The 133711-nt window shown below is 42.0% G+C and overlaps 4 protein-coding genes across 5 annotated transcripts; 2 read left to right on the top strand and 2 right to left on the bottom strand.

The window, feature by feature from the left end:
* Nucleotides 1-12211: 12211 nt before the first annotated feature.
* On the bottom strand, nt 12212-25407 carry SRA1 (steroid receptor RNA activator 1). The gene is made up of 5 exons (XM_075274784.1): nt 25239-25407; nt 22632-22754; nt 18514-18737; nt 13456-13564; nt 12212-13184 (listed from the first exon to the last, which is right to left on the bottom strand). The coding sequence occupies exons 1-5, from the start codon at nt 25261-25263 to the stop codon at nt 12985-12987; spliced, it is 681 nt and encodes a 226-aa protein (XP_075130885.1). The 5' UTR covers nt 25264-25407; the 3' UTR covers nt 12212-12984.
* A 17948-nt stretch (nt 25408-43355) lies between these two features.
* APBB3 (amyloid beta precursor protein binding family B member 3) lies at nt 43356-97472 on the bottom strand. 2 transcript variants are annotated; one of them, XM_075274782.1, is made up of 12 exons: nt 97223-97472; nt 76840-77015; nt 74925-75001; nt 74281-74341; nt 73261-73401; nt 72172-72299; nt 61205-61319; nt 60329-60416; nt 56889-56972; nt 51970-52085; nt 46582-46764; nt 43356-43910 (listed from the first exon to the last, which is right to left on the bottom strand). In XM_075274782.1, the coding sequence occupies exons 1-12, from the start codon at nt 97269-97271 to the stop codon at nt 43683-43685; spliced, it is 1446 nt and encodes a 481-aa protein (XP_075130883.1). In that variant the 5' UTR covers nt 97272-97472; the 3' UTR covers nt 43356-43682. The 2 variants fall into 2 exon arrangements, with proteins under 2 accessions (XP_075130883.1, XP_075130884.1); XM_075274783.1 differs by lacking the exon at nt 97223-97472 and having other exon boundaries at nt 74925-74997; nt 76840-76960.
* An 11458-nt stretch (nt 97473-108930) lies between these two features.
* LOC142203760 (SLC35A4 upstream open reading frame protein) lies at nt 108931-117551 on the top strand. The gene is made up of 3 exons (XM_075274774.1): nt 108931-109005; nt 115841-115936; nt 116903-117551. Exons 1-3 carry the CDS (start codon nt 108991-108993, stop codon nt 117098-117100), a joined length of 309 nt encoding a protein of 102 aa, XP_075130875.1. The 5' UTR covers nt 108931-108990; the 3' UTR covers nt 117101-117551.
* Nucleotides 117552-117610: 59 nt separating this feature from the next.
* Nucleotides 117611-120265, top strand: SLC35A4 (solute carrier family 35 member A4). The gene has a single exon (XM_075274772.1). It carries the CDS (start codon nt 117617-117619, stop codon nt 118580-118582), a length of 966 nt encoding a protein of 321 aa, XP_075130873.1. The 5' UTR covers nt 117611-117616; the 3' UTR covers nt 118583-120265.
* The last annotated feature ends 13446 nt before the right edge of the window (nt 120266-133711 follow it).

Raw genomic sequence — 133711 nt, 5'->3', positions numbered from 1 at the left:
TCTCAGTTAAAGAAACAAACACCGGGCAGATGCCATTATAGTCAATGAGTTTCGTCAGGATCTATGTGTGTCATTCAAATCAAACAAGCTTTATTGGCACATCCGAATAGATATTTGGCATTGCCAAAGCTAGTAAAGTGTGTGTGTGTGTGTGGGGGGGGGGGGAGAGTTGGGGTTGTGGGGGAGGTGGGGTGAGTGATTTGGGGTATAACAGTCCGTGGGGTCTCATCTTCCTCTTAGTTGGTGATAGATGGACACGTATTGGGCAGCGATCTCCACAGTGGCCTCTTCTTCTCCCAGTAGGATGTAGAGTTTCCTCTTCTCGTCTGCAGATGTGAATTCTGGGATGTGGGCAGAGAGTCTTGGAAGTAGACGGCCCTCACAGCTGAGTATTTGGTGCAGTGTAGCAGGAAGTGGGTCTCGTCTTCTAGGGCCCCCTGGTCACAGTGCTGGCACAGTCTGTTCTCCCGTGGCTTGTACGTCTGCCTGTATCGCCCCGTCTCTATCTCTAGGTTGTGGGCACTCAGTCTGTACCGGCTCAGAGTCTGTCTGTGTTTGGGGTGGCGTATTCTCTCCAGGTAGGTGGCCATGGTGTAGTCCCTTTGCAATGACTGGTACACAGTGAGTTTCTTGGAGTTATTTATTGCTCTTCTCCATTCCTCAATGTACCGCTCTTTGTCTCTTTCAATGGCTCCTTTTATTTGAGTCTTGTTCAGGGCATGTTGGGGGTTTTGGCTTGGCAGATGGCTGGTGCTTGGTTGGGGGGTGTCGGGTTTGCTCAGGGCTCTGTGGCTCAGCCAGGCTTGGTGGTGGTAAGAGCCAGGGCTGCAGCCCTGTATGTGCGTCCAGAATGATAGCGCCCTCTTTTGCATGGTGAGCCATAGGGGGAGTCTGCCTAGCTCTGCCCTGCAGGCCATGTTGGAGGTGCTCTGATGGATATTGAGGAGGTACTTGCAGAACTGTAGGTGTAAGGTCTCTGTTGGTCTGGAATCCCACTTTGACTGGTCTGGGTAGGTGGCTGGGCCCCAAACCCCACTGCCATAGAGAAGGATCGGGGAGATGACAGCGTCAAATATCTTCAGCCAGACCCTCACCGGTGGTTTGAGGTGGTACAGTTGTCTTCTGATGGCGTAGAAGGTTCTGCAGGCTTTTGCTTTCAGGGTTTCTATTGCTGCTTTGAAGCTTCCTGATTGGCTGAGCTCCAGCCCCAGGTAGGTGTAGCTGTTGGTTTTCTCCAGTGTGGAGCCGTTCAGTGTGAATTGTGGGGTGGGGGCTTTGTTGTGGCCCTTCTTCTGAAATACCATGACATTGGTTTTCTTGTGGTTGATGGGTAGGGCCCATGTGGTGCTGAATTTTTCCAGCACTGACAGGCTTTCTTAAAGGTCTTTCTTGGTGGGGGCCAGGAGTAGGAGGTCATTGGCTTATAGCAGGAACTTCACCTTACGGTCGTTCAGGGTGAGGCCTGGGGTTGGTGAGGCCTCTAGGGCTGTAGCCAGTTCATTGATGTAGATGTTGAAGAGCGTTGGACTCAAGCTACAGACCTGTCTGACCCCTCGGGCCTGTTGGAAGTATGCTGTCCTTTTCCCATTCACCTTCACACTGCACTGGTTTCCGGTGTAGGAGTTCTTGATGACGTCATACATTCTTCCTCCTATTACACTCTCTAGGAGTTTTAGGAGCAGGCCTGGGTGCCATACTGAATCAAACGCCTTCTTGAAATCTACAAAGCAGGTGAATATCTTGCCTCTTTTGGTGTTGTGGATGTGTGTCTTGATGAGGCTGTGCAGGGTGTAGATATGGTATGTGGTGCGGTGGTTTGGCATGAACCCTGCTTGGCTCTTGCTGAGGACCCCGTGTTGTGTGAGGAAGGTGAGGATTCTGTTATTGATGATGCTGTTAGCTATACAGTCAGGTAGATACTTGCCAGGACATGGCATATGAGATACCTATGCAATACATTATTGTGGTAGATGCTAAAACTCCACTTAGAAACTTATAAGCTAATGGCTGTATCCAAATTAAGCACAGACATAAACGCAAAGTTTTGAAACGTTTATTCAGCAGATAAAGTGTTACAGCACATATAAATTCAAAAAAATACGGTTAGCAGAGTTACATTATACAATAATATACACATGATCAGTATTTACAATTTACAAGATTAACTAAGAAGATTATAGCATAGTGCACAGACAAAAATGCAAAGTTATAAAAAGCTTATTCAGCAGATCAAAATACTACACTATACAATAAAAGGGCTGACTCATCACAAGAATGTAATTATTGGCTTTATCCAACATCTGAACCATGAGTGATAAGATTGGGTGACTCCAAACAATCTAATGCTTGCCATCTATCTAGTGGATAAATGTTTCTTACTGGTATATTCCTTTTATCAAGCTAAGAGGTAAACTATAGGAGGAAAAGTAAAAGACCAGGTACATTAAATGAGGACTGATGTACCCAGAATAGATTTTAGAGGAGACTAGACCCAATTCTGACAAGTGAGTTTATACTCCTGATGCAGAGCTTTAGATAATAATTCTTTGTCTACACGTTCATATAGCACTGTCTATCACTGTTGTAAATGTGAGGTTCTTAGCGCAGTTCGATAAATTGTGCGAGCCCATCTGCCACGTCACGGCGACCTCATTCAGATGGGTCCCTACACTAAGACTTTATGTGTTATACCCCTGCTACAGACAAGACCTCAGAGATCAAGTTCATAAAGACTGTGCTGTAACAGTAAGTATATAAGAAAGTAATCCCCTCTCCTATATGTGAAGTGTTAGTGAAGGGACCCATCGTAATAAGGCCAATAAGTGGGCGATGGGCTCAAAAATGTAATGTAAAATATGATGACATATTATATAATATACATTATCTATAAGAGCAGCAACACAAGGCTCAGAACAGAAGTTTTACTGTAATACTAAGGGGAAATATCTTAAAAGATTGTCTGATCTGTATAATTCCAGTCCATATATTGTTTTGAGGGCATATACATAGCTTTGACTGGGAAACTCTGCTCGAAACCCCACACTATAAGTCAGAGAGGGAAACCACGAAGTATGAATATATATATATATATATATATATATATATATATTTACATATACATATTTACAAATGACATTCACACCTTGCACATATTGTATAAGGATATATCTATTACATAAGTGGACAACCCTTACATGGATACAGGTAAGTACATGTAGCAAACACTAACATTTAACACATCACATACCAATGAATTAAATGCTACCTCTATATGTGTGTATATATACCTAATACAAAGGTAGACTTACTGACATGTCTACATCCAAATGCTAGTTCAAATCTTCTACACGTCTTATATATGCTATTTAGAGATCATTCCTTTGTGTACACTGGCTATGTTCACATCAGGTCTGGCTTTGGTTGTTCTGTATAAGAGCAAATCAATGGAAGTGCCTGATGTTTAAAATGACGAAGACTAAAAAATCCCATTGTCACTGGGGTACATCCTGTACAGATGTAAACTTGACTTTACAGAAATGTCAAAAAATATATACCTATATATTTATACAGATCACTCACATTACAAATACTCTATAGAGTATACCTAGTGTATTACATAAGTGGACAGTACTTACATACTGTACATGACTAGATTTATACACATATATGTACATTTACAGATGTAGTAGAGTTAACTCAAACTTCTGAATTTATGAAATTGCTGCAGTGGGATATCTTATCATAGAAGACAACAAAAACCAATGAAAAGTCATTGGAAAAACAATTTTTGTTTTTTCTTGTCTTCTGTGATAAGATCACTCCACAGCGGTTTAACCAATTGCAGAGGTTCGGTTTGTATATACAATACATATATTTTACCATTTTAAGAAGACCTCCCTTTTATTTAGAACAGATTTCCAGTGGCAAATGTTTAGTTCTGCCATATAATGTACAGACTGGCCATCTTCTCTTGAGCAATGAAATTTTGTATGGTCGTCTTAAGAGGCTTTAGTGTAGATACATGTATACATATAGGCTACTACTATACATATTGCATAAAAAGAAACAAACTACACAAGTTTTTGTCTCCAATGACTCTACAAAAATAAAAAAAGCTTAAACCATATCTCCGTCAACAGAACAAGGCCTATCGGTGGACCTTCCCTTTTTGACATTTCCTTCATGCTCTCTAGTCGCTGTATTACCATCTCCACTATGGATGACCTGAAACATGCACAGGCTCAGTGTGGCTCAGTGTGCAAAGGGGTCGGGGGGGGGGGAGGGGGGTTGGAAAGGGGACGCAATGACACCTAGATGGGCAAACGGATTTGGCTGAAATTGCGCACATACATACCTTGGGTCCCGGATTGAACGATAGGCTACATGGAATTCCCGTACACCACCGCAATTCACTCCCGTGACCGATGCTTTTCACTTTTGAATTCGCTGCAGGACCTAGGACGCTGGAGGACCTGGGATGACGTCACCCCAGCCCCATCAGCAGCTCACCTGGATGGGTGCCGCTTCCCTATGTGGGCGGAGCTATTGGCTAGCCGGCGTCCACAAGAACATGGCAGCTCTCAGAGGTCCAGAGCGTCTGAGTGCCTGTACTCTGGGGCAGCGAGAAGTGCCTACGCTGCCCCGCCTGTGTGGGCTTACCACAGGACCGCAGTGCTCTGCTGCGGAAGGACAGGGGGTCGCCTGCGCCACGGTCTGGAACGCCGGTTCGGCCTGCTGTCCCGTGGCGGCTGCAGCCTCTGCATGTCCATCGGGGATGTCGCCAATGTCTGCTCAGGGCTATCTACAGTGTCATTCGGCCGCAGGAGAAGGGTTGTGATGACAGGCGAGTTAGGGGACTTTGCGAAGGGAGAGGGGTGGGGTGTTGGGAGTGAGGAGGTTGCTGGTCCAGTGGGGGACACGGGAATTGGGGGGGCCTGCGCAGGTAAACCCGGGGGCCCCTGGAAGGGGGACGGGGACAGGGCCGCCACAGCGCCCACAGATGGAATGGGGGCACATGGCTTGCCGCGGGAGGGGGCCCTCATAGGCACCCCTGTAACATTGGTGCACGGGGAGCCCGGGGTTTGGTGAGGCTGTGGGCACAGGTTGGTGGGGGGAAAGGTGACACAGGGTCTGGGGGGGGAGGGGTCACTGGGTAGGTAAGACAGGGAAGGGAGCATGGGGTGTTGGGAAAAAGGGGGCATGGGGTAGGTAACACGGGGGAAGGGGACACGTGGCTAGGGGGGAAAAGGGGCACAGGGTAGGAGAAAGAAGCGAGCACATGAGGGAGTGGGTAGGAAAAAAGGGGGTTGGCGGGCGCCAGGGGGGAGATGAGGAAAAGGGAGCCGCTGTGGACACAAGGCAAAGGAAGAAGCCTGCGCGGGGGGTCAGGGTTCCACGGACGAAGTCGCGGGTACTGCTAGTTTCATAATAAACTTAAGTAAAAAATCTTGAACATCACTGAGAAGGAATCCAAGGTGTCTTATTTTAAACAAAACTTATCTTACCATTCGCCCCAGACAAAGTATTTAGGCGTCTGTATTCCTCGAGACCCAACAAACTTATTTTCATACAATTATTACCCCTTGATCCAAGACATCCATTAACAATTGACTAAGCTTATAACATACATTCTCACCAAACTTTTATACCTACTACATACACTCCCAGTGTGGCTTCCTAGATCCTTCTTTGACAAGGTGAGGTGTATGTACACTACTTTCCTGTGACAACAGAAACGCCCCAGGATCAAATACTCCCAGCTTCTACAACCACCTACTAATGGAGGAGTTGCTCTCCCAGATCTACTCACCTATTACCACACCCATGAATTGGAGTGCTGGATCCTCGTAACAGAATTTTCCAGTGACAATCCAGCTAGACAACTTGAAACTTCCCTCATGTCCTTATCAGACAAATTATCACTCTGGGGTATCCTAACTCCCACCCAACTCCCAACTCTCTCCTCAGTGGTATAATCACGACCAGGCACACTCTCCAGAAAACATACACCTTGCTTTCTGCATCACAACCTACCCTGCCTTTGGACCTACTCCCCCATATGATTAACCCTAAGAAATTTGTACAACCTACTTTCTGGAATAGGTTCTGGCAACACTCTCTGTCCAAGTTTTTCATTAGGGACTCCCCACCCATGACTTCCTAGTTACTACAAAAAACAGGCCCGATCCTGAGAAATTTCATGCAGCAGTCAGATTTCACAACCACATGCAAAAGCTACCTGTCACAACATTTGACCAAGAAGTTGTTGTCTTGGTTAGAATCCTTAGCAGGGAACTAACCACAACTAAAGGGAGTCTGCCAACCCCAAACCTGAGTTCCTGATCATATGGGAAGAGGAACTAGAAATATCCTTTTCCACTAACGATCGTTTCTCTCGATGTGTCTGGACACAGGAAAATTCTTTCAAACTGCAACTGTATCACAATAGAGGATGAAATTATAGAGGGGCGACTGCTACTGATAGTCACCACTGCCTTCCTATTATTCAGTGCTTTGAGGCTAAACTTAAATTGGACAAAAAGGCAAATCATAACTGTAGTGGCTGATACCGACTGTATACAGTATACACAATGCATACTGTACACCCTACAAACACTGTTTAGATATTGTTGTTGATGCCGTTGGTGACCGCTCAGAAGGTGTTAGTTTAAAAAAAAAAAAAAAAAAAATCATAACGGACATTCGTTGCCCATAGACCTCAATGTTAAAAAATGAACAGATAGAAAAGTCCTGCATGTAGGATTTTTTTTGTCTGCTTCAAAAAACAGACATGGTTGTAGGTGGACATAGAGCACACAAACAGACAGAATATAAAATCCCATTGAAATGAATGTAAATTGCAAATGGACCAGCTAGTGTACGTTGCTAAATTCTTGTACAGACAATAGCCATGGACACTGTTGAGCGGACACCAACAGTAGTGTGAACGCTTCCTTACAGACATGACTAATATAGTCTCATAAAATAAAGATATGCACATATTACATGGATATGAAGATCTTCCACATGGACATTACATACGGGGTACCTTGATACCGTTTTCATATTTTTTTGTCCTTTGTAAAAAAAATAAATAAATGATAAGACCATGTAAGTTAGACACAACAACATTTATGTTAAGATGAGAACCCGACAGGGTGATGGTGGAGGGGGGGGAGGCAGAGCTACAAGTATAAGCAATATTATTAGTCATTCATCCCATCATAGAATGAGAGCAATGGACATTAAATGACAGATGTGAATGGACCCTCATGTCTGTCTGCATTCACTCCAATGTATAAACATAATGGAAGCTTTCTTCTGTCATGTTTTTCAGTTTTCTGATGACAGAAAAGTTGTCCATGTTCCATCGCAAGAGTAAAGAAATATGACAGAAGACAGTGACCATCATTTTGTTTACATTGGAGTCAGTGGAAATGGATACAAACAAAGGGAGCTCAGTCTGTGTCTGTTACAGTTAATGTCCTTTGCTGTCATCCTAGTGTGAACATAGCCTTAGACTCTGTTCACATTACATTTGAGGCATACCCATCTGGTAATATTGCTGCCATAAACCTCTGGTGGATGCCTCCAATCCATGCATCAGGTGGATATATTGCCTATAGATCACTATTGTACAAATATATACTGCCGTTTACATTTCAGGTTGTAATTTCCTATAAAGTAAGAATAATCATCGTGTCTATATACTCACTATAGGTATATAGCAGCCAAGTTTTTGATATCTGTTGTCCCTATGTGGAATAGCAGAGCTGACTGTGCTGTTCTGTCTTCCCCATAACAACACAAAACTAACTGAGCAGAGAAAACTGATGAAAACTGATTCCACCGGCCAGAGGAAGAAATATTACAGAAATGTCTTGTATTTGTGATATAAATGAGCATAAAAATGTACAATGAAGCTCATGTGAACAGAGGTCTATACCATTCACTGCTGACACGTCACCCCAGACATGATGTATAATATGTGTAATATATGATAGGGTCTTCAGTATTAGGATCAGACCCCGCTCTCTTACCCAGAGTTACTATGTGGCTGAGCAGCGCCGAGCACTCACCTCCATCTCCCATCACTGCCTGGTAGTAACTGACACCGGACAACTGATTTTTCAAACTGAGATCCTGCAATCCTATTGGCTGTCAGTGGCTGCAGTTACCATGGTGACATAAACGGCTGAGGTTTTAACTCTTTAAGTGCAAACACTTATTATTAAAGCCTTTTCTAATTCCCCATCCATATTGCTGTATTAGGGCTTGTATATTACAGGATGAGATATACTGATTGACTTCTATTAACACTTTGTATTGAGTGGAATGTGAAGGAATAACAAATCTACCAGTGATATTGTATTTTACATTTTCCACTGTTCACCATATTAACTTTAGTCAATGCAAGCAGCACTTTTCTCTCCGCATGTTTCGTGCAGAAACCACAAAGACCCCATTATAGTCTATGGGGTCCGTGGATTTCCTTAGGTAACCGCTTTATTATCCATATAGGTTTCTGTTTGGGGGGCCCCTAAGCAGACTCCCCGAACAGAAATCCGAACGCAAATGTGAATATGGCCTAAGATTGAGGTCCTATCCTTTGACACCTGGGATCAAATGTTTGAAGAGAAGCAGTGTTTGAACAAGCAGGGTCTTGTCACTCAAAAAAAGCACCATGTTATACATTATACAGTAGCTGTGCTTGCTGTTCAGCTCCATTCAATTGAATGGGACTGAGCTGCAAACAGACCTGCATCATATGATTGATGAGAATAGTGTTAGGTGGCCAGCAGTTGAAGTGGATAGATTGGCCCCAGCAGTCACATGTATCATAGGACTTACGGCCAGGAAAATCACAGTTGGCGAGAAATTTATTAACAAGAAGGCAGCTGACTGGACGGCCCTGGAAGGACACTGGAACGTGGGGACAGGTGAGTAGGTTTGTCTTTTTCACTTCCCCTGGGCCTAAAAGGAAAATATTAATTAGCCTGGACAATCTCTTTAATAGGCATTATTAAGGTATTTTCACACAGAGTTTTTTGCAGGTGGATTTGAGGCCTGTGACATCTGCTAGCGGTAGATGGGGGGCTGGAGAGGGTTAGAGGAGGGCAGGGGACCTGTCACAACACAAAGGGGGCGGAAAGGCATATTGATAATGACAACAGGAGCTATATTGAAACGGAGGATATTCAATACAGTACAGTCTCATGTTCTCACAAGCCGTATTCCAAGCTCCTGTTGTCATTATCATATACGGGGGTTAATTTGTCAGTAACAGAGACTGCTCACAGAGCTTTCGCCTCCAGGACCTCCCTCTGGCCTTACTCACAGCCTATGTGGAACCACTAGGGATTTGTATCTAGATTTCCTCGCACCTGATTTCATCTAGAGTTCCAGGGATATATAGGTGTACTGGGGCATACCAGATTAGCTCCTGGCACACTATCAGGGAATGAAACTGTTAATGGCTGTACCAGACAGGGATTGACTTAATAATTATTGGTTACCCTTTATCAATGAGGTCATAGTACAGTTTTTTTAAGAAAACATTTAAAAAAACATTAAATAAATTGAGGCCATTTTTAAGAAAGATTATTAAAAGTTATATTTTATTTACTCCTACAGTGATTTAGTCTTTATGTGAGTAACTACCCGTCAGTGATAAAACAAAGGTAGAGTTTATTTTCACTCAAAAAGGTAGTGCAGCAACAAAAGGAAACAATACAAAAATAAATACCTGCCCGGCTAGGCTCTAACTAAACATAGAATAGGTTACCTCACCTAGAATAACAGAAATCCAAAAGCCAGTAGAATCACTCAGGACACAGCTCCAAAAAATATGACCTCTCTGTTGGATCTCCAGCCAAGTTCTGCCCAAAGTCTGCTGCTGGAGCTGGCTTCTCAAGCCTCCTTGATGAGGAGACTCTCTACAGCTGAGGGGGTAGAATGACAGGTCCCACTACCAACCTACCTGCCATTCCTAGAAATCCAGCCCAATACTGAGCATTTACCAAAATGCTCAGCAGACGAAAGTTGTCTGCTGAGAACAAACATGCCTGGAGTTTACTCATCTCACCCACCTTAGTAGTCTGGGTGAGATGTACACCCCCTCCATTACCTGACCAGCCATCGGCTTACACCGTGTACTGTATGTTATTTTTGTAATTTATTGCAAGGTTATATTTTTGAGTCATTTTGTCTACTTTTGTTTTTCTCTGCTTTATCTTTCCCATTGTACTGCCTTCTTGTTGCTATCTTCTATCTTGCTATCAGGATTTGAACAGCCCCTAAGAGTGCGTTCAGACACTGCAGTGTAACTTTAACTGAAAAGCATATGGTTTTATCAACATTTGCTACAGTCCCTCAATGTGATTATTATTATTTTCACTGTAAAATTACATTATCACAAAATTGCATACTTTTTTCCCCAGTTTCTGTGTCATCTCAATACACCCTTAATAGAGTATTCCCATTTCAGTGGTTGCGATGGAAATACCCTTCTGTCAAACTGCCGGAGGTGGTTTGGTGTTATAAAAACAGCTGAATATTGGTTACGTGAGTCCCACAGCTGCATTGTAACTCTGAGTAATCTCATCTCAGATACTGCATATTGGCTGTTTGTTTTCCAGGGAGTTAAATTTATTTTCCTACCTCTGGCAAATTCTTCATGCTGCACCTGGGGGTTTCGGTCTGGTTCTGACCCTGTATCATGTGATCGTAGCCATCTCCTAACAACCCGGGTCGCTTTCCACCTCCCCCCTCCTGATTTCATAGGTTAATAACCTGTGGCATCAGTGCCGGCTTTACTGTAGTCTGCCGGCTTTCATAGCGCAGGTAGCAGGAGAGAAGATAAGGGACGGAGTGAGCCGGGGTTCAGGGGCTAGTCCCAACTATAAGATCGAGAGTTTATCCAGGTAAGATCCATGAGTTCAACATATATTAACAACTGGAGAAAGTAAGGTAGATTTAACTCCCTGGATAACCCCTTTAAGGAGCTCAGAGACTCCATGTGTATATACATATAATGTATATGGGATGCAGAGGTAGTAGTAGCAGTATTAAAGGGGATGTCCAGGATAATAAGGTAAATTTAATACTTAATTAAACACCCTTTAACATTTTAACCTTAAACATCTTCCCTCCCACCTTACTTCTAACTAACTTACTTTATCAAAAATGTATATTTACCCATAACGCTGGGGCCGTCATATGACAACCCCAGCCACGTTTATTGATATTCCAGTGATGTATGGTGTCTGGAAATGGAACGTCAGAAATACATCCCACCCCATCATACTTACCTGTCTTCATGTCCTGATCTTCTTGGCATGAATCGTTACTTCATTCACTTCTGCCAGTGCCCTCAAACAGCTCTGTTGCGCAGGTGCTGGCAGACGACAAGAGGAGAAGAATAGAAGGATCTCCCATGCCCAGAAAATCCGGAGAGGAAGACAGGTAATGGGCTGAGTTAGTTAGGTAGGGCTAGTAGTCTGTGGGCTAGCTAGGGAAACAAGGAGGGGGGTGTGAGAGAGTGAGGGGGAGGGAGAGAGAGGGGGGCATCTGAGTGAAGCGCAAGGCATCATGGTAGTTGTAGTAAAAGAGAGCAGAAAGCTACCCATGTAAACAAATTCAGAGGATATCAGGAGCTTCAAGAAAAACCCAGAAATCACTTAAAAGATCGTTAAAGGTACCTGGGTGCACTTAATAACCCATTAATAGCTCTAACAAACCATTTAAATTAAAAAAAATTTTTGCTCGGAAAATACCTTTAAGACCCTGGTATCTGATGGAGCTCAAGGGCCCATTTTCCACATCACACTAGTTCAGGAGTTTGACTCCGTTCCCACGGAGTAACATGCCGCGCATTCAGACACATATACACATGTCAGGGTGTGAGCGCTCAAAACAGATCCCATTCACTTCAATGTGTGCCGGCTTATGGGCGCTACACATTGAAATCAGAGGCTTTTTAACCCATTGATTTCAATGTGTAGAGCGCGTGAGCCGGCACACATTGAAGTGAATGGGATCTGTTTTGAGCACTCACACTCTGACATGTGTATACGTGTCTGATGCGCAGCGTGTTACTCCGTGGGAACAGAGCCTTTTCTAGTTACAAATATGGACACATTAATTTTGTTTTTCTTCGGTATATTATTTCATGCATGCCGTTACTGAAAGTCACAAATTGAAAAAAAATAAATAAAAGTGTAATCAAATTTATTGAAAAATAACCACAAACCCCAAGGAAACATTCTGATACAGCAAGTGAAATATGAAATAAATTCCAACTTGCATTACAGTATGTAAGATGACTGAAATGGGCTCCGGACAGGGGTGCTATTGCACAGGGCCAGTGTTTTGTGTAGTGTCTCAACCACTTATGTATATACACTGTGACTCTGAGTTTCCACATTGTCATTTCATAAGTGAAGATGATATAAAACATTACCCATGGGTGATTTTTCTCTTTTTCTTCATTGCTATTGACCGCTCAGAAAATAAATCTTGTTCATCAATCTCCAGCAGCAAAAAGGCAATATGTTAAAGTGTGCAATAGTCATTTTGTAATTGTATCGGAAGTGCCAGCACAATGTCACTACATCAAATATAGTAACAGAAATTTTCACTTTTGGCAACTATAGACTCTTTACCTTGCAATGTCAATGCTGCAAAAACCTGATCCCCAGGAGTCAATACATAGACAAGCCATGGGCAGGGATACAAACCTTAGTGTCATATATAAAACAAGATTCCATAAAATCAGACACTAGAGCCACTTGACACCATCATGTATTACAAGTCAAACCCTTAATTACCCAAAGTGAAATTTGACATAATTACTGTTCCTGAATCCACGGGAAGATCAGAGAAACAAAAGAAATCCTATAAATGCCAAACTGGTAATGGTTAGATGACCAATCTGATACTATATACACTGCATAGCAATGTTCAACAGCACCAATGAAACTCCTCCTAACTCTCCCGCTGAGTAGTGTCTGTAGTGCTGTCTGTGAGGGAATCATCTTTTGTGGCTGGAGCTTCTTGAGGTAGGTTTCTAGCTTCAGCGATTATCCGTTTCACGCCCACCATCCATTGGCTGACTTCATTGACATGATCCACCATAAGTGATCTATGAATTTCATCAGCCTTATCCCAGTTCTGGCTCTTAAGCTCTAGAATATAATGAAAACATTAATGGAATCCTATGTTTTGCTTTTAAGTATTATTAAAAAACATTCTAAAATAAATTTCCCTCTCAGTCACCACAATTTTTATGTAACATACAGCATATATAGGTGTAGGAAGGATACTGGAAAGAACAGATTGAAACAAATTAGGTGAAAACTAATTGGATTTACCAGTGAGAAATCTAATGGTACTAGAGATAAACCATTACCATGCAGACAACACTATAAAAAGAATATTGATCTAAATTGTGCTTACCTTTTACCAACAAACTCATCCGCTTACGTACAGATAGGGACAACTTTTCATTATTCCACATTTCTTCCAACACAGTTAACCTACGTCCAATGTCTGTAAATACTTGAGTCTAAAAAAACCCCACAAAAATGAAAATTTAATTAAAAAGGTAAGGTCATTTTAGGATCTACGGAGGCAGTTTTATTTTGTTTATTTTTCTTACTTGCATTGTACCAACATATTCCACAGCACTTTACAGAGATTGTCAGTCACTGTCCCATATAGGGCTCACAATCTACCGTATATACTCGAGTATAAGCTGAATTTTTCAGCACGGTTTTTTTGCTGAAAAAGCCCCCCGCCCCCCCCTGGCTTATACTCGAGTCGAGCAACAACAACAAAAAAAAAAAAATTATTTCTTTTTTTTGGGAGGGGGGGGGGGTGTCTATGACCAGCCGCAATAGTATTGTATAGAATCTCCCATAAAATAGTTTAAAAAAAAAAAAAATATAATAAAAAAATAAAGTAAATAAAAGTTCTAAATCCCTCCTTTCCCTAGAATATATATAAAAGTAGAAAATGACTGTGAAACACAAACACATTAGGTATCCCTGTCTCTGAAAGTGCCCGGTCTACTGAATATAGGGTATCTGCAGTGCTCCTGTTCCGTCGGGAAGGGGTTAATACACTGCAGATACCCTATATTCAGCCAGGCTGAATTCCAAGTGGGGGGGAAAAAAAACAGTCCTCAAGCTCAGGGAAGGGGCAGACAGACAACCAAAATACCCCCTCCCCTTTCCCTGCACCCAGCATCTACTGCACCCAAAAACTCCGATCATTTTAATTTTTTAATTTTCCAGTAGCTGCTGCATTTCCTCCCCGGCTTATACTCGAGTTAATAAGTTTTCCCAGTTTTTTTTGTGGTAAAATTAGGGGCCTCGGCTTATATTCGGGTCGGCTTATACTCGAGTATATATGGTAAATTCCCAGTATAAGAGAACATATAAACTCCTTTCAGCTGAGGCTCCACGATGCAGAAATGCAGCTTTTTTTTGTTGCAGATTTTATTGCATTTTTTTGAGCCAAAGTCAGGTGTGGATTGAGCTGAAGGGAGAAGTATAAGAGCTTGCCAGTTTATTTTCCATTCCTTTTGTAGCCATTATTGGCTTTGGCTCAAAAAGACGCAGTAAAATCTGCAACAAAAAAAGCTGAGTTTCTGCAACGTGGGGCCTGAGCCTTCAGAAGTTTTTCTTGATTGGATTCCTACCTACCGCTGACCACTGAGCCACCATGCTTGGGTGAATTTGAAGTCGAAACACAGTTATGACTCAGACTTAGATTAAATATTATATTGCACATTTAGTCATAATGTATAGTTGAATAGATGCATAGTTGTCACTTTCATAGAAATTTAGAAAAGCTTAGTAATTTTTCCTAAGCTTTCTTCCAATGGGTGACAGTATAAACTAATTTTTAAAAATTACATTAAAAAACAATGGGGCAGATTTATGAATAAATACTGTCTAAAAGATAGAAAGTGTAAACTTAAGACTAGACTAGTCTTAAACTGCCTCAGATTTATCAAACTATCCAATGATGTATGATAAATCTGACATATTTTTAGACTGTGTAGTCTAACGTTCTATTGCCTATCAGTTCTTTTGGCATTTTTGGCATACAGAGGCGTAACCTTTTTTTGCACATGTTGCAAATGTGTCTAAAAAGTGCAAAAAAACACTTGATAAATGTGAAACACAATATGGTAGACAGTTTTTTAGTGCATATTATGTCACAATTCTGGCATATTTTGCTTAATAAATCTCCCCCAATGTATATGTGTGTCTCTGATTGACTATTATTTACTTTACTTTAGTGCGTCCACATGGAATTATGCCTCAATAGTGCCTCCACACAGCATTATGTCAGAATTTGTGCCCGCACACAGTATAAGGCCCCATCATTGCCCCCACACAGTATATGGCCACATTATTGCCGCCCCTACACAGTAAAAGGTCCCATTTTTTTCATGCGACCACACAGTATAAGGACCCATTAGTGCCCCCACACAGTATAGGGCCCTATTAGTGTCCCCACACAGTATAAAGCCCCATTCGTGCCCCCACACAGTATAAGGCATCATTAGTGCCCCCACACAGGATTATACCCAATTAGTGTCCCCTTTGGAGGTGTAGGAGGCAATCCTCCCTCGTTACTCTAGCATAATGGTACTAACCGAAGTCAAGAGAAAGACTGAGCACCCGACCACTTTATTATTGAAACATTACAGTAGCAGCAGCAGGGTTCCGCAATTGTTCCTGCTATCTACACAGGACCGTAGCCATGTTACTTTTAAAGAAGGAGGGGGGGTTGCATGTCTCCTATTTGAATGGTGCCTCTGCCACTCCATATGAAGTCTATATGACTGACAGAGATTGTAGAGTAGAGCACTTGGCTATCTTCTTGAGTGAAGTCCAAGTCAAAAAAAAGTTACTGACACCAGTTTCAAGGTAAGGGCCCCTTCAAACTGAGTTTTCGCTCCGTGTATTCTGTATACGCTCCACTCATTTTGTTCATTTTACACGTGTAAAAATACACGTGTAAAATGTAGTTAGCCATTGGCTTTTTCATATAACGCACGTCCTTTTGCGCGCGTCTGCGCACACGCAAAAAGATGCGCGTTATACGAACATGCCGTTGAACTCAATGGCTAACTACATTTTACACGTGTATTTTTACACGTGTAAAATGAACAAAATGAGCGGAGCGTATACAGAATACACAGAGCGTAAACTCCGTGTGAAGGGGCCCTAAAATGACCATTATACTTTCTATCTTAGAATTATTGATGCAGTATAATTTATAATATGCATAGATTGTTGCATATACACTGTATTTTAGTTTCATAAAAGTTCAATGAGTATCTTTGTCACTACTGTTTGACAGCCATCAGCCATTTACGAAGAATTCAGAGTGGGAGCCGGTTGGAATGTGATAACATAGAGGACCAGAGGAAGGCGGTTTAGCCTACTAACTCCACAACACTTATTAATGGAGCAGCAGCATGCATGCCCAGTAGAGATGAGCGAGTAGTATTCCATCGAATACCTCCCCTGCATAGTTATTGATGTAAAAAAGCGCCAGGGAAGGTGGGAGGGGAATCGAATTTTTACTGCGTTTATCGTGTGGTATTCGACCGATTACACCAGTAACTATGCAGGGGAGGTATTCGATCAAATACTACTCGCTCATCTCTAATGCCCAGCCTTCACTGAAACATGATATGGGATCCCTGTTCTCAGTACTGGTGGCAGACACTTATTAAGGAATCTGGTATAACCCCTTTATATTTTCACAAGCTCACAGAAAAAAAAATAATAAAAAATTTATATATATATATATATATATATATATATATATATATATATATATATATATATATTAGCTGGTACCCGCGACTTCGTCTGCGGTGATTGTAGCAGTGGGTATATACAGGCGCGGGTAAGGTTTTCGTACTGTGTATAAGAGATGGGATATGAAATGTAACTTTGTATCTTGTTGTTGCTGTAATTCAGAGAATACGTGAGACCTTTGTGTTGCAGTTACTTTGTATTAGAGCTGCTATATATACGGTGTTGTGAGAAACTTTACATAGTGTCTTTGGGACAGAAGTATTTGAAGTTAACCCTTTCCCGCCGATGGCATTTTTTGATTTTGGTTTTTCGTTTTTGACTCCCCTCCTTCTAAACCCCATAACTTTTTTATTTCTCCGCTCTCAGAGCCATATGAGGTCTTAATTTTTCTGGGACAAATTTTTCTTCATGATGCCGCCATTATTTATTCTATATATTGTACTGGGAAGCAGGGAAAAAATTCAGAATGGGGTGGATTTGAAGAAAAAATGCATTTCTGCGACTTTCTTACGGGCTTTGGTTTTACGACGTTCACTGTGCAACCAAATTGACCTGTCCCCTGTATTCTGTGTTTCGTTACGATTCCGGGGATACCAAATTTATATGGTTTTATTTACATTTTGACCCCTTTAAAAAATCCAAAACTGTGTTAAAAATTTTTTTTTTGAAAAGTCGCCATATTCTGACAGCCGTAACTTTTTTATACGTGCGTGTACGGGGATGTATAGGGCGTTATTTTTGCGGGGTCGGGTGTACTTTTTAGTTCTATCATTTTTGGGACATGTTATTGTTTTGATCACTTTTTATTCAAATTTTTATCAGAATCAAAACAGTGAAAAAACGGCGGTTTGGCACTTTTGACAATTTTTCCCGCTACGGCGTTTACCGAACAGGAAAAATATTTGTATAGCTTTGTAGAGCGGACGATTTCGGACGTGGGGATACCTAACATGTATGTGTTTCACAGTTTTTAACTACTTTTATATGTGTTCTAGGGAAAGGGGGGTGATTTGAATTTTTAATCCTTTTTATTTGTTTTTATTTTTTTTTTAAACTTTTTTTTGCATTTATTAGAACGCCTAGGGGTATTGACATGGGTGGGCGGTGTCGCGGATTGTCAGAGCGGTGGGGGTCGGCAAATATGGCTGCTCCGGAGCGTTATAGAGCGCCTCCTGGAGTATCGTTAAGGTGAGGGGCAAAGTGGTAAAGTATATGTATATGAGATTGTGTGGGGTTGCTGACCTCTGCTGTAGAGGGCAATATGAATTTTGTGGCTTGCTAGGGTCCAAAGTGTGTGAGATTGCAGAGATGGTGGTGTGAGTTTGGGTTTTGTGGGGTTCCTGGCACAAACGTATGTGCGCTATTGTGATGAAAAGTAGCCTATTGCGCAATCGGGTGTAGTGACTATGTTTGTGGAAAATTTCAGCCAAATCGGTCGAGCGGGTTTTGCGTGATTGAGGAACAAACATCCGAACATCCAAACACACACAAACTCACAAACCCACAAACTTTCACATTTATAATATTAATAGGATATATATATATATATATATATATATATATATATATATATATATATATATATATTATACCCCTACAAAAAAAAAATAGTTTTATGAGCAATTTACAACAATTTGGAAAAGTACAAAAAAATTTGGGGTTCACTTACCTTAATTGATTCTTTGCAGGCCTCCAGAGTTTCATTCAAAGGAGTCAAAATGTCTTTTACATCAATGGGCACCTCTTCTTCTGCTTCACTAGAACACTGTTTTGAGTTATTTATTCTAAGAGGAGAGCTAACTTGTCCTAAAGGAGGAGGACCAATATTACCCATCGGAAGTGAAGGCGGCATCTTTGGTGGGGTGGAAGATGAAACGGATTGTGCAGGAGGAACTGAAATTCAATACAGTAAAGACATATATAAAATTCATATTCTATCCACAATGAGTTTCAATAATTCATATTCATATAAGTTCCAAAAAACATGTTATCCCTAAATAAATAAAAAGAATACCCTATGAAATTACGAAATGTGCATAACACAAGGGCATACAAAGCAAGGTTACTTATCACCCTACCAGAAAAGGTAATACTACCATGACATCCAAGGCACAACATAAAATCTGTCTCCATACAGATATTCAGAAAATGGGGAAAAAACGGAGGACCATAAATAAAAAACAAAAAGCAAAACTTAACACAGCTCTTAGCCACCTTCTTGTGCAGGGAAAAATTGTAACTGATATATCCTAGCCATATGGAATCACCTTCTATGATGAGAAAACTCCTTAGATTATAGTTAGAGGCAGAATTAGGGTTGAATGTGCTACTGATTTTAGGACCAAATCCATATGAAAATCATCGGTGGATTCCACTATGTAAATGACCCTTAAAGGGGTTGTCCAGTTTCAGCAAACAAGTTATATTGTTTATATACTATAAAGTTATATAATTTTTCAATATACACTCACCGGCCACTTTATTAGGTACACCATGCTAGTAACGGGTTGGACCCCCTTTTGCCTTCAGAACTGCCTCAATTCTTCGTGGCATAGATTCAACAAGGTGCTGGAAGCATTCCTCAGAGATTTTGGTCCATATTGACATGATGGCATCACACAGTTGCCGCAGATTTGTCGGCTGCACATCCATGATGCGAATCTCCCGTTCCACCACATCCCAAAGATGCTCTATTGGATTGAGATCTGGTGACTGTGGAGGCCATTGGAGTACAGTGAACTCATTGTCATGTTCAAGAAACCAGTCTGAGATGATTCCAGCTTTATGACATGGCATTGCATTATCCTGCTGAAAGTAGCCATCAGATGTTGGTTACATTGTGGTCATAAAGGGATGGACATGGTCAGCAACAATACTCAGGTAGGCTTTGGCGTTGCAACGATGCTCAATTGGTACCAAGGGGCCCAAAGAGTGCCAAGAAAATATTCCCCACACCATGACACCACCACCACCAGCCTGAACCATTGATACAAGGCAGGATGGATCCATGCTTTCATGTTGTTGACGCCAAATTCTGACCCTACCATCCGAATGTCGCAGCAGAAATCGAGACTCATCAGACCAGGTAACGTTTTTCCAATCTTCAATTGTCCAATTTCGATGAGCTTGTGCAAATTGTAGCCTCAGTTTCCTGTTCTTAGCTGAAAGGAGTGGCACCTGGTGTGGTCTTCTGCTGCTGTAGCCCATCTGCCTCAAAGTTCGACGTACTGTGCGTTCAGAGATGCTCTTCTGGCTACCTTGGTTGTAACGGGTGGCTATTTGAGTCACTGTTGCCTTTCTATCAGCTCGAACCAGTCTGGCCAGTCTCCTCTGACCTCTGGCATCAACAACGCATTTCCGCCCACAGAACTGCCGCTCACTGGATGTTTTTTCTTTTTCGGACCATTCTCTGTAAACCCTAGAGATGGTTGTGTGTGAAAATCCCAGTAGATCAGCAGTTTCTGAAATACTCAGACCAGCCCTTCTGGCACCAACAACCATGCCACGTTCAAAGGCACTCAAATCACCTTTCTTCCCCATACTGATGCTCGGTTTGAACTGCAGGAGATTGTCTTGACCATGTCTACATGCCTAAATGCACTGAATTGCCGCCATGTGATTGGCTGATTAGAAATTAAGTGTTAACGAGCAGTTGGACAGGTGTACCTAATAAAGTGGCCGGTGAGTGTATTTTCTGTATCAGTTCCTTATGGTTTTCTAGATCTCTGCTTGCTATGAAGCAGTACCCTCAAAAACATTAGTAAAGGTTAACCAAAACATAGAATGTTTACCCCAAATTGGTGCAATCTAACAAATCAACACAAAAAAAGCCCTAAAATGACTGTTAACTACAGAATAATAAAAGTTCCTGTTTTTGAAATGGAAAAAAAGTGAAAAACAATAAAGTTAATGAGCGCTACATGACCAACATAAGCTGTGTCCTGAAAGAGTTAAAAATGAAAGCCAACATAAGCTAAGTGCGCTTTCACACTTGCATTCTTTCAATCCATTCTTCTATTCCATTCTAGAAACATTAAAATAGAACTGTTGGAAAATCAAAAGATCCCCAGGAACCCTAACAATTATAATAAGGAATGTCGGATAACTGTTGTTGCTGCATTTACATCAAAAAACAAAAAAGTCGTGTTTGCATGATGTGAATTGGGCGGTATGACTATCTGTCTAAAAAGCAGGATAAATGACATTCTGAATATTCCTAAGTTTTAATATTTGCCATACATTTAGCATTTAAAAAAAAAAAAAAAAACGCAAATAACCAACACTTTTTACCAACACAGAGCGTATTGCGTCATGAAAAACTAAACATACAATAAAGTTGTTCTCACATAAAATGATATCGGGTATGACAAATGGGAATTAAGGCTAAAAAGTGTTGTCCTACTAAGTGAAGTCTGCAGGACCTTTCTCCCATTAAACATTCAACCTTAGTGCAGTCAGACTGTAAGTGGATGGAATTGGTAGCCGGCTATACCACCACCAGCTCCCCAAAATTCAGCCCGGCTACGCTCAAGTTGAATGTGGAGCAGGGAAAAGTTCCTGCAGACTTCATCTTGCTTGGCTGTGTCCTTAATGGGTTAACTGCTACATGATGCTATAAAAACATTTTTAAAAAAAGTCACATACTTCACTGATCCCTTTTCAGACATTGCCCAGGGTCCTGAGTAAGTAGCATTTCCAGGCAAGAAAGCTAAAAAGCAGAGTCTGGCAGGGAACCCGCAGAACAGATGCAGCAGGGGTATCGGTGACTTTTTTATGTTTTTGCAACATTCAGCACTTACTTAAAAATATTACCCAGATAAGTGGGATAATGCGTCCATAGGATCACGTATCACTAGACCGCAGATAGTTTGGCCACCTTGTTTTATATCTTAGTAGTACATCAATGTAGTAATTGAGAGTACACTAAAGCAGAACTAAAGCATAACAAATGGGGTTTTAGGGTAAGTTCACACAGGGTTTTTTTGGTCTGGAATCTGAGGCGGAGGCCATCTCAGGTTCCAAACCAAAATACGGGTAGCTGAGACTGGATGCTGGTGCAGTGCACCGACATCCAGTTGCATACTCCGCTCCGGATTAGGCCCAAATGAATGGCCTAGACGGGAGGGAGGGTCTTCAGTTTGATGTCGCGAGGTGAATCCGCCTGAAAGAATGAGCATGTCGCTTTTTTTTTTTTTTTCCAGGAGCTGGAACAAACGGCTCTTGGAAAAAAGAACTTCAAGAAAAAAAGATTTCAATGGGAGCATTCGGATATGGCCTCAAAATCCTGACCAAAAAAACACCTGTGAACTATGATGAACATTTATCAGATATTCTTATGAATTGTGTTAGATATTTGATTTCTGGAGTCCAAACACTGGGGCCCCTCATATATCACAAGAGTTAGGCATCTAGGGTCTCCCATAACCTTAAAGTGAGTCAAGGCAGAAATGGAAGGAGCAGAACTCATGATAGACTTTAAGAGGAAAACAAGATCCCAAAATGTTCAGAAACAGCATCGGACTTCAGGAACAGCAGAGAGGTGACACCTGATTATATCCCATTTATCATTCTTTTAGCACATGGCACTGATCTGCAGCACTCCAAAGTTCAGTTTAAGAACAGCATCATTTACAGGCACCAGACTGAAATAAAATGGCTGCCTCCCTCACTGTCCCATGCCTTACACTGGATAAATAATGACTCCGTCTGTATTGACAAAGCTTTGCTCCAGGATGAAGATTCCTAAGTTGGAGAAAAAAACCCATCAGGCTGCACTTTGTTTCCTACCTGCAGGACAGCCTTGTAAAGGAGCAGGAACCCTCTTGTTCAGAGGTGTCCGTTTACCACCTCCTGAAGTCTGCAAGCCATAGGAGAACTGAGGAGGGTCATTCCAGCCCCTTTCTTGGTTGCCTTTTAAAATAAATAGACAATAAGGTAACTCAGACAAATACCCGGACTCTGCTTTTATTGAATTAAGCTCAACACACATCACAATATAATAAATTCTGTCGGAATCGGAGTCAGGACCTATTTTGGGTAGAATCGGAGTCAGAAAAGGTGTCCGCAGTCTAGCTTCAAAATAAAATGTTTCTTTCTAACAATATGAAACAATTATTTTATTGTACTAATTAATTAATTAGATATATAGATTGTTACAGATTTACTTTTATGGGAATTAAATAACTGAATTATAGGAGCTTTATGGTTTTTGACTGACCATGGCAGCTGAGTGATTTATGAAGGAGTCAGAGTTTGGCTGTGTAAAAATAGAGGAGTAAGAGTTGGAGGTTTGGCCTACAGACTCCACAGCCCTGTACTTTGCAATACTTTTATATTGCGTCTGTGGTATCATCATGCTACACTCTGCCTCTGATACATAGTATATAGATGGTAAACCTGGGGACTTTGACAATATGAATATCACATGTCACTAAGGGAGCCTTCACACGGAGTTTACGCTCCGCTCATTCGGAACGTAAACTCGTTCAGAGTGAGCGGCGTTAAAACAGATCCCATTGATTTCTATGGGTTCCGGCATAAGCGCGCTCCCCATTGAAATCAATGGGAGGCTTTTTTTACCTATTGCTTTCAATGTGATACACGCGTATCACATTGAAAGCAATAGGTAAAAAAAGCCTCCCATTGATTTCAATGGGGAGCGTGCGTATGCCAGTACCCATTCAAGTCAATGGGATCTGTTTTTTACGCCACTCACTCAGAACGAGTTTTTATGTTCAGAATGAGCAGAGCGTAAACTCTGTGTGAAGGCTCACTAAGAGGTTAAAAATGTTAATCACATCTTTGTGAAAATTCAATGGTTTCTCGTTCAAAATGAACCTTACTCTTCTTAATGGAAATTCCTGTAGATCAGCCTTCAAAAAAGGCCGACTTCATCATGGCCATCTGACCTTATCCCTAGGCAATGGAGGACTGCCAACCCTTTAGTAGTCTGAGCATAATTTTGTGTGCGAAATATAGGGAGATAGGGTTTTGTTGATAGGGACAATAATAAACATCAGTCCCCTTCCTCCCTTAGGTGTCTGTCCTCTAGATTTACCTAAAGTATAAGTAGTGGCATTGGCCAGATTCGTCTTTGTAGTGCACTGGCCATATTTCTTTTTGTAGTGGTCTGTTAAACACATTTGTTAACCATTAAAGACTATTTTAATTAAGTTATAATAAAGGTGACGTTTTAATACATTGCTAGTTCCTACTTTGGAATATATTCATTTCCCTTCCGTGAAAGGACTGCCAACCCACCAACAAGGGGACAGTGGGTCACTGCTCTCCATGACATCATGCAAATGGAATATCTGACAATAGCAGATCATAATATTACTGACAAATACATTCAGACTGGCTGATACTCTGAACATTTACCAAATTTATTACAGGGCTAGGATGTCAAGGCACCGACTCCAACTCTTCTATAAATAACTGGCGTCAGAAGCAATAAAGCTTAAAGTCACTGAAAATCTAGTGATTGAATTCCTATGTACATAAATATGGAACAAGCTAAACATCTAATTATATATCAAAAATTGTATAATATAATAATTTAATTCTGAATCCATTCTTAGAGTTAGTAGCTTTTTTCCCCTCAACTCTCCAGTCCTGCTTCCCTTGGTGGGTTGGGACAGCTGGATTGATAACTGCTGCCATACTGGATAGAGTCTCTAGGTACAGCCTGAGTTGTCCTCATATCTACTGCCTACCCCATTTTTACGTCGTCTTCTGTCCTCATTCTCTATAGACTGCTTTTCACATTATCCCTTTAATTCCCGATTGTCGTGTATAATGTGCTGCTTTTCTTATTCTCTTAGTAAATATATATATATATATATATATATATATATATATAATATAATATATATATATACTGAATCATAAAAATGTTTATAAGAAACACATATTGTCATTACCGGTTAGTAACTGTGTTAGAGTATGAACATGTATCATGTATAGGTGATATAAGGGAATTCCCTAGTCTAGCAGCTACAATTTACATTAGTTTATGGACTACACTCCTCAATGTATCCATTTTCATGCATAGAATAATAATACATATTATTATTATAGCGCCAACATATTCCGCAGCGCTGTACAAGTGGCACTGGTAGCTTTATATCACATACTGGTCATGCCCAGAAGACTTGCACACTTGGCAGAGCTGCCATAGACACCGCCATAGGAGCACAGTCCAGGGGAAGCTGGCAGACAGGTGATACACAGACCCCTGAATAATAGATAGGCTGACCCTTCCGGAGAGCACTCAGATGAGCCCCCTACCTGCTAGTAGTCATGTCAGACCCTCCCCAGGACCAGAACAGCGCCCCCCTGTCACCCATGTCCCATAGCAGGCTCCCCGCGGCTCTGACATCCCCAGCAGCTTACCCGGCTTCACATACAGCTCAGCCATCGCTCCCTCCCTCTCCTGCTCTGCCCGACAGGAAATCCCACACTGTCACTACTGCTTCGTGGCTGCTTTTTTTTTTTTTTTCTTTCACATTTTGTCTCTTCAAAGCTTTATTTGGTCACCTCATCAGGACAGAACAGCTTGTGCTGGTGCAGATAGGAGGCTGTGTACAGGGCAGATGACACGGCACATGCCAACACTGACTAATAAGATTGCACCAGAATGACGCAGTACTCTGACCAGGCATGAGTAATATGTTACCATGCAGACCATCACTGATAGACAGCACCTCAGTGCTAGGGTCAGCATTCCCATTTTTACTTTGGACATGATAAGTTTTGCCACCTTTGTGCATTTTAGTAACAGAGGGGGACGATTTGGCCATTGCTTGATTGATTTATGGAGGTGTGTAAATGAATCGCCCGGCAGTGTGAGCTAACATTGTAGCCAGATCACACATACCATATATGTATGCGACTTTATGCATGTTCATATATGTATACAGTATGCACATATGAGACTTTGTATGTGCGTGCATCTGCATGTGTATATATATGTGTCTGTTCATAGTTTAAAACACAATTTTCATCTGTTCTGTTTAATTCCTCCCTTTTCATGTATTTTTGCTACTTGCACAATACTTACTATATATAAGACATATGTAATAAGATAATAATACACAAGACCGCGGCCAAGTATTATTAAACAGGTTTTCAGGGTTTAAAACACATATTCTTGTCAGTGACATATGCAAATAAGGTTGACCTTATGCATTGGAATTCCAAGATCATTATGACATCACCAGAACATGATGACATCACAATGATGACAAGAATATAAATAGACCTGACACTGCAGGAGCTGCTCAGAGGATGTCAACAGATGCAGATGTCCATGCTGAGGAGAGGACTACAACAGGTATGTACAGTATGGAAGATTTAGCCCAGTACGAAAGGGGCGTCCATGCTGGGGAGAATTTTGGATTCAGTGTAGATAGATCTAACCTTCCTCTATTATTAAATAACACAGCGCTCCCCCAGTGTTCCCCTTTTGTATGTACTCATAGCCTGAGCATCTGTGGCTCATATTTATTATATTAGTAATTAGAGATGAACGAGTAGGTATTTGATTGAATACTACAGTATTTGAAATACTCGTACTCGGTCAAATACCATGCGGTAAACGCAGTAAAAATTTGATTCCCCTCCCACCTTCCCTGGCGCATTTTTTACACCAATAGCTATGCAGGGGAGGTTGGACAGGAAGCAGGAAAACATAGGCATTGAAAAAAAACTTATAGTCATTGGCTGGCTAAATCAGGTGACCTCCACTCTATAAGAATAGTGGGTGTCAGTTTCAGTTCAGATGCAACTGTGAAATAAACAGGGATAGATGTTCTGCCAGGGATAGCTAGCGATTAGAATTATTTAGGCAGCAATCTTACAACAGCTCTTATAAGAGCTAAACTTAGATCTACCACTGCTTGAAGATTGTATATACTCCATCTGTACACCATCTGTATATACAATCTTTTTGCAACAAATTTTTCCCAAAAACCCTTGTTAGGGCTCCAATTCCGTACCACCTTTTCTCCCAATCTACCTTTCCCATCTCCTGTACTATACCTGTTGTAAGCTAGGTGTATACTTGCTATACAGTACGCTTGTATACATCTAACATACATAGGTTTGTGTGCCCAATCCACCGTTCCCATCTACTGTCCTATACCTGTTGTAAGCTAGGTGTATACTTGCTATACAGTATGCTTGTATACAGCTAACATACAGAGGATTTTGGACTCTATATACCTTGCCCATCTCCAGTTATATATGTGTTTTAAGCTCAGTATATACTTCTAACATACAGAGGTATTTGGGTACTAAATACCTTGCCCATCTCATGTTATATACTAGAAATGCGTAAGGCTGGCCCAAAGGGACGAGGACGGGGGTGTGGAAATGCAGCTGTGGGCCAAGGCCGTGGTCAAGCTACTGCGGATCCAATGCCTACTGGTGAGGGGCAGCCAGGATTGCACTAATCCACAATCCCTGGCTTGATGGCGACGTTAAGCAGGGTGCCGGGTACAACGCTGACGAGGTTCGAGCACCAGGAACAGGTGTTTCAATGGCTAGCGGATAATAGTTCCAGCAGCTTTTCCACCAGCCAGTCAGCCACTACCTCCAGTCGTGTCCCTAGCCAAGAGTCTGTCCCTCCTTCCTCCCAACATGCCCAATCTTCCCAGCAGAGTCATCCCACCCAGGAGCTGTTTTCGGGTCCTTTTCCACTCTTCGACGTGTTATTATTATTATTGGGCAGCACGGTGGCTCAGTGGTTAGCACTGTAGCCTTGCAGTGCTGGAGCCTTAGGTTCAAATCCTGCCAAGGACAACATCTGCAAGGAGTTTGTATGTTCTCCCTGTGTTTGTGTGGGTTTCCTCCTGACAGTGACTGACAATATCTGTAAAGCGCTGCAGAATATGATGGAGCTATATAAGTAAGCATAATAAATAAATTAAAATTATTGTTTATTTATATAGCACCATTAATTCCATGGTGCTTTACATTTGGGGGTCACATACAATACACAAAATATACAGGTAGATATAATACTAACAGTGACCGACTGGCACAGTGGGGTAGAGGGCCCTGCCCACGAGGGCTTATGAGGGAAGGGGGGTAGAGACAGAAGGAGAGGGGGGAGGCTGTTCAGGTGGCAGTGTGGTGATAGTGTTATTGGAGGTTGTAGGCCTTCCTGAATAGGTGAGTCTTCAGGGCCTTCTTGAAGCCTGTGATTGTGGGGGTCAGTCTTATGTGTCTTGGTAAGTAGTTCCAGAGTATGGGGGATGCACGGGAGAAATCTTGGAGATGGTTGTCTACCTGGCCAACCACAGCCCTGTCCTCTCCGATCCCTCTGCGCCCTACACGTATTGGGTGTCGAAGTTGGACCTGTGGCTGGAACTGGATCGTTACACCTTGGGGGTGCTGTCCTACCCTGCCGCCAGCGTTCTATCTGAAAGGGTCTTCAGTGCAGCCGGTGGCATATCACTGATAAGCGCAGCCATTTGTCAGCTGACAGTGCTGACCGGCTGACGCTGATCAAAATGAATAGCCAATGGATTGACCCAGGATTTGCATCTCCACCAGTGTAAAGCACCCCAACATGAAATTCCATGTTTCTTCTCCAGCTCACCAGTTCATCCACCTCCTCCTCCACCATCACCGTTGAAAAATTACATTTAACCCCTTCCCGCTGATGGCATTTTTTGATTTTCGTTTTTCGTTTTTGACTCCCCTCCTTCTAAACCCCATAACTTTTTTATTTCTCCGCTTCCAGAGCCATATGAGGTCTTAATTTTTGCGGGACAAATTTTTCTTCATGATGCCACCATTAATTATTCTATACAATGTACTGGGAAGCAGGAAAAAAAATTCAGAATGGGGTGGATTTGAAGAAAAAATGCATTTCTGCGACTTTCTTACGGGCTTTGGTTTTACGGCGTTCACTGTGCAGCCAAAATGACATGTCCCCTATATTCTGTGTTTCGGTACGGTTCCAGGGATACCAAATTTATATGGTTTTATTTACATTTTGACCCCTTAAAAAAATCCAAAACTGTGTTAAAAAATTTTTTTTTTGAAAAGTCGCCATATTCCGACAGCCGTAACTTTTTTATACGTGTGTGTACGGGGATGCATAGGGCGTCTTTTTTTGCGGGGCCGGGTGTACTTTTTAGTTTTACCATTTTCGGGAAATGTTATTGCTTTGATCACTTTTTATTCAAATTTTTATCAGAATCAAAACAGTGAAAAAACGGCGGTTTGGTACTTTCGACTATTTTTCCCACTACGGCGTTTACTGAACAGGAAAAATATTTTTATAGATTTGTAGAGCGGGCGATTTCGGACGCGGGGATACCTAACATGTATATGTTTCACAGTTTTTAACTACTTTTATATGTGTTCTAGGGAAAGGGGGGTGATTTGAACTTTTAATACTTTTTATATATATATATATATTTTTTTTTATATTTTTTTAACTTTTTTTTATTTTTTTTTTGCATTTATTAGACCCCCTAGGGGTGTTGAACCCCAGGGGGTCTGATCACTAATGCAATGCATTACAACGCTAATGCTTTGCAATGCATTGCAAAAAATCATCCTTACTTTTGCAGGCTGCATAGACCAGCCTGCAAAAGAGAGAATTTGCAGACAAGCCTGGGAGCCTGTATAAGGCTCCCGGCTGTCATGGCAACGGGACATCAGCCCTGGAGCATGCTCCAGGAGCCGGCGATCCCGGGCAAAATGGTGGCGCCCATGCGCCGCCGGGAAAATGGCGCCTTTGACCGCGGCGCTGGAGGGGTTAATGCCTCCGATCGGTCCGGGGACCGATCGGAGGCATTAGAGCCGGTTGTCTACTGCTTAAAGCAGTAGACACCCAGCGGCTATGGCGGCCGCCCGGCTCCCGGGCGGTCGCCATAGTTACAGACCCGACATGCGCCGTACTATTACGGCGCATGTCGGGAAGGGGTTAAAACCACCCCATTAAGGCTCACCTCAAGGGCCTAATATTATGCTCCGACAAGGCTCTAGTCATCCATAGAGCATAATATTATGCTCCTGCAATCCTCAATTCATCCCAAGAGCCTAATACTCTGCTACTACAAGACTCAATTCACCTTAAAGGCCTCAATCTCTGCTGCTACAGGGCTAGTACAAGGCCAAACTCACCTCTGGGGCCTAAAACTCTGCTGCTACAAGGATCACCTCACCCCAAGGGCCTGAAAAGTAATTTTTGTATGGCTCAGCTTAAGGGGCTCTAACTTAATTTGGAAGGGCTCACCTCAAGGGCCACAAAAGTAATTTTTGGAGGTCTCACCACATCAGACACACATATACAATGACAGTTAAGGGTGGGTGCTGTTTGATTTCCCCCTTGCCTATGCCATCTGTGGTTGTCATGGGCAACGTGATTTAAAGGAGTGCATGCTAATGTTTCTTTAGCTTAAAATTTGTCTTTCTGTCCATACTATTGTAGAGGAAAGAAGGTTTCCAAGTATTTTTCCACTTTCCATAGAGGTTATATTGAGTTTGGAGTGTCTAGTTGATAGGCTGTGATGGTGGGGTAATCCTGGGACTTGGGTATGTTAGATGCCCCCAGACATGCTTCCCCTGCTGTGCCAGTTGCAGTCCAGAGGTGTTGGCATCATTTCCTGAGGTGTCATTGTGGACTTGGTGACTCCAATTGGTCGAATTTTCGTTTCCCTGAAACGAGCATGTTTTTCCCATAGACTATAATGGAATTTGATATTCGATCGAATAGTCGAATATTGAGGTCTACTCGAATCGAATTTTCGAATATTTCACTACTTGCTCATCTCTAATAGTAATAGATTGTAAGCTCTTGCGAGCAGGGCCCTCAGTCCCATTGTGTGAAATGACTTTCTTTGTAATGTATTTTCCTGTCTGTATTTGAACCCTACAAATTGTACAGTGCTGCGGAATATGTTGGCGCTGTACAAATAAAATTTATTATTTATTATTATTATTATTATTAATAGTAATGCTTATCTATGGATGAAATCACATACACAGTTTTTGGTGCAACTTTTTGAGCTAAAACTAGTATAGAACAGATAGAAATGTCCCATTTTTCCATTTGGATCCACTCCTGGATTTGACTCAAAAAAACCACAGTAAAAACTGCTCCAAAACTGCATGTGTGATTGTTGTGCATAGTGGTAATTGTGAATACCCCTCCATAGACCTGGGAAAGAAGATCCAAATTCTACAAACTCCAAACAACCTTAGCTTAATTCTCCCATGGAACATCACTAGCTCATATGACATCACAAGGCCATGTGACATCACAGTGATGTATTTGCATAAACACACCTTACATTGTAACTTATTACTATAGAGGAGGAAATAGGCAAGGTCCAGGCCAGGGAATGGAGGAGGATAAGTATGGGTGAAAAATTTTCAGGAAACATTGGGTAAGGGGGAATGTAGCTTTTGTCTGACATTCTTAATTTAAAAAGGTGCCAGCTAGGAGCTATAGTATATTTGTGCCATAAATTATTTCCTGACATATAGAAATCCGTGGTACTATGGGAGACTCCACCTCTTTTGCCTTTTCTTTTATTTAAGTGTCATACTGTCCTCTGTGTTATATATGTATTGTGTGCAGCTATCCCTTTGTTTTCTCCCTGCACTGTTCTAATCCTTGCCTTGGTTCAAGCCCTGCATTGCTGGGAGAAGCTTGCCTGGACTTTTGTCTGCCGTGCGAGGAGGAACCTTTTCAGGCCTAGTATTCAGGTACTTAGATCTCTTTCAGAGCTCCCTGTTCTACTGCTAGCCCCAACATCCATGGCTAGGAGTGGCATGAGAGGAGCAGTAGTGGAGGATTACCACAGCCTGAATATCTGTGGGCAATCTCCTGTGACTAAGGCTGGAGTTTGGACAATGATCTACGACCTCCATCATCAAGCTGCTGTTATCCCTTTATTTAAAAGATTGTTAATAAACTGTTACGTGTTTTCACTGCTACCTGGACTCCTGAGTCGTGCCTGAATCACATCAGGGGCTTCTGAATTCCATCACATCAGCTCAGAGAGGAGAAGTCCCCTCTCTAAAATAGAAATGCCTCGGGGGAAATACTACTACTACCACCACCATCATCTGCTGCAGGACCCCTCTCGACTGTGTCCGGCCCTGGAGTTGAATTGGGGTGTATGAGGAGTGTGCTCGGCCTTGGAGTGTGCCACTGCTACTCCCATCCTCTGGTTTCCTCCACCAAGTTGTGGTATTTCGTTTTTTGGTGTAGTCGGCAGGATCAGACTCCTGTGTCCTTCACCATCTACAGACTACAGTGGAGAAAATCCTAGAAAATTACAAAGACTGTTGGAATGTGCACTGTTTGCCAAGTTGTGCCATATTGTAAGCAAGAGGGACTTTCAGCCATTACTGGACTGTGTGCTTGTTGCTGCGACCTCACTTGTGCACGTAAGCCCAGCCCGTAAGGGGTTAAAGCCAGCCTCAGCAATATCTGCATCATTCAAAGTTCAACAGCTCTGCAGAGGTAAACCGCCAGCCTACCAAGCCAGCGCTCAGGCAGGAAAGGCCTGCATCATCTTCACATCAGACAAGCTCCGCCCACCAATTCAAAACCAAGCCACTCAGCAGCTGCGATGGCCTTTAAAGAACTGGTCATACAAATTCTGGGCCCGGAGCATCAAACAGGGTTGCCACCTCGGCCTTCCACACCTCCTGCTGCTCCACTTATCACTCTGGAGCCTTACTCCTCCAAAGGCCGCCACATCTACTTTTCAGCATCACAGCCTGTTGCAACACCAGAGCCAAATGATGTGGCAGACCTGATGGAACAAGTTTCCCTGCTTGTCAGGAGCATGGAGGTCTTGACCAAGAAATTAGAATGTCTGCCATTTTCTTTGTCTGAAAAAACAGAGAGACCTATCTTCAGATACTGTTATAAATTTGGACATACGGAGTCTCAGTGCTGGCAGTTAAATGGGCTTCCTCTGAGGCTAAGAACCATCCCTCAGGAGGAAGAACAGTAGGTCCACCCAAGACAAGTCCTTCACGTAAATATGTGGGCCACTGTTCTGAAGGCACCATCCATATTGACGGGGTACCACTGACTGCCCTGCTAGACACTGGTTCCCAAGTTAGCACCTTCCAGAGAGTCACCTTCACTAAATTCTGGGGAGATGATCAGCTGGTGTACCCCCGTGAGGCTCCACCTATGGTGCTTGCTAGTAATGGACTGCCGTTGCCTATCGCTGGGTACTGGACTCCTGACGTGCAGGTAAGACAAGTCAAGCTATGCAGCCAAGTGGTCCTTGTCACTGACATCTGTGATAAGGAGGTCCCTCCTATGGTGTTGGGCATGAACATCCTGAAGAGCTGTTGCGGAGAAATGCTGGAGACCCTGCAGAAGACATTTTCCACTGCCTCGCCTACTAAAAGGAGGGTAATCCAGAAAACCACCCATCAACAAAAAATTGCCAATATCGGTGGAGAAGTGTGCTGATCTGGTGTCCAAGACAGCAGGTCGGTGATTCTCCAGCCAGGGAAAGAGACTGTAGTGTGCTGCCATGCCTGTGTGGGTGTAGAAAGGCAAAACTGTCTGGCCCTAGTAGAACCCATCTTTCTAGAGGCCTACCCCATGCTGCTGGTTGCTCGCTGTCTCACCAAGATTACTCGTGGGGAGGTGCCAGTACGCATTATGAACTTGAGCAACCTGCCAGTGGAACTAAAGAAACATTTTCCAGTGGCTGTTGTGTTCTATATGGCTTGTGAAGACATCATTGAGTTTTCTACCCCCTCTGCATGTCAGTCTTCACAGAAAGTCGCCTCTAAAGGAGAGAAAAATACTGACAGGGCCCGGCAGGAGGACTTGCACATTGGAACCTCAAGCACTTCAGCTGACCAGATTGAAGGAGTTCTTGCTGTGGTGAAGAAATGCCAGCCAGCCTTCTGTCAGCATCCACTGGACTTTGGGTACACCAAATTCATTCAGCATACCATCCCTACTGGCTTACATCCTCCTGTCAAGGAGAGGTACAGACCTATGCCACCGGCTAACTACTGGAGGACATTAAACTGGGGGAAGTTGGAGGGGGACATTAAACAAATTGTGGATGCACCAGAGAGAGGGACTTTATACTGTGGGCTCACACTAAAGGTTGGCTCACATTAGCGTTCAGAGACTTCGTCACCTATTCCGCTTAAAATAGGTAGAGAAAAAAGTCTTGCAGGACTTTTCTCTCCTCCAATTTCAGGTACAAACATGGCAGAGTTCATTATAGTCTATGGGGTCCGCCGGTCTCCGCGAGTAACCACTTTTTAAGCAGATAGGGTTTCCATTTTTCAGGTTCACATTTTTACTATACTGCTCATGCAGATAACCATATACATTCTATATTTATTTGCAAAACAGAAGAATGCATCAGGCTATGTTTTCCAGATAGACAGAAACGTATTTACATACTTCCCAACCGTCCCGGATTCTGAGGGACAGTCCCGGATTCTGAGTCCTGTCCCGCAGTCCCGGTTGGCAGGAGGTATGTCCCGGATTCAATTCATCTGCATCCGGAGAGGACGCAGATGAGTTGAATACAATTGTAAAGCAAGAGTCGTCAGTGGACAGCGCATGCTTCACCACTGTTCCTCTCACTATGCTCCGGCCCAGGAGCTGTAGGTGCGCATACCTCCCAACCGTCCCGATTTCCGCGGGACAGTCACGATTTGGGTGACATGTCCCGCGGTCCCGGTTGGAGGGAGGTATGTCCCGATTTCAACTCAGATCGGCGTCCAGAGGACGCCGATCTGAGTTGAACACATACGCGGCTGAAGCAAGGAGCTGACACAGGTCAGCTCCTCGCTTCGCCGCTGCCCGCGTCTCTCCCTGACACATGCGGCTGAAGCTGCTCGCGTGCTCGCTTCGCCGCTGCGTGTCTCTCTCGCTGACACATGCGGCTGAAGCGAGGAGCTGACCTGTGTCAGCATCTCGCTTCGCTGCTGCCGCCGGCTCCTGGCTTGTCACATCGCGTCTACAAGCCAGGAGCCGGCGGCAGCAGCGAAGCGAGATGCTGACACAGGTCAGCTCCTCGCTTCAGCCGCATGTGTCAGCGAGAGAGAGACGCAGCGGCGAAGCGAGCACGCGAGCAGCTTCAGCCGCATGTGTCAGGGAGAGACGCGGGCAGCGGCGAAGCGAGGAGCTGACCTGTGTCAGCTCCTTCCTTCAGCCGCATGTGTCAGCGAGAGAGCGGCGAGGGAGCGGAGGAGAAGGTAAGTTTAAAGTGGAGGTGGAACGTGAATCTGGGGGCAGATGAAGGAGAGGACGGTATGACAGTGGGGGCAGAGATGGAGAGGATGGCATGACACTGGGGGCAGAGATGTGGGGACATGAATCTGGGGGCAGAGATGGAGAGGACATGAATCTGGGGGCAGAGATGGAGGGACATGAATCTGGGGGCAGAGATGGAGGAACATGAATCTGGGGGCAGAGATGAAGGGGGGACATGAATCTGGGGGCAGAGATGGGGGACATGAATCTGGGGGCAGAGATGAAGGGGGGACATGAATCTGGGGGCAGAGATGGAGAGGACATGAATCTGGGGGCAGATGAAGGGTGTATATGAAACTGGGGGAGAGATAGAGGGGGAACATATAATTTACGGGTGACTGTAGGAGGATTATACTGTGTGCGGGCACATGAAAAATTAACGAGTGGGTGGAGTCAACACAAAAGTGGGCGGGGCTAAATTTGCCGCGGCATGCTACGCGCGCCGCACATTTTGTCCCTCTTTCGGTTCTTCAAAAGTTGGGAGGTATGGGTGCGATGTAGTGATGTCACTCACATCGCGCCTGCAGATCCCTGTACACTCCAGGGGAAGAGATAGAGCAGCTGGGGAACGAGGAGAAGTGAGTATCAGTGGTTTTATTATGTTAAACTTTGGGGGGGGGGGGTTCAAAGAATGGGACATAGTATTCTGGGTCCAAGTGAAATTCACTGCTAAATAATTTTGGCATTTCTCAGGTGGTCCATGCACCAGAAATTGAAATCTATTCCAGATAGGAATGCCACAGTTTTCTATCATTAATTGTAGCATGTCAGTTATACCTATGGAAATGTTGGCAGTTTCCCTTTAGGTACAATGGAAGCAGAAAGTCTCCAGAGGAAACCTGGATTAACTGCCCAGGAGTCTGCCAGCCACAAACAGCATTAGCATAGTGATATTTGGGACACTAAAGCACTAGTTCATGAGGATCTGTGGATGGTTTGGTGTCCCAGATAGTCCTGTCAAGTTCCTTTTGTGACATTATTATTATTATTAATATTATTATTATTATTATTAATAATAATAATTAGGGCACTACTAATCCTATGGTGCTGGACATTATTATAGTAATTCCTTGGTGCTGTATATTATTATATTAATCCTGTGCTGTAAATTTGAGGGTTTACATACAGTACACAAAATATACAAAACGAGTACAGTACTAATAGTGAGCAACTGGCACAATGTGAGTGCCGTGGCCGCAAGGGCTTACAATGAGGGTAGAGGGACAGAGACAGTAGGTGAAGATAGAGGCTGCTCAGATGATAGTGTGTTGACAATAGCATTATTGGAGGTCTTCTTGAATCTTGAGAATTTTGGGAGACAGTCTTATGTGTTGTGGTGGTGAGCTCCAAAGTAAGTGAAATCCAGAGGAGAAGTCTTGGAGATGGTTGTATAAAGAGCGGAGTAGGAGGTCTTGGGAAGATTGGAGGTTACGTGTGGGTAGGTAGTGGGAGATTAGGTCAGAAATATATGTAGAGGACAGGTTGTGGATGGTTTTATGTCACAGGTTGTGACAGTTTGTATGTCAACGTTAATGTTTTGAAAACAATGGGAGGAAGATTCCTCTGTGTGAACCTAGTTTAAAACGTGCAGTATAGAGAAGCCGTTTCCAGCAGTGGAGGGAATTCTGGCCGATATCCCACACCACGCACAAGGTTTTCACATTTGCCTATGGTGATAATAGTGATCATATTTTTGATGAAAGTCATTATCAGCATTTTTCTAAGTAATGTGGATAGTCCGAATTATTCCTTTCTGCAGTAATTCCATTAAGTGCCCTTTTTGCTCTCCATTAAGCTGAACATTAATTTATCCAGTAAGCTGCCAGATTAAATGAAGCAAGGCTTTTGCTAGCATAGGCTGAATAAAGCGCCTTCGCCTAATGGCTTTCAATAACCAGACATCACAGCTTTAAGTACGGATGATCCACTCTGCTATATAAGCTTCATATGGAGAGAGAAAAAAAGCAACGTCAACAAAAGAAGCGGAAAGGAAAAGTAAACATTAATGTAGCGTATGAAAGATGTGCAGTTATCTTTTGGGTTTGGATAATAAAGTTTAACCCTGATGTTTGCCGTACATTACAGCGCCCTTTTCCAGGATTTCTACCAATATCAAATCAGTGGGCGTCTGACTCCCAGCGCTCTAGTTAAAAGTATGGCATCTATTAATGGCAGCCCCAGGGTGGGCCCCACAGAATCAGTGGGCCCAGAGTCTATAGGCTGATTTGCCAACAGTTGGATGTTGGCCCCACCAATTTGATATTAATGATTCAACTTGAAGATCAACCCTTAACTGTAAAGTTCAAAATAACCCTTTAAGGGTTTTTTTTTTTTTAAATAAGATTTTGAAAAAGAAGTTTAAGAGAACCTTCACATGCAGAACTTTGTTGCAGAAATTTCTGAGACTGAAAATCAGTTCTGTTCATCTGAATAGGGTTGTTTTGGTGGTCAGCACATAGACCTGCTGCATTAAAGAGGACCTTTCATGTCTTTGTAGATTGCTGGTATTGTATATTGCTAAAAAGCTGAAAATATATATGATGAAATCAGTGCATTGTCAGCTGTGCCCAGGCACCAGAGATATTGGTACCGTTAGTTTCGGCACCAATATCACTCCACCATCAGAAGGACAAGCCTTACAGCCTAGCATTGCTGGGCTGTGAGAAACACTCCCCTTCCATAGCCTTGCACTAGTGGGGGTCACAGAGGCCCACCCTTCTGATGGTGGAGGAATATCAGTGCACAGCACTGATATGTCTGGTACAGGGCATATACTGGCAAATTCAGCTTTCTAGTGGTATATGTTATGAAAGGTCCTCTACAAGGCACCTAAAAGAGTGACAGAGATGGCAAATTACACTCTTCTACTCCATCTTTACAATGGTTGGTTTAGGCATTACCGACATTATTCCTATAACATCCCTGGGTGAGTATGAATACTATATTAGTTAATGCCTAACAACCTCTCTGGTGGTCTATGGCTTCTTGCTGCTGTGTGATGGACCTCCCTGGTGAGGAACCACCAATAGTTCATGAGATGCGGTGAGGAGGCTGCTTTGACAACTCCATAAATCAACTCAGAAATTGTATAGTTTTGGAACACCCATCCTTAGAATAGGACATCAATATGTTTAGCCTAGAAACCCCTTAATAAATGCCACATTGAAGTGTGAAAGGAAGAATCAACGCCAACACATTTTTTAATGCCCCAAAATTTATTAAGAACAAGTCCACTGAGAAACTAGTGGTGCATTTATGTACAGTTAAAGCATATTTTACAGTGCAGTTCTAGGAACATTTAGAAGATCTATTTCACTACACAGTTCCATTAACACAAGCTTGAAAGTACATCTGCTTTTTACAACAGGTAGGGCCAACTTACAGTTAGCCAGATATTTGGATGTCATCATCCCCTGTTATGGCAAGCTTTGGACTTGCCACTTGAACTGCAAGCAGCCATTTTGCAAATTTGACTCATTTTATATTTAACAGATCTCATGCACTGTTTCACTACTGAAACTGAGGCACTTTGGGAGATATTTATCAACAAATGTACGACAATTTTCTGTTGCTAAAAGCCACAATTATTTTGTGTAAGCCTCATTTGGACAAGTTTTGCTTTAGGTTAAGACCCCACAGCATCTCGGTTTTTCCCACAGAGCTTTTCACAGAAAGTTTTCCTCTGCGGACTTTCAGCTTCAATTACACCTATAGGGAAGCTGTGTTTCCATAGGTATAATTGACATGCTACGTTTTCCAAAACCGTAACGGTCGCAAAATTGCAGTATTTACGGTGCATGTATTTTTCTGCAATGTGTGGATGGGATTTGCTAACATCCCTACCATTTTGCAGGGACTGCATTTCCGCTGGGGCCAAACTATAGCATATACACCATATGGGCCCCGGCCTTAAAGGGGTTGTCCCATCCCAAGGATCCTATCTATACTGCTAGTTTATGTGGATTTAAGACTTTTCCTAAATGCATTGCTTTATCAAAACTGCTTTGTTTGGCCACTATCTTAATTTATTCACTTCCTTGTTTACACTCCGTTTCTATGGCCCTTGGGATTATCTGCTCATTTGTCAAGTGATGTAGCTGCCTGCTCTCAGAGGGGGAGGGAGGAGCTGGGAGCAGCTCTGAGCTGTTTGTGTCTGATAAGTAGCGGAGCTTCTCAGATAGGGGAGGTGAGAGTTTCGGGATTTCTGAGCTCTTATCAGTCGGTTTAATTGAATTTGGCTGATAAGGGCTGAGATAGGGAGTCCGTTTCCTCTGTATGTAATGCAAACTGACTCAAATCCAGCTCTGCTACATCAGCTTCACACTGTGGTAATTCATTTACAACCAATCCCGTGCAAGTGAAACCCCACCCACCTATGTGCAGAGAAAAGCAGGAAGTGAATAAAGCACAACAGCCTGCAGGTTAGTGAACAAGCATCATGGGAATACCCCTTTAAATAGTTTTTATCCACTTTCTTCTTTCCTTCCATGTACTTACTTCATTATCAAGTTTCTTCACAAATATTGATGGTGTCCTGTGATTTATGATTCTTTCGCTTGTATGGTGATAAAATAGTCACCCAGACACTATAACATCCCTGTCATAATCTGCTTGAGGCTGAGGTCCCTTGTTGAGAAAACTCCACAGTTTGGTCATGGCAGAAACGCTGTAGATTCTGGCTAATTCCATCCACACATTGCAAAAAAATATCTGCAGCGGCAATGCTGCAATTTTAAAAAAAAGGTTGTATTTTTGTAAGTCACGGCACATCAGTTATACCTACAGAAACGCTAGCATTTTCTGTATAATATAATAGGGACAGAAAGTCCAAAGAGAAAAACTTGACTTTCTGTGAAAAGCGCTGCAGAATAAAACACATTGTGTTCCCGAAGCTGTCTGTTTTGCAGCTGCAGCTCAATTACATGGAGCCTAAGCCTTAACCAGTTTTTCAGCTAGTACCTCAGTTTTAGAATTTTTTTTCTTCTTTAACATGAGCATGCAGCAAAAAAATCATGCAGTAGCTTACCACAGTCCCTGCTTGGATAACCACACCCACAATTGCGGCCAACGATATTGCGCCTCCGCTGCTTCACAAGATTCTGGTACTCTTTAGGACACAACCTTGGGTCTCAGGTACAGTTAAATAGCACCTTGTTTATTGAGAAAGGTTGCCATATATAATCAGATCTTCTGGTCACACTAAAGGGTACCAAGGATTGCCAATCATATACACTCCTCTAAAGTTGTCTGTAGGTACTTTAGATCAATCAAGATCATGATATATTGAAGGACTATTCATTGTTTAATCCCAAATGGGCTTTGGATTTACATTTTTTTTTGTATATTTCTTGCTCACAATACCCTGTATAAGCAAATAGTTGAATTCTATCTGCTGGAGGTCACCATTAGGAAAGGTTTAAATATTAAGCTCCCTCTAGTGGTAGCTTCAGGTAGGCAGAATTTTAGCATTCAAGAAGCACTCCAGTGAAAACACTTTATTTTCCATCACTGTCCCCTGACGTGAATGTCTTTTACATTGCAAGCTTCTCTTATGCATCTTATATCCCTGCAGTCTAGCTCCTGATCAGAAACCATCTGGATTTTAATATTTCGCTTTCGCTGTACTCTGCTACAAATCCCTCCATGCCTTAGCACAGCATCACTTGGTTAGCCAAAAGACTGTGCCATATCTGGCTGATGGGGGGCAGTGGAATTATCCTTTTCTTTATTTTTTCCAAAATAATCTAAGAGACTATAAATTAGGGTTGGGCGATTATGACCTAAATCAAAAATCACAATTAATTGATTTGATTAATTAATTAATTAATTAATTAAACCCTGATTTTTACATGCCATGCCCCCTATTTATAAGCCACTGAATTTTGGTTTTGATTCAGCTATCCTTGTTGAATAGAGTAGAGTTAGTGACATAGCCTTTAGCCAATGGCAGTGTGAGACAGAGTGGCACAAATGAAAAATAATTGAAATATGAGCAAGTTCACATCAATTAATTGAGCTGATTTTTGATTTTGGATATTTGGTGATAAATTGGCCAGCCTTGCTAGAAGTACTAGTACTGTCAGCTCCTTTATTATAGTTTAGGAACTGGTACTAATCGACATCATTACTTAATGATAGAATTTGGTGCCCTGCCCCCTTGTGAATAATATATGGAAGAGCCTATGCAGGAAGTAAGAGTCTAATGCTATGTTCACATCTGTGCTGAAGTGTCTGTTGCTTTGGTCTGTTAGAGGACTAGAACAATGGACACCAATGATGCCTGGTGGCAGCGCCGCACCTCCCATGAGGCGACCTGAAGCGAGCGCTTCAGGCAGCGCTATGTCAGGACCCCAGGGAGGGCGGCATTTTTGATTATCTAAGCCAGTCCAGGACAAGCTGTCCTGGACTGGCTTAGCACCGAGCGGTGGTTTGGGGAGGCCACTGGAGCAGCGCTGCTATAGCAGCCTCCCCTCACGCTCAAGCAGAGAGCAGGTCTTCTCCGTGCCTGCTCTCTGCCTGCGAACGGCGCTAAGCCCCGTCCCCTATGCTCAGCCACGCCCCCTTAGCTCCGCCACACCCCTACACTCAGCCCCCTCCTCCGGGGGGGGGGGGGGGGGCGGCGGCTTTCTGTAGTTCGCCTCGGGCGGCAAAAGGGGTAGGTTCACCCCTGCCTGGTGGGTCCCATTGGCTATGATGGGATCCACTGAGTGTCAGCTGTTTTAAACAGAAAGCCCTGGACAAAAAAGTTGAACTTGCAGCACTTTTTCATCTGGCAATTTCCGTCAGTCAGTGCAATGGAGTCTTCAATGCAGATGTGAACCTAGCCTAAGGCCTCTTGCAGATGACCGTGGCCGAGATCAGTGTGCTATCTGTGTTTTTCTCAGATAGCACACTGACCCATTCTTTTCTATAGGCCCATACACATGACTGTGAATTACATGCGGCAACAGTCCGTGCCATAAACAGCTCCTATTCCTGATCTATTTTGCGGCCCTGCTTCTGTGGCTCCTATTCATTTAATGAAAGGTGCCATGGATGCATAGCCGGTGCATGGGTGGCACACAGGTGACATCCACCTCTGTGCCACCCGGTTCTGCAAACGGCCTTACTGTGTGTAAATTCCTGTAGATTTTATCAGGTCAGAAGATACTTGTAAACTTTCCTGAAACAGTCAGATGGCTCCCATAAAAAGGGGTGACTTCCCTAAGTTCCGGAATAGCAGGCAAAATGCTCCTGTATCCGCCAGGCTCTTATGTTATATATGACGTGGGTACTTCCACCAAAAAAAGAGGTGTGTCGCATCACAAAGAGGGAGGGCTTTAAAAAAAGGGGTACCCAAAAAAACTGTCAAATTGTCTAATGATAGAAAAAAAATACCAGCGTGCTTCTTTAAAATCTGTGTTTATGCAGGAGATGTGGAGCCCTGATTTAGAAAAACTGAGCTTTGTCCAGTGTAATGATATATTATACAATTCTTCCAGTAACCTGTGAGACGGCCACTGCCATCCTGAACTCTGATCAGGAAATACCTCAAACTGTCTCCTGACAAACCTATTTTCAGGGGAAACGTTTCCGTGTTGGGACAAGTTATGCGTTAAGCCTCCGCCATCTTGTTGCTCATTTCTCTGCAATGCTTTATACAGTACTGGCCTTATCTTTTGTCCTAATGGGAAATTCTCTCTGAGATTCTAGACTAATCTTTCTTTTCAGAGTGCACCCAAATTTGTCCATCTCAGGGGGTTCTCCCTTGACAATTACCTATGGGCGTTTAAAAGAGAGAAATTTTTCTGGCCTGCCCTTTTTACTAGTCTATTGAGAGGTTTTTCTCTACCCCATCACATACCCCTTTATACACTTTTGAGAATCGTGATAAATCTTTGGGTTTTGACATATAGCAATTCAGCAGAATAAATCCATGGGCTTTTGTAGAATATGAGACAACTTTTACCCATATCTGAGATCTTCCTCTTCTTTATCACAGGATCACGGTGATATGAATGTAGCCGGTTCTTGGTCTCCGTGCCAGATCTATAGCATACGGACTATCCAGTGTATCATTGATTCCTCTCTTGATTTATAGAGAGGTTTCTTTAAGGAACCCATTTAGAGACTAGACTAGACTAGACTAGGTACGTTTTACCTATTGAGGCCTACTCCATACTTTAGCTCCTATTTTACTTGACAGACAGGGTCTACATCATTCTTTCATATTCTTTAACCCATCAGATTAAAAGTAGATTGGGAGATCCTGTAAGATGTTATTGCTCCATCGCAGGACACCATATCATTTATTGTTATATTGCTCCCAAATTTGTTGGTTACTGTTTGGTTACTGTACATAAGACCCACAACTTATTCTCATTGATCATTTCTTGTACTATAACATTAATAATGTAGCATACAGAATGTCAGCACCTGAATTTGCCTGTAGTCTAGTAAATATAATAAAGGTATGTATTCAATCTGAAATTACAGAAAACATTAAACATTCTAAAAGATCTAGAAAACAGGCATGTAGCTAAAAAAGATGACCTTTCCTGCATAACTGACTAGCTCTAAGGAGTATGCCTGACATGCCTTTGCTTAAATGCTTCAAAGAAAGCCATGACTCCTCTTCTTTTACTTGTCCCACCATTCTTCTGCAGAGTGTGGCCTGCCGAGTTAAATGGTGAGATTGGGGAATCGACAGATGTAGTCCTCTTTATTTTCAAGAGAGATTTTCCAGGTCCGCCTTTTGACTTCATCCTTGTTGATGAGGCTACCACGCATTTCTGATACTGAACCTATTTAATGCAAACCCGTGATTAGGAACATGACCCATTTACATTTCACTATACAACATTAGATATAGTACTAGCTAAATACACTATCAGATTACTTGTACTTATTGTACTAATCCTGAGTTATAGACCAAGTATTATAGTCAAGCAGTTTGGAGACAGCAAGGTTGTTGATAGACTCTTTCCTAAATTGAGATGTTATAATGGAGTGGAACAGTTGATTTATTACAGTACTGTACTAATGTGACTGTAAAAAGAAATCGCGTAGAGAACTTGCAAAGATGATGCCAGCAAAGATTTCTGGGAAAATTTAGCTTTGGTACAAAAGTAACTGTTAAAGAGTTAGGCTAGATTCACATAGATTAAGATAAAATAAGATAATCCTTTAATAGTCCCACAATGGGGAAATTTCAGTGATACAGTTTCATAGATGGTACAGTAGTATATAACAAGAGAGAAACACATACAAGCTCATGGCAGATAGAGAAATACTAGGAATAATAGCAACTAAAAAGGAAGAAACACAGACACACTGCAGGATCATTTAGTTTTCTGTGCGGAGTGATGTTAATAATACAGCCCGACCGTGGTTGGAGGACATCAGGAGGGGGGTCACAGCATGTAGACATAACAGGCAGAAACATTTTAGGTTAAGTTTAGTAAAATTATATAGAATTCAACTAATGCTAAACCACAGTATAATTTGATATCAAGTCACTATGTGGCAGAATGTAAAATGATAATGTAATACTCATAGTATGTATTCCTGATGCAGCCTGTTTAGTTATGTCGACCACACTGAGTGAATAAGATACTATCTCTAAGGCCGAATTCACACAACTGTGCTTTTTTTCACGGACGTAATGTCTGAAAAATGTATGTGTCGCTCTGTTTAAGGATGTGTGACAGCCATTGAATCCATCACATGGTAACTTTAAAACCCATGAATGTCTAGTCACATGTCTATTTTTATGTCCGTCAACACGGACAAAGATTGAGTATGTCAGTTTTTTTGACAGCTATGACAAATGGTATGTAAAAAAAAAAGGACATGTGAATAGATCCACAGACATTCACAGGTTTTAAAACAGCTGTCATGTGAATAGCCACATCAACAGACTGACAGATCCATAAGAGAATCTGTCCTTTCTCACTTAGTGTAGTCAACATAACTAAACAGGCTGCATCAGGAATACGTACTATGGACATTACATTATTAGTACATTCTGCCATATAGTGACTGGATATCAAATTATACCATTGGTGTAGCATTATTTGAGTTCAATATTGTCTTTGTATGTCTAACCTGTATTTGCAAAATCATGGTAGAATTTCTCTCAAATTGGCCAGTAGCAGCCATAGTGGTGGGCTCCTGCTGCGTTTTTTTTTATAGGCTGTTATCTGCAGGGACCTATTTACTTGCCAATCCCCATTCCTGCTCACAAAGACCTCTCCTTCAGCCCTCCAGGTGCCCTGTGCATCCCATATCACGTCGCTGGGGCCCCCTGGAGGGATGAAAGGGACGTGGAGGTAATCATGATCAGGAGCGGGGATCAGTAATTAAGGACACGGGCCCGCAGCAGGAGTATTTGTTGGATGAAGTCCAACAATTACTCCTGTTATTATACTATGGGGTCTCTTCAGAACCCAGAGTATAATAATTGGAATCCCAGGGGAGGTAAAAACCAGTGTTGCTCACCACTCTGGCACAACCCCATGCTGTTTTTGGCTTCTGTAGTCAAAGATGTCACATGGGTCAGGCCAGCATTGCAAAGCATAATGATGCCGATGTAACCAACGTCTTTGATGTCATTGAAAAGGGACAAAAACAGCAGGTGGTCACACCAGAGCAAAGGAGAGGTGAGTAACACTGGTTTTTATGTTTTTCACTTCCCCTGGGCCTCCAGTCAATATACTCTGTGGCATGAAAGAGCCCAGAATATAATAAATAGTTCGTCAGTGTTGTACCCAAAAAATATTTGCAACAAATACCGCAGGGGTCACAATGGGACATAATACTGTGAGGATCGAACACTATGAGATATTATACTGTCTAGAGGCCACTTTGGGGCATTATAGTGTTTGTAAATGGGGAGTTATACTGTGTGAAGATTAGGAAAGGGAGCACTATGCTATGGTAGTATATTTGAGGTATCTTCATAGTTGGCAGTGGCAGTAGTACCTTATTATTGAGTATGTTGTGAGGTGTCTTTATAGTTGGCAGTAGCACTAGCACTTTATTATTGAGTATGTTGTGAGGTGTCTTTATAGTTGGCAGTGTGCAATCTACATTGACCCTTTTCCTTTCAAGATTATTTCCTGGTGTGAGGTCCACACTTATACGTTAGCAATACATGTATGTTTTAACTGGTTTAGGATATATATATATATATATATATATATATATATATATATATATATATATATATTATAGTTAATAGTCTGTTTTCCAATTAATAAAGATTATATTAATGCGCCTTATACTGTGTTGGTTTTTGGATATTATGTTGCATTTCTATCCAACACATACATTGCAATTAACTAGGGAAAATTTTCAAGACGTTGCCTTGTAAAAATATTAAATATAAAGCATAAATAAGTCAACAGCCTTGACTTACATCTAGTCATACTTGGGATACGGTAATAAGATGTGACAGACAGACAAAACACTCACCATACATGCAGCCTGCACAGCCTCAGATACATGTCCAGCATCTGGTTCACACCAAAATACGGTGCATTGGAAACACTGTTTGCCTATATCCACAATTAAGGCAAATGTGTGCGGGTCTTTTCCAATACCAATAAATGTCACATAGCGAACTTGACATTCCCAAACAGGTTTTTCTTCTGTACCCTATAAAACATGGGATACAAAACAGTTTACATTTCATAGCATTATATAGTAAGTATTATCCTAATCCTAATCCTAATAATATTATACGTGTGAAAGTTTGTGGGTTTGGATGTTTGTTACTCAATCACGTAAAACCTGCTAAACGGATTTGGATAAAATTTGGCACATAGATAGTTTGTAACCTTGATTAACACTTAGGCTACTTTTTATCCTGGTAAATGACATGGCTTCATGACTTGTGAATTTATGTTCATATACTATGTTAAACACACAGATAACACTGATAATTCCTTAACTTGCAGAAGTCTTCTGTGTCCTGTTCAGGCAGAGGAAGGAAGGGAAGGGAGACAAATACAGGAAGTGAGGAGCAGACATTCAAGTCAGCATGTTCAGACACTGAGCTTGGAAAACCCCTTTAATCCAAATTGCCAGTTTTCCAATTTTTAAACATGCCGGGAAAACGAAAATCGAGTCTGTTGAAACACTCACGAAAAACTAGAGCTATGAAGGTAGCCAGAAGTCAACAGACTTCTCCTCAAGTGGAGCTGAGGAGGATTGAGCAAGCTAGGTGTCAAGCGGCTCTTAGATGTCACGACCTGAATACTTGTATAAAATTTGTGTGTTTTTCTGGTGGGGTTTTGTTCCAGTGTTCTGTGGTCTTCTGGTGGTTTCCTTCCCATTGGGCCATCTGTTTGTGCATTGAGTATCGGCCTTCAGAATATACTTGAGGTTCTTTGGATTGAACCTCAGGTGTTGATCGTTACCATCATCCTATTGGACAGTTCTGGTGCCTGTATAAGGAAGAGGGCTGGCTTCACTAGTTGCCGGTTTTCGCTATATCCAACTAGAATTCGTGGCCCAGTGAGGAAGATTCTTTGTGGAAGTTTCAGCTGACTTGGAAGTGGTGTGAGTGTTGCCTTGTGTGTGAGTCTGATTTTTCCCATTCCACACTTCTACTCTGCCCTGTCCTTCAGTTCTGGTTGCCTGCCACTGTCTTGGTGTTTGTGAGGAAGTTTGGGTTCCAGTTTGTTTTGTCTCAGTCCTGTGTTAACCCTTTCCTCACTTCTCCACTGTCCCTCTCCTCATTCTCTTGTTGTGTATTGTGTTGTGCTGTGTGTCTGTTGTCCAGCACATCCCATCCTGTTTGTTTTGTCTGTAGCTGCACCTTGGCTTCTTTAGGGGTGACCACCTTAGCATCCCCAGTCCTTAGCTCTCTTTTAGCTCTCCCCCTATCTTTCAGCTAGGTCTTCATGCTAGAGAGCCAGGAGTTGTCGGGGCCAAGGCCAGTTTGGGAACAGCTGACCACCAACCGCAGGCAGGGCCTAGCCAGCCACCGTAGCATCAGGGAAAGTCTCCTACCCCTGTTCCCTTAGCGGTGCATTCTGCAGTCCGGATTCTGTGTCTGGGCATAGACACGAACGTAACATTAGAGCAGCCGAAACGCCGGAGCAAGCGGATCATTGACAGCAACAACATGCTCATTATATGGCGTCCCAGCGAGCTGCTGAGATGCCAGAGCAATTATAGCCACAGCACGAGGAACAAGTTCAGCGGCAGGACAGTTTAAGAGCTGCCGAAACACCGGAACAGGCGGATCTTCCATGCCAACAACACACTCATTATATGGCATCCCAACGAGCTGCTGAAACAATCACAGGCATGGTTGCCAGTTAAAAGTTACGTGGTAGGCAGGCTTCAGAGGGGCCGAAATGCCAGAGCAGAAAATCCATACTGAGATACACATGATCACATGTTGCTTATGCAAACAAAAAATGAAATATGCCCGTGCAAAGCCAGGACCTCATGCTACTCCTGCTAATATGTGTGTGTGCGTATATATATATATATATATATATATATATATATATATACACACACACACACACACACACACACACACACATGAAAAGATATTGAAAGTCATTGAAATAAATCTGTCATTTTTAAAAAACTGAAAAACAGAAGAAAGATTGCTACATGTACAATATTCTTTGTACTATTCTGCACAAACGTTATGATAATGATATCTGATCATAGTATTTTACATTTCATTGTATTATATCACATTTTATGAAATGAGTAACAAAGGAACAATTATAGATCAGTGACTCATACAGTTAGCATAGAAAAATAAAGATTCATCATAATACACTATATGGAGACACCTACACCTACAGGAGCTTTTATGACACCCCATTGTATATCCATAGACATTCATGGCTGGTTCTCTGGAGCTCACTGTGTGGTAGTGTAGTAATAGAATGTCACCACTGCAACAAGTTACTTTGTGAAATTTCTTCCCTCCTAGACATTCCACGGCCATCTGTGAGTGATAAGTGATATTGAAAAGTGGCAGCGGACCCACAAAGTGCTGAGACTCACAGTACATATACAGTGACCAATGCTCTGCTGTCTCAATAACTGCAGAATCCAAACTTCCTCTGGGATTAATATCACTATAGAAGCTGTGCACCAAGAAACTTCATGATAATGGTTCTCATTGCAAAGAAGTTGAATGCAAGCCTTACATCTTATTTTTGACAATTGTATGCTTCCAACTTTCTGGAAAATGTTTAGAGAAGGCTCTTCTCTTTTCCAGCATGACTGTACCCCAGGGCACAAGACTAGGTCCATAAAGGCATAGTTAGGGGAGTTTGAATGACCTACTGAGAGCCCTTATTTCAACTCCATCCAACAACTTTGGGATGAACTGGAATAGAGATTGCTCATGCGAAAATAAACTGTTATTTTTATTTTTCCAGTGACTGTTAGTGACAATACAGAGCCTTAGCCTTAAAAAAAATCACCAGTTTTTGAATACCAGCTAATAGTAGATACATAAATAGTTTCCATGTAAGTACTGGCATATATTGCCAACAGAAAACAATCACTTTATATTGTGCATGTGCATCTTCCTGCATCGGTAAATGACCTGCACTGGACCTAATGTTCATTATTAATTCTACTATTCTGCAGTTCTCTGCCGTATCACCACAGAACCTCCACCACAAACTTGAAAGGATTCCCAATTAATTTTCTAATGGCGCTGACTTTGGAAGAAGGAGAAGTGTATTTGCAATTATATTAGACACTTCTCTAGACTGCTGACTCATTTCCATGAATCTAATGCTGCACCACTCAGGACACATCCCATTCCTGGAACTGCTAGCCCAAAAAAATATATAAAATAAGGAACTATCCAACGTGACATTATGCAGCTTGAAAGCTTACCTTAAAAAAATAAAAAACAAAACACTCCTTAGGGCTGAGGCCCCACATAGCGAGCCACAGCAAAAAAAGACTGAACAGGCAGTGTAGGAAACGCATTGCGTTTTTTCTCTGCAGGATTTTTCACAGAACATCCGCAGAGTTTTCTTCTGCAGACTTTCTACCTCTATTATACTTATATATACTTATATACCAGCGAGCATTTTTGAAATTACAGCCTTTCTCTTCTTATTTTTTTCTTCAATGTGTGTTTGGGATTAGCCAGAATCCTATCCACTTTGCAGTTAAATGCAGCATCTTTTGCCACTGTGTTTCGCCGCATTTTCGCAACCTGGAGTCCCAGCCTAAGTTGTATTTTCCTATAGAGCAGCATTTCCCAAACTTTTTGAGTCGAGGACAGAAATTCTGTAGGGAGCACTTAACTTATTTTACCTAAAACCTACATAGGTGCCAAAGATAACGCACGATATTAACGATGGGGGGGGGGGATTTCTAACAAATTGATATTAGATATTACATTTTCATTCGTTGAATGCTTCTGGCGCTTTTGGCGTCACTAAGGGCGGGTTCACATTTGCACCCGTGCGCGTTTTAGCCAATCCGGAAGGTTTCCGTGTTCTGCTCCAAGAAACTGGACAGGGGGTAGAAACCCGGCAGTCAGTTTTCAAACCAGTTCTAGTGATTGGGTTTGAAAAGTGAGCGCCCATGAGCGTTTTGTACCTGTCCGCGGGAAAACCGGTTTTGTTTTTTTCTTAACCGGACATAAAGTCCTGCATGTCCGACTTTGTGTCCAGTTTAAAAAAAACAGTTTCGCTGCGGACAGGTACAAAATGCTCACGGCCACTCACTTTTCAAACTCATTCACTTGAATGGGTTTGAAAACGGAATGCCGGTTTTCTGTCCCCTGTCCAGTTTTTGGGGCAGAAGATGGAAACCCAGCAGGATTGACTAAAGCGGAGACCGGGCGCAGGTGTGAAACGCCCTACCTCTTCAACAAACTCTTCAGCCTGTCGAATTATTTCAGCATCAGTAATCTCTTCAACACTGCAAATGAAAAGTCGTATCATCCAAATCTGGATCTGGATAATCCCAACATCCATATTTTAACTTTTTAACAAAATATTTGAACATACCTGTTGGATGTTGAAGCTGCTGCTCCTACTGGAGGGTCTAGTCAGTGGTATTAACTGCTTTTCTGAAGGATCCAGTCTTCAACCAGCGATCCATTGCTGAACAACCAAATTGGGAATGTTTTTCGAATAACAAGTGTCAAATAACTGCAAATACTGTGCAATCTAAACTGACACAGCAAGGATCCAGTGACTGCACAATACGAGCGTGAAAGATGACTAAAGCACTTCCCTCTGTAGGTACAGTTTGTTCGGCGAATATACGAGATCAGCGTATTAAGCCGGAAAGGGCGGTCTGAGACCAGTTTGGAAGTGCCGTCCGACCGTGAAACATTAATCCACTGGCCTCGTATATTTGCCAAAGAGACCGTAGTGCCGTGATGGTAGAATATTAGGAGTGCATGTGAACCAGTATTTTAATTTTGAAATCCTTCACATTTTTAACCCTTTATTATCGCCATATCGCGGAGCACCTATAAATGGTCCGAGGAGCACTTGTGCTCCCTGGAGCACAGTTTGGGAAACACTGCTATAGAGTTTTATAATGCAATTTACTTCTTTGCAAAAGGTGTAGAAACAATCGAACATTGCAGCCAGAATGGTGCCTGCCAACAAAAAAGATTTTTCATCCCAATAATAAGCTAAAGTGAAATAAAAATGGATTTGCATCTGTTTTTTAAGAGATCCATTAGTGGCTCCAAAGATTATATGGATGGTCTCTATGTTCCACTGCAAAGAGCAGATAAATTGTCATGAGGATTTGGCATATATATTTCATTATTGACAAAAACGTGAATTGACCCTGTGTTGTGTATCAGGAATTAGAATAAGGATGAGAATTAGTTACCTCTCTGCAGTGTACAGTCAGCACTGTATCAGTCACTTCAATGGTGGCTTCTGTCCACTGTTCCCTGAGTGTGGTGCTGACCATATTCTCTATTGTATCATTTAAGATTTCCATCCCTGAAGGAATAAGAGGTAAATACAAGTTGTTCATATATATATATATATATATATATATATATATATATATATATATACAGTCCTATGAAAAAGTTTGGGCACCCCTATTAATCTTAATCATTTTTAGTTCTAAATATTTTGGTGTTTGCAGCAGCCGTTTCAGTTTGATATATCTAATAACTGATGGACACAGTAATATTTCAGGATTGAAATGAGGTTTATTGTACTAACAGAAAATGTGCAATATGCATTAAACCAAAATTTGACTGGTGCAAAAGTATGGGCACCCTTATCATTTTATTGATTTGAATACTCCTAACTACTTTTTACTGACTTACTGAAGCACAAAATTGGTTTTGTAACCTCAGTGAGCTTTGAACTTCATAGCCAGGTGTATCCAATCATGAGAAAAGGTATTTAAGGTGGCCAATTGCAAGTTGTTCTCCTATTTGAATCTCCTCTGAAGAGTGGCATCATGGGCTACTCAAAACAACTCTCAAATGATCTGAAAACAAAGATTGTCCAACATAGTTGTTCAGGGGAAGGATACAAAAAGTTGTCTCAGAGATTTAACTTGTCAGTTTCCACTGTGAGGAACATAGTAAGGAAATGGAAGACCACAGGGACAGTTCTTGTTAAGCCCAGAAGTGGCAGGCCAAGAAAAATATCAGAAAGGCAGAGAAGAAGAATGGTGAGAACAGTCAAGGACAATCCACAGACCACCTCCAAAGAGCTGCAGCATCATCTTGCTGCAGATGGTGTCACTGTGCATCGGTCAAAAATACAGCGCACTTTGCACAAGGAGAAGCTGTATGGGAGAGTGATGAGAAAGAAGCCGTTTCTGCAAGCACACCACAAACAGAGTCGCCTGAGGTATGCAGAAGCACATTTGGACAAGCCAGCTTCATTTTGGAAGAAGTTCCTGTGGACTGATGAAACAAAGATTGAGTTGTTTGGTCATACAAAAAGGCATTATGCATCCAAAAAAAACAGCATTACAAGAAAAACACATGCTACCCACTGTAAAATTTGGTGGAGGTTCCATCATGCTTTGGGGCTGTGTGGCCAATGCCGGCACCGGGAATCTTGTTAAAGTTGAGGGTCGCATGGATTCCACTCAGTATCAGCAGATTCTTCAGAATAATGTTCAAGAATCAGTGACAAAGTTGAAGTTACCCCGGGGATGGATATTTCAGCAAGACAATGATCCAAAACACCGCTCCAAATCGACTCAGGCATTCATGCAGAGGAACAATTACAATGTTCTGGAATGGCCATCCCAGTCCCCAGACCTGAATATCATTGAACATCTGTGGGATGATTTGAAGCGGGCTGTCCATGCTCGGCGACCATCTAACTTAACTGAACTTGAATTGTTTTGTAAAGAGGAATGGTCCAAAATACCTTCATCCAGGATCCAGGAACTGATTAAAAGCTACAGGAGGCGACTAGAGGCTGTTATCTTTGCAAAAGGAGGATCTACTAAATATTAATGTCACTTTTCTGTTGAGGTGCCCATACTTTTGCACCAGTCAAATTTTGGTTTAATGCATATTGCACATTTTCTGTTAGTACAATAAACCTCATTTCAATCCTGAAATATTACTGTGTCCATCAGTTATTAGATATATCAAACTGAAATGGCTGTTGCAAACACCAAAATATTTAGAACAAAAAATGATTAAGATTAATAGGGGTGCCAAAACTTTTTCATAGGACTGTATGTATATATATATATATATATATATATATATATATATATATATATATATATATATATATACACACACACACACACACACACACATATTTTTATGGCTTACATAACATCTTTAACATTTAAGAACAGCAAAGTGTAAGATTCTTTTCACATAGTTTGACAGACGTGTACTCTGGAAAAGGCTCAAAGGCTATGTCTCTGCATACTGTATGTCAGAGTCTTTTGTCAGAGATGTATGTTGGGAAATCCTCCTTAGGTATACTTCTGACAAAAGGATGAAACGTGATATAAACAGTGCTAAACCCATAAATATTAAACCCAATTTTTGATGACTTTGCTTTACTTTATCAGTTTGCATTGGTATTTCTTCAACCATATATAGAGTCAAGCCACATTATAATGATCGCCAGATATCCAGAGTAACCACCATGTGCAGCATGGCCAGCAGCTAGATGGACTAGAAGTGACTCTGTAAATTGCTAGTGTGTTGCCTTAGGCATGTGGAGCCATGCTGACTGCAGTGCATCTTACATTTGCTGGAGGGTGCCTGGGGAGGATCCAAAAGTGAACATGAGGATCGAGGTGATCCTCAATTGGGTTCAAGTCTGGGAGATTATCTGACCAGGGAAGTACTTGGAAGTCTTGGTTGTGCTCCTCCAACCACTGTCAGACATTTCTAGCTGTGTGACATGTCGCGTGTGAAGTGATATTCATAGGGTTGAGCGATCTTGTTCGGAAAAGATCGGATTCCGATCGGCGATCGAGAAAATTTCTCGATCGTGATCGGAATTCCAAACACGATCTTTTTAGGTGGGATCGAGATCGGTGATCTTTTCCCACAATGCTTTGCTTAGCCTTCACACTGAGTATACGCTGTATACTACCAACCAGGAGCCATATGGCCTATTGTTTGCCGGACAAACTGTACTTTGTAATACGTAATAGAACTATGGCAATGATAAGCCTGGCAATGATAAGTTCCTGGCTCGGCTGTCATGGCAACTGTTTGCCGCCCTCTGATGATGATGATCTGGAGGCGGCAATCAGTAAAAGATGGCGCCTGCACACTTTAGATGCTGTGGTCATGTTTAACTGAGGTATCTAAAAAGCTAATAGCTGCGATTGGTGTTGGCACCAATTGCTGCTGTCAGCGGGTGGGTGCTCGCTGTATTATACAGCCGGAAACCACCGTGTATGGAGAGAACTCAAGTCCTGATCCCTCTTCATACATCCCCATACGACCAAGAGGTAGCCTCACACAAGAGGAGGTCTCACACAAGAGGTGACATCTTCACTGGTAATCCATATGAGTGTATGTGTGTGTGTGTGTGGGGGGGGGCTCAGAGAAGAAAGGCAAGTACTGATACTCAGCTTTTAGGCCCATGGCTTCTTGCTGTACCAGTAGCAGAGCCGGGTCAGGGCACCACTTCACCCCTGGTTCTATGATACGGTTGTATTTTTAGCAACCACAGCTGCAATCCACGGAGAACTGGCTCCATTCATTTACTGATCCGCTCCTGCTTGCGGCCTCCTCTTTCCTCGTCATTATTCAATGGGACCTGTGCGCCACACATCATGTTGTAATGTGCGGTGCACGGGGGTCTCCTGGAGACTGAAGAGGAAGACTGCAATGAGCAAGAGCAGGGATAGGTAAGCTAATGAGGGTCATTACTGGACTTTCACTGCCTGATAAAAAAGCAATGAGGATCTGTAGGGCCCCCTAAAGGCACGGGCCCACCAGGGAGTTCCATGGTTACTCAGTGAGCTAGTCTGAGCCTGCTGCTAGCCTATAGCAATGAAGTTCTGACATTCTGACCTCAAGTAGTTCCCCTGCAGCCAGTGGCTAGCTGTGACAGACTCATTTTAAAGCTTTTGGTAGATCATTTTCATATGGTCAGGACAACTCCGTTAACCCTATATGTGCATTTTATATACACACTATTTGTCACAACATATATATATATATATATATATATATATATATATATATATATATATATATTAAAAAAAAAAAAAAACTTTGCAAGTCTTCAGTAGGTGATACCTTTTTTTTTTTTTTTTTTTAATGGCTAACTCATAATGATGACAGAATATGACGTTTCGAAGCTTCCTCTGAGCTTCTTCTTCAGATATAACTTCTTCAGATATAACTATATAATATATATATATATATATATATATATATATATATATATATATATATATATATATTATATACAGTATTGTACAGAACCGCAATATAATGCAGAATTCAGTAAAACCAAAAGGGGAAAACTTAGCAGATACAACAAATTAGGAATTTATGCAAAACTGCAGAAACAGATCTTGAGTTAATATTTTATTTCAGGCTTTGTTTCATAAGTCCTTCAAGACATGACCTACATTTCAGAGAGGAAAATTCAGATGTACATAGACTTCATGTATATAATGGTATTCTCTAGAAGTATTTCAGTGCATAAGTCTCTGCCTTTGTTTCCTATACTAATCAATAATTCTGAATATTTGATAATATGACACCTATCAGGTTTAGAAAACCTTTATGTGAGATCAGTTCTGGCTCATAACTAGACATTAAGGCCCCATTCACATGAGGCAAGAGGGGGCGGATATTGGCGCGGAATCCACATCATAATCCGCACCCTCACAATGGTAATCTATGTAGACCACTAACGTTCTTTTTTCCGCTAGCGACATGTTGCCACTAGCGGAAAAAAGAAGCGAGCTGCCCTTTCTTCAGGCGGATTCCATGGCGACAGCACCCTCCAGACTAGGCCCATTCATTTGGGCCTAATCCAGAGCAGAAAGCTGTGACGGGATGCCGTGCACTGCACCAGCATCCCGTCGCGGCAGCCGCGACGGAATATGCAAACGCATAATTGCGTGTGAACTAAGCCTAAATCACATATCATTACCCTCAATACTATTTACACCTTTGGAGACAAATACTAATGCTAAAAGCAGTGTTACAGTAGCAGAACAAATGTGAAACTGATATATCTGTCTCCAGTCATTTTGTTACTTACAATAGTACAGAACGCCCTGCAGTAAGTAGCTGTGTCCGCACAATCTGTACAATAACTCACCCATTGGCTTTGAGACAGGCAAGCTGCCAAGGTAAAGCACTTCATATTTCTGAATGGACTCTCGCACAGTATCCAGAATATCAACTAGAACAACAGATTGCTTGAAATTGTCATACATTACAAAAACAATGGAATACAGTACAAAACAGGACTTTATGGCTTAGCGATATTCGTGTAACAGATTATAGATATTTCCCCTTTACAACTTGATTATACTTTATAGATATTTTTGTGTGAATTATTTTAAAATTTATATTATTAATTTTCTGGCCCCAAACCAAATGTTCATACCGATTCCACAGGATAGGTCATTGGTATGTAATCTGTATGGGCCCGAGACCTGGACCCTGTTTTAGCAGCCTCTTGGTGCTGCAAGATGCATGGTGGACACGCAGCATGTTATTTATCACCATTCCTATTCAAGTAATAGGAGCATTTTAGTTTGAGGCTAAGGCCCCACAGGATGTCCCACACTGTGATCTGTTAGAGACCGACTTCAGGCCCCTGTGCAGATCAACTGTTCTAGTAATAGGAGTGGTACTGCAGTTTACCGGCATCATCAATATGGATGTGGCTGCTGCACCACTCCTATTACATGAATAGGGGTATAGGAGTGACGTAAAAGGTGCCGCTCATCCACAAGCAGCTTCTGGCACCCGAAGGCCGCCAGAACAGGAACAGACAGATCACATCAGTATGAACATACAATTTGAGAGGATTTGTCTGCTTTAGTAAATATGTTGGAACGTTTTTCGTAAGAACTTTGTATTGTGCAATCCCTCTGTTATTCCTACTGGAAATATATGGAAAAATTGACTGCTGGGTGTTACCCCTCTCCTACTTAATATGGTGTGTCTGATTGTCATTCCCCTAAAGCTGGCTGTACACAGTAGATTTCATAAAACTGATGGCGAAATACGGATCATGGTGCTCTTTTGTCTTTCTGAGGCACTGAATGCAACTTGGTTTATATTAGGCCTTATGCACAGGGTCGTGCTGTTTTTCACTGACCTAGTGACTATGAAAAAGGTCCATCTGGGTCTGTGCAATTGGCAGTGAATAATGGCCATGCAGCGTCTGTTTCAAAAATAGGACCATAAAAGAATCCATGAATTTCAATGGGTCTATTCACATGGCACTATGTCCATTTTCACGGACAAAGATAGCACATATCCATTTTTTTGACAGATGTGAAAAAGGGACATATTGGATTCAATGTGTTCTCAAAACGTCGCTAAAACAGTCATTTCAAATCCGTTTTTTGTGGTCATGTGAATAAGCCCTTACTTTCATTGCACTTTTGGTATTTAACGCAAACAAGTTTTCTGCACTGGTGTATTTTAATTGCCTGAATGGGGTCTATTTGGTTCCCCTGTTATAAATCATTGTTCGATTTGGTTTGGTTTTATTTATTTGGATGGTCTGTTATATTATGCATTAGACTTTCCCTGACTACTAGAATTCTGGCATAATTTGCTCCAAAAACTGTCTAACATGTAGTTCGCTGCAGTTATCAAGTGTTTTAGGCATCGCATCGCGGTTCTACACACAGCACTTTAGACAGAAAGTTTGCAGTTTTCCTCCGCAGACTTTCTGTTACAATGATACCTATGGGGAAACTGCCAGTGTTTCTGTAGGTATAATTGACATGCTGCAATTTCCAAAACTGTGCCGGTTTTAGAAATCGCGGTGTATCCACACCATAGTTTTTACCGCAAAGTGGACATGGGATTCTCTAGAAAAGCACCGCCGCAGGCAAATTGCAGCACTTCCATCCCGTGGAGCCCGGGCCTTAGACACTTTTACAACTTGCATGCAAAGGGGGCATGGCTTAAAGAGGACCTTTCACCATATCCAGGCACAGGCAGTTCTATATACTGCCGGAAAGCTGACAGTGTGCTGAGTTCAGCACACTGTCGGCTTTCCCGATCCGTGCCCGGTGTAAAGACCTTACGGTGCCGGTACCGTAGTGCTCTATGGTCAGAAGGGCGTTTCTGACCATTAGCCAGGAACGTCCTTCTGCCTCGCGGCGCCTATCGCGCTGTACTGTGGAGCCGGGAGGAACGCCCCCTCCCTCTGCTCACACAGCTCGTCTATAGACGAGCATTATCAGGAGAGGGAGGGGGCGTTCCTCCCGGCTCCACTGTACAGCGCGATAGGCGCCGCGAGGCAGAAGGACGTTCCTGGCTAATGGTCAGAAACGCCCTTCTGACCATAGAAGAGCTACGGTACCGGACCGTAGGCTCTTCACACCGGGCACAGATCGGGAAAGCCGACAGTGCGCTGAACTCAGCGCACTGTCAGCTTTCCGGCAGTATATAACACTGCCTTTGGGAAAAATGGTGAAAGGTCCTCTTTAACAGAAAAAGGGTAGAGTTAAGGATAAGGCACGTTTTTTTCTGCAGAATTTTTCACAGACTTTTGCCTCTACTATACCTAGACGGAAAACACCAGCTTTACCGTAGGTATAATTGAAATGCTGAGGGGCAACACGGTGGCTCAGTGGTTAGCACTGCAGTGCTGGGGTTCTGGGTTCGAATCCCGCCAGGAACAACATCTGCAAGGCATTTATATGTTCTCCCCGTGTTTGCATGGATTTCCTCCCATTCTACAAAGACATACTGCATACTGCATTTGCATACTACATATGTACATTGTGATCCCTATATGGGGCTCACAAGCTACAAAAAAAAAATTAAAAAAAAAAATTGAAAAGCTGCAACTTTCAAAAGTAGCAGTCTGATCCTGCAGTCATGAGTTACTGCCTTCCATTTGCCCCCTCTTCTTCCTAACCTACAGAGCGAAGAAGAGAGGGCAAGTGGAACAAAATATCATCTGACAGCAGATCTAAACACAGGAGCACAGGTTGCTTGTACTCAGTTTCCATTAAGACAAATAGGATGGTATTAAAGGGGTTGTACCAAATTTTGAAGTTATTCCCTATTGATAGGACAGGAGATACATTCATGATCAGTGGGATCATTGGAATCCCCACCAATCCCCCACACTGATGTAGTAGCTGTGTGGGAGATTGGTGGGGATCCACATTTATTCCCTGTAGTGTACAGAGTTCAGCTGTCTCTGGAGAGAGAATAGAGCAGCAGGGCGCATGCTTGGTCTGCAGCTCCATCAGTAGAGAGGAACCTTCCTCCTGTTCTTAGGATCAATTGGGATCCCAGTGGTACAACTACTCTAAAGAGTAGGAGATTTTTAATAATCAGGGCTGTTTGAAAAGTTTGTCTGTTTTCTCTTTAAGATGCATTTGAGTAATAATAAAAAACAAGTCTAGTGTTATACCACATACCACACTTTGGTGAAATGTGTGTCATTTTCTCTATATTCTAGAATTATGAATTTTTAGCATATTGTTTGGGCTTGTAAGATGTATGGTATAATTTTCCTGGTTAATGTTTAGCACATTTCTAGAAACTGCTACACACCTTGTACGGGTAAGTCTTCTGGGGAGATTGTCTCTAAGGTAACAGAACGAGTGATGGAATTATTGGCCACTGCTCTTTCTGCCATGATCTGAAAGGTGATATACAAAGTTCAGACTTTAAATCAACAATGAAGACTTTTATACAGAGCAACTGCAACCAATAGGACTGGAACCACTCTGTCACCAGAATTCAGCAAATTAACCCAGCAATGCAGATAGATAGGTTAGGGTCACCAGAATCAAACAGGGTTTTCCTCTTCTGAATCGCTGCCTTTGTTGCCAAGAATCGCCATTTGGTCAATAATATACAGTATTATTCTTACCTCTACACTGTGACTTGTTTAATAACGATTTTTCTGGTAGCAGACTCCCTTTAAAGAGGGCCCATCTACAGTTTAAAGGGATTTACTCACCATAATATTTTCTCATCTATTCATCTATTCTGGTTTGGACTACATGGGCATCTATGTTTTAGCGGGAAAATGGCACGTCCATGTCTTCCACGGACCCATTCATTTCATGTAGTGAGACCAGGGCGCTAAACACACAGGAATCGGACCAGCTTTGACTCTGTAACATCCATATTTTCTAATGGAACATATGGAAAGGGGTTTCTACCCCCTTTAAGGGTAGCACAAGGACAGCCACTACATGTGCAAACAGGTTTCGTACACATGGCTTTTCTATGTGCATGAGCCCAACTATACATGTGTAATGAGTTATTCTCAGTCCTCATAATTATAACATCAAAATACAGTAATTCAATTTTTCATGTCATTTACGTAGCATGGATACTGCCAAGAAACGTCACCAATACCTCAACATATTAATATGCCCTAAAATGGTGACAATGTGAATGATAAGAATCGCAGTATACCTTGGAGCACATGTCATGGAGGGCACTGGCAATGGCCTTGGCTGGGACATCACATCGGAACACGTGGCACTTCAGCATGCATGTATCTTTATCATTAGCCACAAATGCAAAGTCCCTAAAACAAGAAATACTTTATTATATACATAATAATATAAATGGAAATGGATTAAGACTATTATGTATTGAATTATATTACTGTATTATCCATGCTGCTGTAACACACTGAATTTCCCCATGGTCGGACTATAAAAGGATTATCTTAGCTTATCTTATCTTATCCAATATTGTAAACATATTCCACAACTGTGTATGTATTCCTATGAACCTGTTCTGTATTTACCAATCAGCCATGGATAAGCTGTATGTAAACAACCATAGCATATATGAAGTATGAGAAGATTGTACAGTGTTACATAAACCTCTGTTACACCCCACAAAGAACCTCTCTAAAGACAGAAAATGAATTTGTTTTCCATTTAAATACTTTAATAGAACATGAATAAGACATTTCAGAAAACTGTGCTTAGTAAGAGTTCAATTGCTTAGATCCCTACTCATCCATAAAAAACACTAAGGGTATTTCTGCATAGAAGCAAAGTTTAGATACCGAAACATCTTTCATTGTCTTCCTTAGGTTGCCTCTGTTTGTCCTAACTGCTCTAATATTCCTCTTTTCCCGTCTCTTCTTTAAGTGACAGGGCAGAGAGTTATGCTGAAATCTTGGCCGGATCTGTGTTTTCATGTTCATGCCAATGTATTAGAGCAGTATGGGGTGTAGCAGTTTGGAGTGACGGAGCCGCCCTTGGTGTTCAAGATTTCTCTTTTGCATATTGTGAAAAAAATGAATATCTTGGCAACAGAGACATGAATTTTTATGGTGGAAAAGGCGTTACACTATTGACCTATCTAACTGTGGTGCTGTCTTAATATGCCTCACCTTGACCGGACTCAAAGCAGAGCAAGCTAATAGATTTTGAGGCATAATTGGAAATGTAGGCTGCAACTGAGGAACCATATTGAAAGAGAGGAAGGGATTGAGACTGTAGACAAAGCATAAGTATCTAAATCAACTACATCAGCCATGCACGAGGCATACACAAGCATGCCATACTATATGAAGAAAAATCTGCTAGATCATTACCTGCATAGTGACATAGTTGATAAGGTTTGATAAAGGCCCAAGTCTATCCAGCCAAACTTATAAACCTAAGTTGATCCAGAGGTAAGGACATGAAAGATCCTTTTTAAACATAAAGGTCTACAGTTTTCGGGCTTGTTTTTAGACCTCTTTATGAATACTGCCACCATATTTGCTATGTGCCTATTCCATGGAACAGATCTGGTCATTACTGAGACATTACATTTTATATATAAGGGTCTGTCTATCACGGTACATACAGTAATTCCTTCAGAACTAGGGGATATATGTCATCTGAACCTGGTGATTTGTCTATTTTACTATTTTGAAATGACATTACTCTTGTGGGGGGCTAATAATATCTTATGAAAAATTGTGTATAGAGGTGGGGGCAGAGATTGTTCTATCTGTCCAGAGATGAGCAATTTGGAGACTTGCCAGACTGGTTATGTAAATACTATGCTCTGTGTATTGGGTGATGCTATCTTACAAAGGATGGAGACAGATCGTCTGGAACCAGGGGCATTGTTAGGAAAGGATCAAAGACCCTTTTAAAGATAAAGGGACAAGAGAAGGGTAATTAAGCTAATTGTCTCCAACAAGGATGTCTATTGTCTTTAGAATACCATGAGATAGACATCTAGAGTGTGTATTTGAGACATGTGCTGATGGCTGCCATTTTGATTGATACCATGCGATCACCATGCGGTCACTGACTCCATTTTAGAGTAGAGCTAGCCCTCAGGGGGGTGTGACCTCTCTCCAGTATCTTATCCAATAGATATTCATCAGGGCTATTGTTACAAACTTCTCCACCAATAGATGTAAGGCTAATTATACTAGCCAATCCTGTTCTGTCTATGCCATGTGATATATACTTTGTTCTAGCCACCATTAAACAGAATCCATTTTGATACACCACCACCATGTGCCTTCGTGATTCTCCAGGCTAAAGATGGCTGTAGCCAATCTTGGCCTGTTAATTAATTTTCCTTTACAGACAACATATCTCTGGGGTATTATGATTCCCCCAACACTCTTAATCATGTTATTGGATTTTCCTGTATAAATACATTGGATACATGGATATTAGACAAGTGATGAAAGGGGTTATCCAGTTTTTTTTGTTTGTTTTTTTTTTTTAAACACATGGGCCAAATAGCAGGATGCACCTATACAAAACACTTCCTAATATATTTACTAAATAAATTCATCACTGCTTATCTTATTTATTATTAGGTCTTTGACCTCAGAGTGGCAATTTTCACCCCTCCCTATGAAAATGTCAAGCCACATCATGAAACATCACAGCAGCATGGGACCTCGGATTTGGGAGTGATTTGTTACCAGTGATTTCATTGCAGGGGAGAGTGGAGAAGGGAGTGATACACAGGCAGATGAATCATGGGAAATGTAGTTTGTCCACAGATTCACCACATGTAAATAGAAGTGATTCAAGGAGCAGCAAGTACATTAAAGCCAAGCAAAGGGTACAAAAGGGAACATTTAGAATTTAGCACTGCTGTGGATGTATTTGCTGATAATTTTTGGAGGCTGGACTACCCCTTTAAAGAATAGGCAGTGATCATGGCTATTTACAAAGCTATGTAGTATAGTTACATAAAACATACATTTATAAAAGTCACTGTAAATGTTATTTTTCATATAACTGTTACTAGTTAATGCTTGAATGCATGTTATACAGTACATGTAGAAAACTGAAAGAGATGGGGAAGGGGGAGGGCTGGCTTTTTCTGTGCTTGACTCCAGCATTTGTGTCACAAATGAGCTCATAGCAGCTGCCTTTGGGTATAACTTGTTTGTTGTTTATGTGGCTCCAACCGATGAGTCATAAGAAGAAACCGTCTAAAGAATGAACTTTCCATGGTCATATAAACCTTGGCATAAGTGCAGACCATCAGTTTCTGTATGCATTGGCTTCAATGATAAATGACTTGTTCAGTACTGTGCTGGTTTTTTTTTACTTGTAATGAGAAAACAAATGTTGCAGTTATGTATTTAAAGATGAAATACTAGGTAAAACCAACAGTAAAAGAGACTTTTGTAATGTATGAATTAGCTTGGCCAGTCAACGACAGACAGCTGCTGCCAAGGCAAATAAAATCAAAATAGGCATAAAATGAAAGCATGGGTTTGCCCATTCATTAACTTGAATGGGCCTGAGCTTGCAGTAACTTACAGGCAGGAGCTGTGCTAGTTTCTGGCAACCCTGACAATTATCAAGCAGCTAATCATCAGGGGCGCTGGGAATTGGTCAACCACCAATCTGCTATTGATGACCTGTTCTATTGATATGGACAACAATGAGGACCCAAGTCCCGTACCAGAGGATCTGCGCTCAATGGCTGTGTGGTTGAGAAGAAGAAGAACCTTTTATTGAAGTTAAGATACAGTAGACACAACGCGTTTCAGGGTCCAAGATAGCCCTTTCTCAAGTGCAAAGGCAGGGCACGTCGGGCCAGATGCAGGATCTTCTACCAACAATTGGATTTTTCTTCTCACCCACACGGCCACTGAGCGCGGATCCTCTGGTACAGGACTTGGGTCCCCATTGTTGTCCATTTCACTTCCCGGTTTTCCAGTGTATACTGTTGGAACCGCTGCCACTCTCACCAGGACACTCAACGTGGTTTAGGGTGTTGTGATCCACTTACAACCCCACCAGGTGAGGGGTCATTTTCTAAATATTTTATATCACATTTATACTCCAATACTACATTTAGTGGCGCTCGGTGTCCTCTTTCCTTTTTGATGTCCTATCAATAGGTCATCAATAGTATGCTCCTGGACAACCCCTTTAGGCACCGTTAATTGGATAAATGAATAGTACGTAATACTTTTATTTTAGAGAAAAATACCTGTTTCTCCTCTTATCAGATTGCCTCCCATTTCTCTGCTAAATTACCTTTCACTCTGATAATCAGTGTACTATCCGTCTCGAGGCAGATTGCAGGTTCCATGCTTACACTTGTTTATAAAAGATAACGGGGGGGGGGGGGAAGTACTGACCTCAGAGCAGGTCAGTACTTCTCTATATATACTGAGTGAGAGGTGTAGCAGTATGGAGATGGCCTAAGCAGATGACTACTCACTCCTACTTTGGCTTTAGCCAAATACTCTTACAAACTTTTAGGGGGCAGAGTAAAGAGGGAATTGCATTTGGGCACTTCTTGCTATGGGTCTCTTCATTGTTGGTTTTTTGGGGTGCCCTTGATGATGTGAATGAGTCATGAGAGGACAAATAACTGATTGGCCAGTGGGAGGCGCAATTATCAACTATACTAAGCTGCTTCCCAGGCCTGTTTTATATACAGCATGGAGCCTGAAGCAGTTGGCTCTGGTCTCTGTAACAGTGACAGAACTGAAGCTCAGCTCCCAATGGTTTCTCACTAAAAGCCTAGAATGCATTTATGAGAAGGAATTATGCGATAAGGAGTAAAGACTATATTTTTGGTAATTTTTATATTAAGGTTGACACTAATTTTGTAAATTATATATAGTCATGATTTGGCCCCTATGAAATGATAAATTGGGATCTGGATACATTTAGACCCTTAGCAGCAGTATACAGCACTGTATTCACTGCTGACCCTACAAAAGTCATGTCATAAATCTCCTTAGATATAGTATCTCAATGCAATTGGAAGAATTATTGCTTGATCCTCAAGATTATATTTTACAATATGTCTGTAACTGGGGGGCATGAACTAACTACATCACCTCACCAGACTGTCTGACCACCATTTACATCACTCTCTTTGGAGTCCATTCATGCAATATTTGTCACTATACATGTGTTCATGTTTCAGTAGTGCCTTACCTGTCCCTTCATGGTTCAGGGTGAAGACAAGACATAGAAAAAGAAATAAAAACAGAATTTTATAAAAGTTTAACAAACATTAAGCTGAACAAGGGTAAAGTGTGATCAAGACAATAAAGACCTGAAGGCTATCACTTGTGCTATGTATGGGTGGTTAGACTTTTCATTGGCTAAACTGTAAACTGTGTATACATCAAAACAATTGCTCCTCGTCTACTTATAACATTGAGATACAGAACAGTGACATATAAAGATAATAATAAAAAATATTATTTTCATGATATGCATGGTCCTTTAAAACGGAAGAAAATATTTCAAACATTTTCACATTAACCTGTAATATTACTAAATACTATCCTGACAATAAGATAAGATAAGATAAGATAATCCTTTAATAGTCCCACCTTGGGGAAATTTCAGCGTGTTACAGCAGCATAGTAATACAGATACAGGATAATACAGAGTAATATGTTACAGACGTAGACACAGATAAGCTGAGAAGAGAAGATATACTAGGAGTCCATGGCAGCTAAGGAAAAACAGAAGAGAAAGAGGAAGACCTCATGGTCATCCTCATAATCATTAGTTCTCTGTGCGGAGAGCTCTTCGTTTGGTCTGATGTAGATTATACAGCCTGGTCGCGGTTGGAAGGAAGGACCTGCGATAGCGCTCCTTCTCACACTTGGGGTGAAGCAGACGGTCGCTTACAGTGCTGCCAAGTCCCATCAGGGTCCCATACATGGGGTGGGATTTGTTCTCCCGCATGGAGGTCACCACAGACAGTATCCTTCTGTCACCCACCACCTGTACTGGGTCCAAGGGGCTCCCCAGGACAGAGCTGGCCCTCCTGATCAGCCTGTCAAGTCTATTTCTGTCCCTGGTTGATATACTGCTTCCCCAGCAGGCCACACCGAAAAAGATGGCTGAGGCAACCACAGAGTTGAAGAAGGCCCTAAGAAGTGTCCCCTGGACTCCGAAGGCCCTCAGCCTCCTGAGCAGGTAGAGTCTGCTGTGGCCCTTTCTGTGCAGCGCCTCCAGGTGATCAGCCCAGTCTAGTTTATTATTGAGGAGCACGCCCAGGTACTTATAGGTCCTGACTATCTCAATACATGTTCCTTGGATCTCCACCGGGGTCGGAGCACCTCTCCGTTTACTAAAGTCCACCACCATCTCCTTGGTCTTCCCAGCATTAATCCTGAGCTGGTTCTGCTGGCACCATTCAACAAAATCCCGGTTTAAGTCTCTGTATTCCCTATCATCGCCATCAGTGATAAGGCCGACTATAGCAGAGTCATCGGAGTACTTCTGTAAGTAACAGCTGGATGAGTTGTGCCTGAAGTCAGCAGTGTACAGTGTGAAGAGGAATGGGGCAAGAACTGTACCTTGAGGTGCCCCCGTATTACAGATCACAGTGTCAGACACACAGTCCTGGGCTCTCACATACTGAGGGCGGTTTGTCAGGTAGTCTAGGATCCAGTTGGACAGGTGATGGTCCACACCACCAAGGTTCAGCTTCTCCCTCAGTAGCCCTGGCTGAATGGTGTTGAACGCACTGGAGAAATCAAAGAACATTATTCTCACAGTGTTCCCGGGTTTCTCCAGATGAGAGAGAGCTCTGTGAAGAAGGTGGATGATGGCGTCATCTACCCCAATGCCTGGCCGGTAGGCAAACTGGAGGGGGTCCAGAGCGGAGCTCACTAGGGGGCGTAGGTGTGTCAGGACCAGTCTCTCTAGGACCTTCATTAGGTGTGATGTCAGTGCTACAGGTCGGTAGTCGTTGTAGCCCATCGGGTTGGGTTTCTTCGGGACTGGTACCACGCAAGATGTTTTCCACAGTTGAGGTACCACCCCCAGCTTCAGGCTCATATTGTACATGTGCGTTATAATACCACACAGCTGGTCACTGCACATTTTAAGAACTCTAAAATATACCCAATATCCAAAGAATACTGCAAAAAAGAATGATGGAGCATTCAAAGAGATGATATATTAAGCTAATGTGAGTAGCTCCAAAGGTCCAGGGAATAAGGAATAGAATAGAAACTGTGACACCTGGTACCTCTGCTTGAAGGACCACAGTGTTTGTGTGAGTGCCGCAGCTTCTTCATTCTTTACATTGGTCCAGATTTTGGTTCTTACTGCAGAATGTTATACTCTTAGTGGTGGCAGTGCTCCTTTTTTTTGGGGGGGGGGCTGTTTGCCTTTTTACCAAGAGGTTATTCCGTGCATTTGAAGATTTGGATCCCGATCAAGATCTCAGACACATGTGGGGGTTGTGAGTTTTTGTCTTTTTTCTTATTGCAGCTTTGTTTGATTCAGTCAGCCCACTTCAAACAGCATTACATTTAGCAGTGTGGCAAATGTCAGACTCCCGCTGACTTCAAAATGATACATTTCAACCTTGATAACTTCTTGATGTATAAGATTCAGAAAAAGAATCTAAATGTATTTTTTGAAAACGACCATTGTACATGGGCCATGTGAGATATAAAAGTTGACACTTTTCTAACACCACTGGGTGTCATAACCTTGCAGATTGAATATTGATGACATATCCTAAGGACAGGCCATCAATATTAGAAAGTGGATAACCACTTTAAAGGGGTTGTCCCATCACAAGGATCCTATCTATACTGCTTGTTAATGTGGATGTAAGACTTTTCCTAAATACATTGCTTCAGCAAAACTGCTTTGTTTGTCCACTATCTTACTTTATTCAATTCATTGTTGACACATCCCTTGACTTATCTGCTCAAAAGTCAAGTGATGTATCTGCCTGCTCTCAGGGGGGAGGGAGGAGGGGCTAAGTACAGGGGAGCGAGCCTGTGTTTCTAGCTATTCCTGTGTCTACACCACGTGACCTAGGTCCTGCACTCAGATAGGGGAGAGGAGCTGCTTTCATTTCTGAATTTGTCTTCTGTTCTTCCAGTTATCAGGCTAGCTAATTCAATTGTGTTCATTATGGCAGAGACAGGCAGTCTCTGTATGTAACACAGAATGGAGTTGCTCCTGCCTGTACTTCATAGTCCAATATTGTGCATATAGTGTTTTTTGAGGACCTTTGATGACATCACAGGCCCTTCAGCCGCCCCATAGGATCACGCTATGTGGTGGGCGGAGCTACACACTAATTTGGGGCGGAGCTAAACGACAGGTTGCATGTGAAACCCCGCCCACCAAATGACGCAAGAAACCAGGAAGAAAGAAGATTTTACAGCAGAGAAGACTGGTGAGTATGCGACGTGGGAATACCCCTTTAAGTGTATGTAAATTGCAAGGGATTACCATTGTAAATTGTAATTGTAAGACTATCACTCTATAGAAACAAGTAATTTGTTTGAAATCCTCCAAAATGTCTCCCAAAGCAAAACAGAAATCAGCCATTAATATCAGATCAGTGGGGTTCAGCTCTCAGTACCTTCGTTGATCAGCTGTTTTAAAGGACCTGGAGAAGCACAGCAGGCTTTTTAATGTTTATACAGAGATTACATATAAAAGTTAGAAAAAGCTGCTGAAATGACTTTCTGTGCTGAGGTCAGAATCAAAGAAAAATAAGCTGCCCCTACTTTGTGTCTAAGAGAGCAGCTCATCTCAGCAGAGGTAAAGAAAGCAACATGTAGTACTGTACTCCACTGCACTGTAGAGAGGTGCTACTAGAAAATCACTTAGTGCACGCTGTAATGCTGGAGATCAGTGGAGCTATCTTACCTCTTCTTCCCATCAGCTTTTTATAGCATGGACCCAGTATCTGCTAGGTACTAGTGTTAATTGTATTTCCAGAATGCATGTGTTCTTCATACTTATTAAAGGGCCAGCATGGACACCAATCACTTCATACCCCTTATTATAGAAGGTACCTTCCACAATGGGAGGGTGTTTAAGCAATAGTATTCTGTAAAGGTGTTTGTCATAGGGGTTGACCTCTGCATGTATTACCAGATTCTGGACCTATTCCATCTGTCTTGACCTCTACCTGGATTACTATCATACACAAACTCTGCCTGCCCTGGCCATAGCCTGTCCCCTGACCATGTCTCAACCAGTCCCTTTGGTGTTACATTTTGGCATTTCTCAACCCACCTGAGTCGGCTATCACTACACAGAGACTATAGTAAGAGGTAGCAACATGGTAGTTTCCTTGTAGCAAAGTCTAGATCCCTGTATGTGGGTTCAAGGGTGAATAGCAGAGGACCACTTAGACAACACCATAAAGAATAGCCATATGCAATACAGGTTTTTTATACCAATTGACTCTTCATCCTGATTGGCAAGATCTTCTAGCCTTGTGCATATGATAGTGTCCATGGTATTGTATGTTAAATGGTCACTCATTTTTCCACAGAGTCTGAATAAATCAATAGTACAGGCGATTGTGAATACATTTGTAACAAACCTTAAGAGAAAAAAATACTTTTTTTTATCTCTGTTTCTGCTCTCGCTCCATCTGCTAACATTACTTTAACTCTTTAAATACTACTATATCTGTTTTAAGATGGACTGCAAGTCACATAACTCAGATTAAACATGCAGAAATGTCTACATAGAGGTGAAGAGAAAGAATGAGCAATGAGAGACAGAGATAGGAGCTGGATTAGTGTTATTCTAGAGATAAATAGGAGTTTTCTAACATAAGCAAAATATTTTATTCACATAAGTACTTCTATAAGTATAAGTACTTCTCTATATGTCCTGCATGGTCCTAGGGGTGTTTCTGAGTGAGAGAGAAACAGTTATTGAGCAGATTCTGATCTTTTCACTGTGTGCAGTGCATACTCGCTAGTACTGGGAGAACTGCATACTACAGACAAAGCCTGCAGAAACAGCTAGAAATGAAGTATACATAAAATGACCAGAAATAAGTTTATTCCCCATTTACACAGACTGTACTGTTGATTTATGTTTGTTGTAAGATACTCTTTAAATGCATTTTTACATTTACAATGGCCCAGGAAATATTTTTTGTCCACAAAAGGAGGTTATTCCCTATCCATATCCATAGTATAGGGGATAACTTGCAGATCTGGGAAAGAAGAGGGGGTTGGTTTGACCATGCACTGATCAGAAGAATGGGAGACTTTAGTTTCCTGTTCTGAATGGAGAGGTGATAGGGCAGCTTGCAACTCTCTCCATTAACCGGTTAAAGACTGCCGGCCGTAAAATTGTAAATTGTAATTGTAAATTCATGGCCGGCCTTCAGAGACCCCCTTGACTTAGATCAGGAGCGGGTGCTAGGTGTTACTAACACCTAACACCCGCCTCGATAATGTCCGGTCTGAGCTCCAACTGGACGTTTTAACCCTTTGGTTTCCACCATCAAACGTAATGGCAGGATCCAAAGGGTTCCGCCAAGTAAATGCCCGCCCGGCACCCCCCGTGGCAAGATCTGGGGGGTGCCGGTATCAGTAACATGCAGCCTGGGGTCTGACCAGTGGAGGCCCCACATACCTGGTGATCCTGTCAGGACCTGCAGAAGTTAGACTATGCGTTAGACTATTCTGCTAGGGAAAAAAAAGCTAGCAGAACCCATTGAAATCAATGGGAGACTTTTTTTTCCAAGTGGAAAATTCCACACCAAATTCCTCACCATTTTCCTCCATGTGAATGGACCCTAACGCTAAGGCCCCACATAGCGAGACGCAGTGAAAAGGCGATGCAGAAAGGACTGCAGTTTTGTTCACAGCGCTTTTCACAGAAAGTCCACAGAGTTTTCCTCTACAGACTTTCTATCCCTATTATAGCTATATGGAAAATGGCAGCGTTTCCATAGGTATAATTGTCATGCGGCCAAAACATGGATTTTTCATAACGTGGGGACCCCGGCATAAAGGAATTTTACTCTATATATGATGTATTACGATTTTATAAAAACTTTAACAAAGTGTGTAAAGATTAATCTTGATTGTTAAAGAAGAATTTAGGCCTTATGGTTTGGTTTTTTGTATATCAAGCTAGAACATTTTTGATAAGGAAGAATAATAACTTTTTTACCTTCCATTATTGCAGCCTACGCCCCACACTCGAATATTGATGATGGGTTGAGAATGTATTAAACTGTGATCTAAGGGATCCACCAAGCTCATTGTATCTTTTTTCAAAATCATAACCATATTTTGACCCTAAAATAAAAAATATATATTGAAAATTTCTTCAGAAAGCATCAAAATATGGATTAGGTCAGAGCCAGTAGTACAAATAAAGAAACAACACATTCATTCAACCTCAGCCGTTCCTATGTCTACAATGACCCAGCCCTGGAGCCCTGGCAGGCTATACATATCTGTCAACATTTATTTATCCTAAACAGGTCAGATCTCTGCTGCAAACAAATACTTACAGTATACACGCAATATTCAGCCAGTGAGTTGACATCTAACTATATCCATTTAAAGGAATGCAATTTTGATAAAACTGCCATGCAATATCACAAAATAATGCACAGATTTGTATATTGTTGAAGTTTTTAGCATGTTTTAGTATAATGTTATGTTCATTATGTTCAGTATCAGAACATAATATGGAACAAAAGGCTTGAGCTCAAGCGGACGAGGCCCTGGACAGGAGCAGAGATCGGTGAGTAAATATTGGCTGTAGTCTGCTGGAGTAAGTGTCAGGGCACTTACTGTACGGGAGTAGTTAGTTAAGGGGTCCTTATTGCATTGGGGCCTGTAAAGGGAGCATATACTATATGGGGTCAATAATGGGTGCACTTAGCACATGGGGGTGAATAAAGTGGCAGTAGACTGTATCCGCTAAAGGGGCCATATACTTTACAGTGGTCAATAAAGGGGGCAATACGCTGCATGTGGGCCATTAAAGGGGGGCCATATACTGTATGGAAAGCAATAAAGGGGGGCTAAATTGTATGGGAGGTCAGTAAGGGGGTGTGATACTGTGTGGAGGCCCATCAAAAGTTTGATATGGGGCCCATTCTTTCATAGTTAAACCATTGGGAAAGTGAAACATAGGCCTCATGCTTAATTTCTTTATTATGCTTTATTTTTTGTGTGCACCTCAGATATAGTGTGATGAGTGCCCACCAATTGAACACAAGTATATATGTGTTTGAGAATCACTTACTTCATTTGATGACATATCACTGCTATCACATTTAGTGTGGGCAAGCTGCTGAATACAGTTATTAACAGTAATACTGCTCTTCCCAGGAGCCAGATCTTCTTCTGGAATTTCCACCCACCCAAGACAATGAACAGCAAAACTCTGAAATAAAGAAAAAAAAATATAATTTAATGACAAAAAATAAATAAAAATCACATATCTTATTACAAATAAACTGGTATAAAAAATAATGCTGGAATAAAAAAGGACCTTCTCACAAACTTGAAAACATACAATTGTCCAAAATGTCTACAGATGTTATAAGTTAGTGGAAACTAGTCCCAGAAGGGATTTTATTTCATGCTATGACGTTCTGTCTTATAGGCGTATTCTTGAGCTGTATTAAAATTCCGTATTTCTAGTTGTTGATTGTTGTATAACTTCCTCATTTAGAGGAGTACCATCAAGACTACCATCACAAGTACCTACTGAATACTAAACTTTGTATCTAACTATAAATCTATAGAACAGTTTCTCAAAAGAAAACCCTAGCCCTACCTGAAATGTTTGTATATATTGCCTTTTTATGAGAGGGCTCTGGTTTCTTCAAGGGTGGTGCCCCAAACTAGACTTTTCCCCCCTTTCAACAGGAGAGGGAACAAGGGATCATTGGGCATCTTTGGAACTATCAAAAAGAAGCCTACCACAGCATTTTATTTCAATGCCTCCAGCAGTCGCAAATAATTGAATGGGGTGTCAGGCTGGAAACATGAATGCCTAACCACTGCTCATGGTCACTGAGGGTCAACAGTGGGACGTCCAGCCATCCCACACTTATCACCTGTCCTATGAATGTGGGACAAACCCTTTAGTAAAGACTACTTATGTTCTGGAAATTTGAATATGTCTGAGGAGCATGTAAGAGGGAACATATCGAGGGATATTGGATACTGGGAAAGTCTACTTATAAGCTTTTATATAACACATAGTGTCATTTGAATCCCTTATGTATATTAGTCAAATATTTTTCACAACTATTACCTTACTACCTGGTTCATTGATATTTGGAAATAAATCTTCATCATTCCATTGAAGAGAAGGCCTGTAAAAAAAAAAGATTGATGCAAAAAAGGTATTAATGGATTCAGTGCGTACAACCCTGAGACAGATTTGTTTTTTTAGGCTAAGGCCCCACGGGCCGTATCTACAGCACTAAAGCGCTGCGGGAAGAACCGCTGCAGAGTTTTCCTCTGCGGACTTTCTCTTAACATTATATCTACGGGAAAGCCGCCGTTTCCGTAGATATAATTGACATGCTGCGATTTGCAAAGCCGCAACGGCTTTGCAAATCGCAGCGTGTCTGCGCTGCGATCTGTTCTGCAAAGTGGGGATGGGATCCACTTTGCCTGCACTGTATAACGCCGCGATTTTTTATTGTTATTGACTGAACATGTTGATACAATGAAGTTGATTCACAGGAGACATACAAAATGGCCACAATTAATGTTATCACAGCAAAATGGCTACTGCAAGAAAACATAAAAAAATATATCTCCATGGGAAAATGTAACCTAATTACCAAACATTGGCCATCATTCTAATATTTGATTTACTAATATTTACTGCTGCCTAAAAAGATTATTACTAGCAGAATTCAATTTTAATGAGTAATAAGGACTTCATACCTCCTGTCTGAAGCAGATGCTGTGCCAGGCGAAGACTGGTCAGAAGAACCATTGGTGATTGACATCCTATGAACTTTCTGACCATAAAAAACAAGAGTAACTATAAATCAGTATTACATGCATTGGGTTTTTAATGTCATACACAACAAGCATAGTGGATTCTAATGTGGGCAGTAGTTTGGTCATAGAGAAACCCTCACTAGCACAATTAGGCTGTATTCACACAGAGTAACGCCAGGCGTTTTTTGTGTGTTTTTTGCACATAGCGCCGCGTTTACGCCGCGTAGCGCCGCTACGTGGCGTAAACGCGGCGCTATGTGCAAAAAACACACAAAAAACGCCTGGCGTTACTCTGTGTGAATACAGCCTTAGTATGTAAGATAACCCGTCGCTGGAGCAGCAGTATTAGGGCTAGTTCACACGTGAACTGCCCGCGCGGGTTTTGACACAGAGAGAGACGCGGCGAGCCGCGTCTCTCTCTTGTCAAAACCCGCCCGCCGCGACCATCGCTGTCGCGGCTTAACCCTCTGCTGTCGGCTCAAATGAATGAGCCGACATAGGAGGGAGCTGCGGGGGGCGGAAGCCGCGCGACTGAGACAGCGCGGCTTCCGCCTGAAGAAAGGACATGTCCTTTCTTTTCTCCGCTAGCAGCAGCTCGCCGCTAGCGGAGAACAGAAGCCCGGCGGTCTCCATAGACCACCATTATAAGGGGAGGTTTTGGACGCGAAATCCGCTGTCAAAAACCTCCCCTTATACTCACGTGTGAACTAGCCCTTACCAGCCATTGTTTTATACATTTGCAGACACAAATGTTTGAAGAAGCAGCTTTGGCCATGGCCATTGAAACATTACAATTTTACTCAATTTCTTATAGTCCAATGCCGTTGGTGATGCAGACAATTTGACTCCATTGGTCAGTCTGGAAGCCAAAACTGGTGTCCAACATAGAAAAATTATGACATCACAGGTGGGAGGTTGCAAGAAGTATCTTGGAGTCAGGTGTACTTAAAATGTGATGAGGTACATGAACTCTTGGTCAGATTCTTTGGGAAAATAGTTTAGGGTCCATTCACACGGAGTTTTCTGGCATGGATTGTGATGCGGAATTTGCATCAGAATCCACACGGAAAAAAGGATCCGCGCCAGAAAACTCTGTGTGAATGGATCCTTGGAGTGTGATTTGTCCATTTTTCATGCTGGGCTCCAACAGCTATGCTTACAACAGGCCTGTTCTTTATTTCCATTTTATTTTTTATTGTTTGTATGTATATGTCTTTCTCATCACACTTTTTTTTGCACTGTATCCTTTTATGTATATTAAATCTAAAATTTAATATGGCTGTTCTTTGCTCTAAAGCTCCACATAATTCCAAAGAGAATAGATATTGCTTAGCCCCGTTACTTTTTTATTTGCTATTGTTGTAAGTGGTGTGGATATGTTGGCGTCTCATCTACCATAAAGTGGTGATTGGTGGCAGCTATTTGGGTGGATGTATGACTGTAGGGATCGCATTACTCCTGTGTGGTCTATTGTGATAATTGAGTGTGTAAGTTTCCATTTAAACAGGAACTTTCACTGGTACCACCAACACCTGGTTTTAAAGCTTTCAGAGCACAGAGAAACACCCCTTTCCCGCTCCTGTCTAACATTGCCCATAGAGCCTAAATAGAACATCAGGCACCAAAAGAAACAACACATATTGGTTGGGAATGGTGGAAAAATCCCAACCGTGGTGGAATCAGTGAAGCTGATTTGGTGGAAAAATCAAAAGGACCTCTTAAAAGAGGCATTCAGGATCATATATGTATATGTGTGTGGTGAGCAAGGTCTATAGATGGATACCCAACAGAATTGGTATACACATACATGATCAATATTGCACCACATGTGCACTTAACAAATTGTGCAACGTACCTTTTCCGGAACAGTACCTAAACTGTTAGATATTTCTGAATTGTACATCGGGTGTTGCCACTGAGTGGTCCCTGTTGGAACGTGCCAGTAATAAGTCCCAGAAGTGTCACGGATGGTCCTCCATCCCGGAGGAAGTTTAGGATCAGCTTCAAGGGTTTGATCATTCCAGAGATTATCTTTAAAAGAATATCCAATATAACTTTAAAGGGCTATTCCCATTAAAAGAAACATGCCTCAAAACATACAGTCAAAAAGTTACTAATAAGTACAACAGACCTTCATGGTTAAAAATAAAGCATACTCAAGATTTATGTTTACCTATTTCCCCATGGTGTGAAGAACATCCTATGTCAATCTGCCATAGTAATGTCCACCAGAAGCTGTGAGATCATGGACATACATTGTCCACCTCTCTTCTTTTCATGCAGGTTCCTGTCTGGTTTTCTTTTCACTTTTCCCTGCTCTCTCCTACTAGCACACTACTGGGTTTGGGGGCTGCTCAGCAGGAGTCCTGGATGACAGATTAACACTGATTTTCAATTGATGACCTATCCTAGGAATCCATCATCATTTATTAAGCCTGGAAAATCCTTTGCTACAACGGTTAAAGGGGTTTGATATTCCTTAGGATAGGTCATCAATTAGGATTGATGGTGGTCCTACATTTACATCAACATGAAAATTGCAAAAAAAAAAAAAAAAAACAAAAAAAACCTTTATGGCCAGCCCTGATAAGAATACAATGGGCAGAATCGTGTATTTCGTGCAGGTTAAGGCAGACTACAACATGTTTAGACAATGCAGGATAGGGCATGTCTACCTGACAGAAAGAATATAGAAGGTAAAAATGAATTCTGAATAGAGGAACAGAGATTACGATACAGTTGATAAGTAGATTGTTATTGAAAGTTCTCTTTGCTAAAAGAATATATTGGCTGAATTCTATATCCCAGTGTAAGTATGCAAGCTTTATTAAAGTACAATATACAGAAGATTCTGGATCCAAGATATTGATAAGTCAAGCACACCACCTTGTATACTCCTCAAGAGATTTGTCATTTTATCTGTTCATCTATTGAAGGTTGCTAAAAATACACAAAGGTTAGCCTGCCTTCCCTTGTAAACTCAATCATGTTGACACACTGCAGCTTAAACCCTATTAGAAAATTGGAAAACCGTCTCCTAGCTACAAGGCACGTCATGTCAGTATCACACTGTGCACAGGCTTGGCATGTTAAATTACATATAAAGAACTGGAATTACTGAACTAAATCGTGCATTTTGTATAACACAGAAGTCAGACATTAGATTGAGATAGATAGATAGATAGATAGATAGATAGATAGATAGATAGATAGATAGATAGAATTATCCTAAATACGATGTGGGAGATTATCTGTAAGAAGGAGATCTCTAACACTTCTGCCTAATGAAATTTTGACAAATCTGACCACTTGTACTCTCAGTTTCCTACATGTAATAAATTCTGTAAAATGGAAATTGGGGGGTTGAAAAAAAAATGTAATTTCAATTTGCTTCTGCTGTCCAAATGGCAAAAATAAAATAACTGGCCAGACAATGGGAATCTCCTGTGCAGGACAGAATGTTGCATGCATGACATATGATATGATGATAGTCAAAAACTGAATACTTTTTGATCAAGATGATATAAAAAGGAGATGTTTTAATGTCTAAATCATATAGATCTGTTCCTGAAAAACAAGACTGATATCAATAGGAAGCAATAATTACACTTCCAACTTTAGCATACTTTATATAATAAGATACAGGGGTGTAACTTGAGAGCGTGCAGAGGGTGCTTCTTGGCCCAGGAGCCTTATTGGGTGCAAAAAAATGTCATTTCTATACCCTAGGTTCAAGGTAATATCTAGAAGAGGGTAGGATTGTCAGAGCTGGAATAAAGTCTTAGGGCAAGTTCACACGGGGTTTTTTGGTCAGGATTTTGAGGCCGTATCCGCCTTAAAATCCTGAAAAAAAAGACGGTTCCCATTAAAATCAATAGGAGCCCGTCAGTTCTTTTTTTCCGGGAGCTGGAAAAGCGACATGCTCATTCTTCAGGCTGATTTGCCTCGCGATTCGGCCTGAAGTCACTCCCTCCTCCCGACTAGGCCCATTCATTGGGCCTAATACGGAGTGGAGTGCGCATCTGGATGCCGGTGCAGTGCACCGGCATTCAGTCGTGGCTACCCGTTCTTTAGTCCGGAACCTGAGGCGGCCTCCACCTCAGGTTCCGGACCAAAAAACCCCATGTGAACCCGAACTAACTCTTCCCACTCCTCCAGTATACTGTGATCTAATAAGGTTCCACCTGATAGAGCTCAATAAGAGGATGGAGGGCATTTCCCACAATGCTCTCCAGCCGGGAAGGCAGGACATAGACTGTGGGAGTCACCACCTCCATGATGTTGGCATGAAATCTGTTTGGAGATCTGGGCACACAAAACTAATTTTTAGTTACAGGCTAGACAGCCTAGGGTTTAACTCTTACATTGTAATGTATATTGTTTTGCAAGAAAACAAAGTTTGTTGCAGCCAATACTACTTGAAAACCAACTGTTTTGGCCTCACATCTTTGTTTTCCAACCATCTAGCCCGATAGACATGATCGTGTAACCTAAATGACCCCCAAGTTGTCACAAGTGTTATCATCAGTCTCTGTGGGTCCCAAATTGAAAAATAAATTGGATTTCACAGGACATTTTTAGTTTTAAACTAAATCTGCCAACAAAGATTTCTTTAAGTGAACCTGTTACATTGTACAGGCAGGCTGATCTGAGTAAATGAATATTATAATTTTACAGTTGCATACTTTTCCCAAATGAAAATCTACTGAAAATGACACATAGGGTTGATAGGACACATTAAGGGATGCATTTATGATATTTTATGTGCAAATGACATGTCCACTATCCGTTATCACTCCTGATTCCAAGGCAAGCTCCAGTTTTTGGTGAGCCTTTGGGCGAAAAAAGTCTCAGTGGGCTTCCTACCAGTCAAAATGCACAAACAACTTTATAAACTTTAGCATATTAACACAATTAAAACTTTCACTGATTATTCATCACTAGAGATGAGCGAACACTAAAATGTTCGAGGTTCGAAATTCGATTCGAACAGCCGCTCACTGTTCGAGTGTTCGAATGGGTTTCGAACCCCATTATAGTCCATGGGGAACAGATACTCGTTAAGGGGGAAACCCAAATTCGTGTCTGGAGGGTCACCAAGTCCACTATGACACCACAGGAAATGATACCAACACCCTGGAATGACACTGGGACAGCAGGGGAAGCATGTCTGGGGGCATAAAAGTCACTTTATTTCATGGAAATCCCTGTCAGTTTGCGATTTTCGCAAGCTAACTTTTCCCCATAGAAATGCATTGGCCAGTGCTGATTGGCCAGAGTACGGAACTCGACCAATCAGCGCTGGCTCTGCTGGAGGAGGCGGAGTCTAAGATCGCTCCACACCAGTCTCCATTCATGTCCGAGCTTAGACTCCGCCTCCTCCAGCAGAGCCAGCGCTGATTGGCCGAATTCCATACTCTGGCCAATCAGTGCTGGCCAATGCATTCTGTTGGCGTGATGAAGCAGTACTGAATGTGTGTGTTTAGCTCAACTACACCGGTGGAGTAGTTGAGCTAAGCACACAGATTGAGCTCTGCTTCAATCAGCGCTGGCCAATGCATTCTATTAGCTTGATGAAGCATGTGCACATGCTTAGCACACACATTCAGCTCTACTTCATCGGGCTAATAGAATGCATTGGCCAATCAGCGTTGGCCAATGCATTCTATTAGCGTGAACTGAGTTTGCACAGGGGTTCTAGTGCACCCTCGGCTCTGCTACATCAGATTGCTACATCTGATGTAGCAGTGCCGAGTGTGCATCAGATGTGTAGTTAAGCAGAACTGGCTCAGCACTGCTAAGTCTCTGCATTCGCATAGGAATGCATTGGCCAGCCTTCGGCCAATCAGCGCTGGCTCTGCCGGAGGAGGCGGAGTCTAAGGTCGGACCTGAATGGAGACTGGTGTGGAGCGATCTTAGACTCCGCCTCCTCCAGAAGAGCCAGCGCTGATTGGCCGAATTCCGTACTCTGGCCAATCAGCACTGGCTAATGCATTGTATTGGCGTGATGAAGCAGTGCTGAATGTGTGTGTTTAGCTCAACTACACCGGTGGAGTAGTTGAGCTAAGCACACAGATTCAGCTCTGCTTCAATCAGCGCTGGCCAATGCATTCTATTAGCTTGATGAAGCAGAGTGTGCACAAGGGTTCAAGCGCACCCTCGGCTCTGATGTAGCAGAGCCGAGGGTGCACATGGGTTCAAGCGCACCCTCGGCTCTGATGTAGCAGAGCCGAGGCTGCACAAGGGTTCAAGCGCACCCTCGGCTCTGATGTAGCAGAGCCGAGGGTGCACAAGGGTTCAAGTGCACCCTCGGCTCTGCTACATCAGAGCCGAGGGTGCGCTTGAACCCTTGTGCAGCCTCGGCTCTGCTACATCAGAGCCGAGGGTGCGCTTGAACCCTTGTGCACACTCTGCTTCATCAAGCTAATAGAATGCATTGGCCAGCGCTGATTGAAGAAGAGCTGAATCTGTGTGCTTAGCTCAACTACTCCACCGGTGTAGTTGAGCTAAACACACACATTCAGCACTGCTTCATCACGCCAATAGAATGCATTGGCCAGCACTGATTGGCCAGAGTACGGAATTCAGCCAATCAGCGCTGGCCAATGCATCCCTATGGGAAAAAGTTTATCTCACAAAAATCACAATTACACACCCGATAGAGCCCCAAAAAGTTATTTTTAATAACATTCCCCCCTAAATAAAGGTTATCCCTAGCTATCCCTGCCTGTACAGCTATCCCTGTCTCATAGTCACAAAGTTCACATTCTCATATGACCCGGATTTGAAATCCACTATTCGTCTAAAATGGAGGTCACCTGATTTCGGCAGCCAATGACTTTTTCCAATTTTTTTCAATGCCCCCGGTGTCGTAGTTCCTGTCCCACCTCCCCTGCGCTGTTATTGGTGCAAAAAAGGCGCCAGGGAAGGTGGGAGGGGAATCGAATTTTGGCGCACTTTACCACGCGGTGTTCGATTCGATTCGAACATGGCGAACACCCTGATATCCGATCGAACATGTGTTCGATAGAACACTGTTCGCTCATCTCTATTCATCACTTATCTGGCAGTCACTCACCAACTTTCTAGTGTCTGTGCAGGTCAAGTACAGAAGTACTAAATCACTTAGAGAAGACCGCAGCCACAGAGGGAGAGAGTGGTCAAAGAGGAGAAATATTAGCAGATGGTGGCTGCAGACATACAACAGCCAGGTTGGGAAAAGAGACTGACTATAAAGCTGTTGTGTTAAAGAAACTGATATTTTCAGTTCTCAGCAAAACAATGGGCCCCCTTGTGCCCAGGGGGCCCTGGTATCTTGTCAAGTTTGCCTGGTGCTGACATCCTGGGTCTATAATCATAGTATATGTCATAAATGCCCAATAGTTGCAGGTCCGACTTTAGGAGAGGGGCTGCAAGTGAATGAGTTGTTCCATTCACTTGTAGAAGAGTATTGTCTGCTCAACTATTTTCAAAACTTTCTTACAATTGACTGAACAAACTCACGCATTTGATGTCCGTCTCCATTCATTTACAGATGCGAATGGGGCCCCATTCTCAACATAGGTATGGGTAACACAGGTGGGATCAGCACCTATCAGGTATTTCTAGATATATTCCATAAATTCCAAGATGGGAATTTCCTTTTTAAACCATAAACAATTAGCACTTTAGATGACTGTCTACTTCACTTACCCTTATCCTTGGCCCTGGTATAAGGGCATGTTTGCATTATATGTGAACTATGTGCCACACCTCTATCTCCTTACTCTTAGCACAGACAGGCATGATATAGTGTTGTCACCTTCTACTCGGTCATCGTTGCTAGAGTAGCTTGTAGATGTCCTAGATTACTAAGGGCAATTCTTTTTAGTAACATGCCTTGTATCTATTTCTATCTTGGATTGCTAATCATAGAAACAACTTTGCTGACAACTAAACTTAATAACTAGTTCCAGCGCAATATCTGTACGTTTCACGTGATGCATTTCTGTGTCAGGTAATATGATCCCTATAGGTCGGTGAATCAGCAATATATCTGGGCCTGTGGGGATTTCAATGCATCTTTGTCATATATTGATCTATTAATGCTCTTTTTCTGTATGTTCAGCTTAATATATTTAGGTATCATTGACTCCAGTTATCTTGATGTTCTAAGTTAAAGTCTTATAAAACTCTGTTGTCTTCCCAGAAGTTACCAGTATATATTCTCTTTATTCTACTTTATATAAGAAATACATCATGCCGGCTCATGGAATATAATTTTAGCACAACACTTAGTAAAGTAGGAATCTGTTCCATGTTGCTGACAGCAAGGAGGATTTAATCGAGAAAATGAAGGCTCTTATCTGGAGGATTACTGTGTAAAAACGCACTGTTTCATAGATTGGCAGCATGCTTGTGTGTTTGCCCACACATTCGCTGGAGTAAGCTGATTGGTGAGTCAAAGAGCTTTTCAGCTGTTCAGAGGAAAACCTTATCTTACTGTAAGAATAAATTAACCCCTGCATGCCCTGATGTCTACCAAAATGGCAGTTACATAGGCTGTGAACACGCTCCAGCCCATTAAGTTTGTCATTTTGCAACAATTATACATCATCAGTTATTAGATTCATTATAGCCCTCAATGCCACTTGTGATTAGGTTAGCGTCTAGCCTTTTTTAAATGGTGACATATAATCTTATAATAATGTACAAAAAACAGTAGTGGTGAACAGTGGTGAGCAGTAAAGTATCGTAACTTGTAAGCGGCAAAGCCATATTAAATGGTGGGTATTCAGTTTACTAGACCGGAATCGGCCTTAGCTTTAATATAATGCTATAGAATAACTTTTCAGTCGATGACATTTCAAGAGTCTTGAACTGGCTCACAACCCAGTTGTGCCACTGGTAGAGCAGGAAGCCACAAGTATTGGTACTTATCTGTCTTCTCCCCGGCCCCTCCTGCTCTGGGCGCACTGTTATGATGTCATGCAGACATCAGGAAGGAGCGTGACCAGGAAGAGGACAGGTAGGTAAAGACCTAACACTGTGGCCACTTTTCTGGTCCCCCAGAAGTGGCTCTGTAGAACTAATAAACCATGCATCGCCCCCTTGCCAATTAGGTATTTATAGTGAGGATACATCATAAAAAAATTAATTGATCACATGCAGGCACAGGACTCCCAGCAAGAAGGCACTGGCACAAGAATGAGTGGACAATAGCAGCAGACAATGGACCTCCAGAGACAAGTGAGTATGCTTGTTTTAAAAAAAAAAAAAAAATTATTTTACACTTCCAGCCCAACACATGGGTCGCTCAAAATGCTGGACAACCTCTTTAAAGGGATTCTACCATTAAAATCTTTTTTTTGTGTGGATAAGACGTCAGAATAGCCTTTAGCAAGGCTATTTGTCTCTTACCTTTAGACGTGGTCTCCGCTGCGCCGTTCCTTAGAAATACCGTTTTTTACCAGTATGCAAATGAGTTCTCTTGCAGCGATGGGGGCGGCCCCAGCACTCAAACAGCAATGAGGGCGTCCCCACCGCTGCCAGAGAAGTGTCTCCAAGCGCCGCCTCTTTCTTCATCTGCAGCGTCATCTTCAAGGCCTCGGGCCTTGGGCAGAGCAGACTGTGCAGGCGCACAGGTCACAGGAAAATGGCCGCTTGCACAGTATTGTTAGCGGCCATTTTCCCGTGGCCTGCGCAGTCTGCTCTGCTCTGCTAGAAGTTACGTGCCTGCGCCAGAAGAAGACATTGAAGATGACGTGCGGATGAAGAAGGAGGCGGCGCTGGAGACACTTCTCTAACAGCGGTGGGGATGGCCCCGTCGCTGTTTGAGCGCTATGGCTCGCCCCCATCGCTGCGAGAGAACTCATTTGCATACCGGTAAAAAACGGTATTTCTAAGGAACGGCGCAGCGGAGACCATGTCTAAAGGTAAGAGACGAATAGCCTTTCTAAAGGCTATTCCGACGTATTATCCACACACAAAAAAAAAAGGTTTTAATGGTAGAATCCCTTTAAAGAGTTTATCCATCTTTCTAATATTGGTGGTCTGTCTGCTGGGACCTCTAGGCAGATAACCTCTGCAGATCAGCCTTTCCAGGACAGTGCAACGGCAGGTAATGGTAACTAATTCAGAAGTCACACTGCTCGCTTGCAATACAGAGTGTAGTGGTAGATTTAGGTGGTGCACATCATATGGCAGGAATCCCAACATTACCTGTAGCCATGCTATCTTGGTACAGCTGATCTGCAGAGAAAAAGCCTCTAAAAACAATTCCACTGGAGGGCCCTATATATTCCAGTCCGACACTGTCTTTTTAAAGCTTATTGATTTAGACAAAGTTTAAAAAAGCTTGCCAGCAAAAACACATTTTTCCTATCATTATGCCTCTCACACATTGCCTTTCACACTTTCCACTTTTGTATGTATACAGAAACAGCAAAGTGTAGAAAAGCTAAAGGATATAGCTACCTACCTGTGTTAATGATTCCCCAAAATGATAAAGTCACAATCTAGTCAATATAAATACAGAAAAAGGGCCTAAAACGTAACTTTCATTGTAATACTCATAAATATGAAAAAGGAGCCAATCCCAAATCACTAATATAACCTGTGACATCAACAAGCCTCCAAAAAGCAGAAAAAATGAATATACACCCTATTTGACCATAATGGGACCTCAATATCGTAGTCCCCCAACATATGGAACCATCCTACCACAGGTCTGTGTTCAACATGCGGAATTTCCTAGCGTTTACAAGCTAGAAGACAGAGGACATGAAAAGGTGTGAATATTCTACCACATTGGTAGGACTCACCAGCCACAAAACTGACCCTGTCAGGCCCTTAACAATCTGTCCCTCTAACATCCATAAATTGCTCCCACCCTTACAAGGACAGTCCCCAATCTTGCCCTAAATCCAAATGACCCTTATCACAACAATAGGGTCATTTGGATTTAGGGCAACATTGGGGACCGCCCTTGTTAGGGATGTTAAAGGAAGAGATTGTTATATTGCATTTATTTTCTTTCAGATTTCCTTCTTTATCTCTGCAAAAAGCAATCCAAGGAACAGTATTAAATAGTAGAAAATATAGGAATGTTTTTTTAATGCAAAATATAAAGATTTAGTTACTGTTCTTGATGGCTTAGCATTGTGGCGTTGGACTGTAGTCTTTCCATTGCATATCAATTACATTGCAGTGCTTAGGGAAGGAGGTCACTGACTGAATGAGTCAGTTGCTCCTTTCTTTCATTAAAATATTTACGCCTCCCTTCTGTTTTATAGCTTCTGTGTGTTACGCCCTCCTACTGGTATAATACAGCCCAGATATATAGTGGATGCACCAAACAGTGTCACCAAACTGATTTGGCTTAGAGTATTGTCTAGGTCGACAATACAGGAATGTGGACTTCACTGCAGAGAAACCACCAGGTTGCTACCTGTTGGAATGGTCTCCATGTAGGTGACAGCTGAACAGGTAGGTTAGGGACTATAGTGTAGTGCACCACGGCATTAGTGAAAAGCAGAGTGTGAATACAGATCAAGGTCTGACAGCACAGACACAATGATTAAAAATGTTCCAAGGACAATAAGAGGAGGTAAAAAGAATGGAGAAAGCAGACAGCGACAATTTCAGGAAACAAACCAAAGTCAAGCACAGTAAATCAACCAGTTGGTCTACAAGTACACCTTTACAGGACTGAATTAGGAATCGTTGCACAGGCAGGAAGAAGCAGACTGACAGAGATGGGTTGGGGGAAGAGTTACTGGCGCACATACTTTAAAGAGGACCATTCACCTCCTGGGGCACATGCGGTGTAATACACCGCTAGTAATCGGCTTTCCCGTTCTGTGCCTTCAGTGAAGAGCTATCAGTGCTGTTACCGTAGCTCTTCACTGTCAGAAGGGCGTTTCTGACAGTCAGTCAGAAACGCCCCTCCTCACAGTAGCATCTATTGTGCTGTACTGTAAGAGGGGGCGTTCCTTACCACCCAGTGATGACGCTGAGTGGTGAGGAATGGACTAGTATGGACTATGGACGAGTACTGTCAGGAGTAGGGGAGGTGTTCCTCACCACTCAGCATCATCGCTGGGTAGTAAGGAACGCCCCCTCTCACAGTACAGTGCAACAAACGCTACTGTGAAGAGGGGCGTTCATGACAAACTGTCAGAAACGCCCTACTGACACTGGTAACACCCTTCTGAGCTATAGTAATGGCACCGATATCTCTTCAGCGGGAGCATAGAACAGGAAAGCCTAGTGTATTACACCGCATGGGCCCCAGGAGGTGAAAGGTCCTCTTCAAGTACACTCTTTAAGTAGCATGGTGTGTCTACAGTATTGGCAGACCCAGAAGTAAAAGCATTAGGAAATGTATGTGCATGCGAGTCTGAGAAAGCAAGAATGGGCAGTGTATGGAAAAGGTAATTTGCCTGCTGAGAGAGGTTGAATGCCATTGGATGGAAACCACTAGTCTTACAGAATGGGCTCTGAAGTATCTTTCCTCCTTCCCATCTCCATGGCTTACTGGTGGTACTGTTTGGGTGCTGGTATAATTGTTTGCAGTTTCTTCGTGGCTGCCTTAATTGGAAATTTCTGCCCTATCTGTCAGCTATGCTGGTATTGGTGTCATTAGTTTCGGTACTGATATCTCTCCACTGTCGGAAGGGCGAGCCTTAGCGCCTAGCATCATTGCTGAGCTGTGAGGAATGCTCCTCCAACAGTGCTTTTGACTATGGAAGTGTACGGTCAGGGGGTGTTTTTCAGAGCCCAGTGATAACACTAGGTTGTAAGTCCAACCTTTCCGACAGTGGAGGGATATCGGTGCTGAAACTAACAGTACCGATATCTCCAGCACCAGCTTTGATCCTTGGCTTGCTGACTGCTCTTCTGTGTTGTTTGTCTAGGCGGGGGGGGGGGGAGTCAGTTTAGGGCTCACTGTTGCTCTCTGTTCCAGCAGCAGCACTAGGGAATTGCCCAACTAGCAATTCCCTTACAGACCCTCTGCCAGATAAACTATACCCCTATTCTAAATAGCAAAAAGTACGTCAGATTACAGATTTTGCGTTGGGGTCCAAAAGCTTCAAGTTATGCTGCTGGTAGGCTGGAATGACTTATTAGGAGACACCAGCCTTTAGCCAGTAAATTAGTTCCTTTTTAGTTCAGTAAGCCATAGAAGCAGAAACTGTCATGTGGAAGAACACCTTCAGCTCTTCAGGCTAGTTAGTGGCAGATATAGCTTTACAGGCAGTCTGATATTACCTGATCTCCATGTTCACCTAAACAAGACTTCTTGAACCCACTGTATACTGAACATCTCCTCTAGTGTAACAGTGGAGAATTATGGAAATGCACCCTGAATTTCCCAAGTATAGTTAGTACAAAAAAGGACTGGATCCCAGGTGTCAGAGGACCGAAGAAAAGATAAAGAGAACAGCCAACCTTAAGTGTAAGTGAATGTGTTTCCTTGTAACTGGATGAAATTTTGCCATTAAACTGTACTATAAGTATTGCCTGTTTCCATTGCCTTCATTTGTACTAAACAACAAAGGCACCCTGAAACACCATAACACGAGAGATAAGTAGAAGAGAGTGCCCTGGAGGACCCTGTTCCATCCATTCAGTTTGACCCTCTGATCACTGTTCTATCTCAGGACCTGTAAGAGTAGTTGGTGCAAAAGCCACTGTGGCCAGTGTAGCAGCAAAATTGGGCCTACCACTAACAGTGCCATTTTCATACTTATGAGCCCTGGGACATTGCACATGCAGTTATTAATTTAAAAAACAGCACTGTATGAACCTAGTCTAAATCTTGATTCTGGACAATCTGAAGTCCAGTTTTCAGTGCCTTTTTACTAATGCGTGAGCAGTCCTAAACGTACTGGGAAACCAGTCAGGGAAAAGATACTAGCCTACCCCCAAATCAGTCCACCCGTGAACAGGCATGCATAAAAGTGGTGCTGTTTCTTGAAAAACTAAGATCTTATTCTGCACAACGATCTCTTCCAGCTAAACAAACACTTTTTTTTTGTTAAATCGCATTTTTGCAGGTTTTCTCTCAAATTTTCAATGTAATCCTCTCCATAATGTCTCACCTTTTAAGTGATAAGATGACTCATTAAAAATACGTCAAGAAAAGTGTTAAATATCTAAAAGTGTTGTGAAAGATAATGGCCTGCGGAGATATAATAAAGGTAAACTATGTCATTTATAACCCAAATTATTACATTGCTAGAACACCCCCACATGAAATGACACATTTGTAAGTACTTGGAAGATACTAAAAATCTCATTACTGACTAGCATCAGTGCCAGCGAGATCGGACTGAAATTATTGGAATGGATAGCTGTTTTTTTCTAGCATTCTTACTACATATTTACTGTATATATGTGAAAAATAAGCTATAAAAGATAAAATATTAAAATAAAATATGTTATAACTGAAAGTCATAATTAACACTAATGTTCATGTACACTTTAAGGTTAAGGCCCTACATAGCGATCGGGAGCCAAAAAGCTTCTGCTTCAATTATACCTATATGGAAAATGCCATCATTTCTATAGGTATAATTGACATGCTACAATTAACAAAAATGCAACGGTTTTTTAAATCGCAGCATATCCGCTGTGAATATTTTTCTGCAATGTGTGGATGGGACTAGTCAGAATCCCATCCACTTTGCATGAACTGTAAAATACTGCAATTTTGCAGCAACATTTATGCTACGTGGGGCCCAGGCACTCTGAACATGGTCATGTGATTTACGGTCCATAGTCAGAGTTTTATCCTCTAGAAGTAACAGAATGAATGACAGCAAGCCGAAATCTAGAAAACTGTGAGGAATTGATACAGAAAGTATATCGGAAAATTGTATATCTTTTTATTGTACATTTGTTTGTCAATATTGGTCTGAAAGTGGCCAACCCCTTTAAGCATTCAGGAACGTGAAAGCAGCCAAAAAACTGTGTAACAACTACATTAAGAACCAAATACACTGGTACCATTGGTTGCAAAAACTCTGCCGAATATAAAAACTTAAAATGGAGGCAACAACTTGAGCTTTGATAAATGACACACATCAATGAAAGCTCACTGTGCTTTGCTCAATTTAGGGAGTTTTTTCTTTAAAGTGGTTCATCTGTGCAAAAGATATGTCCGCTGGAAGGTTATACAGTGGGGCAAAAAAGTATTTAGTCAGTCACCAATAGTGCAAGTTCCACCACTTAAAAAGATGAGAGGCGTCTGTAATTTACATCATAGGTAGACCTCAACTATGAGAGACAAAATGAGAAAACAAATCCAGAAAATCATATTGTCTGATTTTGTAAGAATTTATTTGCAAATTATGGTGGAAAATAAGTATTTGGTCACCTACAAACAATCAAGATTTCTGGCTCTCACAGACCTGTAACTTCTTCTTTAAGAGTCTCCTCTTTCCTCCACTCATTACCTGTAGTAATGGCACCTGTTTAAACTTGTTATCAGTATAAAAAGACACCTGTGCACACCCTCAAACAGTCAGACTCCAAACTCCACTATGGTGAAGACCAAAGAGCTGTCAAAGGACACCAGAAACAAAATTGTAGCCCTGCACCAGGCTGGGAAGACTGAATCTGCAATAGGCAACCAGCTTGGATTGAAGAAATCAACTGTGGGAGCAATAATTAGAAAATGGAAGACATACAAGACCACTGATAATCTCCCTCGATCTGGGGCTCCACGCAAAATCTCACCCCGTGGGGTCAAAATGATCACAAGAACGGTGAGCAAAAATCCCAGAACCACGCGGGGGGACCTAGTGAATGAACTGCAGAGAACTGGGACCAATGTAACAAAGCTTACCATCAGTAACACACTACGCCGCCAGGGACTCAGATCCTGCAGTGCCAGACGTGTCCCACTGCTTAAGCCAGTACATGTCTGGGTCCGTCTGAAGTTTGCTAGAGAGCATTTGGATGATCCAGAAGAGTATTGGGAGAATGTCCTATGGTCTGATGAAACCAAACTGGAACTGTTTGGTAGAAACACAACTTTTCGTGTTTGGAGGAAAAAGAATACTGAGTTGCATCCATCAAACACCATACCTACTGTAAAGCATGGGGGTGGAAACATCATGCTCTGGGGTTGTTTCTCTGCAAAGGGGCCAGGACGACTGATCCGGGTACATGAAAGAATGAATGGGGCCATGTATCGTGAGATTTTGAGTGCAAGCCTCCTTCCATCAGCAAGGGCATTGAAGATGAAACGTGGCTGGGTCTTTCAACATGACAATGATCCAAAGCACACCGCCTGGGCAACGAAGGAGTGGCTTTGTAAGAAGCATTTCAAGGTCCTGGAGTGGCCTAGCCAGTCTCCAGATCTCAACCCTATAGAAAACCTTTGGAGGGAGTTGAAAGTCCGTGTTGCCAAGCGACAGCCCCAAAACATCACTGCTCTAGAGGAGATCTGCATGGAGGAATGGGCCAACATACCAACAACAGTGTGTGCCAACCTTGTGAAGACTTACAGAAAACGTTTCACCTCTGTCATTGCCAACAAAGGATATATAACAAAGTATTGAGATGAAATTTTGTTACTGACCAAATACTTATTTTCCACCATAATTTGCAAATAAATTCTTACAAAATCAGACAATGTGATTTTCTGGATTTGTTTTCTCATTTTGTCTCTCATAGTTGAGGTCTACCTATGATGTAAATTACAGACGCCTCTCATCTTTTTAAGTGGTGGAACTTGCACTATTGGTGACTGACTAAATACTTTTTTGCCCCACTGTATATAAGATAGTTCTCCATGTGGCCAGTAACCTCTTATATTCTCAGAGAATCTGTGCCATACTATGCTATGAACCCACTCAGGCAGGATCTCCCTTAGGCCTCGCTGGTGTAGTGGACCCTGTCTCACCAAGTCTGGTCTGTTGCTTATGGCCCCTAATGTGTCTCACTGACCTACATTAAGGGCCAGGGAGTCTATTTTATGGGGCGAGGTTGCAAACTCATTTCTGAGAAACACGTCATGTGATGTTTGTTTGCTTTGGCCTCATTAAACAGGCCAACACTACCAAGATCGTTTCTTACCATATGGCTGTACTTATTATCGGCAGTGCATCCTGTTTACATAGGATGATGTGCTGACAAAAAACTACTTCTGTTATCCTGCATGAAAAATGCAATCAGCTGATCTATAATGACAATTAGAGAGGGTCATTTTGGGGAATGGGGGATCCAAGAAATGTTCTTGATAACTGCCCTAAATATTTGGGCCTTATGTCTGGGAAGGAAAATGCTCCTTATATAGCATCTAGATTTCCCTTATATGCCCACACCAACCCTGTTTACATGTGAGATCCTCCATTTTTCCTTTAGCTGTCTCTAATGCTGCCTATGAACCACTGCAGTGGCCCAGACCTGCATGATGGAAAACAAAAGTAAAGTACACATACAATTAGTAGTATATACAAAAGCAACAGCTAATATTCACGGGAACAGTTCACAAATTAAATAGGGGGCTGCTTAAAGGACAAGTACATATAGAAGATAAGGAATAGGCTCTCCACTTTCTTAAATACCCATAACTGGCAAAGAAACAGACTTCTCCTGTGGGGTTAGGCACATCATTGTTCTGGGGTTCAATATGTTTCCGTACGTGAAATACATTAGAACTAATAACTTCTAAATGAGGTTTCCAATAGACTAAATGTTAAAACAACCAAACTATCTTGTCATGAACATATACTGTATTTTAACTGAGAACAACCTTCTAGTTACTGAATCGTGCAATTGGAGAGGTGTGCACATGTGGACAGCCATGGGTCTGTGATGCATGCAGAAGATTATGCACTAGACTGTATGGCAGCAAACATTGCCTGTCAGTCTCTGCAAGTATGGGAACAAACCAGCACATTTATATAGTATTTACAGTTATGAGAAAATTAGTTTTTCAATAAAATTATACCTACATTATATTTTGAGGGTTAGTTCATAGAAGAAAGATAAATAAATTCCACTGAGATACAGATATCTATAGATACAATGACTGCCAATATACCTACAGTCTAGGATGGAGCAGCCTGAAAGTATAGGGTAAGGAGATGTAGGTATGTAATAGATAAGAAGATGACTGATCCAGTAAAGAGGCTGTCTGATATGGCTGTTATGGTAAAGATGGATAAAGTCCATCATGTTCAACCTATAAACCTACCATGTTATATCTAGGGAAAGGCAACCCCCTTCCCATGAGGCATACAGCAACAGCCCCGCGGTAGGGGAAAAAATTCCTTCACAAATCTAAGCATGGCAATCAAAATAAATCCCAGATTCAACATCCCATCCCAAAATAAATATATTTAATATTCATTAAAAAATAATAAAGCAAAGTTATTTTAAGCTATTTTTTAGTATAATTGTATTGAAAAAGTCAGAATCCGTGTTGAATCATATACAGTCCTATGAAAAAGTTTGGGCACCCCTATTAATCTTAATCATTTTTAGTTCTAAATATTTTGGTGTTTATAACAGCCATTTCAGTTTGATATATCTAATAACTGATGGACACAGTAATATTTCAGGATTGAAATGAGGTTTATTGTACAGAAAATGTGCAATATGCATTAAACCAAAATTTGACCGGTGCAAAAGTATGGGCACCTCAACAGAAAAGTGACATTAATATTTAGTAGATCCTCCTTTTGCAAAGATAACAGCCTCTAGTCGCTTCCTGTAGCTTTTAATCAGTTCCTGGATCCTGGATAAAGGTATTTTGGACAAACAATTCAAGTTCAGTTAAGTTAGATGGTCGCCGAGCATGGACAGCCCGCTTCAAATCATCCCACAGATGTTCAATGATATTCAGGTCTGGGGACTGGGATGGCCATTCCAGAACATTGTAATTGTTCCTCTGCATGAATGCCTGAGGATTTGGAGCGGTGTTTTGGATCATTGTCTTGCTGAAATATCCATCCCCGGCGTAACTTCAACTTCGTCACTGATTCTTGAACATTATTCTCAAGAATCTGCTGATACTGAGTGGAATCCATGCGACTCTCAACTTTAACAAGATTCCCGATGCCGGCATTGGCCACACAGCCCCAAAGCATGATGGAACCTCCACCAAATTTTACAGTGGGTAGCATGTGTTTTTCTTGGAATGCTGTTTCTTTTTGGACGCCATGCATAACGCCTTTTTTTATAACCAAACAACTCAATTTTTGTTTCCAAAATGAAGCTGCCTTGTCCAAATGTGCTTTTTCATACCTCAGGCAACTCTATTTGTGGCGTGCGTGCAGAAACGGCTTCTTTCTCATCACTCTCCCATACAGCTTCTATTTGTGCAAAGTGCGCTGTATAGTTGACCGATGCACAGTGACACCATCTGCCGCAAGATGATGCTGCAGCTCTTTGGAGGTGGTCTGTGGATTGTCCTTGACTGTTCTCACCATTCTTCTTCTCTGCCTTTCTGATATTTTTCTTGGCCTGCCACTTCTGGGCTTAACAAGAACTGTCCCTGTGGTCTTCCATTTCCTTACTATGTTCCTCACAGTGGAAACTGACAGGTTAAATCTCTGAGACGTTTTGTATCCTTCCCCTGAACAACTATGTTGAACAATCTTTGTTTTCAGATCATTTGAGAGTTGTTTTGAGTAGCCCATGATGCCACTCTTCAGAGGAGATTCAAATAGGAGATCAACTTGCAATTGGCCACCTTAAATACCTTTTCTTATGATTGGATACATCTGGCTATGAAGTTCAAAGCTCACTGAGGTTACAAAACCAATTTTGTGCTTCAGTAAGTCAGTAAAAAGTAGTTAGGGGAATTCAAATCAATAAAATGATAAGGGTGCCCATACTTTTGCACCGGTCAAATTTTGGTTTAATGCATATTGCACATTTTCTGTTAGTACAATAAACCTCATTTCAATCCTGAAATATTACTGTGTCCATCAGTTATTAGATATATCAAACTGAAATGGCTGTTGCAAACACCAAAATATTTAGAACAAAAAATGATTAAGATTAATAGGGGTGCCCAAACTTTTTCATAGGACTGTATTTATATGCAAGCCTATTACGTTTCACCATTTCATCATTCAGAGGGGGTGAATGAATGACTTTTAATGTGGTCATTCGTATCCCCCACCCCTCATACCATTTACTGTATATACTCGAGTATAAGCCGAATTTTTCAGCACAGTTTTTGTGCTGAAAAAGCCCCCCTTGGCAGTCAGCAAAAAAAAATAAAAAATAATTTTATTTTTGTTTTTTTTATTTAGGAGGGGGAGGGGGCGGTCCATGACCAGCCGCAATATCAATATATAGAATCTCCCATAAAATAGTGGTGGGAAAAAATAAGCTTTAAAAACAAATAAAAGTTGTAAATCCCTCCTTTCCCTAGAATACATACAACAGTAGAAAATGACTGTGAAACACATACACATTAGGTATCCCTGTGTCTGAAAGTGCCCGGTCTACTGAATATAGGGGATCTGCAGTGCTCCTGTTCTGTCGGGAAGGGGTTAATAGGAGCACTGCAGATACCCTATATTCAGCCAGGCTGAATTCCAAGTGGGGGAAGAAAAACCCAGTCCTCAAGCTCAGGGAAGGGGCAGACAGACAACCAAAACACCCCCTCCCCTTCCCCAGCACCCAAAAACTCCGACCATTTTAATTTTTGAAATTTTCCAGTAGCTGCTGCAATCCCCCCCTTGGCTTATACTCGAGTCAATAAGTTTTCCCAGTTTTTTGTGGTAAAATTAGGGGCTTCGTCTTATATCGGGTCGGCTTATAGTCGAGTATATATGGTACATTATTTCAGCTGCACCTCACTTATTTATATGGGGAGATGTGGTACCAACAAACAAATGACTTTGTTGTAGTATAAAACATGTAACAAACAACAAGCAAGAATTTTTACTGTTTTTCATTTGATCAATGGTCACTTTTACACCAGTCAATGATCAGAAACCACAGTTCAAAATTGCAAACTTTTTCTATATCATCTGTCTATGTAAAATGCCCTAAAAGTCTTTGTGCACAAAAGCGTGCCATTGCTTCTTGTGGTATATTAACATTTCATTTTTGCTGGAAGGGGAATCAACAACAAACCCTCATCTGTGATCTTGCAGTGGGCTTGTGCCAATACAGAGTAAGCAATCTAAAGAAACAGAGTGGCAGTGTACAATGTACGGCAAGAATGAGGCGTACAAGACATTCTACACTTTTAATACATCAGAATGAGTATTTAATACTACCCAAGACTGTCAATTATATTCTGGTAAGCAGATCCCTACTCAAGCAGTCCTAAAAAGACAACACAAGAAAATGGTAGGTAAGTGCTACTATAGTAATTTCTGCTTGGTGAATGTAAGACTTTTCCTATAATATTTTTATTGCCTAAGAATCACCCCAATTCTGTGTTGCTGTTCTTACGCTACCGCCAGTAGAATACAAGCATTATTTCAGATACTGTATTCTGTCAACAGAGAAGAGACTGGGCTTGTGAAAATTCAATGACAACTATTGTGAAAGCCCCTCGCAATGCCACTTGTACAGTACTCTGCTGCTGACACTGTACTACTTGTAATGAGATGGATCTGTAATAATGCATCTCCATACTATATCAGTACCTAAATCTCATTCACACATTCAAGCATCTGTGACTTCTGTTACATTTTTCATTCCCATTGACTTCAATAAATCATTTCCTAGAACTGCATCTTTAAGAAGAAATTCTGCTTTTTGTAATGGGAAAAAGAAGGAAAGGCCAGTGTATGAGGCAAAGCAGGAGCTATGCACAGGATAACCTCAGGAGAGCTGACAAATGTGTTGGTTCCCTTTAAGACTCATCCACAAGTCAGTACAAAAAATATTGAGAACTTCATCATAACTTTGGGTAAACCTTCATAATGCACGATAACCTATGCCAAAGATAATAGTATGTTCCACATAACCTTTATTGCATGAACGGTTAAAAGAGTATACAGAAAAATAGGCTTTAAACACTAAAAGTAAAAAAGTATAATAACAGTATAAAACAATCTGCTTTCATAAAACAGCAAGTTATAGGCATTGTGTAATGCCTCTGTATGCATGCATTATATGCAGCTTACCTGATGGTCCAGGAAGCCATCATGAAAGTCTGCATAGATACAGCAAACCTTTAACTAATAATAATTCCCATGCCTCGCCAGGCAACTCCGTAGCTTAGGTATTAAACGCCTTACCTTCTACCTTGTAAAATTAAATCAACTTACCATCATAATTTACAATAATGATAGCCAGCATGTAGTCCTTCCCCAACATCTTTCCTGTTCCAGGGATTCAATCACAACAGGCTGAGGGTGTCTGACCTCCACAATAGTCCAATGCAGTGTTGAAAATCAAGCAGGAAAGTGAGATGTCATGTATGTGTGTGCGCTCTCCCAGATCAACCAGCAAACAGAGCAGAAAAGTCAGCACCCATTTGTGTGTTAGTGTGAACGACATGCACAGTGTACTGGACAGAGGAGAAGCTGGGATGTAAGGGAAAGGCTGGGAGGAGAGGCAGAAGGGAGCTCTTAGTGGTTGTTGCATTGTAGGAGGAGCTGTCCAGTGCTGATGAATGATGCTCCAGTACAGTAGGACACATTCTACTTCTTCAATCAGACAATGCTTCCCCGTGTACACTCCAGCTGCGCTCCCTCCTGTAGAGTGGAAATCATGAAATATTTACAGTCGCTTCATTATCCTGTCCATAGCACATAGAATAGCGTTCATGGATAAGTCATACAAATCTGAGGCATTTTAGTCTTTCAGAATGACATAATTATTGCAGGGAATATCGCCCTCCCCCATGTAGGAAATGAGGACGTCCTTTCATGGGAAATGTGCTATATTTAGAACTTAAAGTCTCACCTGCAGGATCCCAAGGGGTGGAAAGGCGTCGCAGACTAAAAGCTAGTTGACTGATGGAATGAACTGCGTAATGGTATATAAACATTTCTCGATGGAGGATATATAATACATTATTATATGTTGTAGACAGGAAGACAGTGTTAGTAGTAACATTTTATAACAAGCAGAAAGAGTAGTCATCTGTCTAGGGCAACAGCTCCTGACAATAATATAATACCATAACACAAATTTGGGGTTCTGCTTGCAGTCTAGCATCATAAACCTTAGGAATAAGATCCACCACCCCCTTCTAACAGGAACCTAGACAGGCATATTCCCATAGCATATGCATCAGATGTGTCTTTTTGGATTTACATCTGGAACATGTATAATCTAATACACAGTTGGAGCATAAAACAAAGGGCATTTGTAGGCCCTATGTATTAGTAGTGTCTGGGACAGGCACTGATCCTCAAACATAGAGAGCATGAGAGTGAGTGCCAGGAAGTAATTCCAGTGCTCCTACAAGAGCAGGCCCAGATCCACCACCCATTTTGCATTGCCCTGTTTTGGAAACTTTTTTTGTGGATACTCATGGAGTAGGTCCCCATATATACAGGAGATCAGTCCATTAGTGGACTCTCGGGCCAAGACAAGTTCAAGCACTACGAGCTTCCAAATCATTATTTCCATTAACCATTTCTAAGCATTTTAAGCACGACAATATTTATAAATGGATTTGAAGCCTGAAGCTGATACTCTGCAGAATGTTGGAATTCCAACCAGTAAAACCAAGCTGGTTATTAATTCTAATTTGTTTGTATATTAACACAACATTATTTGATCAGTGCGACTGTGTATTTCACAGGTCATTGGGAGGGTCTTTAATTATCCTGATTATCTGTGGTGATTTACTATAAATACTTGGTTTATAAGTCTTTCCCTTGTATTATGACTAAGGACCAAATAGACATGGTCTGAAACGCGTTGGTCGGGTTTTTTTTAACTGCATTGCGGGTTGTCATGGTTGACTTTGCTGCACACGACATCTGTTGTCTTTTATTGATTTTTGAACAAATTTTAAATACTTTTTATCTGGAACACTACCTAGTTTTCCTGTTGCCTGTACACCAGAACTGGTCTAGATATTGTTCTGTGTGCAGCACTCATTCATCTCTAAGTTCCTCCTATCAAGTGAGCAGACTTCTTTTTCTTTTTTTCTTGTAAGTAGCCCAAACTAACCACCAAACTCTTTAATGATAGTCACGGCTGGATCAATGTTTTACAAAAAGAAATGGCTTTGTAGAAAAATTAGCTGATTTTAAAGGCTTGTAAGTGCTGCAGGGGCTTGTTGTTATTTGAGAAACAAAATTTTGGCTGTGAGTCACTTCAAAAGTGATGAAGAATTGGATTTAAAAAAGCCACCTAATATTATCCTGTTATTTTTTATTTATATATATTTTTTAAATAAAAAAAAAATTGTCCTGCTGGAAGACCCAGCCACGACCCATTTTTAATGTCCTGAGGAAGGGAAGGAGGTTGTCACTCAGGACTTTACAATACATGGCTCTATCCATTATCCCATTGATGCAGTGAAGTGGTCCCGTGCCCTTAGTGAAGAAACACCCCCAAAACATAATGTTTCCCTCTCCATGCTTGATAGTGGGGACGGTGTTCTTTGGGTCACAGGCAGCATTTCTCTTTCTCCAAACACAGTGATGGGATTCCTTTCAATGGGATTTTAGCTTGTGGCCATTACTGTCTGTTAATGTTCGTTTACACCAAATCTGCCACATGTCTGATTTTTTACGTGGACAAAAAATCCTACATGCAGGACTTTTGTGTCCGTTAAGGAGGCGTTCACATTACCGCCACTGTCGTTTTTTGTTTTTTTTTGCACGGACACAACATGCATGCGGTTTACAGGCGGAGAGGACACATATGGACACTGGAGGTCACCTTTAAAAACCCATTCAAATGAATGGGTTTCAAAGCTGACTGCCGACAAGCCGTCCCCTGTCCAGATTTCCCAGGTTTAGGAAGGAAACCCCGGTGTGGACAGATGTGGTAGTGTGAACCCAGCCATAGAAAACGGTTTCATGATGGATGACAACCATGCGTTATTTTTTATCATTAAAGTCTATGGGTAACAGAGATGTGTCCGTTAGTGTCCATTTTTTTCTGCGCATGCTCTGAAAGCAGAAACAAACAAAAAAAAGACAGTAATAAAAATGGACACTAACTGACAGTAACGGACACTAACTGATGCCAATATGTCTTTTTTTAAATTGATCCATTTAATGGATCAATTACAAAAACGGACACAGAAACACCAGTTAATGTCTGTTACTGTCTGTCATGATAGGTGTCCTTTTTTTCTTTAAACGAACACTATCTTAACGGACATCCAAAGGTAGTGTGAACCCTACCTAAGAACTAATAATGTAGAAAATGCTCATCCAGCACAAAAATTCTGTTATTAACTCCCAGTTCTTCTAGGCTTTGTTATTCAGCTTTGGAGCCTCATTTAAATCATTTTTTTATTATATGCAAATTAGGGGAAATATGATTTTGGTAGTGAGCCTTAGCTTTCCTGGGCTTTTGATCACAGCTCTAAATTTTTGGGCAAAACCATTGATTAAAATAAAATGGGTCTCCAAAGCTGAATAACAGAAACCATAGAATCACCGCTAGAAGATACTGTGATTAAGTTTATAATCAAATCAGTGATGACAGACTCCCTTTAGGTTATGTAGACTCAGCGAGGAAAGGAAGATCTCCAATCTAGAGGTCTATTAGCTAAATCTGCGAGTCACATCTTGTAAAGTTTACTGCAGGGTGCTCATTGAAAACAATTAATGTCAGAAATGCCCATTAATTAGGTAATCTGTCATGTTTCTTTTGCTGTGCAGCGCTGCAAGCATTTTCACTGTGGTCCACTCCTAACCACATCTATTCCAAACTGCTTATTAGCGCTAAATACATAATTCTAGCAGGGAAACCTGCAAAAACTGAAATATCTAAAACACACAACTTTTAGGTCTAATATGAGCAATCAGGCTCTGCTTGGTCGAACCTGTACTTCTGCAATTGGTTAAACTGCTACAGAAGACAACAAAAAGACAATGAAAGTCACTGGAAAAATATATAATTTATCTACATTATGCGTATCCAAAACGTCAATACAAAAATCCTATCAATTTTTTGTTGCAATTATAGGCAAAAGTCAGGGACGTTTAAGTGTACATGCTATAATCATTTCATTGAAATATGTAAATTTCAATTCCACTTTTACTCACTGCAAGTAATTCCACTGCTTCTCAATTTTCTCGCTTGCCCAGTTGGTTTAAGGCTGATTTCACACGGTGGTAGGTGAATTTGTTCAGTGTTTGTGAGCCAAAATTAGGAGTGGAGACTACACAGAGATCAGGTATAATATAAATATTTCTACCTATTCTGTGGTTTTAACCCACTTCTAGTTTTGGCTCACAATCATTGATGAAAATCACTGACCAAATACTGACCATTTGAAAGCAGCCTTATATCCAAGGCCTCTAGAAACAATCCTTGTAGTCTGCAAAAGAAACAATAAGCTCAAAGGATAAGAAATATAAAACATGCAGTGACTAACCTCCCATCGACACAGGAACAAGATCACGTAGGAGCCCAGATAATATAATGTCAAGACAATGGCTTACCTCAGCACTGTTTTATCTGGGGTCCTCCGGTTCTCGGTCCAAATCGGTCAGTGGGTGGATGGTCCCTCTATCGGCTGCACATCGAACAACCTCGAGCCCCACGTTGGGCGCCAGAAATGTTAGGGGCAAATCAACCCTGGATATGTTGCCGTAGTCCTAATTAATCAATATATGAGTATTGGTGACGTCACAGCAATTGCTCGGAGAACATACAGTCAGACACACAAGTATCGTGATCAGGATGTTCCAAAGTTTATTACATATTACTTAGCTTTTATAGAGAAATAATCGTTGTATGCTAATTTAGACATAACAAACTACATCATATAGAAAAATGAATTATCATTGGTCAAAGTACAAAATGGGCGTTTACAAACTATGAATACGTATATAGACAATGCATGAGTTAACACAGACCTGGGCAAAGTCCGGCCCCCGGGCCACATCCGGCCCTCTGACTGATTCAGTCCGGCCCGCACAGCTTTGATTAGGGAGGCGTGTCTAGGGGGCGTGTCTTAGTGCCGGCCGAAGATGGAGATGTGGAGCGTGTCATAAAGTACTGAGAGATGTAAGGTGAGCTGCAGGGGGGAGAGTGTGTTTGTGTCTGTCTATATGTGTGTGTGTCTGTATGTGTGTGTGTCTATATGTGTGTGTGTCTATATGTGTGTCTTTATGTGTGTCTGTCTATATGTGTGTGTGTCTATATGTGTGTCTATGTGTGTGTGTCTATATGTGTGTGTGTCTATATGTGTGTGTCTGTGTGTCTGTCTATATGTGTGTGTGTCTATATGTGTGTGTGTCTATATGTGTGTCTATATGTGTGTGTGTGTCTATATATGTGTGTCTGTCTTTATGTGTGTCTGTCTATATGTGTGTGTGTCTGTCTATATGTGTGTGTGTCTATATGTGTGTGTGTGTCTATATGTGTGTCTATATGTGTGTGTGTCTATATATGTGTGTCTGTCTTTATGTGTGTCTGTCTATATGTGTGTCTGTCTATATGTGTGTGTGTGTTTGTGTCTATATATGTGTGTGTGTGTCTATATGTGTTTGTGTCTATATGTGTGTCTGTCTTTATGTGTGTCTGTCTATATGTGTGTGTGTCTATATGTGTGTCTGTCTGTGTGTCTGTCTATGTGTCTGTCTATATGTGTGTCTGTCTATATGTGTGTCTGTCTATATATATGTGTGTGTCTGTCTATATGTGTCTGTCTATCTGTATGTGTGTGTCTCAGCAACCTAGGGGGAAAAAATGGAAGGGGAATGTTATACTAGGGCAGAGATGGCAGATGGAGGGGGGGACATGAAATGGGGAAAATAAAGGGGGATATGAAACTGAGGGAGAAATGGAGGGGGGGACATGAAACTAGGGGTAGATGAAGAGGGCACTTAGACTGGGGGGACATTAAACCATGGAGGTAGCTGTAGGGGGACCTGTCTGCCTCTAGTTGCCCCCAGTTTAATGTCACCCTCCAGCTACCCCTACGGTTTAATGTCTGCTTCCCGATTTTAATGTCCCCCTCTAGTTGCCCCCAGTTTCATGTCCCGCTCCAGCTGTCAATTTATTGCTCCCCTTCAACTACCCCCACTGTTTAATGTCCCCCTCCAGCTGCTCCAGTTTCATGTCCCCTCTAGTTTCCCCCAGTTTATACTGGGGCACCAGGAGAGGGACCTAATACTGTGGGGCAGTTGGAAGGGAACATTATAATGTGTGGGCATATAGTGTACGGGTGACTGTAGGAAGATTATACTTTGTGGGGGCACATGGAAAGATGATTGGGAATGGGCGGAGTCAACGTAGAAGTGGGTGGAGCTAAATTTGCCGTGGCGCGGCTCTCTAGCATAGTTTCAATTTCTTATGCGGCCCCATGGGAAAATTAATTGCCCACCCCTGAGTTAACACATGGTTTTCCATGTCATCCATTTTAGTGTGTAGCACAGTCTGATGAAATGGATGCCATGACCTTCCAGGTTTCATGCTAGTGGATGACAGACAAAACAAGAGATTAGAACTGACTTCATAGCTTGTGAACTTTATGCGTCTTGTTATGGCCATCACGTATTGCAATGTACAAATGGTAACTTACATCCGCCAGCATGTAGTACGGAGGGGCAGTGAATAACTGGTTTTAACTAGATATATTCTAATACGCACATAGACACAAAGATCAGCACATTTAGTCAAAATATAAGGCTCAGGGTTACTGGGAAGCATCTTATCTGTTACTTCTGGCTATACGCTCAGGTTAGTGGTCAGCTTATTTTTCTCTATTTTTCAAGTTACAGTTTTAGGAACTGGAATTAACCCCTCACATTACCAATCCTTACATGAATTCCTTTTTTCACTTTTCCAACATATTTTCTGCATGGACACTGGAAAACATTGACAATTTGCAGTTTTAGGCTAAGGACCCACGTAGAGAAAAAAAAGCAAAAACAAAAAAACCCCTGCAGAAACAAATTGTCAGTCAGATAATACTCAGTTTCTTCCAGAAAATGATTGCAATCACAAATTATTTGGTATTATTATCTTCATTTAATTTGTCTTCAATGGAAAACCACAAAAAGAATTGTCAAAAAAGCCAAATTGGATATAAATCCACACCAAACATAAAAAAGGGGGTGGACAAAAGTATTGGCACTGTTTGAAAAATCATGTGATGCTTCTCTAATTTGTGTAATTAACAGCACCTGTTACTTACCTGAGGCACCTAACAGGTGGTGGCAATAACTAAATCACACTTGCAGCCAGTTGAAGTGGATTAAAGTTGACTCAACCTCTGTCCTATGGCCTTGTGTGTACCACATTGAGCATGGGGAAAAAAAAGAAGACCAAAGAACTGTCTGAGGACTTGAGAAGCAAAATTGTGAGGAAGCATGAGCAATCTCAAGGCTACAAGTCTATCTCCAAAGACCTGAATGTTCCTGTGTCTACCGTGCGCAGTGTCATCAAGAAGTTTAAAGCCCATGGCACTGTGGCTAACCTCCCTAGATGTGGACGGAAAAGAAAAATTGACGAGAGATTTCAACGCAAGATTGTGCGGATGGTGGATAAAGAACCTCAACTAACATCCAAAGAAGTTCAAGCTGCCCTGCAGTCCGAGGGTACAACAGTGTCAACCCGTACTATCCATCGGCGTCTGAATGAAAAGGGACTGTATGGTAGGATACACAGGAAGACCCCACTTCTTACCCAGAGACATAAAAAAACACGGCTGGAGTTTGCCAAAACTTACCTGAGAAATCCAAAAATGTTTTGGAAGAATGTTCTCTGGTCAGATGAGACAAAAGTAGAGTTTTTTGGGAAAAGGCATCAACATAGAGTTTACAGGAAAAAAAAGAGGCCTTCAAAGAAAAGAACACGGTCCCTACAGTCAGATATGGCGGAGGTTCCCTGCTGTTTTGGGGTTGCTTTGCTGCCTCTGGCACTGGATTGCTTGACCGTGTGCATGGCATTATGAAGTCTGAAGACTACCAACAAATTTTGCAGCATACTGTAGGGCCCAGTGTGAGAAAGCTGGGTCTCCCTCAGAGGTCATGGGTCTTCCAGCAGGACAATGACCCAAAACACACATCAAAGAGCACTAGAAAATGGTTTGCGAGAAAGCACTGGAGACTTGTAAAGTGGCCGGCAATGAGTCCAGACCTGAATCCTATAGAACACCTGTGGAGAGATCTCTTGATGGCAGTTTGGAGAAGGCCCCCTTCACATCTCAGGGACCTGGAGCAATCTGCCAAAGAAGAATGGTCTAAAATTCCAGCAAAGCCTTGTAAGAAACTCATCGATGGTTACCGGAAGCGGTTGTTCGCAGTTATTTTGTCTGAAGGTTGTGCTACCAATTATTAGGCTGAGGGTGCCAATACTTTTGTCCCACCCATTTTGGGAGTTTTGTGTAAAATGATCAATGATTTGACTTTTTTTTCATTCTCTTTTGTGTTTTATCATTGCAAGCAAAATAAATGAAGATATTAATACCAAAGAGTTTGTGTTAGCAATCATTTTCTGGAAGAACAGGAGTATTATCTGACAGAATTGCAGGGGTGCCAATACTTTTGGCCAACACTGTATGAGAAAAAGTCAGCTCCCGCATAATGCAAACTGACAGGGATCCCGACTAGCATATAATGGGCTGCCACGAGATAGAGCTCCAAAGAGCTGTTTGAGTAACATTCCTACCTAAATAAAGGTAATCCCTAGTTAACCCTGCCAGTACATTTATCCCTTTCTCACAGTCTCATATGAACCCAATCTGAAATCCACCATTCGTATAAAGTGGAGGTCACCTGATTTAGCCAATTACTTTTTCCGATTTTTTTTTCAATGCCTACGTTGTTGTAGTTCCTGTCCCATCTCCCCTGCACAGTTATTGGTGCAAAAAAATACCAATTTGATCGAACGCCGTTCACTCATCTCTAGTGCTCAATAACTATAGACTTAATCTCATGGTTAAGAAGGTTATGCCACAAACAATTACCATTTATAAGGGATTTTGGACAGTGGCTTAGGGCTTTTGGAGGATACTAGCAACCAGTCTCCAGTTGGAGTTGGAGTTGCTAGTTGGAGATCCAGGAAGCTTGTCCAAAACCCAAATCATTGAAGGATTTGTCCTGCCATTTAAAATTATTTTGCAAGAAGCTCAGAATGGTGTAGAATATTAAAAGAAGTAATTTTCTGCTCTAGCTATGAAGGTCCCACAAAACCGTATGACTGAAGCAGCGAGTCACAGACCTACTACAGTCTGCAGTGGTTACAAGTCCATACTGGGATGTCACTACTGGAGCAACAAGTACAGAGCCCAGTGTAAGATCAGAAAGCGGAGGAACAGGAGAGGCAGTGGAGTGATAAGGTATTTATTTTATTATTCTGAATAGAGATGAGCGAACACTGTTCGGATCAGCCGATCCAAACAGCACGCACCCATAGAAATGAATGGAAGCACCTGTGACGCTGACTTTGCCGGCAGCCGGCCGGCGTCACAGGTGCTTCCATTCATTTCTATGGGTGTGTGCTGTTTGGATTGGCTGATCCGAACAGTGTTCGCTCATCTCTAATTCTGAACCATTCTTACATGACAGGACATAACTGTCATAAACAAAAAAAAAAAACATACTACACAAATAAATTTTGTCTGTATACTGAAGACAAATGGCGACAGAGCGGTCATACCAGTGGCTAAATATGATGTTCTCCTCCCTTGAAATAGACAAAAGTAAAGTCAAAGACATCCTTAATTGCAAGAAGGTTGGGAAGATGACTTATTATTTGGTGGACTGCAAGGGCTTTTGCAACACTCAGGAGGGCCAGGGCTAGTATCACGGTAATATATCAGATGTGGCCGGCTTGCAGGGAGTCCCTGGGTCCCGAATGTGCACAAAATTTCCCTTTTTGATGTCCCCGACTACCCTCCCCTGCGTGATATCTGACAATGACAACAGACAACCAGGCTTCGGGGGTAATCGTTGCTTTTCTTTTTACTAGCAGGACAAAGTAATACACATGTACATATGGAGGACTTCTTCACATACAATACAGCGATCTTTGCAGGTAGTGTCCAATTAGCAGAGGATGGGGCAGAATGCTTTGGATAGTGGTTGCTTGGCAGTTAACTTGTATATACTTGTAAAGATGGCCTGTATCCAGGGGGTTAGTCCTCAACAAACTGGGTACACGTATGTAGAAGAACAAATACAATTTTTCTTAGCAGCGGGAGATTCTCAATTTCTGCCAGACTAGCTATGGGCTTCTTTAAATATAGATTTGTCCCAAAGACTTACTTGGATAGAGATATACGTGGGGGGTCCCAGATGTATGGATAACCAGGTCCATCAACTTCAGCACTTGTAAGATTAGAGCTTCAGAGGAAAACACTCTCTGAGAAGGGCCTTGAAGATAGGGAAGAAGACATCTCTGCTTGGTGCACCCTGATAAGTCGGAAGCCATTATCCATGCTCCATGTGCTCTGTCTCACAGCTGTGTCTACACTTGTGGCCCCACACAAAAGACATCCGCCAAAAACGTCCCCAACCCCCTCTAGAGAGGGTGGTCACTCAACTCTCCCTCCAGGCCAGTCAAGGGAGCCTCATTGGTCCTGGAGGTCAGCTAATCATAATGGACACTCCCTTTACAGTTACAACTCAAATTACAGTGGCAAAGTATAGGCAGGTGCAGTTCACAAAAACATCCACAAGATGGCGCATTAATAGACCCCCTGTGTGCTGGCTCTGGAAGAATAGAAATATATAGAAGGAATGAAGGGGGAGGAAAATATTTACCTTATATGAAAATGTCCATGCTATCTCGGTCTGCATTAGAGGGAATTGGACTAGCAGTACCGGGACATTACACTTTGGTCTAGAAGAGCCCGCTAACAACATAAATGTGCCTGCTCTCCTTAAGAACTTTTTTCAGTGGACTGAAACCAAGAATAGAGGGCATAAGGCGGGAGGTGTCCCCATGTGGTCCTGAACGATGGACACGCAAAAGCTAGTGTGAACCTAGTGTAAAGACTACTTCTTGTAGTAAAGACCAGATCCCTTTACAGGGGTTAAAGGGTTACATACAAAAAGGCAAAACTATTAGGGCTGTCTTTTGTGACTCCTGGTCGCTAATAGCTGCATCAACCTTCCACCGTGGGGAGTCAGAGGGTCAGAAAATGAATCTAAGGCTGGGGTCTGCCTCAATTACTCCTCATTTTCCACCTGAGGCACCTCATGTATGAATATACAATTAGTGGTCATATACCACATAAAATGAGGTGGCTCAGTGGTTAGCATTGCAGCACTGGAGTCCTGGGTTCGAATACCACCAGGAACAACATCTGCAAGGAGTTTGTATGTTCTCCCTGTATTTTTGTGGATTTCGTCCCATTCTACAAAGACATACTGATAGGGGGGAAAAAAGAACATTGTGGTCCTTATACGGGCTCACTATCTATCTATCTATCTATCTATAAGATACAATGCCAACTTGAGCAATAACGTGTTTCACAAGGATTGATGCTTTTATATTACCACCATGGACTTCTCATATGCAACATTGTATCACTTAAAGGTTTGGTAAAGGGAAAACATGGATGCTTTCTTTCACAAACTGCACCATCTCCTACTTCTGGTTGTCAAAGAAGGAGCTGGGTTAAAATACCACATAAAAACTTTGGCAAGGATGGTGCTGTTTTGGGGAGAAAACTGCTATATATCCTGTATAATCTCTTTATCTGCCATCACACGATACAGAACTTCTCAAAACATGACACAAATAGTGTCCGCAGCCTCCTTCAGAGAGTGACTACCCGGCTAATCTCTGCCCCAAAGCCCTTCCCTGATCACGTGGTACCGTCCTCAGGAAAAGCAAAGGATCGCGGAATAGTGGATCGTACCACGTGCAGGGAACCTCAGAGCACATCGATTCGCCAGCAGTGTCACTGTCAGTGCGCCTGCGGCGGCCGGACAAGATGGCGGACGACAAGGTGAGCGCTAGAAGAGCGGCATGGGTGCGCAGGGATTGTATAGGATTGGCATTCGCTGCTTCTCTCTGGTGTTCCGTCTTTAGTCATTGCAACAATGATAGGGAAACGTAGCCGATATGGTAGTTAGGTAACTTTGTGACACTTTCTGTAGCGATGGTGTGCCATCATGTTACTGCAGAGCATAAGTGAGTCAGAGCTAAGGTCACGCTAGACAAGAGGAGGCATTGGATACATGGCAGCAGCTGTGCGGTGTGACTGCAGGAGAATAGATAGTGTAATAGCGGGTAAAGGGACGTGCTGTCCAGCTGACTTTAAATGGACCGTCTCGGCCGCCTCAGTGAAAACCACGTCTTGAACAAGCAGCAGGTAATGAGTCGTCTGTGGTAGAAATGGCGCAGCCAGGCCTATAGGGGTTATATAAGTGGCGGGCAGCAGGAGGCGCTGACACGTATCTGTCTCTATAGACTCTTGTCCCGGGCGCTTCGTCCATCTCACATAACTTATCTATGTGCTGAGGCTCCGCCCCTTCTTCTCTCGGGGCGGGGCTTTAGTTTGCGCGCGCTCACGTAGTGTAACACTGTGTCTGTCACAGAGATACTGAGGTAAGAAGTCAGTCAGTGATAGGTGAGACTGTCTTAGGTTCATGATGTCAGTAAGTGCCCAGTTTATTTCTGTCATGTCACTGTATATACTACTGGTAGTAAATGGTTTTCAACTTAATTTCGAGTTAATAAGTTTGTTTTTCAGCAGACAGTTGGCTGAGGCCACATCTGTGCTGGGGTCTCTGTCACTCAGGTCTGCTGGGGGACCTGAACGACTTGAGGTCGACCGCTAAGACAGTGGTTACCTCCTGACACTGGAAGACCCCATATATTATAATAGGGTCTGCTTTTTGTCAATTGCATGTCTGCTGTTGTGTTTTTTTTTTTTTACTGAAACGAGTGAAGAGAAAAGTCCTCAGAATATGGCACAAATGTGAACTTAGCCTAAGGGTGCATGGGTATGCAGTGACTGGAACACTCCGCACGGGTCTACCACCATAGTGTAATTTCTTTAAAAAAAAAAAAAAAAAAAAAAAGGGGTCACTTTTGGGGCTTTCCATTGTATTGGCACTTTAGAGGCACCTGAAGACTATTCTTGCAGAATCTGCCCTCCAAAAGCCAAATGGCGCTCTTTCCATTCTGAGCCATACCATGTACCCATACAGCAGTTTATGGGGCATTTCTGTATTCAGAAGCAATTGTTTAACAAACTTTGGGGTGCTTTTTCCTCTAACCCCCTTGGGAAAATGAGAACTTTGGGGATAAAGTGATGTTTTAGTAATTTTTTTATTTATACATCCGAATGTTATTAAAATCTGTGAAACAGCTGTTAGGTCAGAATGCTCACTATAGCCCTTTAGGGTAAGTTCACGCAGGGTATTTTGGACCGAACCTGAGGCGGAAGGCCGCCTCAGGTTCCGATCCAAAATACAGGTAGCCGCGACTGAATGCCGGTTCACTGCAATGGCATCCAGCCGCGCACTCCGCTCCAGATTAGGCCCATTGAATGGTCCTAGTCGGGAGAAGGGAGTGTCTTCAGGCCAAATTGTGAGGCAAAATGGCCTGAACAATGAGCATGTCGCTTCTTTTTTTCCAGGAGCCAGAAGAAACAGCTCCCGGAAAAAACACCTGACCGGCTCCCATTGATTTCAATGGGAGCTGTCTTTTTGGTCAGGATTTTGAGGCGAATACGCCTCAAAATCTTGACCAAAAATCTCTATGTGAACTTACCCTTATAAATTCTGCGAGGGTTGTAGTTTCCAAAATGCGTCACTTTTGGAGGGTTTCCATTGTATTGGTAATTTAGGGGCTCCTTCACTTCCGTACACTGGCATGTGCCCAAACGGTTTACACCCACATGTGGGGTATTTTTGTGTTCAGGTAAAAACTGCATAACAAACTGTTAGATGCGTCTTCTCCTTTAACCCTTTTTGTATATGTTAATTTTAGGGCTAAATAAATGTAGTATTGGGAAAAAACAATTAAATGTCTAAATTCAACCTCCATATTTTTTAATTCCTGTGAAATGTTTAAAGGGTTAAAAGGGTCATCCCATCACAAGGATCCTATCTATACTGTTGGCTAATGTGGATGTAAGACTTTTCCTAAATGCATTGCTTCAGCAAAACTGCTTTGTTTGTCCACTATCTTACTTTATTCATTTTTTTGGGACACATCCCTTGACTCATCTGGTCATAAGTCAAGTGATGTATCTGCTGCTCTGAGGGGGGAGGGAGGAGGGGCTATGTGCACGGGAGCGAGCCTGGAGGGGGGGGGGGGGTAGTTTACCCTTTGGGGGGAAGGGGCCGCCAATACAAACCCGGCATTCGCTGTAATAGAGAGGCAGATGCCGGGGAGGGTTAGACGCCAGCACAGACGCCAGCATCATCACTGTGCTTCTGCCCTGCATGAAGCCAGCAGCGGCAGAAGCGATGCTGTTATTCCGCTCCTCCCCTCCCCCCGGAATAGCAGCATCGCTTCTGCCGCTGCTGGCTTCATGCAGGGCAGAAGCATAGCGATGTTGCTGGCATCTGTGCCGGTGTCTGTGCATCTGTGCCGGCGTCTACACTCCCCGGCATTCGCCTCTCTATTACAGCGGATGCGGGGTTTGTATTCACATATGCAAAGCCAAGCGGTGAGATACCACTGGCCCTGCGTGCACGCTCATAGACCAGTCTAGCCTTCAAAATGTGAATACAGACCCGGCATCCGCTGTAATAGAGAGAGGCGGATGTCGGGTCTGTATTCGCATTGTGAAGGCTAGACTGGTCTATGAGCGTGCACGCAGGGTCAGCGGCATCTCGCTGCTTGGCTTTGCATATGTGACCCCGCCCACCAATGACGCAACAAAGCTGGAAGACAGAAGATTTTACAACAACGAAGACTGGTGAGTATGTGACGTGGGAATACCCCTTTAACAAGCTTCCCAAATGCTTTTTGAATTATTTGAGAGGTGCAGTTTTGAAAATGAGGTGACTTAAGGGGGGTTTCTAATTTATAGGCCTTTATAATCTCCTTCAGGATTGAAGTGATCCCTAAATATATTAGTTTGGGAAATTTTCTTGTTACACTTGTGAGTCTTCTAACATCCAAAATAAATTAAAGGATCATTAAAAGATGCCAATATAAGGCTAATTTCACACGTGGACCGGTAAGGTGGATTTTGGCACTGAGAGTGACGTGGGGAGCCGTGTCACTCTTCGGTCAAAACCGTCCTGCCACGACTGTCGCGGCTTCCCCCTCCGGAGTAGGCTCAAATGAAGGGGCCGGCTCTACAAGCTGCGGAAGCCGCCTGAAGAAAGGGCAGCTTGCTTCTTTTTTCTGTGAGCGGCATGTCATACATAGACCACCATTGTGACGGGGCAGACTATGTGCCATAATCCGCCCCCTCTGTGCCCATGTGAATGAGCCCTAAAGCAGAGATATGGTAGATAACATGTATTAATGGATTTGTGTGGTATGACTAGCTGTATATATATTTACTAAAATATTAATCAGTGTTTTCCATTAACATGAAGTACAATGTCACTGCTAGAACTTCATTAGTGAAGGTAATGGGGATGTTAGATCTCCACTGACCTGCTCTCCTGTGCAAAGTAGAGGTCACCCATATCTTAGGCTCAGAAAAGCCCTTTGAGTCCTAGCCTCATCAGTGATTTGTCTGCTGTTGATTTATAGAAATACACCTAAAATTGGCTACATATTACAAGAGACTCTTATTGATCATCATATGGTATTCGTTGATGACACACTTTTCTTTCCTGTTTTGTGTGTATCCATTTAGCCTCTTCACCAACATCCTTTTATACAGTTGCTGGATCTGGTTTAACACCAGTTCTTTCTTACCTTTTGTAACTATTCCCTAGTTACTAATGTGCATATAAACCTAAAAGGGCAGATCTTATCATATTTTGCAGCACTTTACATATTGTCATCACTGTGTGCACTGTATGGGACAATATAAATTCCCAATTAGTGTGTCTTTGGAGTATGGGAGGAACCAGTATTACCCTGCGGAAATCTATGCAAACACAAGAACATTCAATATTTACTGATGTTCATAGTAATTATGACGTATTTGGCCATATGCACTTCATTTGCTGCTGTCTGGAAGAGATAGAAGAGTTTGTACAAGGATAGCCTTTGCACAAAGTAAGATACCGTACATACTTGAGGTATAAGCAGAGTTTTTCAGCACAGTTTTTGTGCTGAAAAAGCCCCCCTCAGCTTATACTCGAGTCAAGCAAAAAAAGAAAAAAAATTTTTTTATTTTTTTTAGGGGGGGGGGGGGTGTTCTATGACCAGCCGCAATAGTAATGCATAGAATCTCCCATAAGATGGTGAATTAAAAAAAAAAGCTTTAAAACAAATATAGTAAAAAAATTAAATAAATAAAAGTTCTAAATCACTCCTTTCCCTAGAGTACATATTAAGGTAGAAAATTACTGTGAAACACATACACATGATGTATCCCTGTGTCTGAAAGTGCCCGGTCTACTGAATATAGGGTATCTTCAGTGCTCCTGTTCCGTCGGGAAGGGGTTAATAAGAGCACTGCAGATACCCTATATTCAGCCAGGCTGAATTCCAAGTGGGGGAAAAAAAAAAGCAGTCCTCAAGCTCAGGGAAGGGGCAGACAGACAAGCAAAGCACCCTTTCCCAGCACCCAGCAACTACTGCACCCAAAAACTCCAGCCATTTTAATTTTTGAAATTTTCCAGTAGCTGCTGCATTTCCCCCCTCCCTACAGGCTTATACTCGTGTCAATAAGTTTTCCCAGTTTTTTGTGGTAAAATTAGGGGCCTCGGCTTATATTCAGGTCGGCTTATACTCGAGTATATACTGTAACTGGAAATTGAAATGAAGTATAGTTGACACTTATAGCATTGCAAACTCCCTATGGCCAGGTTCTCACCTGCGCCCCGGTCTCCGTTATGCAGGTTTCCGTTTCCTGCCCGAAACTGGGCAGGAGACGGAAACCTGCAGGCATTTTTCAAACCCATTCGTTTGAATGGTTTTGAAAAGTTACCGGTCGTGTGCGCCTGTGAACTTTTTGTGCTCTCTGCGGCAAAACAGGTTTGTTTGTTTGTTTGTTTTTTTTTTAACCAGACGCAAAGTCGGACATGCAGGACTTTGTGTCCGGTTAAAAAAAAAAAAACGGTTTTGCACAAAACGCTCACGGATGGACACTGCCTGGCAGGTTTCCGTCTTCTGCCGGCAGAAACCGGAAGCCTGGATAATGGAGATCGGGCACTGGTGTGAAATCGCCCTATAATGTTTTATCTGGATTTTTTTCTGATGTGCTGCTCTATGGTAACAATGGCTGTGCCGTAGCCTTCTTACAGCACTTTTGAAAAAAATAAAACAAAAAATATTGTTGGGTGGGGGGTTATATTCGAAACCATCTATGCCAGGTTTTTTTTGGTTGTTTTTTTTTGTGCAACAGATTTTTAAATTGTTGGTTCTGCACCATAGTAGCCATTTCTTCAGAAAATAATCAGGGTGAAGATATTTTGTATCAAGCAAGAATCTGGCATGAGTTAAAATCGAAATCTACGTGAACGCCTTACTAGCGTGGATTTTATTTCTTGCACCCATAGTCTGTGGTGTGCACACTGAAGCTCTGCCTAGTGTGAGCTCTAAAAGATGTTTGTTTTAAAAAAAAAAAAAAAAAAAAAAAGCCATACCTTGATAGAAAATGCTGTGTTTTGAAAAACAATAAGCAAAAATGGCAAAAAAAAACTGCAATAAAATAAATGACAAGTGTCTTTCATGATGTAACCTTATGTAATGGACTCTGGAAATTCACTATCAAAGATCCTCAGTGCATTGCATAGGGGACATTATGTTGAGCACCATCGTACCATTTCATATAAAGAAAAGTCACAATACTAGCTATTTTCCAGTCTCCCATAAACAGTGCTCTACTGTTCATAGACTAGGTGCCAGGGGTGTTGTGCCACCAAATTGTTCTTATGTTGGAGCTGCAGCACTTCATGTGATGACAGCACCACTTAGGATGTGCTGACATTTCATGTTTGGCTGGCATGCTGTCATGAAAGCGCTAAGGGGGCGTTCACACCACCGTCGGTGTCCGCTCCTAGTGTCCGGGTTTTTCTGTCCGCTTGAGAAGTCGGACATCTTCACTTGCGGACAGGGAAGGAAGGGCACGGAGTACAAAAGAACGCACCCGATTCCCATTTAAATAAATGACAGGTGTCACGGACACAGCTAGTGTCCGCTCCTAATATCCGTGCCAGATTTTGAGCGGACACTAGGAGCGGACACTACCTGTCGGACACAGACGGTAGTGTGAACGCCCCCTAACTTTACCACTTTCAAAGAGGTTTACGGTTCATATTATACAGTTGTGCTAAAAAGTCTACATACCCTGGGAAATTTTTATTTTTTTTTGCCCTTTTTTAGATAATATGAAAAAACACAAACTCTTTCTCCACTCATGGTTACTAGTTGGGTGAAGCCATTTATTATCAAACTTTTGTTTTTGACACCTACCCTGGTGATTTTGGCTTAATAGCATGCCCACAAGCTGACACAAATAGCAGACGGTGGTCACAGACACTTCTGGAGTGCTCGCTGGAGGTTAAAAATAAAAACCTGTCTCATTCAAAAACTACTGAGGTGATTTACATACAAAAGGTAGGTGTGGAATAGCCTTTCTAAAGGCTATGCAAGGATTGCTTAGTTAAAAATGACTTTTCCCTATGGTAGAGCCCCTTTAAGACTATAACCTTATGTTTGCATTCAGCTATATCCTTATGTTTTTCTACTAGGGCTCCCCAAAACTAAAGGATCTTGCTTTTCTCAAAAATCAGTTAGAAACCCTGCAACGTAAATTGGAGAACGAAGTACAGGCTGGAGTTTCTCAGGTAATATTTTATCAAATGATCTTTCCTACTTCACATCTGACAGCACTGATAAAGTGTTCTCATATGGAAAGAGAAATGTTCTTGAAGCTCGGCAAACGATTTATGGAAATGTAGATGTTGATAGATTGTATTGATGTTGCATATTTACGGTACATTGTTTGGTTATGAAATGATTAAAGAGGTGGTTTGGGACCATTAAACAGCCGGCATCTTATTATACAGCTCAGGTTTATGGAACCCAACTTTTTTTTTTTTTTTCTTTTGCAACAAAATATGCTGCATTTCCACAACGTGGGGCCTCACAGAAAGTCCACAGAGTTATCCTGTAAGGAACGTTTGCTTTAATTATATCTATAGGAAAATTGCCTAGGTTTCTGTAGGTATAAATGACTTGCTGCAAATTTTATAAAAAATATGACCGTTTAGGAAAACGCTGCATTTGTGTTGTACGTATTTTTCTGCAATGTGTTAATGGATTTCACTGAAATCCCATCCACTTTGCAGGGACTTTCAAATGTATATATTTGGAGCATCCTGCATTTTGAATAAAAAATACAAAGGTAAAGAACACAATGAAGTGGTTTTATTCAAAATATCTTCTAGAATAAACTGTAAGGGGGCATTCACACTTGTATCCGCCCGCCGAGTCTCCATCCTATTTCATTTGAATGGGTTTTAAAAAGCAAGCTACCAGTGTCCGTGTGCATCCTCTCCGTGGGGAAACTGATAGGATAGTCCATCAATAGTAGAAACTGAATAACCTTTTAAACCTTGACCATTGAATACAAAGAATGACCCTCGTCTACTGCTCCATCTGATTCATAATGTTGTTCACTGATGGAGTACCTTATAAATATAAATCAGATCTTATGAATATTTCATCATAGCTTACTGTAGGTTCAGCAAGGTTAAATGTGTGTTGCTAAAATAATCTATAGTGAAAATCATTGTCATTATCTTTTCTAGGAAGGCACTCTTCTGAGCTCTCCATTTCTCAAGGGATTCTTAGCTGGCTACATTGTTTCCAAACTCAGGGCTTCTGCTTTCCTTGGCTTTGTGGTAGGAACTTGTACAGGAATTTACGCTGCCCAAGCCTATGCAGTACCCAATGTGGAAAAGACGATCAAGGACTACCTTAGCTCTTTAAGAAAAGGGCCAGATTAGACTGGAAAGAAAGTGCTGACACTCCATATATCGCTCCCTCAATGCTTTAAGTGCTTTATTGGAACTCTTCAAAATACTGGGTAAACACTTGCAACGTATGCAACTGGATCTGCAGTAAGTAGTAGGAGTTAGCTCAGCAGGTATAATGTGCTGCTAAGTGCTTTTCTTCATTTAATTTCTATTTTGAATGCAAATTGTTTTGGATGAAATGTTACAGAGCAGTGGCAATAAAAATCTGACCGTCAAGTGGCACATACAACCTTTGCCAAACAATCAGGGTAAACTTGGCAGAATCTGCACCAGAACACGTATTGCTTTTACTTTTTTTTTCGGTCAGGTTCTACATAACTAAATAAAAACTATTTGTATGATAACATATTTCATAACATGTACTGTCTGGACCCAAGGCTTTATTTCTGTATCATTACATTGCACAAACACATTTTATTATGTATATAAATAAACAAAATGTAATGGAAACCTCAACATAACTACCTTTTATATAGTACAGCAGGGATGTTTGTTGTTAATATGGGACCAGAGAAATCGTTGCGCTCCTCCACTGGTCAGATGCTCAGGGGTGCACTATGGGCACTGATGCTTGTGGTGTCTGTTGTCATTTACGGGTCTCATGCTCCTCTGATAGCTTTGTGCCGAGTTGGCGGACAGATCCCCTTCAGTTCATCTTCAGTTGTCCTTCTTATTGAATCATCCAAATTGATTATATCGGCGGTGATGCTTCTGATCTGGGATCGCAAATCCATACAGTTACAAGTCTCATGGCAACTGGCCGTTCCTTATGCTTTGCCAGCTATCCTGTATGGTGCTAATAATAATTTAGTGGTTCACATGCAGCACTTTATGGACCCAAGCAGCTTCCAAGTCTTGAGTAATCTAAAGATTGTTAGTACGGCTGTAATGTACAGCATCTTTCTGCGGCAGAACCTCTCCATCCGAAAGTGGCTTGCCTTGTTTTTACTGACGGTGGCTGGTGTATTTTACAGCTATGGTGGCATTCAGGATCTAGAGGAACAATCTACTGGCACACGTTTGTATATAAATATACAAGGCCTCCTCCTCTTGTTGATCTACTGCTTGATTTCTGGACTGTCTGCGGTCTACACTGAAGTGACGCTAAAGACTCAGAAAATCCCCTTGAACCTACAGAACATTTTCTTGTATTCTTTTGGTATCATTGTCAACTTTCTGGCCCACCTGACAGGAAATCATAGTAGTGGTTATTTGGATGGCTTCTCCATTTGGGTTTTGGTCATCATCATAAGCCAGGCACTGAATGGCTTGATCATGTCTGCCGTAATGAAACACAGCAGTAACCTCACCAGACTCTTCATCATTTCCTTCTCCATGCTGGTAAATGGACTTCTGTCTTACCTGCTCTTCAAGCTCCAGCTCACTCTATTGTTCTTTTTAGCTGTTGTTCTCATTGTTTTAGCTGTCTATTTGTTCTATGGTATGAAATGAAATTCTCAGATCCAACATTTGTCTGAATGAGCTCATTTTTACTCTGCATGCAAGTCAATATTATTGAGTCAGCAACAGATATTTCATATTTGCCTGCTGAATATGATGGATATTTTCTGTTAATTGTCTTCAGTATCGGGTCAGTATGTCACCTACATCACCTTTTCTTGTTTTCTTTTTTTGTATTGATCTTAATAGGTCCAAAATGATGTGCTTTAGTAGTTCATAATATGTAATTTCTGCATTGCTTATTTTATTATAATATCTGCTTTCTTTGACTTGCCTTGGTGTTTCCTTTAAAACTGCTCTGTTCTTTTCTCGGTGCTCTACCATGTATGTCTGTGTTCATCTGTCCATCCTCTCCACTGTGTGCAGCAATATATGCAGGAACTCTGTAAGTATAATTAAAGCATATATATTGTCATTTCACAGCCAACCAGAACTCTACTGCAGCCTGACTGAAAAAACAGTACCATCTACAGCATTGGAGTTGGTAGGGCTAAGCTTCTGATTCCTCTATATCTTCTTCAGCCAGATTTAGAGTTGGCACCGACTCTGCAGCTGGGTGTCTCCATGAATAGGTGCGGTTGTGGAGATTTTTTTTTTTCTTTCTCCTTGTTGAGAACAGGTATTTTGCTAAACTTTTCCACTGAGCACTTCCACAAAATCTCTTACCAGCTGGATCTCCACAAGAATATTGGTACCTTCTGAGTTACAGGGGTACACGGCATTCTTCGTGTGACTGTAGATGTCTCTTCACAGACGTGGTAGTAAAACAAAAATTCATTGGCAAAAATGAGTAATGTAAAGTAATGTAAATTAAAATAAGAATATGGCTGCTTGCAGTTGATCAGTTACAGATAGCTTGCAGCCATAAATCTATAATTTTAATGGGGTTTGACCTAAGATCTTTGTGTCTGATCGATGGGGGTCTCCCTAACCATGAGAACGAAGATTTTGTGTCCCTTATTTAAATGATATCAGCTGCCGTGCATGTGGCGAGACTGGCATATTGGATGTCTTAATCTCAGTGCTTGTGGTTTCTTTGCGATGCTAATCTACTGCAACTCCCATGTCACCTTCAGTAAAGTGGAGTTGGAGGGGCAAATATGCCAGAAGCACAACAATTATTGTCGCAACTGACATTTTTAAAATTCACAAACCTGAGGTTTGTGGTTTTTAAAGCCAGGGGTTTCTGAATATGCCCCACTTTGTGCTGCCCCTTCTTTAAAAGTGTTTGAGACTTACAAAAGTAACTGAGACAGAACAGCATATTCTACTTCATTCGGGTTCTAGTGGTATACCAGACGCTTACCCTTTAGAATTCTGCAAAAATCGACATATTTTAGGTGGGTTTTTTTTTTTTTTGTCATGCTGTAGTGGAAAAGCGTCAGCAGACATACCCTGTGGGTGGGTGTAACCTAATGTTTTGAGTATATTGTAAAGATATTAAAACTTTAAATAGACTGGTTACTGTTACTTTAAATGGTAATAAATGAATCTCTAGCATTTTTGGACCTATTAAGATTAACCAAAACTACTGTGAGCACCTGTAGCCTTCATAATGTGCTGCTTCTACTGGATATCATTCCAGTTCAGTTTCAGTAGATTAGTTGTCAGCAAGTCTTCTACACCAGGAGTGCTCACACTTTTTCAGCATGTGAGCTACTTTATAAACTGACCAAGGCAAAAGATCTACTACCCACTTCTTGTGGGCGGGCATGTGGGTGGGGCCGGACATGCGGGCGGAGCAGGAGACAGCGGTGTTCTGTGGCCGACCAGGGATCCCTGGTGTCTGCTTGTTCACAGCGCAGGCTGAGAGTTATCTCTGGACACTGGCAGGCTGGGGCTATAACCACCCTCAATAGTAATGTATAGAATATCCCATAGACTGCAGTACTGTTTGTATTGCAGTCGATGGGACTTGCAAACAAATGATTGCAAGTTCAAGCCGCCCAGGAAGGCTAATAAAATAGTTAAAAATATAAAATTCAAAGTCACCCCATTTACTTAAAATGTACATAAAAGTAGAAACATAATGTGAAACGCATACACATTAGGTATTCCTGTGTCAGAGAATGCCTAGTTTACAAACTTATAAAATATTTTATCCTTAGGATGAACGTCGTAGCAGGAAAAGAATCAAAAGAGCCAAACTGTTTTTTTTTTTGTTTTTTTTTTTCCCTCTTCACTCTTTCACCTCTGATTTGAATAAAAAGTGATCAAAGCAATAGACATTCCCCGAAATGGTATGACTAAAAAGTACATCTGGCTCCATAAAAATAAAAAAAGCTCTATGCAGCTGTTGCCACACTACAACTCCCACATATTAAATATTTTACCACATTTTTTGCTTTTCCCCTGTTTTCCTCCTAAACCTAGTTGCATCTTATAGTCCAAAATAAGGTATATAGTACATATGTCATTCATATAAATGTCATTGAAGACTTGGCTGACGAGAACCATTCAATGCAATTCAGCTAACTATTGGCCATATACTAAGTGAACAGCAAACAAAATATAGCAATGGACCTGCTGATCAGTCAGTTATATATGGTAATCTTTCTTCCTAGAGCTGTATATCCAAATTATGGCCATATTTACACTATGCTTGAGGACTATATACCAGGAAAAGCTTCTGTAAATGCCAAACATAGTTATAGGATTCCTTACACTTGTTTGGTGGGCAAAGTTTAGACTGCTGTCCTTTTGTTTGCACATGAATACAATGAAACCCCAAGAGAACATAATTCTCTAATTAGGTTCTGGGAGGTGAAAAAAATTAAACAAGGAAAAACATTCTCTTGTCCTCTGCACCAGTGTCCACCCACGGTGGTCCAGTTCTGCAGCTTAGCTGCCTTATTTCTGTGAAATTTCACAGCAGCTGTGACTTCCCGGTTCCTTTCCTGAGGCTGCTGATTACCACATGTGGCAAGTACTTCCACCGAAACACCACTGGCGGAGCTGCAGGAACAGAGCGCTGGGGACAGGTGAGTTTATATAACTTTATTTTTTCACCTTCCCCAGCCTAATTTAATAAATAAAATTTTAGCCTTTACAACCCCTTTAAGCCTTTTTTTTTATTAGGGGTCAGTGGGTAATGTGCTAGCTACTGCTTACTTATACAGTACTAGATTTCAAATCCTTTCTTTACATTAGGGGTATACAGAGGTTCACAGTTGAAATTCATGCCTTTTACATAGATGGAGTTCTTCCCCCAAAAATACACACACAATTTGTAATTTGTTTATGTCATGTTAAGTGACTGGAAGAATTGAAATATATATTTTTGCATTGTAGGTGAAATTTAAAAATAAAATGGTAATTATGGTTAACACAGTTCATGTGCCTTTTGTAATGCATGTATTTTTTTTCCCCCTAAGGTCTCATTCACACAGCCTTAATGTGCCTGTATTTTACTGTCTATTCCAAGGCCTCTGCCTTACACTGCAACTAATAAACCATAATTTATTAATTTCCTCATAGTAACACGCAACTGAAATCATTCCTCAAAGGGCACAATATAAACATGCATGGTTCCCCATCACATGCTGGATGAACTAATTCCTTTTTTCATTGCTGCCCCTCTGTAATCCTTCATTTCCAGCAAAGTGAAGTTGCAAGTGTATAAAAAGTCATATGTAAATTATCCTAAGTAGTTATGTGGGTGAGGAGCTGCTTCAGTCTAGTTAAGCAGTGTGTTTGCTAATCAAACCTCCAGAGAGTACATAACTATCACACTAAGTGAGGAAGATCACACCTTAAAGCTGTTCCCACCCCCATGACTACTTTGTTTAATTAGCACGTGGCTTTTCATGTATTTATAACATCTTGCACACGGGGCCAGTTTATGGTGGAAAAACCACTGGTCACATTCCCTTTAAGCCAGGGATAGGGAACCTTCGGCTCTCCAGCTGCTGTGAAACTACAACTCCCATCATGCTCTATTCACTTCCATGGGAGTTCCAAGAACAGCAGAGCAAGTGTGCATGCTGGGAGTTGTAGTTTTGCAACAGCTGGAGAGCTGTACGTTCCCTATCCCTGCTTTAAGCAGTACAAGTGAGTAAACTGAAAATACAGTCTGCATGGCTATATGTGATCATTTCAATAATTTCAAAAATACTGTAGTGCTTGGTTGATATAGTTACTAATTGTATTATTCATATTTAATTTAAGACAGCATGCATATGACACCTTGGATCAGCCATATATTTGAAGCTAAGATAAGCATTAAAGAGGACCTGTCATCATACAAAAATGCTAAATTCCATTTAGCATTTGATAACCACTGGGCCCCCGAACTATACAGTGTTCATTACATGATTTAAAAAAAATTTTATTAAAAAAATCCTTACACCTGTTCAAAAGATATCCTCTAAATCTTATATGTAAACCAGTTCTGATTCTCTTAAGTGAGTGGTAACATTCTGAGTCAATAAAGGTCACAACCCACTTGGAGGATTACACCTACTTTATATACAAGCTTCCAGGGGCCATATATTTTGAACAGGTGGTCACAGGTTATCATGGCTAGCAATACGTGGATTTTTAATTTTTAGCAAAATATAGTCCATACATCATTGGTATTTCCCAGACTGCTCTCTGTTTGGATAAAAAGTATCTTAGTCATCTATGATGTTGTAAGTCGCAGTTTCGCTATGGGACTACTGCCCCAGTGTAATTGCAGTATGAGACTTTAGTACCATGACTGCTTTCTCAACTCATCAGAGATAACAAAAACTTGACAAAGTTATCTGAACCCAAGTGTGATTGCAGCCTTTCATTACTTGAGTTCCAAACTCCTTGCAAGATGTCTTAATATTAAAGGAAGATCTGGATAGATTTACAAAAGGGTTAAATGGTTTTCCCTGAAAAATACAATATACATTTAAACTTTTTTTTTCTTTCAATAAGCTCCATTGTTAATAAAAAAAAGAAAAAATATATATATATATATAATATATATATAATTTTTTTTTGAACTCCAATCCAGAGATCGTCTTTAAAAAAATAATAATAATTAAAGGCAATGGACATACTTATTAATTTTATTATTGCTTTATTTTATGGGAAAAAAAATAATTCACCAATAACTGTCTTCTGTAGTGAGCCTGATTAAACAGAAAGTGCAGGCTTAAAGGGGTTATTCAATTTCCAAATATTATCTGCTAATTCACTCAATGTTTCCTTGAGCACACTTTGCTTGGCTTTATTTTACTTGCTGCTGATTGTATGACTGTTATTTAGATGCAGTGAATCTGTAAATACACTGTAGCTCCCATGCTGTCCCTCCCTGCTCTCACTCTCTCTCTGTGTGCCCTCCATTTTCTACTCTCCCCTGCAGTGAAATCAAAGGAAATAAATCACTCCCATATCTGAGGTCACATGCTACTGTGATGTTTTGTTTGTAATCTCACTTACCTCAAACTCCTGACAGGAGCAAACAGTTGAATCATGGGTACTGTAGTTTGATCACAGATTCACTGCATATGAATAGCTACAGCTCCCATGATTTATCTGCCTGCTCTTGCTCTGTGTTATCGGCTCACAGGAGGAGGAGTGAGTTTACAAACAACACATTACAGTAGCATGTGATCTCAAATATAGAAGTAATTTATTTCCTGTGACTTAAGATAGAGAGGGATAGCATGAAAAATGTATCTCATTCCACTACCTGTAAATAATGACAAAAAGAATCTCATGTGACATCAAACCAAGAAAAGGCTTCACAAATGAACTGTGAGCATTTAACACTACTGTGGATGTATTTCTAAATTATTTGTGGACCTGGATAAGTTATGCAGTAGACAAAAAAAAGTTGGTAATATCTCTGGAACAAAGCTAGAGCTAGAGTTAAGTTTAACCGCTATACCTAAACTAAGTAAAAAGTTGAAGGCTGAACCTGAAATTATAGTTGCCCTAAAATTAGGCAATGCGATAGTACCATCCTGCACTCTGCACTTACTGCTTATTTTTACTTTGAGCATGTCTCCCATGAAATAAAAGCTATTGGATGCCTGGGCGCTGAATTTGTTTATATTTTTTCTATGCCCTATAATTAGGGGCAAGGTTGAGGGACAGTCCAAAATAATGAATAGGGTTGAACTGAAACTTAAGTTAGTTTGGCAAGGTTTGGGATTAAAGCTGGGCCAAAATGAGAATTACGGTTATGGGTGAGGCCAAAACAAGAGTCAGGTTTGATGACGGGTTCATTGATAGAGTTGAGCCCGAGGGGGTAGAGGGTGGGTTAGGACAAAACTTAAGATGGGGTAGAATGAAGAGACCAAGCAAAAGTTAGGTTAGGGAGCTAGACCAAAGCTAGGGTTAGGGGCTGGACTAATGGTTGGGCTCAAAGATTGTCAGGATAGAGGCCAGGGCCAACACTTGGATTAAGATCCAGAAAACACTAGAGTGGAGGGTTGGGTCAAAACTAGAGTCTTGGTAGAGGACAAGGCCAAAGCAATGGTTAAGGTTGGAGGCAAAGTTAACACATGGATTAGGGTTGAATGCTAGGATCAAACAAGTTAGGGGATTGAAGCTAGGGTTAGAATTGGGGCTGGTACAAAGCTAGGGTTAGAATTGAGGACTAGTCCAAAGCTAGGGTTGGGGTTGAAGACTGGAGAAAAGCTTGTTGTGATAGAATAACACCTGGGTTAGGCTTGAGTGCTGTGATCAAGCTAAAGTTAGTGTGGGGACCTTGGAAAACGTTTTGGTTAGGGTTGAGGAATGGCACAATGCTAGGGATAGGGTTGAGGACTGAGCAGAAGCTAGGGTTAAGTTTAGGGGCTAGAATAACACCTGGAATAGGCTTCAGTGCTGGGATCAAACTAAATTTAGTGTGGGCAGTTTGGAAAAAGTTTGGGTTAGGGTTGGTGGTGGCACAAACCTAGGGTTAAGAACTGGGCCAAAGCTAGGGTTAAGTTTGGGGGCTAGAGTAACACCAGAAATAGGTTTGAATGCTGTGGGGAGCTGGGACATCGCTAAGGTTAGGGTTGGGGCTGGTTCTAGGTTAGGGTTAAGGACTGGGTCAAAGCTAGGGTTACGGTTGAGGACTCAGCCAAAGCCACAGTTAAATTTAAAGACTAGAATAACACCTGGATTAGGATTGAATGCTAGCATCCAACTAAAGTTAGTTTGGGGAACTTGGAAAAAGTTTGGGTTAGGGTTGCTAAATGGGACAAAGCTAGGGTTAGGGTTGAGGAATAGAGCAAAGGTAGGGTTAGGTTTGAGGACTGGGTTAAAGCTAGGATTAGGCGTCTTGAATAACACCTGGGTTTAGGGTTGAATGTTGTGATCAATGTAAAGTTATTGTTGGGAGTTTGGAAAAAGGTCAGGTTAGGGTTGGGGCTGAGACTATGCTAGAGTTAAGTTTCGGGTATAGAATAACACCTGGGCTAAGGTTTAGTGCTTTGATCAAACTAAAGTTAGCGTGGGGAGCTTGGAAAAAGTTTGGGTTGGGCTGGGATAAAGCTAGGGTTAGGGTTGAGGAATGGGAGAAAGCTAGGGTTAGGGCTGAGGAATGGGACAATGCTAGGGCTAAGTTTGGTGAATAGAATAACACCTGGGTTAGGCTTCAGTGCTGTGATCAAACTAAAGTTAGTGTGGGGAGCTTGGAAAAGTTTTGGTTAGGGTTGAGGAATGGGTCAAAGCTAGGGTTACTGTTGAGGACTGGGCCAAAGCTAGGGCTAAGTTTGGGGGCTAGAATAACACCTGGTTTAGGGTTGAGTGCTGTGATCAAACTAAAGTTAGTGTGGGGAGCTTGGAAAAAGTTTGGGTTAGGGTTGGGCTGGGATAAAGCTTGGGTTAGGGCTGAGGAATGGGACAAAGCTAGGGTTAGGGCTAAGGAATGGGACAATGCTAGGGTTAAGTTTGGGGGCAAGAATAACACCTGGGTTAGGCTTCAGTGCTGTGATCAAACTAACATTAGTGTGGTCAACTTGGAAAAAGTTTGGTTTAGGGTTGGGCTTGGATAAAGCTAGGGTTAGGGTTGAAAAATGGGACAAAGCTAGGGTTAGGGTTGAGGACTGGGCCAAAGATAGGGTTATGTTTGGGGGTAGAATAACACCTGGGTTCTGCTTGAGTGCTGTGATCAAACTAACGGTAGTGTGGGAAACTTGGAAAAAGTTTGGGTTAGGGTTGGGCTGGGACAAAGCTAGGATTAGGGTTAGGGTTGAGAAATGGTGCAAAGCTACGGTTAGGGTTGAGGGATGGGCCAAATCTAGGGTTAAGTTTGGGATATAGAATAACACCTGAGTAAGGAGTTAATGCTGTGTGCAATCTAAACAGTGTGGGAAGCTGGGACAAAGTTAAGGTTAGGCTTGGGCTGGGTGAAAGCTAGGATTAGGGTTGAGGAATGGGACAAAGCTAGGGTTAGGATTGAGGACAGCCAAAGCTAGAGCTAAGTTTGGGGGTTAGAATAACACCTGGGTAAGGGTTGAGTGCTGTGATCAAAATAAAGTTGGTTTGGGGAACTTGGAAAAAGTTTGGGTTAGGGTTGCTGAATGGGACAAAGCTAGGGTTGAGGAATGGAGCAAAGGTAGGGTTAGGTTTGAGGACTGGGCTAAAGCTAGGGTTAAGTTTGGCGGCAAGAATAACACCTGGGTTTAGGGTTGAATGTTGTGATCAATGTAAAGTTATTGTTGGGCGTTTGGAAAAAGGTCAGGTTAGGGTTGGGGCTGAGACAAAGCTAAGGTTAAGTTTGGGGTATAGAATAACACCTGGGCTAGGGTTGAGTGCTGTGATCAAACTAAAGTTAGTGTGGGGAGCTTGTAAAAAGTTTGGGTTAGGGTTCGGCTGGGATAAAGCTAGGGTTAGGGTTGAGAAATGGTGCAAAGCTACGGTTAGGGTTGAGGGATGGGCCAAAGCTAGGGTTAAGTTTGGAGGCTAGAATAACACCTGGGTTAGGCTTGAGTGCTGTGATCAAACTAATGTTAGTGTGGGAAACTTGGAAAAAGTTTGGGTTAGGGTTGGGCTGGGACAAAGCTAGGCTTAGGTTTGAGTAATGGTGCAAAGCTACGGTTAGGCTTGAGGACTGGACTTCAGCTAGGGCTAAGTTTGGGGGCTAGAATAACACCTGGCTTAGGGTTGTGTGCTGTGATAAAACTAAAGTTAGTGTGGGGAACTTGGAAAAAGTTTGGGTTAGGGTTGGGCTGGGATAAAGCTTGGGTTAGGGTTGAAGAATGGGACAAAGCTAGGGTTAGGGTTGAGGGATGGGCCAAAGCTAGGAATAAGTTTGGGATATAGAATAACACCTGAGTAAGGATTTAATGCTGTGATCAAACTAAACTTAGTGTGGGAAGCTGGGACAACGTTAAGGTTAGGCTTGGGCTGGGTGAAAGCTAGGATTAGGGTTGAGGAATGGGACAAAGCTAGGGTTAGGATTGAGGACTGAGCCAAAGCTAGAGCTAAGTTTGGGGGCTAGAATAACACCTGGGTTAGGGTGGAGTGCTGTGACCAAAATAAAGTTAGTCTGTGGAGCTGGGAGTTTGGGTTAGGGTTGGGCTGGGTCAAAGCTAGTGTTAGGATTGAGGAATGGGACAAAGCTAGAGTTAGGGTTGAGGAATAGGACAAAGCTAGGGTTATGGTTGAGGAATTGGACAAAGCTAGGGTTAGGGTTAAGTACTGAGCCAAAACTAGGGTTAAATTTGGGGGCTAGAATAGCACCTGGGTTAGGGTGGAGTGCTGTGACCAAAATAAAGTTTGTGTTGGGAGTTTAGAAAAAGGTGAGGTTAGGGCTGAGGAATGGGACAATGCTAGGGTTAGGGTTGCGGACTGAGCTGAAGATAGGGTTAAGTTTAGGGGCTAGAATAACACCTGGGTGAGGGTTGAGTGCTGTGATCAAAACTAAACTTAGTGTGGGGATCTTGTACAACGTTAAGGTTAGGGTTGGGCTTGTCCAACGCTAGGGTTACGATTGAGGACTGGGACAAAGCTAGGGCAAAGTTTGGGGGCTAGAATTACACTTGGGTTAGGGTTGAGTGCTGTGATCAAACTAAACTTAGTGTGGGGAGCTGAGGCAACGTTAAGGTTAGGGTTGGGCTGGGTCAAAGCTAGTGTTAGGGTTGAGGAATTGGCCAAAGCTAAGATTAGGGTTGAGGAATGGGACAAAGCTAGGGTTAGGGTTGAGGACTGAGCCAATGCTAGGGTTAATTTTGGGGGCTAGAATAACACCTGGGTTAGGCTTGAGTGCTGTGATCAATCTAACGTTAGTGTGGGAAACTTGGAAAAAGTTTGGGTTAGGGTTGGGCTGGGACAAAGCTAGGGTTAGGGTTGAGGAATGGTGCAAAGCTACGGTTAGAGTTGAGGACTGGGCTAAAGCTAGGGCTAAGTTTGGGGTATAGAATAACACCTGGGCTAGGGTTTAGTGCTTTGATTAAACTAAAGTTAGTGTGGGGAGCTTGGAAAAAGTTTGGGTTAGGGTTGGGCTGGGACAAAGCTTGGGTTAGGGTTGAGGAATGGTGCAAAGCTACGGTTAGGCTTGAGGACTGGGCTAAAGCTAGGGCTAAGTTTGGGGGCTAGAATAACACCTGGTTTAGGGTTGAGTGCTGTGATCAAACTAAAGTTAGTGTGGGGAGCTTGGAAAAAGTTTGGGTTAGGGTTGGGCTGGGATAAAGCTTGGGTTAGGGTTGAAGAATGGGACAATGCTAGGGTTAGTGATGAGGGATGGGCCAAAGCGAGGGTTAAGTTTTGGATATAGAATAACACCTGAGTAAGGATTTAATGCTGTGATCAAAATAAACTTAGTTTGGGAAGCTGGGACAACGTTAAGGTTAGGCTTGGGCTGGGTGAAAGCTAGGATTAGGGTTGAGAAATGGGACAAAGCTAAGATTAGGGTTGAGGAATGGGACAAAGCTAGGGTTAGGGTTGAGGACTGAGCCAAAGCTAGGGTTAAGTTTGGGGTATAGAATAACACCTGGGCTAGGGTTTAGTGCTTTGATTAAACTAAAGTTAGTGTGGGGAGCTTTAAAAAAGCTTGGGTTAGGGTTGGGCTTGGATAAAGCTAGGGTTAGGATTGAAGAATGGGACAAAGCTAGGGTTAGGGTTGAAGACTGGGCCAAAGCTAGGGTTAAGTTTGGGGGCTAGAATAACACCTGGGTTAGGCTTGAGTGCTGTGATCAATCTAACGTTAGTGTGGGAAACTTGGAAAAAGTTTGGGTTAGGGTTGGGCTGGGACAAAGCTAGGGTTAGGGTTGAGGAATGGTGCAAAGCTATGGTTAGGCTTGAGGACTGGGCTAAAGCTGGGGCTAAGTTTGGGGGCTAGAATAACACCTGGTTTAGGGTTGAGTGCTGTGATCAAACTTAAGTTAGTATGGGGAGCTTGGAAAAAGTTTGGGTTAGGGTTGGGCTGGGATAAAGCTTGGGTTAGGGTTGAAGAATGGGACAATGCTAGGGTTAGGGATGAGGGTTGGGTCAAAGCGAGGGTTGAGTTTGGGATATAGAATAACACCTGAGTAAGGATTTAATGCTGTGATCAAAATAAACTTAGTTTGGGAAGCTGGGACAACGTTAAGGTTAGTCTTGGGCTGGGTGAAAGCTAGGATTAGGGTTGAGAAATGGGACAAAGCTAGAGCCAAAGCTAGAGCTAAGTTTGGGGGGTTAGAATAACACGTGGGTTAGGGTTGAGTGCTGTGATCAAAATAAAGTAAGTTTGGGGAACTTGGAAAAAGTTTGGGTTAGGGTTGAGGAATGGTGCAAAGCTACAGTTAGGGTTGAGGACTGGGCTAAAGCTAAGGCTAAGTTTGGGGTATAGAATAACACCTGGGCTAGGGTTTAGTGCTTTGATTAAACTAAAGTTAGTGTGGGGAGCTTGGAAAAAGTTTGGGTTAGGGTTGGGCTGGGATAAAGCTAGGGTTAGGGTTGAAGAATGGGACAAAGCTAGGGTTAGGGTTGAGGACTGGGCCAAAGCTAGGGTTAAGTTTGGGGGCTAGAATAACACCTGGGTTAGGCTTGAGTGCTGTGATCAATCTAACGTTAGTGTGGGAAACTTGGAAAAAGTTTGGGTTAGGGTTGGGCTGGGACAAAGCTAGGGTTAGGGTTGAGGACTGGGCTAAAGCTAAGGCTAAGTTTGGGGTATAGAATAACACCTGGGCTAGGGTTTAGTGCTTTGATTAAACTAAAGTTAGTGTGGGGAGCTTGGAAAAAGTTTGGGTTAGGGTTGGGCTGGGACAAAGCTAGGGTTAGGGTTGAAGAATGGGACAAAGCTAGGGTTAGGGTAAAGGACTGGGCCAAAGCTAGGGTTAAGTTTGGGGGCTAGAATAACACCTGGCTTAGGGTTGAGTGATGTGATCAAACTAAAGTTATTGTGGGGAGCTTGGAAAAAGTTTGGGTTAGGGTTGGGCTGGGATAATGCTTGGGTTAGGGTTGAAGAATGGGACAAAGGTACGGTTATGGTTGAGGGATGGAGCAAAGGTAGGGTTAGGTTTGAGGACTGGGCTAAAGTTAGGGTTAAGATTGGGGCTAAAATAACACCAGGGTTAGATATGAGTTTTGTGATCAATCAAAAGTTAGTGTTGGGAGTTTGGAAAAATATTAGCTTAGAGTTGAGGAATGAGCCAAAGTTAGGATTAAGTTTAGGGGCTAGAATAACACCTGGGTTAGGCTTGAGTGCTGTGATCAAAATAAAGTTAGTATGGGGAGCTGGGAGTTTGGGTTAGGGTTAGGCTGGGTCAAAGCTAGGGTTAGGATTGAGGAATGGGACAAAGCTAGGGTTAGGGTTAAGGACTGAGCCAAAACTAGGGTTAAATTTGGGGGCTAGAATAGCACCTGGGTTAGAGAGGAATGTTGTGATCAATCTAAAGTTAGTGTTGGGAGTTTAGAAAAAGGTGAGGTTAGGGTTGAGGAATGGGACAATGCTAGGGTTAGGGTTGAGGACTGAGTCGAAGCTAGGGTTAAGTTTAGGGGCTAGAATAACACCTGGGTTAGGCTTGAGTGCTGTGATCAAACTAACGTTAGTGTGGGAAACTTGGAAAAAGTTTGGGTTAGGGTTGGGCTGGGACAAAGCTAGGGTTAGGGTTGAGGAATGGTGCAAAGCTACGGTTAGGGTTGAGGACTGGGCTAAAGCTAAGGCTAAGTTTGGGGTATAGAATAACACCTGGGCTAGGGTTTAGTGCTTTGATTAAACTAAAGTTAGTGTGGGGAGCTTGGAAAAAGTTTGGGTTAGGGTTGGGCTGGGATAAAGCTAGGGTTAGGGTTGAAGAATGGGACAAAGCTAGGGTTAGGGTTGAGGACTGGGCCAAAGCTAGGGTTAAGCTTGGGGGCTAGAATAACACCTGGGTGAGGGTTGAGTGCTGTGATCAAAACTAAACTTAGTGTGGGGATCTTGTACAACGTTAAGGTTAGGGTTGGGCTTGTCCAACGCTAGGGTTACAATTGAGGACTGGGACAAAGCTAGGGCAAAGTTTGGGGGCTAGAATTACACTTGGGTTAGGGTTGAGTGCTGTGATCAAACTAAACTTAGTGTGGGGAGCTGAGACAACGTTAAGGTTAGGGTTGGGCTGGGTCAAAGCTAGTGTTAGGGTTGAGGAATGGGCCAAAGCTAAGATTAGGGTTGAGGAATGGGAGAAAGCTAGGGTTAGGGTTGAGGAGTGGGCCAAAGCTAGGGTTAAGTTTGGGGTATAGAATAACACCTGGGCTAGGGTTTAGTACTTTGATTAAACTAAAGTTAGTGTGGGGAGCTTGGAAAAAGTTTGGGTTAGGGTTGGGCTGGGATAAAGCTAGGGTTAGGGTTGAGGACTGAGTCGAAGCTAGGGTTAAGTTTAGGGGCTAGAATAACACCTGGGTGAGGGTTGAGTGCTGTGATCAAAACTAAACTTAGTGTGGGGATCTTGTACAACGTTAAGGTTAGGGTTGGGCTTGTCCAACGCTAGGGTTACTGTTCTGTCCTCCCTATGTGTGTGGGGTATAGGTTGACAGGCAGCTAAACTCATTCCCAGTAACTCATGCACTCTGGAGAGATGTCCAAACTTTGCTTTTATTACAAGGGATAGGGTGAAACTGGGGAACAGAAAACAGTACATTGCAGTTACAATGGGCATGTGGTAATCTTCCATGACACAAGCTGTGTATGTATTACTATGGCAGACATACATGTGACAATCTTCTATGACATGGCATTACTATTACATAACAGCACACTATGACACAAACTGTACATGTATCTTGCTGGAAGGAACATCAGATATGTAACATTGTGGTAGTGGGGAGGTAATAGACATCTATGATGTGTATGGTTACATGTGGTCTGGAATGGGAGCTGGGTCTGGCTCAATGAGCATGGTCTACTAGCTAGAACAACTATAGATAGAAATTATGCTAGGGAGTGTGGAAACATAACAATATACGTAATACATGAAGGTATAGTGCTGGGTATAGCTATTACATACCAACGATGCTACTTAAGGCCCAAGTCTTGGAGAAGGTATAAGATGATGTGGCAGGGTCCATGCCTGAAGTAAAAAAGACTAACTACAGTGTAGCCTGGTGATGACACCAGGTTGTGGGAAGGAACTACGGTGGCTCTAGTGGGACACATAGGAAAAGGTATGGTGGTTTGCAATTTGCACAATGGCCACTAGATGGAGCTTTGACAGGTAATATGAGATGCCTGCTGGAGGCATAACAGTTACGATTGAGGACTGGGACAAAGCTAGGGCAAAGTTTAGGGGCTAGAATAACACCTGGGTGAGGGTTGAGTGCTGTGATCAAAACTAAACTTAGTGTGGGGATCTTGTACAACGTTAAGGTTAGGGTTGGGCTTGTCCAACGCTAGGGTTACAATTGAGGACTGGGACAAAGCTAGGGCAAAGTTTGGGGGCTAGAATTACACTTGGGTTAGGGTTGAGTGCTGTGATCAAACTAAACTTAGTGTGGGGAGCTGAGACAACGTTAAGGTTAGGGTTGGGCTGGGTCAAAGCTAGTGTTAGGGTTGAGGAATGGGCCAAAGCTAAGATTAGGGTTGAGGAATGGGAGAAAGCTAGGGTTAGGGTTGAGGAGTGGGCCAAAGCTAGGGTTAAGTTTGGGGTATAGAATAACACCTGGGCTAGGGTTTAGTACTTTGATTAAACTAAAGTTAGTGTGGGGAGCTTGGAAAAAGTTTGGGTTAGGGTTGGGCTGGGATAAAGCTAGGGTTAG

This window comes from Leptodactylus fuscus, chromosome 5 (genome assembly GCF_031893055.1).
Source record: "Leptodactylus fuscus isolate aLepFus1 chromosome 5, aLepFus1.hap2, whole genome shotgun sequence".
NCBI lineage: Eukaryota > Metazoa > Chordata > Amphibia > Anura > Leptodactylidae > Leptodactylus > Leptodactylus fuscus.
The sequence above is the reverse complement of the archived record's forward strand: the minus strand, read 5'-3'. Positions and strand labels throughout refer to the sequence as shown.

Bases quoted from the DNA above. Each gene is read 5' to 3' on its own strand.
- SRA1 (XM_075274784.1), bottom strand. From the start codon at position 25,263: ATGGCTGAGCTGTATGTGAAGCCGG. The intron at 18,738-22,631 runs GTAGGAAACAAA...ATTGAATTTCAG, and splicing joins TTTACAAGGCTGTCCTGCAG to TTCCTCCTGCACAATCCGTT. The intron at 13,185-13,455 runs GTAAGCACAATT...ATTATATTCTAG, and splicing joins GATGAGTTTGTTGGTAAAAG to AGCTTAAGAGCCAGAACTGG.
- APBB3 (XM_075274782.1), bottom strand. From the start codon at position 97,271: ATGTTGGGGAAGGACTACATGCTGGCTATCATTATTGTAAATTATGAT. The intron at 56,973-60,328 runs GTGTGTAGCAGT...CTGTTGTTCTAG, and splicing joins AGAAGACTTACCCGTACAAG to TTGATATTCTGGATACTGTG. The intron at 52,086-56,888 runs GTGAGTTATTGT...TTATTCCTTCAG, and splicing joins GCCTGTCTCAAAGCCAATGG to GGATGGAAATCTTAAATGAT.
- SLC35A4 (XM_075274772.1), top strand. From the start codon at position 117,617: ATGTTTGTTGTTAATATGGGACCAGAGAAATCGTTGCGCTCCTCCACT.
- LOC142203760 (XM_075274774.1), top strand. The intron at 115,937-116,902 runs GTAATATTTTAT...TATCTTTTCTAG, and splicing joins TACAGGCTGGAGTTTCTCAG to GAAGGCACTCTTCTGAGCTC.